The following is a 144,179-nucleotide window of genomic DNA, read 5'->3' as shown; positions in this document are numbered from 1 at the left end:
GATACAATGCTCACAAAAATCAAACTCAAGATTGTAGTCATTCAATACATCAACAAGTTTTTTCCTTTTTAAAGTTTGTAGACCCTTCTCACCTATGTGGTTGAGTCTCTGGTGCCATAACATAGTCTTCTTTGCAGGTAACTTTGATTCAGTAGATAGAGCACCCTTGGATACCCAAAAACCATGACCATCTATTAAAAGAGAAACCCTCTCCTCCAACAAAGTAGTCCTCTTCACAGTCTTATCACAAGTACTATTGCACTAAACTGTGCATGCATCAAGCTAGTACAATGTACCCAATCTTCTTCCTGTTTCTATTACCATAGCACCTCTCACCATTTTCACACCTACTTCAGAAAATTGTACATGCACACCCTCATCTATTAGTTTTCTAATAGATAAAAAATTTCTCGCTAGTCTCAAGATATGAAAGACACCATCAAATATTTTAATTCTACCATCAAAAAAATTCACCTGAATACTTCTATGACCAACAATGTCAAGAACTAAGTTATCACCCAAACACACCTTACCACCATCAAACTTTTCATACTTACTAAACCAATTTCTCTTAGGAGTCATGTGCAAAGATGCACCTAAGTCTATCAAACATGCATTTTCACCTACATGAGTAGCCAAGGTTGTAATGAAAACATCTCCATCTTCCTTCTTAGACTCAGACTCAAAATCTTGCTTCTTCTTCTTTTTCTTATCCTCCTCTTTGTAGTCCTTTTGGAAGTGTCTAGGTTTGCCACAATTCCAATAGATCACCTTGGACTTACCAGGAGATCTTGATCTCCTTTTATTCTTGGACTTAGAATGGCCATACTTCTTTTCATTCTTGCCTCTTTCTTTTGGTCTTCCTCGAACACTCAAAGGCTCTTTGGCATTCAAAGAGACCTTCCTTCTCATCTCCTCAGAAGGTAAAGAACCAACAACATCCTCCATCTTCAATACAACTAAAGTGCTCCCTATGGCCATGACAAGGCTATCCCATGAGTCTAGTAATGAACATAGCAAGATTTGGTACCTTTCTTCTTCATCCATCCACACCCCAACTCGGGTCAACTAGGTCACCAACATATTGAAACTTTCAAGATGCTAAAAAATCCGTCCACCTTCCATTCTCAAGGAATACAACTTCTTCCTCAAGAAAATCTTATTCACAAGTGATTTCGCTTGATAGATATCACTTAGCTTCTTCCAAATCTTCTTCGTGGTAGGTTCTTCATGGACATTAATAAAAAATGAGTCTACAAGACACAATCTGATGAGACCTTTATCTTTTTTATTTGTCACATCATACTGTATGGCTAAATTTGGATCTACGAGCCTTAACTTATTCTCATCAATTGCATCTTATAGATCGCAATCAATCAATAAATCTTCCATCTTCAGCTTTCACATCTCAAAGTTTGTGCTATAAAACTTCTCTACATCAACCCTCCTTGATATGCTTGTCATCTTTGAAATCCTACAACACGAAAATGGAAAACCTCTACACAAGCTCCCACTCAAACCTTGATTAGCTCAAAAAACCCTGTACCCAACAAATAGAACCAAAACTGGCTAGGCTTTGATACCATTTGTAAGAAAGAAAAGGTGTAAAGAATCACTTCCTACACTAATATTGAGAGGATGATTATGCAAATTCAACTAACTATTGCAAAGATCTCAAGAAATGCATAATAATATAATTAAAATAACAATGAACACATAACACAATGATTACCATGGGGAAACCCTTCCAGGAGAAAAGCCCCACCCTCTGAAACCCACGTAATGTATTCTCAAATCAAGAAGATTATAATACACTTGCAATGCAAGTTCTTTTAGGAGTCCATCACCACAACTCAAACTCAGTCTCGAACTCAAAGAGACTCCTTCTAGCACCCAGCCTTGTAAATAGAACTCGATGATTCAAACACCTCTCGAAGCCCTCCTTTTATAGTGATTTACAACCTGGAAAACATTTGTGGTCTTACAAAACCATGGGCAAAACAACTATGTCACATGTTACCCACTTGTCATTTGTAACTCCAAGAATAGCATTTTCGTCCATAATTTTGTCCTCTAGTTTAGACCCCCATAAAAGTCATATAATGAGTTGTTTATACTCTAAAAATAGCCCTCCTATATTGTACTAGGGACAAGACACATTTTTAACAACTCATACACCTTTTTCCAACTCATAAACATGTGGAAAACTACCACAAACAAATTTTAGAATTTTCTAGAAAAGGCTTGCAAGGTTGAGACACAATTCTCAACACTATCTTAGCAATGAGGTATGTAGTGTGATTAAGAATAATGGCATAGTTTCTGCATGCAAAAGACTACCACCAAACAAGCTCACTCAATAGCAATGTAGTTCAACTCATGGCCAACTAATGTTCAACTAAGATAGCAGATAGCTTTTTCATTACCATTGTAATCGAGTTGTGCTAAAGGAGCACCTAGGGCAACTAAAGTGGCAGAAATGTAGAGAATCAATGGTCGTCCTACGATTGGAGGGACTAGTACTAGTAGATTAGCCAAGTATACTTTAACTTGCTCAAATGCTTTCTAACATAGCAAATCACATTGAAACTTGGTGTACTTTCAAAGCAAATGTTGGAGTGGATGAACTTTATCTGCTAACTGGGACACAAACTGTCTAATGGACTATAACCAACCTTGAAAATTGTAGAGTTGTTTCAATGTAGTAGGTGGAGGCATTTCCATGATGGCTTTCACTTTGGTGAGGTCTACCTCAATGCCTCTTCTTGACACTATGTAACCTAACAATTTTCCCGATTAGACCCCAAAAACACACTTCTTAGGATTAAGGCACACTTTGTATTTCTCTAATCTTTCAAATATGGTGGTAAGAACAGTAATGTAGGAATCATGTGTCTTAAATTTTCCTATAATGTATCAACATAGTCCTCCATTATTACATGTAGAAGATCATGGAAGATTGTGATCATTGTGCATTGATAAGTGGTGATGACATTCTTCAAGCCAAAAGGAATGACTTGGTAACAAAAAGTTTCCCATGGGGTAGTGAATATCATTTTGTGTTGATCTTCTTCTACAAATTTGATCTAATTGTAACCAGAGAAACCATCCATTAAAGACGACATTTCATGTCCAACAATCAAATCCACTATAATGTCTATGTTAGGAAGTGGAAAATCATCCTTAGAACATGCTAGATTTAGATCTTGAAAATTTGAACAGATGCGGATGCCCCAAAGGCGTTACCTACAAGAACACTGTTGGAAACCCACTCAAGATAATCAATAGGTCGGATGAATTTTTCCTCTAACATTTTTTGCAATTCTGCTAAATGACCAAAAAGTGTTACCTTAGGATGCATCTTGCATAGCTTTTGCTTAATAGGTTTAATCTTTGGATCCATTGCTAAGTGATGCAGAACCAAATCTGTGTCTAAACTAGGCATGTCTTTGTATGTCCATGCGAAATTGATTTTGCCTTTCTATAGGAATTTAGTCATCATTTTTTGTTCTTCACGACTCAGGGTAGCAACAATCTAGGTGATTTGTGGATTATCTATTGTGCCCAAGTTAACTGGAATTATGTCTTCATTCAATATAAATGACATTTTTGGTGGTAAAGATCTGAATGGCAAGTCAATCTCTCCCTCTTCTGGTGCCTTTAGGAGGTATTCACTAGAAGATGTGTCCTTCATTTTGTCTTTTTCTTCATCCAAGAGTGCTCCAAAAGAGTTTTCACTAGAGGATGTTTCTTCTTTTAAAAAAATATATATATTTTTCATTTTTGTAACTAAGAGAGTAGACTTGGCTACCAAAGTAGGCTTCCTCATTGTACTGGATCTCATGTTCATAATCTTGGAGATTCTTAAGGCCAAAGAGTGCCATCATTGCTTCATCGGAGTTACAAATATCAAGAGCTAGTGGTGTGTCTTGAAAGTCCTAGTCTATCATGTCAGGGTTATTGAGGGGTAGGTCAGTGGATAAAAGGTTGGATATGGTGATGGGATGGACATAGTTATCTAGGTCATCTTCAATGTATTGGAAGGGAATTTCAAATAATTCCTCCTCCTCGGTCTTAGAAGCAAGTTCGACCGTACAATAATTGTCAGCAAAGAACACCTTGGGTTTAATGGAGCCCAAACCACATCTTTTAGGATAGTCATTAGCCTTAAGGGGTTCTATGATTCCATTTTCTTTAGGTCCAAGGTTGGTGTCGTGATATCCCATGTTTTCAATGATGGGAGGAGCCTTGACATACTTATCTTTAAGGAATTCCATGGGATCATCTTTTCTATCAAAATACAGCCAATCTAAGACATTAGACTCCATGTGTTCATCACTAAGTGAACTCCAATATTCAAAGGTTATTTTATTAACATGCATAGTATCCTTATTTGTAGAAGGTGGTATTTGGGAAGGTTTTCCAAAAGATCAGGGGGAGAGTCGTAGTTTTCCAACACACAAGGCATTTTCAAACTTATACTCTCCCATTCCTTGATCAGCAAAGGTAACCTTCTTCACGGTAGTATTGATCTTATTATCTTCAACCTTCTCTTTTCCTTTACAAGAATTGGAATCAATTTTGGATGACTCTAGAATTATTGTGGAAGGTGTTTCTATTATGGTGAGAGATCTAGGTATAACCTTAGTGAACTCACTGACTGGACAAAAATTTGTTGGGGCACCTTCCAAATTTTTACAAAAGGCAAAAGGCAAAGGACCACCTGGAATTGTGACCTCTCTTCCTTGGTGGGAAAATTTCAAGCACTAATGATATGTAGATGGGACCACTTTTAGTATATGTATCTAGGGTCGACCGAGAAAGATGTTATATGGCAAGTCCAATTCTAGGACATGACACTCGGTATTGATTACACTCAGCCAAACCTTTAGTGGTATCATGATAACTCCTTTTTATTCTCTTTCTCTTTCATCAATGGTTATCCTTTTATTGATATCTACTAGGAGATCTTTTGGAAGCCCCAAGAAGCGGATCATCTTCAATGTACAAAGATTCAAACCAGATCCATTATCTATAAGGACTCATTTTATTTTGTGTCATTGTATAAGGAATTCAATGTGGAGCAACAAATTGTGGCGGTGATAGAGACATTAGAAATCTTTTCTTGTGAAGACAAGGTGTTGTTGGGTGACAAGATTTTCAATCATCGTAGTGAAATGTGATGCATTAATATTTTCAGGAACATGAGACTCTAAAAGAGAAGTCACAAGAATTTCATTGTGGATAGGTGAGGTAGTGAGAAGCTTGAGAATGGATATTTGTGTAGGAGTCTTCCCTAACTAAGAGAGGACATCGTAGCAAGAAGTGGGTCTTTGTGAAGTGGATGGCACAAAAAATGCATGTAGAACTAATGGATTATAGGGATTGGAAGTGGAAGCTTACAAAGTAATTCTTCCTCACCGAGTGGTTGCACCAGAATCAACGGCTTGTAGGACAAGTGTATTTACATGAGTTTCCACTTCTTCAAGCAGCCACACATGGAGTCAAAACCACATATATCATTTGTTTCTATTTTACCACACAAGGAATCAAATCTTAATATGTGGTTAGTAGAATAGTCATAATGTAGTGTGTTAGATGTGGAAGCTCTATTGATATTGTTTGTATTGTTGTTTCCATTGTTGTGGTCAAGGAACAACTTTTGAAATATCTTCAGTTTAGCATTTTTAGAGGGTGTTCCTCCTTCAACCTCAATTTCCCCATCATCAACAACATTTTGGATGAAGACTTTGAACTTGATACACTTGTTTGTGTCATGTCTTTTGATGTAGTGGTATTTGCAATTTTCATTTTCCTTATACCATTTGGATTTGGGTTGATTTTCATCAAAGGGTCATGTGTTGGGAAAAACCATCAAATGGTGATCCACTAGCTTCTAGAATATGACATCTAAGGGTTCATGAAAGCTAGTGAATTTTCAATTTCGGTCATAATCACAATTGTAGTTATTATTGTTGTTATTGTGAGGAAAGGATTCTGTTTGATTATGAGATTGTTGATTGTTGTTTTGATTTTGATTTTGAATGTCATGATTTGAATTGTTGTTGTTTCAAATGTGATAGTTGTTTTTATTGTTGTTTCCACCTTAAAGGTTTTGTACACTTTTGACATTGGTGATACCATCATGGGTAACACCTTTGTTTTTGGACCAAAATGTTGGTTCTCTATTGTTGTTTGTATCATTATTTGAGGATGACGAGCTATAATGTTTAATGGAACCCTTATCTAAGAGTCTATTTTCAATGTTCTTGCCTTTCTTGACTAATGCGGCAAAGTCCTCATGACTAGCCATCTTCATTTGGAAAGACATCTCTGGTATCAAATTCTTGATAAATATGTCTACAAGGTGGGAATCTTCAATTTTGTATGGCTTGAAATTAGCAAGATGTCACCACCATTGTAGAAAATTAGCAAATATTTCACTGTTTCATCATTTTGTGTTGCACAAATCACTCAATGAGGCATGTTGTTCAATGTTGTAGGAATATTGTGCTACAAATTTCCCTGTCAAGTCATTGAAAGAGGTGATGGAACCTCTAGGCAAGTTCCTTAGTCATTCATGTGTGGGGCTGCCAAGGCTTCTTGTGAAGAGCCTCTTAAGATAATCCTCACTATAGGCCACTTGTTGACATAAGATGAAAAATTCTTTGAGATGTGTGACAGGACATGTTTCTCCCATGTATTTGTCAAATTTAGGAACCTCAAAGTTTGACAAAAATGGTATCATGTTGATGGATCTATCAAATGGAAAGGGACAAATTTCCTCAAAAGATAAATCCTTTGCCCCTTTGTTATTCATATTGTGTAATAAATTTTGAAGTTCATGCAACTGTTGGGCTAGATCTTGGTTTGGTTACATTTGTGATGGTTGGGGATTGATGAACCCACCTCCAAAGTTGTATGGATTCACAAACATATTATGAGGTGGTGGAGGTGGTGGTGTGCCACTTTGGACAATGTATTAATATGCAGTCGTTGGAATTGGCACAAACATTTTCATCATACTTGTTGCCATTTGTAAATAAGAAGAATACATCAGTTGTGTCAGGATTGTCATTTTTTGTATAGGTACTTGCCCAATGTTTAAGCATCCTGTAGTTGGACCTGTCAAAGTTGATTATGGAATACTAGCATGTGTAGTTGTGTTGGGTATAAAACTAATGATTTTTTGAATATGTTCCACACTTAATTGAAACGTAGGTGTGTTGAAGCACTTGATGTAGGTATGGAACTAGTTCTCTCTATAGGTTCTTTTTCATTGCCAGATATTGGGCTATGTTTGGATTTGGCAACATGGGAGCACCATCCTTGGTAATTTGTCTAAACAAAGTGCTCTCATCAAAACTTATAAGGACATTGACACCATCCATGACAAGGTTTAGGAAGATCTTAGATTTGTTTGCCCTAATAGATTTTTCCAACATTTCCAAGTCACATGAATCTGCAAGAAATATTTGGACATCACTAGGGATGTTATTATTGTCAATGGGATCTTCATCTTGGTACACTTCTTCCTCATCATGTGTGTTACTCCCTAAAGTGGTGTTTCGAAAAGGATTCTCTGGTTCTTGTGTGGGTGTTGAGCTCGGCATATCCAAGTTCATACTAGGGGGAAATGTGTTCCCCAATGAGGCTAATCGAGGAGGAAAAGGATTCTCCATCTCTTATTGTCTTAGTGATTCCAATAAACGTGATATAGAATTAAATGTGAGTATGCCAAATCGTGTTTGTACCATATAGTTATGACTAAACCAATGGGTGGAAGATTGTGGAAGAAGGATAAGATGTGAGAGAGAAATTGAAGCTTATATGATAAAAGGGCAAACAACCTAAATATAAACAAAAGGCCTTGTTGATTCGACAAACCAAGTGTGATATAGGATAAAAGTATCTTTCTCCTACCAAAGATGGACAAGTGATCTTTGGGCAAGATAGGACACCAAATATATTATTCAATATTTGGAGGAATTGTGATCCCAAATGAGTGAGTGCAACTAAGATAAATGTTTGCTTGTGGATAAAGGTCTAGTGTTGTAATCTTGGAAGTCTTGTAACTAAGATGTTCTTAGGCCAATAGATTAAGGTTCAAATGATCAAGCTCTCTAGAGGAAATTTTACAAATGGAAGACTAGAAATTTTGAAAATGGATTGATGTGGAGAGTGAGGGTGATGTGGTCACTATGCAGATAACTTAATCTTCTTTCACTGGAAACAAAAATTTTAGGTTTACTGTAGGGAAAATAGACCAATTTTGAAGTTTACCATTGTATAATATTTTTTCATAACAATGTTGTTCAACTTCTTCCTTCTTGATGTCTTTGATAGCATATCGAAATTGTTTATCACTATGTGCTAGGATTTTTCTTTCCTTGTAAGAAAATGGTTTGGATAGTTTCACCTTCTTAAGTTTGACTTTTTCAAACATGGCAGGAACAAAATAACCTCAATCACAAGACCAAGAACAAAAACCTTACAAAAAATATTGTGAATAACAAGACCCAATGAATTTCAAATGCTAGACCAAGTATAAGGACTCATGAAAACAACCGTAGGTCAAGAGGACCCACTTACAACCATTTTGCTCACTAAATGTTTAGCTCACCATTTCACTCATTTTAGATTTGTTTTTATGTTTGGTTTTGGATGTTTAAACACTCAAGTAAGCTAAACACATCAAAAATCCTAATAAGGCTGCAACTAGGATGTACAAAGATCAACTAGAGGGCATTCTCGATATACGCAAGGTACGTGAGGCCCAAATCTATCAATGAAAGAAAATAGTGCTACATAGTTGGGAGGAGACGTAACCTAAATCTCCACCTTCACTTTCCAAAGGTATAAAGTTCTTTGGGGCTTAGCCAAGAGTGAAAAAAATTTAGTTCCAAGAGAAGTGTCTTTGATTCACCTCCTGATATTTATACTCCACCAGAACTCTAGAGTTGAGGTCATCCCAAGGGGTGATAAAATCCCCAAGAAGGCCTCCTAAAAAAATAAAAAAACAAGACCACTTATTTCTTGTGTACTCAAGATCACCCAAACGCACGAGAGGAGAGAATACATAAGTGGCCTCGGCGAGGATTCATCAACAAAAACAAATCGATCATTGTCAACATAAGAAAATTGTTGAAAGTAGAACAAATTCCCTTAAGTCATTCAAGATTGAGTGTATTCATTTTAAGCACCAAGTCCAAATGTTTCATAACAAGCTCCTTTGTCCATTAAGCATTTAAGATTGTATGAGCATGTTTTAAACCCTAATCAAAATATTTCATTGCATTCTTCTTTGATCCTTAAGCTTTTAAGAGTGTATTTGTTATCTAACCATTCATTCCAATGAAAAGCATGTCCATTCCTTAAGGCACTCAAGATTGCATTTTGCTACTCTACACATCCATTCCAATGAAAATCTTGTTCATTCCTTAAGGAATTAAAGAGTGAGTTTAAATAACAATCACTCTAATGAAATATGTGTAAATTCCCTTAAAGACATTCAAGAGTGTATGTGTAATGTTACCTTCAAGTGCATTAAAGAGTTTGTTTAGATTTAGGTTTTAGTTGCACCATACATTCCAAGGACAAGTGATTAATTTATACAAGTTCATTTGTCATCTAAATACTACAAGAGATTAAAATCACTATAAATCTCCTTAAGTGATTAAAATCACTAAAAATACTCCAAGGTTTGTCTCTTGCAATAAAAATTAGATTAGCAATCCTTGCATGTCAAATAATTAGCGAGTTAGGCAACAAAAACATATCTCAATCTATAATTAATCAGAGATGATAGAATGTAGGTAGAGACAACAAACTTGCAGACGACAAAACACAAACTAGTACAATATACTTTTCACTTGCACTTTGTAGTCACAAATGACAGAACAATATTGAAGATGCCAAAAATCAAAGATTCCAGAATATCACAGATGAAAAAGTACTTAACATATTGACTTTTCACTACCCACAATACAGACGACAAAACACTGACAGCAGAGACGATAATATAATGAAATTACAGGCTTAAGTCCGCCCATGATGTAGATGATAGTTTACTATGAAACTTTAGAGATGACAGTTTAAGATTCTACGAATATTAGTCCACCCACAATGAAGATGACAAACTAGGTAAAATAATGTAGATGATAATGAAATCTACATAGACATCAATATGAAGCCGAGATGACAGAATGGGTTTGGTTTGCAAAATGAAATAGTTTTGAAAAAAGCTTTTGTGGGTGGAGATGCCAAATAGTGCAGACGTTGATTTATGGAGATTACAAAGCGTCTTCACAGATGACACTATGTCCTAACAAAGATGACAGTGCATGGTTTTTACAATGATATTTGAGTTTTTGACCAAATTTTGGAAGTGGAAGAGGGACATGGGTCCCACCGAGCGTGCCAAAATGTATACATGAAAACTTAATCTTATGGGAGCATACGTAAACAAGCAAACATTAGTAGCATGTACATATATCAACATTAAAATCAAACAAAGAACTACTAACTATCCTTGCATTTTACTACACTAAATACAACTGAAAGAAAGACTCCCCACGCAACCTCGGAGTGGCTCAACAAGGACACCCGTGTGAACCTTGTTGGTGTGCTCTAGTTGGAAGGATGTGGATGTGCTCTCTCAAACACAACTATTTTAATCTCAAAATGAAAGATGACAAATGAAACTATGCCTAGATGAATGAAGAATACCTTCAAACAATGGCTCTTTGAGGCAACCATGTTTGAGAGCATTCAACAATATGGAAGTGCGTGTATAAAGAAAATCTAAGAGTGCAATATTATCATGAATATGCAAAATAATGTAAGGAGTAAAAAACTACCAAAGGGTTAGTTCTAAAATCTCTAAAATAACTAGAAAACTCTAAGCACAAACTAGCATGATAATAATGCAATGGAGGAGATGAGAAATGCTTGAGACAATGGCTCTATTTATAGGCTCGAGAAAAGCCTTGGGGAGGTGGCATCTATGTGGTGTCCACATAGGTTCCACAAGGGAGACACATGGGCTAAGGAGACAATCCATGCAAAGGTCAACATAAGTCTTTTTGGTGAAAGGGATGGCTCAAGGTGTGAACAAACCTTGGAGAAAGGAAAGGGGGACAAGTGTGTATGAGTTGCAAGAGGTTTTGAATAAAATAATAAAATAGAAGCTTTCTTGGATCTTGAGTTGCTCACACATGTATGAGAAAACATTTAGGGACTAAGATTTGTCTTAGAAAGGTGTTAAGGATTAATTAAGTGAGATTAATTACTGGGTAGGCTTAGAAGGATGAGAGTGATGGGTGTAGACTAGGTTTTAGGATGAGATTAGGATTAAATTAAATATGATTTAACTTAATCACAGGATTAAAAATTTTGATATTGTGGAGGGACTTAAATAAATTAGAATTTATTTAAAGGGGATTTTATGGAGCGCTACGCATTAAATAAATTTAATACATTAGAGGGGATTATTTAAATTAAATTTAAATACATTAGGGAAATGAACCTATTTAATTAAATAAGTAGAAGAATATGACAAATATAATTAATCAATAACTAAATAATTATAATGTCAAATGGAATATTAAATAAATTAATATAGTGTATGGGACAATTTTAAGCGTCTACAACAACGTATAATGAGAAAAATCAACATGAAAAGAGTTAGAAAAATTTACACAAACTTCATAAGCATCTTTGAAATTAGTATCATATTTATACAACTCCTTAAGAGGATCAATTCCAATGTTTTATAACTACAACTCCTGAATGGTGAACACCCTTCTTATAACCACCTTATTTGTGGGCCACTTCTTGTGTTTAATGTTGAAGGTGTAAGGTTGTAATTGCTCCACCCATTTGAGGTGTCTTTGATTTAGTTTCTCTTATCATTAAGGAAACTCAATGCATGAATATCAGTAAACACTATGAATGTCTTATGTAGGAGATAAGAAGTAGTAAACACTATGAATGTCTTATGTAGGAGACAATGTCTCCACTTCTTAAGAGCTTGCACCATTACATAAAGCTCCAAATCATAACTTGAATACTTCTATTTTTTCCCATTCAATTTTTCTAAGAAGAATGACACTGGATGCCTTTCCTGGATAAGTATTGCACTTATAGATTGCTTGTTATCATCACATTCCACTGTAAAATGTTTATAGAAATTAGGAACTAACAAGGTAGATAGTTCTACTACCTATCGAAAACTTTCCTCTACCTTCTCTGTCTAAGAGAATCATGGGTGCACAAATGTGACTAATTTCCCTAATGAATTTCCTATAAAAGGTTGCTAAACCATGGAAAACCCTAACATCACTAAATTATCTAGGTGTGGACTAGTTAAGGATAGCCTTAAACTTTGAGAGATCCATCTTTAAGCACCCCTTAGAAACAACAAAACCAAGGTATATCAATTCAATTTTCATAAACTCACATTCATCCAAATTGATCACTAGTTCTCCTCATGCAACCTCCTTATCACTATTCAAGATGCTTTAAATTCTCTACCTAGTCCTCCTAAACACAATTATGTCATCAAGATAATACAACTACAAATCTACCAATGAAAACCAATACCTCATTCATTTAGTGCATGAATGTACTTGGAGTTGTATCATCTTAAATTAGAAGCACTTCAATTTAATGAAGGTTTAGCACCTATTTAATGGGAGATCATTGATATCTCTCTCTATTTTTCTTCTCCTTCCCTTTTCTATCCTTTCTCCTAGGTGGAATTGGGGTAAAACCTAATATATCCTCTTTAAGCTCCTATTTTCATGGTGTTAAGCTCAAGGTAGGATCTATTTCCCCTAGGTCCTTCATTTTCATCCACCTTTCTACTTGGAATCCACTCCTGGCACTGAAATAGGGTTTCCTCATAGTCTAGACATGTTTTTTGAATTCCAAGCCCTATTTTGGGAACCCCAAATTGTCCCAGGGGTTTGTGTGCCTAACAATAAGGGGTGTGATGTGCCCCTAATGCTTCAAGGGCACACTACACCCTTGATGAGGCCCTTTTGTGGCCCCTCTCTTTGGCTCCCATGTTTTAGGATGTTCAAGTGTTAATGTCTAGGACAGTCTGCCTACGTGAGTTAGTTAATTCCAAGTTCTTTATAAACCCTTCCATTTGCTCCATTTTTTATATCACATCATCTAATCATAAAAGAGTCAAACATTCATGTGTTAAAGCTCTCAAGTGCTCTTATATCCAAGCTTCAAGCCTTCAAGCATCCATTCAAGCATTCCTCTATTGAAGATCGAGGATTCAAGCACTAAAGCAATTGAAGGAGTTTATCTTTGAGATCTTCTTCAATCTATTCAATATCCTTTGGAACATCTTCTACATCCATTCATCTTCATCTTCTTGGTCCAAACCCATTGGAGAAGTAAGCAAATTTCATTCAATTCAAGAGATTTGGCTTTGTAAGGTGAATTTGCACATTTACTTTAAATTCATGCCATTTCAATTATTTAAATTCAAGGTTAATTCCTAAACTAGGACTTGACTAAGGCAAACCCCCCATCACCACCAAAACCCCTTTTAGTATAGGTTGTAGATATCAAATCTATGAATAGGTTGCAAATCAGAGTATCCTTTTTTACTTTCTTCAAAATTGTGAAATCAGAATCAGTGTTAGACATAACCAATTAGGGTCACACTGCACCACTAATACACCAATTCACCCTTAATAAATCATCGAAAGATTCCTAGGTTTCATTAGTTGCATAGTTTTAAGCCCGAATCTGAAGATTCCTCTTATTTTGATTAGAACATTAAGCATAAAATAGATTCCAAAGGTGATTTTCTTCTCCCCCTTTGTTATTTCAATAGATCTATATATCTTACATCTATCTTACACATACACATTAAGGGTCTTTAAGGAATTAGACATCTTCCCCCTATTCTCTCTAAATCTAGTTTTCATCAACACTCCTTTTTCACTTGGTTAGCATTAATATCTCTAGACCTAGTCGTTTAGCATTGGGATAAAAACGTTTCTCTTCCTTATCCCACCCCCTCCCCTTCTATATCACACACTTGTACATGTAAGAAGGTTATGTGATGAACTTAGGTTTTATATCTTTGATTCACATTTCCCACAATACAAAAGCAAGACTAGATGACATGATTAGCCATTTATATAGACATTTATTGGTCTTAAATGAAGTCTTTCATTCATCCCCTTGCCTTGTTCTAATTTGATGATACCCTAAAGGCTGACTTTAAATCAATCTTTGAAAAATAACGAGATCATCTAAGATAATCCATAAGGTATTCTATCCTTGGCATTGGAAACCTATACCTTATTGTGATAATTTTTATGGCCCTTAAATGTATACACAATCTCTATTTCCATCCTTCTTTAGGGAAAGCATAGTCAAAACTACACATGGGCTAAGGTTTTCTTAATTAGACCCTTGTTTAGTAGTTTTCTATTTGTCTTTCTATCTGTTCATTCTAGTATAATCTTATAAGCAAGTTTATTAGGTAGTGTAGCTCTAAAAATAATATTTATTTGATGACTTGTATCTCTTATTTGGGGTAAGGAACTGGACATGTCTTCTACTACTATGCCTTTGTACATATCCAATAATATCCAAAATTCTTAAGAAGTCTACTTTTTCTCCTTTCCCTTCACACTAGTCTTATCTTTTGGCTACACCATCAAAGCACATCCTTGCTCCTTTTCCTTCCTCGCAAGGTCAAGAAAATCCTTCCCACTTAGCATCATGACACTTGAACTAGTGTATTTTCCCTCCACTTTCTTTAGCAGAGGCTTCAACTTGCATTTCTTTCTATTCTTGGTTATAATGTAAGTATTCTTCTCCCCATCATGTTGGGCCTTTACATTATACTACCATGGATGACCAATAAAAAAATGGAAAGAATCCATGGGTATAATTTTGCATAGTATCATATCCATGTAATTGCCAATCTCAAATTCATCCCAAGCCTTCTCATCTACCATGAAATTTTGACCCTTATTCAATCAAGAATATCTAATGTACACTAACATGAGTTAACCTCTTCATTTTTAACTTATCCGCTATTTCATTAGAGACAATATTATCTATAGAACCAAAGTCTATAATTACCTTGAAAAATCTTACCTTGGGCAATGCACTTTGTCTTGAATAGAGTCTTTCTTTGTGGTGGTTCTTGGCTCAGGGGTATCTTTAACAAGGTCCTTTTGATCATCGAATTCTCCCCATCAAGTCTTGGTATGGTTCTTGAAATGCACAACTTTACACTTTGGTAATCATCATCTTGTATCAACAATTTATCCTCTCTTTCTCCACCCAACCCCCCCCCCCCCCCCAACCATGGGAACTTATAGCCTTTTCCGGACATTTACTCATGGTATTCCCTACTTGATTGTAATGATAACATCTCCACGGAAACATATCAGGCCCTCTCCTTTGGACCTCCATTACTTCCCCTATTACCGGGTCTCCTTAATCCTCTAAATTCTCTACCTCTACTCCCTAAATCACTACTAGAATCCTCATGACTTGACTCCCCATTCTTGTTTGGTTGTCCTCTACCAAATTTCCTTTTTGTTTTCTATTAAATATGTTTCCTCTTCCTCTTCCACTATGTTAACTCTTCCCTTTATGTTTATTATCTTCCCTTAAGGCCAATTGGAAACATTAACATACTTAGGAACCATAATATTGAGTTCATATTGAATGGACATCCTCAAACCATTCAAATATTGAACCATCTTTTCCCTTTCAACCTCATTATGTCTTTCTCCCATACTCAACCAGTGGAACTCTTTAGTGTATGCAACCACATCCATGTATCTTTTCTTTAGATTACATAATGTAATGATGATTTCTATCTCATAACCTATAGGCATGAACTTGTCACAATATTGCTCCATTTGGCGACTATACTCTTCCATTGTCTCTCCCGTTCATTCTAAATACAATTCCACCAAACCAAAGGTATAATCCTTCAACCTTATCTTGGAAAACCTGAGTTTTCTATTTTCTACTACTTCCTTGTACTTGAAGTAGTTTTCTAGGGACTCTATCTAACTTACTAACTCATCTCCATCCAACTTTCCACCATATATAAGAACATTTATCTTTGCTTCAATGCCTTCTCTATGTACATCTCATATAACATTCACAAATGATTTGTTTTGTATAGGTAATTGTATACTTGAGGGTTTATCCTCATCTTTTCCTCTTGATTCATCCTCTAAAGCTTCCTTATAACTATCTTCTTGACCACCTTTGGTCTTCCACTATTTGAAAATGTTCATCAAGTTGGTTTCCCACTTTTCATCCATCTTTAGTTCCAACTCCTCAAGATGTTTAGGTTTCATATTTTTAGAAGGCATATTATAAGCCTCTTCTTCTTGTATTTCTTCCTCTAATATACACCAAATTCAATATAAAACTATTGGATTTGATACCAATATGGTGTAGAGGGTCCGAGCACTTAACCAAACTCCCTTGTGTAACCTATGATCTAACCACCTTTAGGAACTCCCAAATAATTCCTTCCAACTTAGCCTTTCTAATAGGATTCTAAAGTATCTTGAACTTATTTTTGTCCACCCTCTTGTAGCTCTCCAAAATAATAAAATAACTCTAAAAGTGAGTCTCCCTACTCACTACCAAAATCCTTCACAAACATAGGTTCCTCCAAGTACTCTACTCTTATATTCAGGATCTACACTTACCAAACACCATCATGCCTTGCAACCATGTTATACACCCTTTTCACAATTCAATTTATGCATATAGACCTCTTGGATCTATCTCTAGCACCCCATCTCTCACCTTGCATTGATTGGCCTAGTTGTATACCTACTAAGAATTAGGTATTTCAATGGGTATTCTACAACTTTCTTAAAATTCACCTACACAAGCCACAAAATAAAAGGAACTTTTGCATACCATTTTTAGCAAACTACAAGAATTCAAATTTGTGCATCTAGGATCTTCCTTCTCACCATCGATCCCCAAAGGCCTCATGAATTATGCCACAATAGGCCTAATTTGCCACTCTACAAAGCAACTACTAATTTCGTGATTCTTCTAGGCCACCTCTTGGTACATACACTTTTGCGTACTCATTTTCACATCAAAACTACCTTTGGTTTGATTACTATAATCATACATCCTTCCACACATGCTTGTTTGTAGTCATTCTAGGCTAGTCACATAGGGATGTCTAGCCTCAAAATCCTTCTTTCCTCATAGTGGGATAATGCAACCAGTCCAAAAACTCACACACTATTATTGGTATATGAAAGCACTTCATTTCACCAAAAATCATATTTTTCTAATGGTGGAAGGAAGATTTATTATGCATTTCTCTCTCAAACCCCTAGTTGATCAAGATTTCAAACCTACTAACATAAATTGAATGTGTTATCTCTGTTATACACAAAATTTAATGAACCCCCCAAAAAAGAAATGTGTTTGAATGCTCTTCCGTACATAATATGTTTTAGATACTCCACAATAAAATTTCAATCACAATGGATGATATAAATATGAAATTATATGTAAATGAGGACCAAAATTACATCAAATTCATTCACTTTCCACCAGCAACCTTCATCCTTAAAATCCATGAAACCATATAGGTCATAAATCAATTGAATAACTTCAACCCAATTCTATTTCAAACCATTTGGCCATTAGAGTTCAAGTTGAGAAAAAGTTGTCAACGTTTTTTTGTTTTATAAATGGACTTAGCCATTGAATATTTAATTAAGTGTATGACTAGTTTGATAACTCCATAGGGAAAGAAGTAGTAAGAAAACCTTGTCTCCTCATTGAATTACAAAAATTAAGGCTACTATATTAGCTAGACGTGAACATGAAAATTTGCAATAAGCAAGAAATAGTTTGACTTGTCAAAATGATGTCAAAGATGTATACCAAAAGGAGGACTACAATTGGAGCTTAAAGAATGAACCAAAAACCCAAAAAAATCCTATACAATCACCATTCATAGTACCCTAGGGGAAAATGAAAAAGTATCCACATGTTCGCAAGTCAAAAAATTATCAACTGGCACATTCTTAAATCATCATGGAAGACACCCTATCACCAAATGATCAAACATCCCCAAATACCATCACTAGTGCACCATGTCATGGCATCCTTAATCGAGAGAAAATGTAGTAGTCCACTCTAAGCATAAATTGAGATCACCAAGAGAGAAATCTATCTCTATGGGAATGACACCATAAAAAAATTCCTGTGATCTACACCCATCAAAAACAACTTGTGAACACTCTCCAAAACTTTAGGAGTTTTGAGTGTTCTACGAGATATCCCAGCTTGATTGCTCTTGAAATGGTGCAATGGTATTTAATACAATCACATATTTCCTTTGTAAATTGCATGTCATTATAACACATGAGGTAGAAGCTATCCGTATATAAATAAATATATATTTCTAATTCTTGTGAAAGACACATTAACAAACAAATCTTTAGAGAAGTAACAAATTTACTAATTAGTTGGGCAAAGCATCCATGTTAATAAGCTTTTCTATCTCCTTACATGAATTGAAAACTTCAGCAGGAGTTAGAGAATCCAATTCCATCCCATCACAACCCCAATTTGCTAGCAACTCAACCACCTTATTTCCTTCACACATAATGTGAGACACATGAAATTTTTGAAAGGAGTCTAATAAGTGTCATACTTTACTCAAAATGTAAGCTAATTTCCAATTATGAATGGTTTGCTAGATGCAAGCATTCACAATTACCATGGAGTCTCCCTCAACGTGAATCTTTTAAAACCCCTCTCTTAGCCGGTTTCAAACCTTGTAGCAAAGCAAAAGCCTATACAAAATTATTTGCTCCCTCAAGAATAGTAGATAATTTAACAACACAAACTCTACCTCGATGATCTTGAATGCAAATGCCAATGGCTAATAGACCTGAATTACCTCTGGATACACCATCAAAATCAATCTTGACAAATCCATTAGCTAGAGGAATTCATCAAACTCTTTTCCTTTCTATGCAAGTCACAATATTTCATTGTGAAAGTGGTCCAAAAGGAATCAAAATCCCCTTCCATTGCTTCACTATCTAACCATCCCATGCCGAGAAGAAGAAATCACATTTAGCAGATGCCAGATTAGCATTAACTACTTTCGATACCAATTTATCTATGCCCTTGGCCACTTCAGTAACTGAATGACACTCTCTACAAAAATATGCTTATTCCTTTCCCACCATATAGCCCAAACCATAGAAGCAAACACAGCATTCCAAAGACAGTTGAATAATGGAGATGAATGCAAAATAGGCCATGATTGAAATAAATCCCATAATGTATTGGGCAATGACATGTTGAAGCTTAACTTATTGAGAACATAAGAATAGTAGTAATTAGAAAATGAGCAATTTAACAATAGATGATCAATATTTACAGTAACTTCACTACATAACACACAATTGAAGGGATGAGAAATTAAGAGTTTTTTAAGCCTTTCACTAGTGAGAATCCTTTTCTTCAAAGCCAACTAAGCAAACCACCCAATCTTAGGGAGCACATGCTTGTTCTAATAAAATGAAAAGACTCTATATATAGTCCTTGAGTTGTGATTTCACTGTAAGACTCTATACCCTTCTTTGATCATATAATTCCCATCTTTAGCTGGGACCCACATTAGTATGTCCTCTCTCTATCTAGAAAATAGATCTTCGTGTCCTTAAATAAATTACAAAGCAATTCTTTCTGATTTGCAAATATTTGTAAAACATGGGGGTCTTTCTAATAAGCCTTCCCCAAGTATCTATCTACAACATCCACATAATCCATGATCCTGACACCCCACTTAGCAGAGGAAACATTAATTATATTGGCATCTTGCTTTATACTAGAACAAGGAGGAAGACCCTGCCACAAATCATCCCATAAATTAACTTGATCCCCTTTATGCAATACCCATGAGATATATTGTTGTACTAAGTCTCTAGAATACAACATGAAATTCCAGACAGTCAAACCTTTAGGTGGATCAAGGATAATAAAAATTTGTTTTAGGTCCACACTATCAAGATATTTTTAATGTATTATCTTGCACCATTTCTTATTCGGATGTGTGTACATTTTCCAAATTAATTTTGCGCCAAATGCCTTGTTTCTAAGATGCATTTCATGAATACCTTTCCCACTAATAGCTTTAGTTTGTAATCTTGCAGAGATACTAGAGGAATCATTTTCTCTTCCATCACATTTCCTTTCCATAAAAAGTCCTTGATCAATCTTGCAATCTGATTAATAATTGATGGTGGAGCTTTTAGAATAGCAATATAGTAGTTCGAGATGGCTGATAATACCACCTTTACTAACAAGATCCTCCCAGCTAATGAAAACCATCATGTTTTCTAGGTTAGAATCTTGCTCTTGATTCTTTTAATTATTTTTACCCAATAGCACAACTTATTAGTTCTTGTGAAGAGGGAGAGACTTAAATAAGACGAGGGCAATTGCTCTGTCGGGAATCCTAAAATGTCAACATTCTATTTGCAACTCTCTCATCCACATTAGATAGGAATATCTTATATTTTTTAGGGTTAATTTTTTGACCTAACATAAGCATGTAATTATCAAAGGATGCCTTAATTTTTTTGGCTTCTTGCAGTGAAGCTTCCCCAAATAGCAAAGTATCATATATGCAAATAAGGAGTGTGTATTTGAGATGGACATGCCTATGATTCATGTCCCTTTTTAAAGGCCAAGCCTATGTTTGACTTGAATGCTTCAACTCAAAGCCTTTTCCATGATAATAAAGAGAAAAAGTGAGAGAGGATCACCCTACCTTTCCCCCTGAGTGGACTGAAAAATCCCACTAAGCCTTTGAAAAAAGTTGTCAATGTTACTTGAGCAACATTTTGACAATATGACAACATTTTGAGCATTTTTTGCATTTGTCGCATTAGAGTGACAAAATCATTTTAAAACCATCATATTTGGAGCATTAAGATCCCTAAACACCAAATTTTTCAATTTGACAACTTTTTTTTAGAGTTTGACCACCAATGGCCAATTCAGAACTTATGACAACATTAACCCAAAAACCAAGTTACAAACACACATGACCTAATGAGATCTTATTACAAACATGGTCAAACACCAAGAAAACATTATACATGGATAATATGACCCCCCTTATGTATGATCCAAGTGTTTCAAGGTGCTCCTTCACCCGATTCAACCTCATCATTTCATATATTGTTTCTAACTCAGGGGGGCATTTGTTCTTATGGGCCTTCCTCCCTAATTTCTACCTCTTCTATATTGTCTCTAACCTCTACCTTATAAGGAACTAAATCTTAACAACTTATTTCATGATTTCACCATCTTCTAAATGATCTCTAACCTCTTTCAAGCTCTTTTGGCTCTTTCCTTTTAACCTTGTTTTTTCTTGTATGCTTCATCCATAAGGGCCAACTCACTTTTTACATCCTCCTAATTTTTTTTCACTTTTCTAATAATTTATTTAAAAATTTCCTTATTTATGATCAAACTCTTTCTTAACTTTTCCTAGGATCTTGATTGGTTTTCATTGATTTCTATGTTGGACTTAGTTGATTGATTTATAGTTATAAAGCTCCCCATTCATTATTGGATTTTATGCTAATATCTTCTGCATATGGGACAATTTTTTTGAACAGACTCTCTCTCTCTCTCTCTCTCTCTCTCTCTCTCTCTCTCTCTCTAGCTTGATGAACAATTTTCCATCTAATGTGATAACTTCTACGGGCTTTGAAGATTTAGCTTTACTACGTATACTAATAAGTAGATTAACATCTTCTTGACCTCTAAGGTTTTAATATACTTTTTTTTGTTAGCAAACAACCTAATTTGGTCCATTTGGAGAATAACTTTGGTTTATGTACACACACACATCTTAGGGTTAAATTTAGTTCACAATCCAAAATATGAAAAGTGAATCTTTTATCAATAAAAGGCCCCCCATTATTATTTCTTTTCAAGTGATTCTTCTTTATAATCTTTAAATATGAAATTATCAGTTAGGGTAGAGATACTTAGCCAGTTTAGGAAAAGCTAGTTCCATTAGCATATGATCTTGTTGGGAGGTTGCCCAAAACCATTCTATTTCACACAGAGACTGTGCTTTTTGTAGTATTCTAGTATTGGATCCATTATATTGCTATAAATACTGAAAGCTTTGTAATTGCCTCTATTATTCTTCAATGATATTAATTATATCCTTCCCTTTACTACTTTTGAGTTAAACAACCTCTTCTAATTGGGAATGAATTTTTGTAATCCTCTTTTTTCATTGATTATGACGTGGTTGGTTTTGGATTGTGGCTTCCAATTAATGTAGGTTTTTGTAAATCCCTAGTGAACCTTTTATCATAACATTGATTTTTACCCACAAGCTCATTGCTGAGAAAGAATTTTGCCTTGAAGGTATTTAAGAGGGCTTTTTATATTTTTTGTTCCACCAAGTGGGGATTTTATTTTCCCTTGTAAAAAATACTTTGTGTGACCACCAAAATTCTATAAGCCCCCATTACTATTTGGTTCATAATTATTCTCTGAGATTGTTTGAATCTTTTTGTTGTTCAAAATTTCACTACTTGGCAATCATTTTTAGTCTGCAATGTAGTAGGGAAGAAGAGTTCCTTGTTTTGCATATTCACCTAGCTTCACATGTTCACATTTATAGAGCAGAGTGCTCAACAATAAGACATTGTATTGATTATTTGCATTATTCACTAGATACAATTATAAAGGTGATGCGTGGCACATCCATGTTTGAAGTCTCCACATTATAAATAATTAAAAGGGTTAGATTAGCTGAAAATTTTAATGGAAATTTAAAAGTTCTTAATTTTTTTTTGCAAGTAACCCAAATAACTTGTTTTAGTTGTACACAAGCCTTAAACAATATATACAATTATAACTCAAATAATCTTTCAAAGTAAGTTTAAATAGAAACATGTAAAGTTTAGAATATTTAGCAATGTTTAACAAAAAATAACACTTCAATAATTATATTAAAGTGCATCAACAAAAATAATAAACATTTAATTTTTTGATGAAATTAAGATATTTTAAATGAGCCACTATGAATTAAGACAACCCAACACCATAAAATATTGATCATACTCAATTTTAAAAAATAGACTAAATGCCCTGTATCCTTAGTCATTTTTTGAGCCTAACACCCCAACTCCCTCACCCCTTAGCTGAATCCAACTCACACTCCCTTATCATGAGCCCAAGTGGCCAGCAAACTGACATTGGGACAAAAGGAAACTATTGAAAAGCAAATCAGGAGGCAAATCAAAGAAGAAAAATAAATACAAGAAAAAACATTAAACATCATTATTAAAGGCCTAAAAGACTATGGAGAATTTGAAAAAACAAAAAATTTGGCATATGACTTCCTTAGGGACAAGTTGAATTCGATGGGGAAAATACAACAAGCACGCATGATCAGTAGGAGTATGGGAATGGGGAAAAATAGGCATATGAGAGTCACCTTAACCAAGGTAGAGGATAAGACAACAATCATGAAGAACAAGGGACTACTTAAAGATACCCAAATCTACCTAGATGAGGATTTGACAATCAACCAATAGGAGGAAAGAAGAAAGGAATGAGAGAAAGTAAAATTAGCAAGGGCAGGAGGCAAATGGGCTTGTATGAGAAACAATAGAGCACAATTTGCTAATGAACCAACAACATAACAATAAGAATCTAGGGCCCCACGAGAGCATATAAATATGGTGAGTTGGAATTGTAGAGGATACCCATGGAGAAGAGGACTGGGGCTGGGGCCCATAGTTGAAGGGCAAGACATTATAAGCCTCATAGAAACACATGAACATGAAGGGTGTAGAATTCTAGAATTTGAAGGGTGCAATAAAGTATCCGCATGGAATGACGAAACACAAAAAGGCAAAGGGTACAGAGGGATTACTATTTTCATAAAAGACACATGGAATAAAAACATCAAAGTGGAGAAAAAAGACCCAAATAAACAATTCATATAGTTAAAGATTGAAGACAACGAGGAGATTACATGGCTGGCGGCATGCTATTTCACACCTAAAAAGTCCAAGTTCTACAAAAGGAGAAACCTAGACAACGAAGATCCATTTGTTGCACTAAAAAGAGACATTCTCTCTTATAGTTCTACGGGGGACACTATCCTAATGGGAGACTTTAATGCCAGGACAATGAACAATCAATCCAATTAGCTGAGTAATGACCTAAAGGAGGACAACAATCCTTTGTGGCTAAGAGAAGTGGAGGACAATAACACTAAAAGAATCTCACAAGATGAGAAATGTGGCATATCCCAATTTGGGGTGGAGTTATTAGGGCTCTATAGTCTTCATGGGTTGGTTATCTACAATGTCATGCAGGGATCGCCAAAATCAAATAGAATCACATATAAAACTTACAATGGACAAAGCGTAGTAGACTATGTGATATGCTCTCATTTATCTATTACCAAAATATCAGACTTTAGGATCAAGCACTACTCTACAAAACTAAATTCAGGCCATATGCCTCTCCATATTAAGTATAATATCAGAGTTAATAGACCACACAACGTTCAACAACAGGGAAACAACACAAAAGGTCACGAAGAGGGAAAAATACTTATAAATTATGAGAATAAGGAGATATTTTGTGTCACACTAGAACAACATATTCAAATGACACATAACAACACAAATTTTGAGGAGGACAGTAATAAGAAAGAGTATATCAACAAAAATTTGGTTATTCCTCTAATCCAAAAAGCTCTAAAAGGATGTAAGAGAACAAGAGCAAGGAAAAACATCTCAAACATGTTCCCATCCAATCCGTGGTTGATGAATAATGTAGGTTGCAAAAAGAGGTCTTAAAGGGAGAAAGGAAAACAAAGCAACAGTAAGGGAGTACAGACAACTGGTTAAATAAAAAAAGGATGAGTACGTGAAAACCAAAAGAAGGAGCTAACCAAGTTAGGGAAACTTAATCCTAAAGGATTCTGGAGAGAGTTACAACAGATTAGAAAACATGCTGGAAATAAAATTATGGATTCTCAATGGCTGGAGTACACAAAATTGTTATATGAGAGACCAAAAGGAGAGACACCCCCCCCCATAATCAACAAATCGATTGACTTATTCTCAATAGAAGACATCAACTTAGGGACGAAGAGGTTAGCAAGTGGCAAAGCCTAAGATATTGATGGGTTGCAGGAAGAATTTTTAAAATGGGGGGCAGATTTATTGGCACCACACATCCAAAACATTTTCAACAAAGTCTCCCAAGGCTGCTTTCCCACAGATTGGATTACCAACGTAGTTATCCCACTTCACAAGAGCAAGGGTGTCAACAATCCCTCTAGTTATCGCACCATCATGGTGAATCCTCTTTTAGGTAAGCTCTCTGGGAGTATGCTAGAGCGTAGAATCAACAATTGGGCAGAAAAAAAGGAAAAATGAATAAAGGGGCAGGCAGGATTCAGACCAACACTCCACCATAGATCATTGCATTACCTTGAGATACCTCATAGAGAAGGTATGGGAGAAACAAAGTGACAAATATTTTTGCTGCTTTGTTGACTTTAAAAAAAGCCTTCGATACTATCTCCAGAGATAAACTATGGAGTAGAATGGAAAAATTGGAAGTGCCAAATGAATATAGGACTACTATTTACAAGCTGTATGAACAGGTTAAAGTGAAAATCATAATTAAAAAGGGCATGTTAGAGTGCTTTGGAGTAACACTGGGATCAAATAGAGATACCCACTTTCCCCTACCCTGTTTGGACTTAATGTAGACAAGCTAGAGGAATTGATAAACAAGGCCAAGGGGGAAGGTATCCAACTTGTTGGTTATGTGGTTAGACTACTTCTTCATGCAGATGATCTCATCCTCATCGCTAAGACTGCTAGAGGCCTTTTGCACGGAGGTAGGGATGGAAGTCAACACATCTAAGACCAAAGTCATGATCTTCTCCTTCAAGAAAAGACAACACAACATGCATTCATATTTAAGGGTAACACATTAGAAATTGTGAAAAATACAAGTATTTAGGGATTGACTTCCATTATCAGCTAGGTTGGGAAACTTGCAAATCAAAAAGGATACAAGGGGGATGGAAGGCCTCTTACCTCCTTCAGAACAGGTGCAGGAAAGCAAAGTTGTGGGACTGGAAGACTCGAAAAATCCTATTTGGGCTTTTGGTGATTTTGGTTGTCCTATACGACAACGAAATATGGGGGAGCAACATATCAAACCATAAATGGTGACAAATAGAAAGAATTCAAAAATATTTCATCACCACCAACCTCAAAGTCAAGTCAATGGTTCCCTATGAGATTCTTTATGTTGAAGTAGGCATGTTCCCGGTGGAAGCCTATGTAGTTATTTGCTTGCTCAACTATCTAAAAAAAGTAGAAAAGATGGATGCATACTACTGGCCTAAGTTAGTGGTTGGGGAGAAGCTAGATTGTCAAAAGAAGACATTGAGGAAACAAAATAATAAATGACTCAACAATTAGAACATTGATTATCAAGAGTACCCAGATATCAACATAGAGATAAAAAAAGTGGGTATTAGAAAAAGCTAGGACTGCCACGTGGACAAATCAGATAGGTAGAAAAAAGGCTTACTATGTCAACGAATTTAACCACACTTGCAAGCACGATGACAAAGAATACCTAGGAGGCGACATCAGAGGAAAGGCAAGAATCCTGATAGCTCAATTGAGGTTTGGTTCACGTCACTTGAGTTGTGAAACTGACATATGGAAGATCCCTAAAGAAAGGTGGGAGGAGAGAGTTTGTAGGTTTTGTAACGAAGGCGTAGTGGAGATGGAATGACACTATATCAAGAAGTGTACAAACACAATACAAGTGGAGAATATAAATGAGTTTTTTGAGGGACAAAGACTTCACAAGGTGGCCGCCTTGCTAATGTAGCTCCACAAAAGAAGGGACAGCCAGGAAAAATCCCGAGTGAGATATTTAGTGGATCCCCCTTTTTGGTCCCATAGACTTTGGACTTATGAACGATAGTATAATCATTTCATTTCATTATGAGATAAATTTGAAAAAAAACCTGTGAGGCATTACACAATCTTGCAGAGCGGAATAGTTACCTAGATAAAGGCCTGATACTGATCTCACCTCAGCTAAGGTCATTTAGACTTCTGTCAGTAACTCTGCTCCACCATGGTATTCATTTTGGGTAGGCTTCAGGAAACCAAAAGAAAAACATAAGAGGACACACAATTATGCCTCTAAAACTTCAGCGCGTTCTGGTTGAAGAATCTTGTAACTCTGCCAAGTTCGCGGGATGTAAATAACCCATTAAAGTTGATTTTTTAAAAAGTTACAGTTATCCTTTCTTTGGCACAAATCGAACTTTGCATCATAGAATTTCGGCCTTTTGCTCGTCTTGCAGTTTAAAATCTCTGAGGGCTCCAGGTATGAACAAACAACACATGGTGACCCTATTGAATAAGTGAAATCGATTTGCATTTAATGGTGGCCCGTTCCTTTGCAGGACCGGTAAAAGTTATAACTTCAGAAGATTTTTAGGAAGCAAGATGGTAGGTTAAAATGTATGCCTAATATCCATTTTTTTAAATTAACGAGAAAGCTTCGGTGATCACAGAAGTAGAATTTGGTTGTGTTCGACAGTTTTCAATCGCAGCAATCAATGATTCGGATTCAAAGAGTCAATGGGAGCCACTGGCACCAACCAAAGAAGCTCGGGTAATCTTTTAGTATTAAACCCATCGAATATTTAAAATTTAAGGGTTTTGTTGCAGGAGAAATTGACATAAGAAGCCATGGTTCTCTACGCTTATATAGTGTTCGGGCTCCTCCTTGGACTGTTCTTACTTTAAAAGCTATAATTTGGTTTCCCATGAAATTAATTGGGTTGAAAGTTCTGAGCTTGATTCTTAAATTTTGTCCATGTGCCAGATAGTTTCTAGCATTTGAAAGTTCACATTGAACATCCTTCCAATGAAAACCGAACTTTTTGAACCCAAAATTTTCTAGTAAATTTATGATCTTTTTGCAGTAAAAAAATCTTTAGGATCTGGAATTTATACCCTCATGATCGACCAAACACGGTCTGCCTTTTGGCATGATTATCTCGAGTGGGTGCCATAGGCTTCGAGCTTCATCTCAAATGCCCACTGAAAATCTCACATTCAAAATGTAATTACCGTGAATTTTTTGGAAATATTTCAAAGTTTTCTTCTAAAGATATCTTGTCGCACGAGACTACCTAAACCATACAAATTGGATTTTTAGATTCTCCATAGGTCATGTTCTTAGACATTAGATTCAAGCTTGAATCTGGTGTCATTTTGTTAGATTATTCATTGTTGTCCAGCTTGTCGGGGCTCCTTTTTTCGCAATTAATACTTTACAATCTGAAATAATCGATCTTCTTTATGACAAATGCTATTCATTAACCAATATATCTTAACGTACGTTATAGTATATGAAACCTACTCGGTAATCTAAGTTTACCAAGGCGCAATTTATAGTTGGTGTTTTGATTTAATTTTGCAGCTTCTACATAATTGAAATTTTGGAATAAATTGTAATCACTAAAATGTTTGAGTTCCACTTTCTGCTTACGTATATACCATTCATGACAAGTCTGCATTTAAACCGAGTTAAAGGTACGTCACTAGATCCTTGTGATATACCTCCAATAGCCTTCATGGCTGATTTTTTGTTTGTTTATTTGATGAAACAGATCTGTCTACTTGGTGTTCTGATTTAATTTTGCAGCTTCTACAATAATTGAAATTTTCAAATAAATTGTAATCTCTAGATTGCTTTAATTCCACTTTTTGCTTATGTATAAACCACTCATGACCAGTCTGCATTTTAACTAAGTTAAAGGTACGTAACTAGATATATACCCCCAACAGCCTTCATGGCTGATTTTGTGTGTGTGTTTGATGAAATAGATCTGTTTACTAGTTAAAGAAAACCAAATACAGCCTATCCTCAAATAGAAGTGGACAGAATGGCATCACATCCCAAAGCTCTGCAAATTGGGCAGAGCCCTCAAAACCAAGTACCAAGTATTCTCAAAGAGAAAATAACCGTAGCCACTAAACATGGCCTCTGAAGAGAAACAACTGGTCACACAATCATATAGTCATAATGTCAAAACATAACAAGAGGAAAAAACTAAGCAGCTAAGGCAATAAAGCTTGAATTTGAAGGAGGGTCTTGATCATCAAGCAAGTCTTTTCATTCATTGGTCGATCCCAACCAATGAGAGCATTGTCTTTATTTTGGTGCAGGATGACAAGGGCCAAGCAAAGAGGAGCCAGCTAGCAAATTTGATACACTATTAGCAAAGGAGATGCCCATCTAAGCGGGCTTTGAGAGTGGCTTTGAGCAGGCATAGAACTTCGACGCCTTTGACTTTGATAGGATACTTGGGCATGCAGTGGCAAAGTTGGGGAGAGTTGAGCTAGAGTGCACAAGACATTACCTCAATGGTCCAATAATGTTTGGAGGCTTGCCATCTCCAATGCTACTTTGATGCCTTGCACTTGAATTTGCATGAACACTTGTGTAATCACAAAGGACTTGCTACGAGTAGAAAAATTCATATCAATAGGATTATGAGCTGAAGTAGCTGCATTTTTGTTGTTTGATATGATAAAAAAATCTCCATTCTAATGGCACGCCAAAGTTGAGTGAATATGATTGGAAATATGGCCATGCCCCCAGAAGGACATTGTACCGAGTGAATAAATGGATCTAATTCCAAGTAGTTTGGACATGGTACAAAGCAAATAAATGTTCGATCTTCAGAAAGTGTATACAAAAAGGACATTTGGAGTTTGACACACCTAAATGGATCAACCAATTGCCAATTGGTAGGCTTTGGTAAAGAACATAACAAGCAAAATGAACAATCTTTGGTTCAACAGTCATTTTCTAAGTACCTTGACAATGCTTGTTGTAGGCTTGAGAGGGCGTTTGAGTTGACCTGGAACCATCCTCTATTAAATTTTTGAACCATTAGCAAATTTGAAGAGGGAAAATTATATTCTTTGTTGGGGGTATACTTGTGAAAGGGGCATCAACATGATACTACTAGCCTTTCCACCAAGTTTAAGGTAATCTGATTGAGATCTTTTGTAGCTGTTGGTAAGAGACTGCCTCAATAATTGCCTAGAAGAATTCTCTATCCACACTGTTTGGGTTATATTTTGTAGTGTCCTTATCTTCAAAGATTTAGAAATACAAATCAGATCTGAGAATTATATGTATAACAGCAAAAGAGACTATTGCTAAATACAATCTTCTTTACACAAACCGGCAAACTATACCAAACATAAATTCTTTTGTTATGCTCCAAACTTCTCCAACGGTAATTGTTTGTTCATCAAATGAAAATGATAAATCATAGACTAATTACAGACTCAATAACAGCAGCCTGCTGCTGTAACCCATTTGTAAAGCTCATTCCACATAAAAATCTCAAACTGTGCTTTAAATGCACTCTTAACAACACCTAAAATAAACCTGAAAACTATAAAAGCAGCAACAAACAAATCCGCCAATTCTCCTTCAACCCAAATACAATCTCAGTGTGAGAATGTCGTCTTTGAACAAGGGTTTCCATCCATTTCTCATTCAGTGCTCATGGTTTTATGTCCACAAGATCTCTCCTTCAACAGAGTTCAGTCCATTGAAGAAGCTTCCTGGGAGTTTGCAAATGTAGCAAATGATAATCAACTGTTAATGTTTTGCCCAGAAGTAAAGATAAACAGCCATAAAGAAAATCAAGAACACTAAGACACAGAAAGGCACAACAATCTATCCTGGGAAAACCCTCCAACTTGAGGGTAAACACCCAGCCACACCAAAAATATATCTTTTATAAATAATAGAGGTCTGAGGACAATGCTTCTAATTGATGTACCACATATCACACAAAGCAATGATATATCTCTTGAATTGAGAGATTCTTCATATCATAATAGAAAGTCTCTTCGTTTTCCAAATGCGAGTCTCTTCATATTTCCAAATACGTCTCTTCGTATTTCCAAATGCACGTCTCTTCATATTTCCAAACATGTGTCCGTGAAAGAGCACCATGCAAGTAATCAGGATATCTCCTGCAGCTACAAACATTACAGTCTCTCTTAGCAAAGGAGACATCATTTGCAAATTTCATGTCATCATGACAAACACAATGGATACACCCATGTGGGTCAACAACAAAACTTTATCACAAACTTTTTCAATATGATATAGTCATCCGAGCATGATGTTCACGATGGCTACTCCTAGAGGGTAAGAGGGTAAAGGAAAGCTACTTTCATAGGGTGGAACCGCCATAACTACTCCTAGATGGTGGAACAAGCTTTCACCTCAAACTTCTCTTGCAGAGAAGAATGCATTAACAAGGGATTGCACCTAAGACTTCTACCTCATGGAGAAGAACTCATTAATAAGGGATTGCACCTCAAACTTCTCTCTCATAGAGAAGAACTCATTAACAAGGTTTTGCACCTCAAACTTCTCCATCACGGAGAATAACTCATTATCAAGGGATTGGGCCTCGTACTTTTCCCTCATGCAGAACTCATTAACCACATAAACGATCATTTGAAAGCTGAGACTCCCTCTCAGTAGGTGTAGCTTTGATTATCATAACAAAATAGAGCTGATTCTAGTGTTGACCAAACAATTATTACGATAATAGATAGTTTCTATTATCTCTGTTTAGTTTCTAATGGTTATCTATTGTAATCTTCTGTAAATATTAGAATGTTTCTAATATTTAGTTTTTCATTTCTAGAATAGAATGTTTCTATTCTTTACAATTGTTTCCTAAGGAAACATCGTTCAACCTCTTGTATAAATTGACCTCTCGGTCTCTGTTAATATTAAGTAAATATTTTCCAATTGCTTCGTAATATGGTATCAGAGCTAATACTCTAAATTTTTTTGAAAATAATTATAATTTCTTGGTTGAAATTATTTGCTTTTTATTTTTGAAATCATTTACATGCATATTTGCTTCCAACTCTTTGTATAATCCGATTAGAGTTTTCGTTCTGAGAGATCTAAATCTGCTGACTTTTGGTTCAGTTTTGCAACCCATTTTTGTCTAGATCCGTCTATTTTTTTTGCACATTTTTGCCATTTTTTGTGGTTTTTTTGCAGCAAGGCCATTTTTTGTTCAAAACCCTATTTTTAGGTTTGGATTCTGATTCCAGATTCTTGGTGGGTTTTTCGAGAGCTCAATTGAGTTGTTGTTAGATTTTTTGGGTGCCTTGATTTTCATGCATTTTTCGAGCTAGTCAACCTAGAAACCGACAACATATTCTTTTTGGGTTTTTCGAACTCTTTTTTGGGTTGCCCATCAAATTTTTTAGGTCTCTACTTTTTGAGTGTTGCATGTACTTGCATGTTGTTTACATGTGTTGCTTTACCATGCAAAGTCTCGTGTATTGGCTCCCTTACAAAATTCTGGTGGGTTTTTCATAATTTTTTTCCTCAAAATTTTTTTTTGATGGGTTTTCATATTTTTTTCCTTAAATATTTTTTCTTATGGGTTTGTACAAATTTTTCGTTAAAAATTTCTAATTTTGTTATTCGCAAAGTTGTGTGGGATTCCTTTGTGAGTTTGTAATTTTTTCCTCAAAAATTATCTGTTGGGTTTTACCATTCTTCCTCAAAAAACAAAGCTTTGTATTGTCATGTTTTGATTGTTTTTTCACCTCAAAAACAATGTTGGGTTTTGATTGATTTTCCACCTCAAAAATCATGTTGGGTTTTGATTGATTTTTCACCTCAAAATTCGTGTTCAGTTTTTTCGATTTTCTCCTAAAAATCATGACTTATCTGCAAAGTTTTGGAGCATTATCCAAAGTACCATCAGCAGTCTTCTCAACAAACATCGTTTGTTCTAGATTTAAAAAGCTCTTGGAAAAAAAACATTCAATGCAACAATTGCCACAAGTATGGGCACATGAAGGTTGAATGTCAGAAGCACTTAGCTGCCCTATCTAAGCAATTTGGTTCGCAGCCCATAGCGAAAAGTACGGAGCCCCTTGAGCAAACAAAATCAGTCTTTACGCTTTTTGACAGCTTCGTGCCCTAGATAGATTAACCATTAAGGGAGGGTATTACGATAATAGATAGTTTCTATTATCTTTGTTTAGTTTCTAATAGTTATCTATTATAATCTTCTGTAAATATTAGAATGTTTCTAATATTTAGTTTTTTGTTTTTAGAATAGAATGTTTCTATTCTTTACGACTGTTTCCTAAGGAAACATCATTCAACCTCTTGTATAAATTGACCTCTCGGTCTCTATTAATATTAAGCAAATATTTTCCAATTACTTTGTAATAACAAAGAGCTTTAGCAGTCACACTGCTACATGAGCTTGTTGAACCTCAGAAAAAGATTTGGCACTCTCCCTCTGCTGCTTAAGCTCCCTCTGAATCTTCAATTCGTTGTCTTTGATAATACAAGTCAGAATGACAAATTGTATGGTTTCTTCCTCTTTAATGGAGTTATGTGCACCAACTCAGTCCCATGGCTGCAAGCAGTGTTCCAATGGTCATTTCTACAGCCTGCATGCCTTTGCATGTAAACTCTCATCATCTCGTTGCTTCTTGATTCATCCTGGAAGCTTGTAGAGAGATTAGTAAAAGTTCATAGAGTCAAACTATCCTGAAGAGAAACATATAGATTAATGCTAAAAGAATACACTATTCCCAGTGTTATAACATGAATTCAAGATCAATATTCAAATACTTATTTCTTTATCATTTAATCTTTCTCATAAAATGCAGCACTCTGTCATTGATTTGTCCTTTCTCAGAACATTTGATTGCTACCAAGCAACTACTTGAAATTTGAAGCTTCCTCTCTGGAGTATGCAGAAGATGAAAACTTTCACAGATGTCCTACACACCCAGCAACTGGGAAAAGAGATTATGCGACTCCTAGTTTCATCTCTTGAAGAAAACTTGACATGCAATGATTCTCTTCCTTGTCTTTCACCATGATGAATCCCTTTGGTTGCAATGATTCTCTTCCTTGTCTTCCTTGTCTTCCAATCTCTCGTGTATAAACAATCCCTTCCAAGCACAGCAACAACAATAGATAACATTGTTGAGTATCGATGCTGGTTGTAATTCCAGATAGACTCCCAATGCTTTATGGTAATACCAAAAACTATTGTCAGAAACAGTCTTCCCAAACCGACTCAGTGGTCACACCAAATACTTGTTTACCAGGCTTTTGCAAAAAATAATAATGTGACAACTGATAAACATTGCGTAACACGACTATTGTCGGTAGAATTTAGAGAGAACAAATGGTTTCCACAACTTGCAATGCAACCGCTTATATGTTCTTAATCTTCAGGCAAAATGACAAATTCACTTTCCAATCATAATACATTGCGTAACTCATACTGTATCTTGTACACCACTATAGGTAATCCTCTAACTCATCCTCTTTCTAAATACACTTACTAGACTCTCACATGACTAGTCATATGATATTGTGAATTAAATGTCTTCAATGTGTATCACTACAATTCTGTTTGGCTATGACTCAAGATCAAGGGACAATGGCTCTGCAACATGATGCATAATGGAATGCACAACCTTGCTCTTATTATACCTCTTTTCATAGGCTTGAATATCTTCCTTAGAGACATGACGTTTGCTGAGATTGATGCAACCCTTCTTCTTCCTCAGAGTCACAGTGTTTGTTGAAATTGATGCAACCCTTTTCCTTATCAATAAAGAGCACATGATGGCCTCTTGCCCTCCCATCTTTATGAGGCTGCTCATGCCCCAAATGCGCTGCGACAACAACTCTGAGAACAATAGCATGTATACATAGCCCCCATGTCTGCAATGTTCTTCACTTGAAACATCACTGCCATGTCCGCTTCTTGGTAACGAGCTTCATACATCTGACACTCTAAATTGGGAGTTCTTGCCATTGCTAGACTTCAATCGCTTGGCTTCAAGATTTCCTACAAAATACTGATTACAATTTGCAGCAAAGATACGAACTAATGAACATGAGAAACTTATTTGCCATTATCCAACCAGCTTTGATACCATGTTAATGTTTTGCCTAGAAATAAAGATAAACAACAATAAACAAAATAAAGAACAATAAGACACATAAATTTATCTCGGGAAAACCCTCCGACATGAGGGGAGAAACGCCACACAGAAAAATATATCTACCTTTTTAAAATAATAGAGGTCCGCGCACAATGTTTCTAATTGATGTACCACACATCACACAAAGCAATGATATATATCTTGAATTGAGAGAATCTTCATATCATAACTGAAAGTCTCTTCATACTCCAAATGTGAGTCTCTTCATATTTCTAAATACATGGATATGAAAGAGCACCATGCAAATAATCAAGATATCTCTTGCAGCTACATTCAGGTTACAGCCCTTAGAATAGTAGAGGCCTCCCCTCCACCCCGGGCTATCATTTTGAGGGCCTCAAGTCCCCTATATTATAAAGGGTGCCCTATTCGCCTATTGTTTATTTAGGCAACCTGCCTTCCCTATATTGAAAAGGGCAACTTGAAATCCCTACTATTCTAAAGGCCCGTACTATTCTATGGGCTGGACTATAGAATTCAATTTTAGTTATGCTGAGTTAGTCCCTTTGCCCTTTAGAATAGTAGGGCCCCTGCATGCAGGTTAGCTCCAATTATAGAAAAAAGGGGCTCGGGCTCCAACTCTAGTGAATGAACAGTTGCATGCTCTTCATCTGATTTCACCTTCCTTCCTCATGAACACCCGGAAATCAAGTTAGCATCAACATCAACAAAACTCAAAATTACCAAAGTCCCAATATTTATATTCATCATTTACGAAAGATTTGGGTGTCCAATTTCAAACTCTGTCATTTAGAACTCCCACTAATTTAATTATGATAGTTGCCAAAAGTTGTTTTCCTCCACTTGTAATGGTGGAAACTTTCTAAAATTCATCCTGTAGCAACTTTCTTATAAATGCACAAATTCAAATTCAAACTCCTTTTGAATTCCTACTAATTTAATTGTGATGGTATCCTCATCTTGTGATGTCCCCATTTTGAGATAGGTCTTAATAATAAATAATCATTAAATAATAAGATTTTAATAAGCAAATATAAAAAATAGACAGATAAATAAAAATTATAATATAAATAATAAAACTATTTTATAATACTTGAATAAATTATATACCGTAGTATTCTAATACAAGATAATTATATATTATAAAATAGATAATACAATTAATATATTTAATCCCTTATATGAGTAAGTACATTAGATCAATAATAGTAATCGATGTTATAAATAGATGTTTATTTTTTTATTATAAATAAATACTATAAATCAACATTATAAATAACTATGATCACTATTGAATTTATAACCAGAAGTATATAACAATGCCTAAACTGAGATGAAAATAACAACGCAAAACAAGAACATCAAAATACCCTGGGAAAAACCCTCAATGAGGGAAACAACCCAGCTCACTAAAAGTCTATCTTTTGTTAAGATCTTCAAATTAATTACAAAATCTGTCCTTGGAAATCTCTGTCCTTGAAAAATAAATCCTCAATACATAATAATCATATGTGATCAGAGAGCTTAGTCACAATGCACAGATATAGAGTTTAGTCACAATACACAGATATACCTAATGCACTCATACTGTATTCAGCTTTACAAACTGAAATGAACAACTTAATGTGCTCACGATCAATTTTGAAGACCCCTTATATATTCCCTGCCACACCAAAACTAGACTATACAGAATATACTAATATTTCTTCTACAAAACAAATATTTATCTCTCTGCTGATCACATAAAATCTGCTAATAATACTGAAGCTCATCTCTTCTAGTAACACTCTGAATAAAGGATTCCCAAGAATGGGGAAGCCCATTCAAGCAAGCATAACCAAATCTTTATCTGAAAATTTTTCACTGATTGCACTAAGCCGGTCCTTCAATTTTGTAATTTTCATAAAATATGAAACCACCGATTCACCTTTTGTCATCTTAACATGCAACAGTTGACACCTAAGGGCAAGAACTTGGTTGGTATTGTTAAACTCATATAAAACTTTCGGTGTCTTGAACATATCCTTTACTGATTTCAGTTTGAGATTATAAGAACCAAATGGTCCTGGACTGATTCAACCATGATCTTATTAGCCAAGGTCTTGTTCTTCTTCCACTGAATTTTTTCAGCATCATGTGATGTCTCTGCAACATCAGAATTGACATAATCCAAAAGATCATTTTCTTACAGAGCAACCAAAATCTTGGGCTTCCATGAGGCAAAATTTGAAGACCCATCTTCTCTATCTTCGACTTTCAATCCATTCACCATTTTCACATGCTGATAACGGAGAAATAAAGAACACAGGTGCAGAATACTTCTGGTTCTGGATCAAATTATTTCAAACCTGCTCTGCTACCATGTTGAATTTATAACCAGAAGTATCTAACAATGCAATATTTCAGATGAAAATAACAACACAAAACAAGGACACCAAAATACCCTGGGAAGCAACCTAGCCCACCATAACTCTTTATTAAGATCTTCAAATTAATTACAAAATCTCCGTCCTTGAAAAATAAATCCCCAATACACAATAATCATACATGATCAGAGAGCTTGGTCACAATACACAGATATACTAAATGCATTCACACTGTACTCAGCTTTGCAAACTGAAATGAACAACTTAATGTACTCACGATCAATCTTGAAGACCCCTGATATATTCTCTGCCACACCAGAAATAGACTAGACAGAAGATGCTAATATTTCTTCTACAAAACAAATATATATCTCTCTGCCGATCTCATAAAATCTGCTAACAATACTGAAGCTCTGTAATTGAAACCTGATCACACTTCCTCTCATGGTCTCTAATATTTTCTGGCTATACAAAAATGATTCTACAAAAGGAAAGTAATGATACTTTGAAAGCTGGAGACACAAAAATCATATTGCTGCAAAAACTGAAGGAGAATAGCTGCGGACAACGTCTTCTTTGTAACTGACAGTTTGATCATAACGTCCCTGTCAACTATAACAAATTATTTAATGAAAGTGATGGGAGATTGCCAAGAACTGCTTACAAGTATGCCAGGTAGGATAAAGGACACAGACCAAGAAGAGTATATGCATAAGATGAACGATGCGAAGAATGACCACATGCAATGCCAGGAATTCCGAAAAACCAAAACGACACATGAATATCATAGACTATAAGATGACACACCAATACATGTCTGGACAGCATCCAAGAGATATGCTAATCAGAGAAGCTTGGCAGTGGACCATACCACCATAGAGCACAGGAAGAAGAACAAACAACTGGTACAGGTATGATTAGAAGATCTCTATCCTTGCTACCATCTTCAACAAATACCATTGGTTAAAATATTAATAAAAAAATATAATATTAAATGAAATATTTTTGATTTAATAAAAGATAATATTTTAAATCATTTACCTGAAGGGAGAAACTTCTGCGGCATCCTCTCCCAAAGGCAGTATTGACTCTCATACTGTAATCGTATGCATAGCTTTTATATGTACCGAGACACGAGTCATTGTTACATACCACAAGTTTGCCTTAAACCATTCAGATCAAGTTGTGATACATAATCAATATTATGCAGCTAAAACATCCTGTGTTTAGTAGAGACCAGTGTTGAAATGTATAAAAGGTGCGGTTCTAAAGTATGAGAATACAGAGTGCCATTAAGACCGAATCAGCAGTGTTAATTTGTTCTGAGGAAATACGAGCCTGTAGTTTTTATAACAAACTATAAACTAATGAATAATTACGAGGAGAAATCCATTGTGCATGTGGCTGAAGAGGTATGACTCATGTCTCCCAATGGCTGCCACCTTCTTGTCTGGGAAGGTAGAAATGCTGATTCAAACTCATTCAAGAAGGGGGATCGATTGAGAAGAAGAGAATCCCTTTCAAGTGGGGAGTAAGGAATCTGAGATATACAGGCTTCCTATTAGCGAACGAGAAGGAGACCTGCTGTTAGTGATTCTGAGACCAGTCGACCGTGAATGGTCTATCAGCAAATAAGAAAAAGTCCCAATCAGTGAAGGAGACTATTTTATCAAACCAGCAAAGCCTAAGGTAGTTGAACAATCGGTCAGGGATTAGGGACGAATTCCAGTCAGCAAATAAGAGGAATGTCGAATCAGCAAATAATATATTATTTAAACAACATTTGGCTCATTCTGTATTTACAGTCAGCAGACTTGTAAAGAAAAAAATAAAATTTAACTTCATACATTGAAGCCAATTGATACAGGTACCTCCTGCAGATTTGGGAAAGCCAATATCAGACATATCATAGAAGGGATAGGCCTCCTTAAATTATGAAGCCTTATAAAATTGATACAGGTACCCCTGCAGATTTGGGAAAGCCAATATCAGACATAGCATATAAGGGATAGGCCTCCAAACTTAATGTGCATAAAGAAGATTGGGCGCATGATCAGGATAAAGCACATGAATCATAAACCTACATCAGGAACAAATAAGAAATCTCTTTAACATCAAAGTAACCAGTTGAGGTAGAGCAGATCATATTCATATAAAGAAAATCCATTGCATCAACAAATTACTTTTATTTCTTTACCATTATAAAGAGGCATTAAATTTAAGTCTTACAAATCAAAGTAAACTATTTCATAATTTTAAAGACTTAACAAAAGGAACATTACACCTTGTCACAGTACTATCATTGGTCTGATCTGAACAATGACCATAACAGCATTTTTAAAGTCATTATACATTCAATCCATATATTTGTAGATCGCTATCTATCCCTCTGTGGTGCAGATCAATTTATCATATCAAAGATTCAAAGGACTATTATCAATTTGTTAGCAGATATAGAAAGAAAATCCATTGCATCAACAGATTACATTTATTCCATTACGATTATTAAGAGGCATTAACTTTAAGTCTTACAAACCTAAGTAAACAATTTCATAATTGTTAAAGACTTATGAAAGGAACATTACACCTTGTCAGAGTACCATCATTCATCTGATCTGAACAACCGCCATAACAACATTTTTAAAGTCATCATGCATTCAATCTATATTTTTGTAGATCGCTATCTATCCCTATGTATTTGCAGATCATTTTATCATATCTAAGGTTCAAAGACTATTATCAATTTGTTGACATAGCAGGTATACAAATTAAATCCATTGCATCAACATACTACTTGTATTTCATTACCATTATAAAGAGGCATTAAATTTAAGTCTTACAAATCTAAGTAAACAATTTCATAATTTTAGGGACTTACAAAAGGAACATTACATCTTGTCACAGTACCATCATTGGTCTGATCTGAACAACCACCATAACAACATTTTTAAAGTCATTACGCATTCAATCCACATATTTGTAGATCGACATCTATCCCTCTGTAGTTGCAGACCAATTTGTCACATCAAATGTTCAAAGACTATTGTCAATTTGATGACATAGCAGATATAGTGGCCTATATACATTCCTGATCTAAAGAGCAACACGATATTAGAACTCTCAGAAGTTATACAACAGCTAATATTATTATAAGTACAGAATTGTCGCTCTTGTTGGAATACTAGGATCACTGAGAGGGGCTGAATCAGTGACCTATGATACATTTGAACTTTTTCTCTTTTATCAGTAATATCTGCAATGATTACATCAACAACATTTAGATGTATGTGTGTTAAGTGCAAGATAACATAACCACACATCAGAATTGTCAACACTATGCTTATAGTGGAAAACCCCTAATGGCAAAAACCACTTTATATCCTTTATTATTATGCCTCACTAGCAAAGACGATGCCCCGCATAGCATACATTCAAGCCTCACTTAGCCAAGGTAATGTGTGTCACATTACACGCATAGCCTCACATAGCCAAGGTAATGTCTCACATAGCAATTTACAGATGCACCACTTTCAGAGGGTTACTCTGTTACAATACATAACTTTGATTATAACATCTCAGAAAAACACAACCTTCTCAATTATTAAATATACTTCAACCACTACTTCAACCACTGAGATACAAGCAATCACTGTTTTCTGTCTTCTTCACAAATCTGCAATCCTAGTGTTTGCTCTCTTCTTTTCACCTACATCAGCTATGACAAACATGCCAATGTAATTTCACAAATATGTCTGCATACACAATCTACCATATAACTGCATCTGCAATCATCACATGTTTTCTGCATACATTTACAACATTGGTTTATTTGCAATGAACCCCTGTGGCAATACTGGTTGACACACATTGCAATATAAATCAGACTTGCAATGAGAACACTTTCAAACTCTGTCACAATCTATGATCTCTGTGAAAACAATCATTATCACCTTCCCAAATTGCATATACTTTTTACCAACTCAAATCTAATTTAAACAAGCAGTTCATTTCACTGTCATTAAACACTGCTTTAGCTTCTGTAAAATTTCTGTGCAGACTTAACAACAATAACTGTCTCTGTTAGAACTGTCATAAAACTTTCTGCTTTAAAGAAGACAGATTTAGATATGCTTTACAAAGTTTCAATTAGATACCAATATCATTGATTTACTGGTAATACACACAATATCTCAATCCGAACATTCAAATCCGTTCACATAAAAATAAGAGAATGACAGAATCAACTTATATTATCAAGCTCCTTTTTAAGATAACACTACCTGTAACTCTCTTGTCAACTTCTCACTTGTCTTCCTGCTCTCTTCTCTAATCAGATATCTCCATTAAAAATGATGTTGTCTGTTTTTATCTTCACCCAAAATATTCAGATTTCTTCATTGTTCCACTTTCTTTATTGACTTTATCCTCTTTATAAACAATAACAATACATAGAGACAGTTTCACGAACTCACAATTTCTGCAAAATGGTTGTTCTCAAACCAATAACTGATTTCTCCCAACAGGGTTTGTCTTTCAAAGACCAAAATTATAAACAGAACCGTTTGCATTCAGTACAAATTGTTTGCTAAAAAGCAATGATCAGTAGAGAATCTATACTTTCTGCAAAACCAAGTTATATCTTTTATTGATACTGTTAAAATTGATATCATCATTTTGATACATCAAATTTTCTTCATTCATATTGGTTAGAAACTGATTTCCATAAAGTAATGTCATTATTGAATCACATTTTGGAATTGGTAATCTTCAAGATGGATCAAAATGCTGATCTTTTCAAAACCATTTAGTTTACATATACTAATCAAATCATATGACCAGTTGTAAATGCTAATAAATTCAACAAAAAAGCTGAATTCTTAATAGAAATCTGTTACCAAAGACTTTTGCTCTTGGTTAGAACTGATAATAATGGTTTTCCTATGTTGAAGTTTTATTGCCATGTTATATCAAAGGTCTTGATAACTAACCATGTCCTTATATTCAAATCGATTATAATAATCAATAGTTATTCTGAATTCTAATTTTCTTTGTAAATCAGAACCAATCAAAACTGATAACTTCATATTCTGTAATGCATAATCCTAATTTGATTAAGTAGTAATTTATATTGAATAAACATTTGTTTCTTGAGAGAAACATTTGTAACCATCAGAAATACATTGCAGAATTTTGAATTGTTGTTTATCTTTTAATCCACATTGTATGTGTCTCAGTGGCTTTTATATTCCTCTTCATTGTCTTAGTCTCATTTACCATGTAGCCAATGTTCTAAACAATAAGGATTACTTTACTAATTTGAAAAATTAGAGTTCTGTCCTTTTATTCTCATGAATATGCAGTTATAGAATTCCTGTCACACTTGTGCCATGAACATTCTTGTTCTGTACAGGTTCTTGTTGCCATAATGACATGAAGTAAAAACTTGAACTGCAAGATCGTAATTGCAAATTCCAACTGATTTGGCTGCAAGAAAGACATTAGGCTGAAACTCAAACATGTTCTGACATTGAAGTTCAATTAACTCAAACTCACCTTCTTCCATGGGCACATCCTTTGGAACATATGAAATCATATCACATCATGAAATATCAACTCGCATGTACTTACATCCACAACTCTGATCGTATCAACTCACCTATTCTTTTAAATTTTTAATCATGCACCATAACCATATTTGCATACTTGCACCTCAACTGTACATTCATGTACAAAACTATCTCAGACCGGTTAACTCTTTTTGTTACCTTTTGAAATCAATGACAAACATGCCAAAAGTCAACACCTCTTACTAGTTTCTCTATCTTTTCTTCTTTTAAATTTTTATCATTGGAGAAGAGGCCCTCAAATGTTAAATTAATTTGAAGATCAATTGAGTAAATTGTGGACAAATCTGGATAGAAAGAAGTCTTTTGCTATTGAATCAGTCCCAAACCCCAAAGACTGAACACGGGACATCAGACCTTCACGTGTAATGATAGAAACTTTTTATTATCCATCCTGTAACAGCTTTTCCAAAATTGCATAAATTTTAACACCCCACTGAGTGTTCCTAAAAAATAATTTAATATTTAAATTTCCTTATGATTTGAGAATATTTGGGCATTTTTAAATATTAAATTAATTATTCTAAAAAGGGGACATAACATATTTGGCCTTTTCACAAGGCCGTCAAAATTTAGCAAAATTGGATTTCAAGTACGAGTCTTGAATATTTTGAATTTCTTTCCTAAGGAATTTCAGAGAATAGATCTAATGAATCTTGGCTGACAATTTCTCTTGGAATTAGACAGTAGGAGACCACCATAGAGATTGTTGGTTAACATTATAAAACCCATTAGCACTTTTTGAAAGCCCTTCTTGTTGTCAGAATCAGCCCAAAGAAAATACACAAAAGTTTGTCTAGCTTGTGATAAAATGCCATACAAGGCTCTGTTTGTTATCAAAATCGTTGATTAGAAACGTACGAGCCTTGCCTGCTTGATGCTGGGATATCTAATCGATTTTGGCCAACTTGACAGGATCAATCAATTTGATTCAAATCCTCTGTGCTTTTGGCTCCGCTAAACCAAGGCCTGTACACTTGATCCTGGGTAGCAAAACTTGGATCCAAGATGATTTATAGCGAATAGATTATAACACAAAGATAATTTCCTCAAGTGGCAAGAATTCAAGGAAAGCTTCTAGATTGTAACTAATGAGTATTATTCTTCGAATTTTGATTACTTTAGTAGTATTGTGAGTTGCTGAAAGGAAAATTTTAAAACAAATTACTAAAACAAATAAGATCAAAATCTTAAAGGAAAGAGGCTAAAGTATTGCCAGCATATGAATTGAAATTTGTGATCAGTGCCAGGGTTTAATTGGGTAATAGAGTCAAATATATATTTCTCACATACAACTTTATGATATTGGTTATATTATATTTGTAAATGATTCAGTTATTACGATGCCTCAAATTGTTACACTTTTTACGTATTTAGATCAGTCTATGATGTTTTAACCCTTATATGGACAAAATAGATGCAAATAAAGAAAATAATAATATCTTACAATATTTGTATTTATCAGATCTAAATAGTAATGAACAATTCGATCCACCTATCGTAATAATGAATTATAAACAAATAAAGAGTAAAGTGATCACAAAGGACGAATCACATATATTTCAACTCTAAAACAAACAAAGATCTTATAGATTATATTGTAGGAAAATTGGTATTGAAGACACTAATTATCAATGCTCCATTCAACACCACTTTAATCCCATACAATGTCGAAAGTTATGCTCAAAAATCTGAATTTCGCTTGCTTAGTTCAAACTTCAGACTCTCCTTTTGAAGAAAATTTAGCAATATATGTACTTTTTAAATATGCAGAGCTTCTTTTTCAAGCAATATGAATGGTAGTCCCTTGATTTTTCAATTACACATATTTATAGATGGTCAGGAAGTAACAATTACCTTCCAAAACATCGCATCCCTTCATGACAAAAACTGACCAAATAATTTTTTTTTTCATACGGCTTCAACACAATTTGGTTATGTTTTAATGTAACCGGCGGTATACTTGCAATCTCCTTATCTCCCGTATACATGCCCAGTATAACGAATTTTCTTATCAAAAACTTTGTGGCATATCTGTAAGCATCGTATCTCCTGCTAGCCAACAGAGGAATTGTTAACATTTGAAAGATATATTGTGAAATCGCGACAGGAAACAAAACGCAACCCTTCATGACGTGAGGATCTTATGCTCTTGATGGCTGGTTCGATATGCTTTGTTTGAAGGTCTCCATATCTCCCACACACTTGGATCTACAAAACAAGGCATAAATCATCAGACTAATGATGAATAAAACAGAACCACCGTTCACGCGATTATGGAAAATACTTCGCCTGAGAATTTAATTACAGTGTGAAGCAACAAAAGTGCAAGACGTGAAACCCCTCAGTGAAGAAAAAATCTTACCATACCTCATGCGATTGGCAACACAAAGATAATTTATTACTATTGGGTTGATTTCATTGCAGTACACAGGTACAATTAATGGAGCCTTTTCTTACGAACATTCAACCTCCAGCACTTGAACATCATCATTGGTTATCATACATTTGCAAAACTTTAATCTATCAAACTTCCTTCTTTACAGGTATCGCACAATGGTCACTATTAATCTGCCCAGGTAGGGAGTCAGAAAACCAGCACTTAGAGTGGATGGCACGCTACGGTCAATAAGGGCTTCACGTATCCTTCCAAAATGCTGGGCAGCCAGAGAACAAACTTTTGTATATGCTGATTTAGAATTCTTCTCTCCAAGCAATCCATCTAAGATACAGAGTATTTCCAATAAAGATTTAAAAAAAAAAAAATCCCTTCTTTCAGTTGACACTGGGTGCCATCGTAGCGATAACTTAAGCCTCCTATGTAATCATTTCTAAGTGGACGATGGTGTCTATCTTTTGTAACATTGTAGAGATCACATTTTCATTTTGTACAACCAAGAGAGTTTACAACACCCCTTGTATCAATAGCATGCACATTCAACAACCATGACTCTTCATATCCTGCCAGTATTTTACTAGGATCTCTAACTATAATTCCATATGGATCAGGAATGGACATACTAGTATGACGTGTTTCAAACCCAAGCCCAAAGTATTGGCTAAGAATGTTAGCTACGCAAATGCCATCATTTCCTGCTGAGATGTAGTTAGAAATGCCAAGTCTTTTAGTTTTTGCCTTTTTTTGCTCTTTTGTAATGGGTGCCTTGTGGTAAAACCTGCTAACTACCCAGTGATGCAGGTAAGTTTCAAAACAAAGGGACTGGGTTTCCATCATCTACAACCTCTACATTAAAACCCTTGAGTGCAGTATGGCCTTTGGGAAAATCAATGACATAATACCATTTATCTTGGACTTGTCCAGGTCCCAAAATAAATGCTGGGGACTTAAAGATGGTAGACTTGACTCTTCTGGCACTTAATTCATAAGAAGTGTCTATTATTATTTAGGCATGCATTGTTGCCATCCACAAGAAGCATGAAATTATCCATGCTCTCATATTCTGATACATGCTGTCTCCAAATTGTGTTGACTTCTCTATTTTATCTCCATCCTTGTCTCTTAAGTTTAGACAAAAATTGGAACTTCTGAATTTTGGCTTCATCAATGGCTCTCATTGGGGACTTATGCCCCTTGTGGGCATGGTGAGCATCTCAGCTATCTCTGAAGGAGCAGACCTGCCAACACATAAGGAGTAATCAGTTCATGGAATAATACATATAAAAACCTAAACAATAAAATAAAAATACAATAAAACAGAGAAAGGAAATAGAACTCCCCTTTTCATGCTCCTTGAAAGAATGGCTTAAGGTACTGTCCATGGATTGGAAAATCCTGCATGCGACCATTTGTATCTTGCAAGAAATAAGATTGTTCCCGTGCCTTTTCAAAGATGATAAACGGTCCTAGCCATAAAGCCTCAAGCTTACCATGCTTTCCTTTGTCTTAATCTTTGGCATTCTATTTCAAAACCCAATCACCTATTTTAAAAGATCGGTTTGAAGATTTCTTGTCATGAAGAAATTTAACCTGTTGCTACTTATTTATGTTATGTTCTTGTGCTAACCTTCTTACCTCATCTAGCTCAATTAGTGCATTTAATCTATTCTCCATGAAATTGATATCTTCTAATTGTTCCTTAGTAACAAATTTGTAAATAGGCAATAAATTATTCAAGGGAAGCTTTGTTTCTTTGCCGTAAACTAGGTTGAAAGGAGAAAAACCGGTTGACTTTTTTTACTATGATTTTGTCCGCCCATAATGCTAGATTTAGCTTCGAATCCCAAGCGCGCTTGTTGTTGTCCAGCATTCTTCTGATAATCTTCAGGATGTTTTGCTTGCTAGATTCCGCTTGTCCATTGCCTTGGGGATGATATGGAAATGAGTATGATACTGTAATGCCATATTTCCTACAAAATTAAGCAAACTCATTAGATCTAAAACACATACCGTTATCTGCTATAATCTTTTGATGAACTCCAAATCTAGTTAAGATGTTTTCAGTAAGAAACTTAATTACTACTTTACTTGTAGATTGTCGAGTGGGTATAGCCTCTACCCACTTGGTAAATTAATCGGTAGCCACTAGAATCCAACTATGTCCACCACTCGACTTGTCATTAATTTCTCCTATAAAATCAATTCCCCAAATTTGGAAGGGCTCTTCTACTTGTAATGTTCTTAAGGGAAGGGCACCATCATATTTCAACTTACCAGAGAATTTTTAACAAGCCTTGCACTTTCAAACATAAGCATGACAGTCTTTAAAAAGCTGAGGCTAGTAATAACCTGCTCGCAATATCTTATGCGCTGTGGTCCTAGCTGAAAAATGACCGCCCCAGACTCCTTCATGCATCTCTTTGAGAATAACTGCTGATTGGGCAACATCTAAACAAAACAGTAAAATTTCATCCTGATTTTTCTAATATAAATCTCCCTGAATTAGAACATACTTTGCAGCCTGTAATATAATAGTTCTTTTTTGATTGTCATTCAAATCATCTCTACATTTTGTATGCTGTAAATAATAAACTATATCAATATACCAAGGGTACCTTTCAATACTAACTTTAGTATGATCATCACTAATCTGATTTACCTGCACAGCCTCCAAATTTGATTTTGCCATGAGTTTAGCCAGTCCCTGCACTCTAACTAATTTTGTGATTTGAATATCTATATTAAATTCTTGGATTTGATTTATCCAACGGCATCGTCTTCCAGTAGTTTCAGAGTGTCTAAATATATCTTTAATAGTAGCATTTGGTACATAAACAATGACTTCAGCTCCGACTAGATAGGGTTGAAAAGATTTAACTGCTTTAACAAGAGCATAAACCTGTTTTTCATTTATATCATAGCTAAGTTACCGGTACAAGTACGGGCACGGATACGGATACGTAGGTACGGTATGTGGGTACGACAACTTTTTGGGAAGGGGGTTTGGGTATGTCTAGATACGTCTGTACAAATAGCATATAAAAATCATAAATATATATATACATATGCATTTTTACAACTTGAAAAGTAGAAACAAAAGTTACAAAACTAAAAACATATAAAAATCATAAATATATATTATATATCTGTGCATGTATACAGGGTTACAGCTTGAAAAGTAGAAACAAAACTGCCATAAATATTGCAGTAGCACATTTATAATGATTTACTTGAAGTCTAGTTTCATATCAATTTGCCAAAAATTGAATGTTATGATAGATATATCATATATCTGTATTGAATTCATTGTGCATTGGTTAAACTGTCAAAATATTACAATTAGATTGATTAGTAATCAGCATCATATGGGTCATCAAGAAAATCAAGATCAGTGGAACCTCATGCAGCCCCAGTTTCACTTCCACAGCTAGAAGCACGTTGGCTATTTGCCTCCACAGAGGGTAAAGATGGTGCGTTAACTGAAAAGTCTAGATCTGTTCTCTCAGGATCTACATCCCACAACATTGTGCGCCCTTCCTTGTACAGACTTTGTTTATAAGTAAGAAAGCGCAAGTTGGAATGCACATAAACCAATTCTTCTGCCTTACTTGCTGCCAATCGATTGCGTTTCACTGAGTGAATAAAGGAGCATGTACTCCAATTTCTCTCAGCTGAAGAAGAACTAGCAACCTATTGAACATTTGTCACAATGTTAGAGAGTTGCAACTATAAAAATAACTTTACTTCTGACATTAACAGACTAACAATGTTAGAGAAGTGGAACAAAAATTAAGAAACATACCTGTGATAGAAGTTTGATTGCAAGAGTTTGAAGGTGTGGTGCTATATGGCCATTAAGGTACCACCAAGCATGAGCTTCCTTTCTGTACTTGTCACGGATAGCAACAACACTTTGACCGTTAGAGGATACAAAATCAACAAACTCAGTTGTAACTAAATCCTCCATTGCATGATCATGAAAGAGTCTACTAAGTGCTGTCCTACATCCATCACTTACTTCTCCATCTGTGTATGGTGGTACCCTTGTGTATGGTGGCACCCTTGTTCGCTGAGAAAGAATTTCATCACTATAAAATTTTGGAGTCAATGCAAATGCAAGAAGATGTAATGGGGTGGTCATTTTGTTCCACCGTTCAACACAAATTGACTTAACTTCTTTGAAGAAAGTTTCTTCAGGATCTTTCTCTTTTTTATTGATGACGTCTCTCATTAACTCAATCATTGGGTCAATGTGATCGTATACCATTCCCAAACATGGGTGATCCATGTCAGCAAAACAGATCATGCTCATGATGGGCTCGGTGAAACTAAGAAGATATTCCACTCTTTCCCACCACGTGTCTTCTAGGATCATTTTCTTTACATTTGTTGCCCTTTCCGTATTGGAATGCCTCCATTGAGTCCAACTTTGACCAATAACCATGCCAGCAAGTGCCTCTCGCACCAACACAAGTCGCCTCAAGACAGTTGTGTTGGATGCGAATCGAGTCTCAACAACCTATTCAAGAATTAAAAATACAAATTAAAATACGAAGAAATCATTATCACATTTAAAAAGTAAATTCATATTAGTAGTGAAATGTAGAATTGAAAATTTGATGTGTTTCAATTACCTTCAGCAATTCCAACTCTGAAAATGATCTAAAAATGGCTTGTGACATGTTATGGTTTGTGATGAACATCTGAATCTCTTCAGCCTCGGCATAGACTTGTTTGATCCAATCTATTTTCCTACCCAACTTTTGTAGCATTAGGTTGAGAGAGTGGATGGCACAAGGTGTCCAATAGATGTGTTCAAAACGTCTCTCAATCAACAAGCTTGCAGCTCAATAGTTCTTTGCATTGTCTGTAACAACTTGGACAACATTTTCAGGACCCGCATCTTCAATGCATTGCATAAGGATATCAACAATAAATTGTGCATCCTTCACCTGTCCCTCACAATCCACAGCCTTTAGAAACATTGCCCCTTTGGGGCACACTGCAATCACATTTATCAATGGTCGATTTTTGGTATCCTTCCACCCATCAGAAATAATTGACACCCCTGTTTGTTTCCATGAATTTCTAATGGGAGCCAATGCATTGTTTATGTTTTTGACCTCACTTGCTAGTAAGGTGGTGCATACCTTCTCATAACCTGGCCCTATCCACCCTTGCAGAGCCTCATTTGCTTTTCTCAACATATCCTGCCAATATGGTGAGCATACAACATTGAATGCCAAACTGTTTGCATAGATACATCTTCCAACAGCTTCATCTGCAATCTCCCTAGCATCATTGTTGAATGCTCTCTCCAATGGTCCCTTACTTCTCTTCTCAGCAACAGGTTCTTCTTCAATTCTGTCCAAGAACGGGTGGTTCTCTACTATGATATCAGGAAAGTCACTATGAGATGGAGAAGGTGGGGGCCTTGAACTACTTCCTTTTCATTTCAACAATGGATGGTTTGTGGCACATCCCACTCTTGCATCTGCTTCCTCTTGCTCTCAAATGAATCCCGCTATTTGTTGAGGTGGCAATCCTTTTGCATCCGGTCCTTCACATGCTTTGATACCCATTTGAGGAATGGCACATAAATGGGCTTTCACACGGCTATAGGAGCTAGTTTTCTCCACATGGCATAAATTGCATTCTCAAACAAATGTTCCACCTCCTTTTACTTGGCTTTTTATCGGGACATATTTCCATAATGGTGAATTGGGATCGGTCTTGAATTTGGGGCGAGCAGTAGAAGAAGCTGACATTGTCTTGTCTACAAGAACCAACAAGTTAAAAATAAAAAATGTTATTAAATAATTAAATAATAGTAAATACAATATTAAATATAAAAATAAACAAATTCAATTTCTATTTGAACATTAAAAAACAAAATAATAAATAGATATTAACAATTTAACATTATAACAAATATTTATAATTACAATTTATAACAAATATTATAATTTATTATATAAATATTAAATTAATAAACATTAAATAATAAAATAAAAAATACATTATTAACATTTATTATTTAATACTCTAGACATTATATAATATAATATTTATTCAATATTTAAATATTGACTATCATTTAAAAAATTACAATTTAAAATATAAATAGTATATATAATATAATATATACAATTTTAAAAAAACTTGGAAAACCTTTTATATCAATAATATATTAAAGTTCTGCAATAAATACAAAATTAAAAAAATTAATAATCGAAGGAGATTCCCAAATCATCCTAAATGCCCTTAGGAAAAAATATACTCCGAATTAGAAAATCAATTCTAAATTAGAAGAAGTAAATAAAAAATTAGACAGAATAGAAGAAGTTATTATTCAACATATCTACCGTGAAGGAAATTGTGAGGCGGATAAGTTGGCAAATGAAGGAGCGAATGGTAACGACATCCTTTTACTCAATCAAACAATAAACTAATAAATTAATTTTTTTTTAGGAATCCCAACAGAAATACTCAACCTCAGGACATATAAGCATAGATTCAGATAAATTCTATTTAGATAAGTTATATACTTATAACAGGCTATATGAAATAAATAGATCCTCTCGTCCTTATGTTAAGAGAAAAAAAAATCATAAATTAGTCCTTAACCGCTAGAATTAGAATTAGACTGGTAGGGATAACATAGTGTCTTCGGAACTTTTAACTCAAGATTAAAGTATGGCTTAAGGTTTCGATTTTAACTCTACGAATAACTTTGAATACTTCGAACCTCTGAACCATTAGAAATAAAGTAGGCTGCCGAATTCTTAGAAAGATCGAAGGGAACTTTCTAGAACCTCGAGAAGCTCCTCAAATTCTCTAGAACCTTCGGCATCTATACTTAGCTTTATCTGCATCCCTTGTCTCTTTCTACCTTACCTCCGCCGGAACTATGGAAACTTTCATCAGGCTGTATCATGTAAATGAAAGCCGAACTATGGCATTCAGGGGGAACATTACTCCGGAACGATGGACTCGGGTCCTTAATCCAGTTGATAATATGACAAGAATTGCGGTTAGCAGGGCAACTGGTGAAAGAGTTTTCAGGTATGAATATACATGGAGAACAAACAGTGATATTATAGGATCATTTATAGGTTGCATGATAAGGGCAAAAAGTGATAAATGGGATACTATTCGTCTTTGTTATAATATTTTCAATCCAGTATGGCTAGTAGGGTTGGAAGAGGCAATTATGAGTATCGATAACAAAAATAGAATTCCTCTCCCAGAGCTTTACATGGCCCTTCCCCCAGGAATTCTTGATACCACCTTACACCCCACTCGACCTGTAATCCTTATTCGCGACCCTCCCACCTTCAACAAAGAATGGGCTAACATGGAGACTAGCATCCACTTTCTGCTGCGATGGAGAGGAATCCTTGAAGATAATAGCCAGGAATGGCTTCTAAACTATCTCACATCCACCAAAGCCTACATAGAACTGGGTTCAGATTTTGATAATCTTCCTTCACTCTCCTTTTGCACGCCCAATTAGGACAAATTCAGCAAAGCCAGAACAACTTATGTGTTTCCCCCCAACTTCTAGATGGAAGACTCAATGGATATTTCAGAAATTATCGTGATGTTCAAAGAGAAAATTGTAGAAGCAGAGTAAATTTGTTTGCACTCGACATGAAGCTCTCAGAACAGGCTAAATGAGAGCAAATTTTGATTAAAATATAGCAGGTTGCTCATAAGTATTAGCTCTTCAAACTCTGTAGAATTTAGGTTGTTGTAAGTAGGATTTAAATATATGTATATGGATAAATTTGTACAGGTAAACAGTATATGCTAGAGATGATAAACTCATAGAAAATCCTCTCCTTTTGTGGCTTCCCTCTCTGCACCATATTATAGTAAAACAATATTATGGGATACATATATAACAGCAAGATTAATTGATTAATCTTATGTTTAAGCTGAACCATTGAGGCATATATTGACCAAGCTGTTTTTTATCTCTTTTCCTGTATAAGTTTTTTCACTTCTAATCACCTTCATGACGACAGTAATGGCTGGAAGATTTATATGAGGATAGAGATGCTAATTCTGTGAAAATTCATTCATAGCTTATTATAGCCCTTCTATGTCTTTATTTGTTATTAACATATAGGATTTTTAGCACTTAGACGCTACATAAGATGGTTTTTTAAGGTATAACAAATGGTAAGGATTTGGTAATAACTTTACAGTCTAGAAAGAGGGACATATGTTATTATATTTGGGGCATTGATATATATATGTTAGCATGAGTAAGCATGTATATATGAGTGTCAACATAGATAAAAGGAAGTTCTGTAAAAAATAGGATGTGAAGTTATTACAATTTCCCATCATAAATACCCCCTCTTCTGTTGATTCAGTGATATCTAAATGGAACTCAATCCGAAGCTTGGAAGATCAAATAATTCACACAAAATATTAAAATGTTCCAATATCAAATGATTGTGATATTAGCATAAGATACTAATATAAAACTTATATGGAATTCTAACAATACTAATTCCCTCTCTTTGGAAGCATCTCTTGTTTGATTTTGTTGTAAAACAAACAGGTTAAAGCAAGTTTCTCAGCAATTGTCAAAGATATCCTCGGCTCGCGTCCTTTATAACAGCGGCCCATGAATCCATTGGAAAGTACCATTTGTTAATTGTATAATAAATGATTCAAAGCGAAAATTGTAAAAGTGATATTAAAACATGATGTAATTGCTGGGGTATGCCTCTAAGATACATTTAAAATAAAGGACATTTGTCCCGGGCAAGACTGGAGGTTTTCTTCCCTGTTCTTTTCTACCAGTGCCTGCTTGAACGGTGGATTTGTAAAAAAATTATATTAATAAATAAAATCAAGGCTTTTGCCGTTTATTGATAAAAAAAAAAAAAAAATATATATATATATTAAAGTTATAAACTATATATAGTATTTAAAACTTTAAAAGTTTATAACTTAAAATAAATTTAAAAAATATTAAAATAAACATAAACATATGAAACAATAATATATTAATATATTAATAGTTTATAATATTAATATATTATTGTTTCATATGTTTATGTTTATTTTAATTTTGTTTAGAAGTTTATAACATAAAAGTTTAAAACATACATATGTTAATATAAAATAAACTATACATAAAACTTTGTTTAAAAGTTTATAACTTTAAATAAATTGAAAAAAAGAAGAAGAAGCATACCTTCAGCTTGAACACAGAGCTTTGGTGCCTGTCGATTCCCCCCGTTCACGAGCTTCCGTCGTCCCAGTTGCTGTCGTCGGTGATTTTCTATTGTAGTCTGTTGAAGTTTCTTTTCGTTCTGCGCCACGGTTGTTGTCAATTCACGTTAGGATTTTTACTACGGTAAAAACGAGTTAAAAACAAAGAAAAACCAAATGCCGACCTGAAATATCGTGGTCAAACTGCCACGTTACCGTTCAAATCGACTTAAAAACAAAGAAAAATTAGACGCCGACCCTAAATATCTTAGTCAAACTGCCACGTTAACATTCAAATCGCCATGTCATCCAAAAACATTCGGATTCATTGCAAAAAAAGTAGAAATCGAACCCTGTTCGATTCCACAGGGTATTTCAGACGTATTTGATTTCGATACATACCGTACCCGTATGTGAAGGCAAAAGGGGAAGTACCAGTAACGTAGTATCATAGTTAAGTTCAACGGCTTGTAAACTTTGGCTAAAGAATGCAATTGGTTGCTCATGCTCCTCATCGTTCTTTTGTAACCATAAGCAAATGAGAACACTTGAAAAGGCTTCTTAAAATCGGGAGATTTCAAGAGTGGAGCTTTCTTTACTTTAGCAAATGCTTCTATAGCTTCGTTGTCCCAGGCGATCTTTGCTCCTTTTTTAAGCATCTTAGCGATTGGTTTAATGATCTTAGCAAAATTAGAAACAAATCTTCTCACGAAGTTAATTTGCCCAAAGACTGATTGGATTCCCTTAGTAGTTTTAGGCATCTGAATACTATCGATGGCCGCTACTCTTTCTGGATCAATTCTTACCCTTTCCTTAGAAACAATATGACCTAATAGCTTCCCCTCAATGACTCTAAAATGACATTTTTTAGAGTTTAAAGAAATTCCGAATTCAAGGGCTCTTATGAAAATCTTCTCTAAGTGCTTACAATGATCTTCCGCTTTCTTAGAATAGGCAGTGAGATCATCTTCGTAAACTACCATAATTAAATCAATTAATCCATCAAAGGCAACATCCATTGCCCTTTGAAAAGTAGCTCCTGCATTCGTTAACCCAAAAGGCATCCTAGCATAAACGTAAGTACCCCAAGGGGTCGTGATGTACAGCTCTGCACATTCGTGAGCCTTGAATCAAACTTGGAGTTGCTGAGAATGATCCTTTTAACAATTTGTATGTTTAGATTTCTTGAGGCAGTTTTATGATTACTGTAGGTCCAGTCCTCTATGCTTTGAACTTGTGTGATTGTATAATCTCTACTATGTATTCATGGGAAGGAGAATGCTTGGAAGATCAGACTGTTATGTATCTGTGTGTCCTCCAGATTCCAAACTACATTCTCAACCCTCATATATATTCTTCTAGAGGGTATGTCCCTCAAGGGACATAACCCTTGGCATCTAACTAACAAATTTGTCATCCCTAAGCCGACGATCTTAGTAGACAAATTAGTTATGTCTAACTAAGTTTAGTCAAGAACAAACTAAAGTAATTGCCTACAGATCGCCACCTTTAGAGAAAATATAAATTATGTTGAATGCCATTCATTAAGAATATATAAATAGAAGAGCCAGGTACGGTTTGTACCATGAGACCTATAGGTTATCTAGGCTAGATTCATAACACTCCCTCTTAACCTGATAATCTTACAGAGAGATATCATATCTAGCAACATCAATACAGATGTTTAAGTAAGAATTAATACTCTATATCTGTCTCTCTTCTTAGTATGTAGTATCATAGAACACATGATACAAAGTCATATTACTAAAACTGTGATATGACAAATCACTGCTACTAGTGATAAGACACATGTTGTGACTTATAGAAACTAGTATTTCTATATCACAGCGAGATCCTGAGTTTAAGATCTACCAGAATACAGGATAAACCTAGAAAAAAGAATTCTTCTTTTATCCAATTTGTGACCCATGAACATAGCAATGTCAATGTCACAAGATGATCTAAAACTAAACTGGATTTTACAGTAAAATCTACTGTTTAGTGCATTATCTCAGAGATCGTCACCTCTTATAATGCCTTTTGCACAAGTATTCATTATTTCAAAGATCGTCACCTCTTAAATAATGATTACACATGATGGAGCCCATAACAGTCAATAGCCTGACAAAAATAAAATTTATTATTTTATTAATAATCAAAAGAGTACAAATGAATTACAACTCAACCATACTAAGTCTCTTTTTGAAATGTTCTATCTTTACTCTAGATAGAGGTTTGGTGAGTATGTCTGCTGTCTGATCTGTAGTACAAATGTATTCCAATTTTATAGAATTCCTATCTACCATATCTCTTACATAATGGTAAGGAATTTCAATATGCTTGGATTTGTCATGGAAAACTGGATTCACCGAGAGCTTGATGGAACTTTGATTATCACAATGAATAATTGTAGGATTCATGGCTTGCCCAAATAATTCCACAAGTAACTTTCTCAACCATACTGCTTCTCGAGAGGCCATCGCTGCTGCAATGTATTCGGCTTTTGTGGAGCTCTGAGCTACTGAAGACTGCTTTCTGCATATCCATGAAATCATAGCTGATCCTAAACTGAAACAACGTCCTGAAGTGCTTTTCTTGTCTTTAACATTTCCACCCCAATCTGAATCGGTGAATCCATGCAAATCTAAAGCAACTTTCTCATATTTGAGTCCATAATTAAGAGTGCCTTGTAAGTATCTCATAATGTGTTTAACAACAACTAGGTGAATCTCCTTAGGTTCACACATAAACTAACTTAAGGCATGAACAACATAGCAAATATCAGGTCTTGTATTTACTAGGTACATCAGGAACCCAATCATCTCCCTGTAGAGAGTAGAATCTATTGGAGGTGATTCTGCAGCTGCTTCTTTAAGTTTATGCAAATTGGTCTCCATTGGAGAAGACATAGACTTGCAATTCCACATTCCAAATTTCTTTAAGATATTTGAAGTGTACTTTCCTTGATTCAGTATGATACTATCAGTTTTCTGTCATACTTCCAATCCTAGGAAGTAATGGAGAAGACCCAAGTCTTTCATCTCGAATTCTCTGGTTAGATCTTTCTTGCACTGATCTATAAGATGATCATCACCTGTGATTAGTAAATCATCAACATACAATATCAATATTACCATACCATCTTTATCTCTTTTATAATATAAGTTTGGATCAGCTTCATTCTTTAGAGAATCCTAAGCCGGTGAGATATTTATCAATTCTTTCATACCAGGCCCTGGGAGCTTGTTTAAGCCCATAAAGAGCTTTCTTGAGTCTGCAAACAAAGGCGTTAGGATCATGGGTTTCAAATCCTTTTGGTTGCTCCAAATAGACTTCTTTTGAAATCTTTCCATTGAGAAATGTTGTCTTTACATCCATCTGATGTACCTTCCATCTCTTAGATGCGGAAATTGCTAAGACAGCTCAAATGGTAGTATATCTGGCAACAGGAGCAAAGGTTTCTTCATGATCAATCCCTTCTTTCTAAGAAAAACCTCTGGCTACAAATCTGGCTTTATATTTCTCAATACTTCCATCAACAACATGCTTTATCTTGAATATCCATTTGAAAGAAACAACGGATTTTCCTTTTGGTCTTGGAACTATTTACCAAACATCATTTTTCATAATTGATTGATATTCTTTTGTCATAGCTTCTTTCCAGGCTGGATGTTTAATAGCATTAGAAGGATTGGTTGGCTCTGTTTTGGATAAATCAATCATATTTTCTGTATAACCAAAGACTCTTTTAGGTCTTTTACTTTCTCTGACTGATCCTGAAGGTGTAGCAAAATCTTGAGCTGCTTCAACTGTTTTTATGGCTTAAAGTGGTCTTTTCTTTGAATTTTCCTCAAGGTTCATATTTTCATTTCCGACCTCTTGTAGTTTCTCCCTCTGGGATTCAAATTCACTAATTCTTTCAGAATTTGATAAAAGAGAAAGTTCATTTGAACTTAAGGCTCTTTTGAATGAAAGATCTTCCTCAAAGATTACATCTCTGGTAAGTTCAATAGTTTTCTGTCCAAGTATGAAAATTCTATATGGTCTAGAAGTTTCACTATACCCTACAAGGATACCTTTCCTCCCAGATGGTTCTAATTTGGTTCTCTTTTCTTTTGGAACATGAATGTATACAGGACATCCAAAAATTCTAAGATGACTTATATTGGGTTTTACTTTCAGTAAATACTTCTTTAGGAGTTTTATCTTTAAGATAGGAGTGAGGGCTTCTGTTTTGAATGTATACAGCAGTACAAGAGGCTTCTGCCCAAAGATAGTATTCTAGATTTTGGTCAAAAATCATAGCCCTAGCAGCTTCTATAATTGTCCTATTCTTTCTTTCGGCTATTACGAGGTAATTGGTAAATACTTGCATGTTATTAACAAAGACTGAGAGGTCAATTTATACAAAAGAATGAACGAAAAGAATAGAAACATTCTATTCTAGAGAAAGCAAAAAATCGAAAGCAAACTAAAGCTTAAGATATTTACAAGATAACCATTAACTAATAATAGATGACTTAATCTATTATTGTAATACCCTCCCTTAATGGTTAATCTATCTAGCACACCAAGCTGTTCTCTGAATTTGACAAACTTATTAGGACCAAAAGGCTTGGTGAGAATGTCTGCAGTCTGATCTGAAGTAGGAACATACTGCAGATATATAGTCCCGTCTTCAACTAGCTGTCATATGTAATGACAATGAACATCCACATGCTTGGTTCGTTTATGGAAGACTGGATTCCGTGCTAATTTGATAACGCCTTCGTTATCAACAAACAGAGTAGTCGGTCTTGCTAGTGACATCTGCATATCTCCAAGCATCCGACGAAGCCAAACAGCTTCACATCTTGCCTTTAGAGTCCCTCTGTATTCAGCCTTTGTAGAAGAGAGAGAGAAACTACCTGCTGCTTCTTGCTGGTCCATGTGATTGCACCGGATCCCAAACTGAACACATATCCAGATGTTGACTTTTTATCATCAACAGAGCTTGCCCAATCTGAATCTATTAACCCACTGAGTTTAGGATTAGAACTCCGAGAGTACAAAAGTCCATAATCTAAAGTGCCCTTCACATAATGAAGCACACGCTTTGCTGCCATCCAATGATTAGCCTTAGGAGCTGTCATAAAGCGTGAAATATAGCTGACTGCGAAGTTGATATCAGGCCTAGTAGCAGAGAGGTAGATGAGGTTGCCTACTAGTTGCCTGTATGTAGTATCATCAACGTAAGGAGAATCAGACTTCGCTGATAACTTGAGACCTTTCTCCATTGGTGTAGATGCAGGTTTGCAATCCTACATTCGGAATTTGTCTAACAGGGCCCTGGCATATTTGGACTGAGAGATGAAAATACCAGAAATCTGTTGCCAAACTTCAACACCTAAGCAATAATGCATGAGCCCAAGGTCGGTCATATCAAAAGACTGGCATAAGTTCTGTTTGATTCCCTGAATCAAAGATGCCGAACTGCCAGTGATGATCAGATCATCCACATAGATAACCAGAAGGATGATGTCATTGTCAGTAGTCTTGATGTACAGATTGGAGTCTGAAGAACTCCTCTTGAAGCCTTAATCACTGAGGTACTTATCAATCTTGATGTACCATGCCCGAGGGGCCTGCTTCAAACCATAGAGAGCTTATACCAATCTGAGACCCTGATGGTCTTTACCAGCAACCTTGAAACCAGGAGGCTACGTCATGTAGACCTCTTCATGGAGATCACCATTTAGGAAAGCACTCTTTACGTCCATCTAATGGACCTTCCAGCCAAACTATGCTGCCATAGCTAAGACTAATTTGATGGTGCTCATCTTTGCAGTAGGAGCAAAGGTCTCCTCATAATCAATGCCCTGACGCTGAGAAAAGCCCTTCACCACTAAATGAGCTTTGTACTTATCCAAAATACCATCTGATTTGTATTTGATTTTGTAGACCCATTTGCAGCCAATGGGTTTCTTCCCTGGGGGAAGATCAGAAAGGACCCAAGTGTTGTTCTTCAACAGGCTCTAGTGTTTAGATGTCATGGTCTGTTCCCACTCTGGAATTCCTTTAGCCTTGAAATATGTTCGAGGTTCAAACACACTGTGAATGTTGGCCATAAGAGCAAAGATAATAGAATTTGTAGTTTTGCTCTCTTTCCGAGTAGTTTTCCCATCAATGAGCTCATCATCATGAAGATCAGCAAGTGTCTTAGCCCACCACTTAGGCCGGATAGGAGAAGGACCAATAGTAGTACTAGGAGATGCTTGATCAACAAGATCCTCATCAGAAGAAGCTAGATCAAACTCAGGTGAAGCATCTACAAAGTGAGGTGATCCTGCAGGAGAAGCCAGAGGTGTCTGTACAGGTATCACTGGAATAACTGGAGCTGCAGGAGCTACTGGAGCCATCCCATCAAGTGAACCGAATGGAAGCAAAACTCCCAAGTCATGAGCCTGCATAGGCTAGTTTGCTAGATCAGGAACAGGAGAAACAGGCATGAATGGTCCTCGCTGCTCATCAAAGACTACATCACGGCTGTATATGAGACGAGATGTCTCAACATCAATCAGGTAGTAGGCTTTGTGAAGACTGCTTTATCCAGCAAGCATTAGTTTCTGACTCTTGGCATTCAACTTGGTGCGCGAAGCATCAGTGATCCAAACAAAAGCAAGAGAGCTAAAAACCTTCAGGTGACTGATTCTGGGCTTGTGACTTGACCAGGCCTCTTTCGAAGTTTTACCTTTGACCGCCATTGTGGGTGACCGGTTCAACAGATAAATCGCAGTGTTAACTGCTTCTGCCCAAAACTGCTTCGGAACATGTCTGTGTTCGAGCATGGAATGAGCCATCTTGGTGATTGTCCTGTTCCGACATTCAACTACACTGTTCTGTTGTGGCGTGTGGGGTGTGGTGAACTGGCGTTGGATGCCATGTGTATCCAAGAAGCTGGAGAAAGCATTAGAACAAAATTCCCCCCCATTGTTTGATCTAAGAGTAATAATAGATTTCCTAGACTCTTTTTCAACCAAGGGTTTAAACTTTTGAAATACAACAAATGCATCTGATTTCTTTTCAAGGAAATACACCCATATTTTTCTACTGAAATCATCTACAAACAACAGAAAATACCTGGACCCAAGAATAGAAGGATTGGCCATAGGGCCGCAGATATCGACATGAACAAGCTAAAGTACCTGAGAAGCTCGCCAAGAATCGCCACTGGGGAAAGGTGTGCGATGTTGCTTCCTAGCTTGTCATGCGTCACAAACTCCAAGCCGTTGAGTCTGAATCTCTAGCAAACCAAGAACAAGCTCATCTCGAGCAAGCTGTGAGAGATAATGCACATTTAAGTGCCCATATCGTTGATGCCAAAGTGTGCTGACAGAAGATCGTCGAGTATCCATAGCTAAGTCTTGAGAATCACCAAAATCAGTTAGTTTGAAAAGACCATGATCCTCAAGACCTACTGCAACAGTAGACTTAGTCGCCCGATTAGTAATGGTGCACTAATGTGAACTGAAGGTGACTGCCAAGTGTGGAGAATGTCGCAGCAACTGACTGACTGAGAGTAGATTTAGTTCCATTCCTGGAACGTAGTACACATCAAGGAAAATGAGATTCCTCCCAATAGATTGAATCTAAATGTTGCCTTTACCGACAACTGTGTGCTCTTCTCCGGCACCAAAAATAATAGAATCTGAATAAGGCTGGTAGTCAGTAAACTAGTCTCTGCGGTGAGTGAAATGTTGAGAGGCACCTGAATCAATTTACCAGGCAAACGACTTCACATAATCTACAGGTCTTTTAGCCATAAAGGCGTAAAAGGTAGATTTTGCCTGCTCAGTGTGCTCTGCACTGTTCGCTTTGGGTTGCGAACTTGATTGCTTAGTTTGGGCAGCTAAGCGTTTCCGACAGTCAACCTTCATGTGACCATATTTATGGCAGTAGTTGCATTGAATGTTCTTCTTTCTGGAACCATCAGATATTGGAGCAAAAGACTTCTGCTGAGATGATTGCTGAAACTTGCCCTTATCCTTTTGAAAGGATTTCGCAGCAAAGGGTTGCTCTGTGGAGGTGGAACTGGAGCTACTACCGAACTGTTGTTTCCACTGATCTTGCTAAAACAGCAGGGTGCTGAGATCAGTGAACTTCAGATCAACACCAGTAGATGTGATGTTGAGAGTCTCGATAAAATGCTCATAGGATTTTGGTAAACTCTGAAGAGTGATTACCACAATATCCTCTTCCTCCATCTTGCGACTGATGGCAAGTAGCTGATCACGGATTTCCTGAATCCGATTCAAGTGTGCCTGGAGCGTAGTGTGCTCATCCATGACAATAGAAAACAAGGTGTTTTTTAGAAAGAAGGCTCTGCTCTTGTCGAAAGTCTCATGAAGACCCTTCAGATGTGTCCAGATCTCGGCAGTTGTCTTGCCGGATGGAATTTGAGAAAGCTGATCATCAGCTACAAATAATTTGAGAAGCATCACTGCCTCTCGATTATTTAAATCCCATGTATCTTGATCAGGACCTAGAGAAGTTGGACGCTGCGTAACACCTAGAACAAGTTGATCAGTGTTTCGATATTCGAAGATTGCGATGATGCGTTGCTTCTAGGTTCCATAATTGCGGCCATTGAATTTGGAATTATGCTTGAGCAGAATATTCGTCAGAGATGCCATGACACATTTTTCAATGAAAAACTGTGAAGACACGTTCTTCGAGGCAAAAATACGAAAGACCCAGAAGAATCAGAGAGTGACCCAGAAGAGAGCTCGAAAAACCCAAAAGGAATCTATTGTCGATTTTTGGATAGGTTGGCTCGAAAATGGAGGCACAAAAAACGAGGCACCTAGAAAAAATGGACGACAACCCAGTTGAGCTCTCGAAAAACCCAACAAGAATTTGCAATAAAAAAAAATTTTGACCCGAAAAAATAGGGTTTCGAGAAAAACATCAGTCGTCGGATTAAAGGTCAAATTTGTGGGAAAAATGGCGGATTTCTTTAAAAAAATGGTTGTTTCTGTTGCCCAGAGCGTGTCTACAGGCTGAGACGACACCAAAAGACAGATTTGACCTTCCAAAAAAAGCGGCGGATTTAGGAAAGCGCAGAGATGTGATTGAGGAAATCACTGAGCCGTTTTTAAAAAAAATGACCTTTGAAGTGTGGATTTGGTCACAAGCTGAGAAGTAGGCACTGATTTCTTCCTCAAATCGCGAGTTTAACAGCAAATTGCGGGTTTTAGAAAGGATGTGAGTTTTTTTTTTTTTTGAAAAAATGACCTCTAGATTTGCAATTTACAGACTGAGCTGCGGTAGGGTTTGTGAAAAAGAAAACGCCAAGAATCTGCCTGTGATTCTAAGAAGAATAAACCGAGCTGAAACTGTGATTTTTCACAGATTAATTTCTCAACAAAAACAAAAACCCTAGACGGGCTGTTTGAGAAAACCTTCAGAAATTAGTTCGAAAATTTTTAGCAAATAATTTCGAATGAAATTATAAATTTTTCAAAAAAATTCAAGTATATGCTCTGATACCATATTACAAGGTAATTGGTAAATACTTGCATGTTATTAGCAAAGACCGAGAGGTCAATTTATACAAAAGAATGAACGAAAATAATAGAAAAATTCTATTCTAGAGAAAGCAAAAAACGAAAGCAAACTAAAGCTTAAGATATTTACAAGATAACCATTAACTAATAATAGATGACTTTATCTATTATTGTAATATCAGCTACCCCGTTTTGTTTGATCTCTGATTCTTTACAAAACCTTTTAAACAAGTCTAAGGTATATTCTCCGCCATTATCTGTTCTAAGGGTTTTAATTTTATGCCCTGAAAATTTTTCAGTTAATGCTTTGAATTCTTTAAATCTTTGTAGGATTTCTTCTGATTCTTTGCATTTTAAAAAGTAAATCCATGTTTTCCTAGAGAAGTTATCTATGAACGAGACATAATACCAGAATCCTCCAAGGGAGGGAACGGACATAGGTCCACATAAATCTGAATGAATTAATTCTAGTACATTATTTGTTTTTCTAGTGCTATCATGAAAAGGACTTCTAATACTTTTACCTTGGGCACACCCTTTGCAAATACTAGGGTGATCTTTATTTAATTTTGGTACCCTAATAACCATCTTTTCAATAGTTGATAAAGTTTTAAAGTTGAGGTGCCCTAATCTTCTGTGCCATATTTCGTTTGAATCTTTAGCTTCGTGAACTAGGGCTTGAATGGACCAACTGGATTTTGTATTCAATTCATATAGATATCCCTTTCTTTGACCAATTAATTTAGCTTTCTTGATGGAAGAGTTCTTAGCCCAAGTTAATACTTTGCCATCCACGAACGCAACATTGTGTCCATCATCTTCAAGTGTTGTTATTGAGATCAGGTTTCTTTTAATCCCTGTACATAGAGTACACCTTTAAGAAGAGTATTTCCTGCTTTTAGTTTCAAAGTGCAGTTTCCAATTCCTTCAATTGAGTGTGTAGAGTTATCACCAATAGTAACTTCATCGTTAACTTTCTCTAATAAGAAATCTAGAGTTTCTTTGTGTCCCGTTATATGTCTAGAAGATCCACTATCTATTACCCATGCCATATTTGAGACTTCATTTGATAGAGAGGAATACAAAAAACGATTCTCCGGATCATAAGTCTCTTCTTCTCTAATGACATTTGTACAATTTGCTTGTTGTTTGGAGTTTTCCGGACAATTAGATCTATAGTGTCCAAAATTTTCACATTTGAAACACTTTATTTTAGATAGATCTTTCTTGGGCTTTCTATTCTTCTGATTTCCCCTTTTCTTCTTGAAGTGCTTTTTCTTGCCTTTATAGGAGTTTGCATTAAGAATGTGAAGTTCTTCATCTTCTACTTTTGGTTTTCCTCCTTTCTTTAGCTTTCTTGACTCTTCTTGAAGGCAATCGTTCTTGAGCCTGTTAAAGTTCGGAAGTTGATCTCTAGCACTTATTCTTCGTGCAAAAGTTTCCCATGATTCTGGCTAACCATCTATGGCCATGAGCGTTAGTTCGGTGTCATTAATGATGGTTCCTGTGCTTGACAATTCATCTCTAGTGCCAGCAACTCTTAGGAAATAAGAGTTTATTGATTCTCCTTTCTTTATCTGGATGTGATTTAGTTGTCTTTTTAATGCAAGGACCCTATCTGCATTGTTTACTTCAAATGCATTCTGTAATGCATTTATCATATCGTAGGCAGTTTGGTGTTTCATAAGCATAGGTACGATATCATTCTTAACTCCATCCAAGATGATTTGAATGGCTTTTCTATTTCCATTGGTCCATATGGATTTATGAGGTTCAACTGGTGGCTGTTTGGATGCTCCATCAACAAATTGTCTAACATTGTTTTCTTCAAGAATCATCAAGATTCTGAATTTCCATGCTTCAAAGTGTTCCTTCCCATCGAATCTATCCTCAGGCTTGATTGTATATGCCATTGGAAATGAAAGACAGCTACTGAATATATAAAAGGTCTGATTGTTGGAAATTTGCAGTGCCCTAGATCTGATAACTTGGCTCTGATACCATGTACAATTTTGCAAATTCGTGAGCCTTGAATCAAACTTGGAGTTGCTGAGAATGATCCTTTTAACACTATGTATGTTAAGATTTCTTCAGGCAGTTTTATGATTACTGTAGGTCGAGTCCTCTATGCTTCGAACTTGTGTGATTGTATAATCTCTACTATGTATTCATGGGAAGGAGAATGCTTGGAAGATCAGACTGTTATGTATCTGTGTGTCCTCCAAACTACATTCTCAACCCTCATATATATTCTTCTAGAGGGTATGTCCCTCAAGGGACATAACCCTTGGCATCTAACTAACAAATTTGTCATCCCTAAGCCGACGATCTCAGTAGAGAAATTAGTTATGTCTAACTAAGTTTAGTCAAGAACAAACTAAGGTAATTGCCTACAGATCACCGACACCTTTAGAGAAAATATAAATTATGTTGAATGCCATTCATTAAGAATATATAAATAGAAGAGCCAGATTCGTAACACGTGAAAGCAGTCTTATACTGTTCAGACTCTTTAACTTGAACTTGATTATAACCTGAGAATCCGTCCATCATTGATAATAATTCATCACCGGTTACCTTTTGTAGCAAGATCTCCATATTAGGTAATGTGTAATTATCTTTTAAAGAGGATATGATCAAATTTCTGAAATCTATACATAGTCGAATATTGCCGTTCTTTTTTCTTATTGGGACTAAATTTGAAACCCATGTAGAGTGCCTAATAGGTTTAATGATTCTGACATCTCTTAACTTAATGAGTTCATCTTTCATTTTTGGGGCTAGGGTTGGATTTATTGAATGTTGTTTCTGTCTAAAAGGTTTCACATCAGGTTTTAAAAGTATTTCATTTTGAAACAAGTCTTCCCTATAAGCTTTAAGTTCATCGTAACTCCAAGCAAAGACATCTCTGTATTTTCTTAATAGAGAAATCAGGTCAGCCCTTATCTTAGATGACAACTTCTTCCCTATATAAACCTTTTTGGAAGAATTCTCACTTCCTAAGTTTATTTCTTCAATGTTATTTTGGATTTTTGTGGATTTGCTATCTTTCGCACTTTCTCTTTCATCGAAAATCCTTTCTAAGGCTACTAGACCTTTTGGTATTTTGTTCGTTTTCAATTGAACTATTTCTTTTCCAAATAACATTTCTTTGCCATCCTCTTCTTCCACACATCCATTCCGATCAATGAACTGATTTTCATAATCCTCCTGACAAGTTAAAAACCTAATAATATCTCTATCATCTTCAAAAACTTGCCAATTTTGCACGTTATCTGGTATTGAAGGTCTGTTTTTCATTTCTACTTGAATGACCTCATTAAATGGAAGATCAATTTGCCTAATGGCAAGGTTGGCCATTATATCAGCCAGGTAGTTAGCTGACCTATCAATCCATAAAATAGAAAAAACATCAAAAAATTCTAACAAATCCCATACATAATTACGATATTGTTTTAACCTTGGCTTCCTAGTTGAAAACTTATGCCTAATTTGAGAAACAATCAGATCTGAGTCCCCTAAGACAGTGAGTAATTTAATCCCATAAGCCTTAGCAATATCAAGACCAATAGTTAGAGCTTCATACATTCAAAATTTAATAAGAAATAAATTTTAAAATTTTTACCTGACGGCGAAATAAATATAATACCGGCCCCATTTCCTTCTTTACTACAAGCACCATCAAAAAACATTTGCCAAATGTTATTACAATCTTCATTTGCATGTATTGAAATTGGATTAACAATTTTAGAAGCTGGTTTAGTTACACTTACCTGGAAGTTATCCATGTCAGAATGGCAAAAGTTTACTTCAGGATCTAGAATATAATCCTCAACTAGGTAAATATGACCGGGGTTCCCTCTCAATTCTGATTTCCTTGCTCCCTATAGGTATGGTAGCATAAGACAAATCTAGTGGCACGTGACCACCAACTAAATTCGACCATTGTCTAGATTACAACATGCCATAACTTGCTGAAATCTCAACTATAGTGATATCAGTCCTGTATGATATAATGTAGAAATGATGGAAAACGAAATTCAACATTTTTAATAATTCCAACTATTGGCACAGATCTATTATCCATAGCATAGCATTTCCCAAAAGGAGTATCTACTTTGAGACCTATCTCTTTCATTACATCAGCAAACATGATATTGACAGTTGTGCCAGAATCAATCATACAATTATTTATTAATTTATTATTTATTAACAATGTTAAATAAAATGGGTCCGCTTGATTTGAATTTTTATTCAATGCTGTCTCTAGATATACAATAGGTGGCTCTTCATTATTTCTCACATTATTCTTATTACTAATATCTTCTATACTAGATAATATCTTCAAAGTCTCATCCCTGTAATCAGAAAATTCCATCATTTCCATTAGAGGCACAGTAATTTTCAATTGAGACAAAGCATGATTCATAAAATTATGACAATCAAATATTTGCTTACCATTAGTATGCATGACTGGCTGCTTGGTCACCTTATAGGACTAATTACCTTCTTTTTGCTTGGCTTGAGTTTGATTACCGAATGTTTTAGATGTTTCTACCTGTTGCTGATTTTTTGCAAATATACCACCAGGACTACCTTGATCAGCACTGCTGTCTTTATTTCTTCTCTGGTAAGTGTGTTTAGCATGTTCTACTGCTGCAATAGTATAAGCCTTCCTTTCTTTTGCTGTCAATTTGCGTAAAGTAGGTACATCTTCCTCATCTAAAAACACTTGCTGAATACAATGTTGCTGATTAGAACCCTTGTAATAACAATTAGAATTTTGGTCCTCGTCTGTAGAATCATCTTCATCTCTACCCCACAGTAGTTCTGATGATATGGTGTTGACTACAGGTTTTTCTTCACTTTCCTGATTTTCTTTCTCAAAAATAGATTGTGCAACAATGCAATACTTAGAATCATGAGGCAGCCTACATACATCACACCATGGTCCATCATCAACAATGTTGACTTTCCTTAAAGGATCAGGGGTGTCCTTAACATAATTCGGTCTCTCTGGGTTCCCATTCTTCCAGTTTGTATTGTAAGGCATGTCCTGTAGTCTCATCTTGTCATTTTTGTGGAATGGTGGTTTTTAATTTCTACTTTGTTTGACTTTCATTTCTTTGAGCATATCCATTATCTCTTTTAATTCACATCCTTCTTAGGGTTTTTGAGATTATATAATTTTGGGTCATCCCTTTTATTGATTTTGCCTGTTGCTTTTCTATCATTTTCAATTGTCATTGCAATTTTAAAAGCTTGTGGTAGTGAAGAAGGTCTTTGAGATCTTATCTCATAATGGGTTTTACTATCAAATGCGCTTAAGTAGAAATCAATAAAAAATGAATCCACCGGTCTAGTCTCCCTTGGGATCCTGTTGAGAACTTTGTTGAATCTTTTCTTAAATTCTGATACTGACTCATTTGTATTCTTTTTAATACTTGTTAATTCATGTGATGCAAAAGATGTGTCATTGTGATCACCAAATTGCTCTATGAACTGATCAGCAAAATCGCACCATCCAGAAATGGATCCATCCGGCAAACTTCGATACCATTTTGCAACATCCTCAGTTAATGATTGTACAAAAAGTTTCATGAATACATCTTCGTGGTCTTCCTCAAAATCTTCAATTACATTTTCAGATTAATCACATGTCACTCAACAGATTCTGTTCCGCTTCCTGAAAACTTTGGAATAACATTCCTTAAGTCATTTGATATCAGATTTGGATATCCTCTAATCCCATTGAAATCAAGCTGTCTATATTTTTCGATTGCCAGAGGCTGCCTTATTACTTGATTTCTAGTGCCCTCATTTTGCACTATATGACCTTGGGTGTTTTGATTGTTATTATTTTGATTCAAACCATAGGGTTGCCTAATGTTTCCATTATTTTGCGGAACTCCTCTGGTATGCTGCCCATTATTCCAAGCCCATTGATTATTGTGGAAATGTTTGTTAAAATTATTATTGTGATTCTTATCCCTTTTGTTCTCATATAAGGGATAAATATGACTAGTAGCAAATTGTGATTCCAGATTCTTTCTATGGGGTGGATTGTACTTCGATGATTTATTCACTTCATTTTGTATTTGATCAGACCTTTCTTCCCTCCATCTATCTAATTTATCTTCATTACATGCTTTTCTAAATGGGGAAGCAATAAGATCCTTTGATATCACTATTTTTTCAAGAATATCATCTGGCTGCATTTTTAGCGTTTTGGCCAATATTGCACTATTACCATTTGTTGTTTCAGCCATCTTTTTTATTATCATATCCCATTGCATTATTTGTTCTTGCTCTTTGTCATCCTCAATACGAGTTATCTTGCATTCTGGCTCTTCATCTACCCCAGGAATGTGAAAAAATGGATTACAGTTTTCTTCATCCTTTTCAGGAGTATCGTGACTTGATTCACACATTTCGAGTTGTTTGTTGGTCATTTCCTGAAAGTTTTTGTGTTTTGTGTAAAACATTTTTGACTTTGGATTTTTAACTTTCTTCTTTCTTGGTTTTTTCTCAAAAGTTAACTGCTCAAGTCTTTTAGGTCGGGGATTGACTGATCTTCTTCCCCACTTACACTTCAAAAGTAAACAAATGCTGCTCTATAAAATATATTAGCGAAACACAATAGTCACTACTTTCTCTTAAAAAGAAAGAAAGAAATGTCTAGGTTCTTATCTAGTAGAGTTAATGCCAATAATTACTTGAGAATGGTTTTCTGAAAATAACAATAAAATTGAAAGTTTAATTGCTTTTATATGGATTATATAAGTTTCAGTTTCAGAAATTTGGACACAATCAGATTTTTCAACTTTCAAGAAGAATCTTATGTAATAAGAAAACTAGTTTACATAATCTGAAATCTACAAAACAGCAAATGGAAATACTAAAAGTAAACCTAATAGTATGTTTACAATTTGGTTAAACGCTTACAAAATACACAATCTGAAAACTTACCACAATCGTGCTTAAATGAAACTCTACACTGGTCTAACGAAGTAAGTATGCAAAACTTATTTGCGACTTTGTCCCCAGTAGAGTCGCCAATCTATTGGTTATCAAAATCGTTGATTAGAAACCTACGAGCCTTGCCTATTCGATGCTGGGATATCTAATCGATTTTGGCCAACTTAAAAGGATCAATCAATTTGATTCAAATCTTCCGCGCTTTTGGCTCCACTAAACCAAGGCCTGTACACCTGATCTTGGGTAGCAAAACTTGGATCCAAGATGATTTATAGTGAATAGATTATAACACAAAGATAATTTCTTCAAGTGGCAAGAATTCAAGGAAAGCTTCTAGATTGTAACTAATGAGTATTATTCTTCGAATTTTGATTACTTTAGTTGAACTGTGAGTTGCTGAAATCAAAATTTTAAAACAAATTACTAAAACAAATAAGATCAAAATCTTAAAGGAAAGAGGCTAAAGTATTGCCAACCTATGAATTGCAATTTGTGAGCAAATTTGTGATCAGTGCCAGGGTTTAATTGGGTAATAGAGTCAAATATATATTTCTCACATACAACTTTATGATACTGGTTATATAATATTTGTAAATGATTCAGTTATTACGATGCCTCAAATTCTTACACTTTTCATGTATTTAGATCAGTCTATGATGTTTTAACCCTTATATGGACAAAATATATGCAAATAAAGAAAATAATAATATCTTACAATATTTGTATTTATCAGATCTAAATAGTAATGAACAATTCGATCCACCTATCGTAATAATGAATTATAAACAAATAAAGAGTAAAGTGATCACAAAGGACAAATCACATATATTTTAACTCTAAAACAAACAAAGATCTTACAGATTATATTGTAGGAAAATTGGTATTGAAGACACTCTGATTATCAATGCTCCATTCAACACCACTTTAATCCCATACAATATCAAAAGTTATGCTCAAAAATCTGAATTTCACTTGCTTAGTTTAAACTTCAGACTCTACTTTTGAAGAAAATTTAACAATATATGTACTTTTTAAATATGCAGAGCTTCTTTTTCAAGCAATATGAATGGTAGTCCCTTGATTTTTCAATTACACATATTTATAGATGGTCAGGAAGTAACAGTTACCTTCCAAAACATTGCATCCCTTCATGACAAAAACTAACCAAATTAAATTTTTTTTATACGGCTTAAACACAGTTTGGTTATGTTTTAATGTAACTGGCGGTATACTTGCAATCTCCTTATCTCCCGTATACATGCCCAGTATAACGAATTTTCTTATCAAAAACTTTGTGGCATATCTGTAAGCATCGTATCTCCTGCTAGCCAACAGAGGAATTGCTAATATTTGAAAGATATGTTGTGAAATTGCAACAGGAAACAAAACGCAACCCTTCATGACGTGAGGATCTTATGCTCCCGATGGCTGGTTCGATATGCTTTGTTTGAAGGTCTCCATATCTTCCATACACGTGGACCTACAAAACAAGGCATAAATCATCAGACTAATGATGAATAAGACAGAACCACCGTTCACGCGATTCTGGAAAATACTTTGCCTGAATTTAATTACAGCATGAAGCAACAAGACGTGAAACCCCTCACTGAAGACAAAATCCGGCCATACCTCATGCGATTGGCAATGCAAAGATAATTTATTACCATCAGGTTGATTTCACTGCAGTACACAGGTACAATTAATGGAGCCTTTTCTTATGAACATTCAACCTCCAGCACTTGACCATCATCATTGGTTATCATACATTTGCAAAACTTTAATCTATCAAACTTCCTTCTTTACGGGTGTTGCACAGGGGCCACTATTAATCTGCCCAGGCAGGGAGTCAGAAAACCAGCGCTTAGAGTGGATGGCACGCTACGGTCGATAAGGGCTTCACGTATCCTTCCAAAATGCTGGGCAGCCAGAGAACAAACTTCTGTATATGCTGATTTAGAATTCTTCTCTCCAAGCAGTCCATCCAATATACAGAATATTTCCAGTAAAGAATTTTTTAAAAAAATCCCTTCTTTCAGTTGACACTGGGTACCATCATAGCGACAACTTAAGCCTCCTATGCAATCTTTTCTAAGTGGATGATGGCGTCTATCTTCTGTAACATTGTAGAGATCACATTTGCATTCTGTACAACCAAGAGAGTTTACAACACCCCTTGTATCAATAGCATGCACATTCAACAATCATGACTCTTCATATCCTGCCAGTATTTTACTAGGATCTCCAACTATAATCCCATATGAATCAGGAATGGACATACTGGTATGACGTGTTACAAACCGAAGCCCAAAGTATTGGCTAAGAATGTTAGCTTGGCAAATACCATCATTTCCTGCTGAGATATAGTCTGAAATGCCAAGTCTTTTAGGTTTTTCCTTTTTCTGCTCCTGTAACAGGTGCCTTGTGGTAAAACCTGCTAACTACCCAGTGACGCAGGTAAGTTTCAGACAAAGGGATTGGGTTTCCATCTTCATTTACAACCTCTGCACTAAAACCCTTGAGTGCAATATGGCTTTTGGGAAAATCAATGCCATAATACCATTTATCTTGGACTTGTCCAGGTCCCAAAATAAATGCTGGGGACTTAAAGATGGCAGACTTGACTCTTCTGGCACTTAATTATAAGAAGTGTCTGTTATTATTTGGGCATGCATTGTTGCCATCCACAAGAAGCATGAAAGTATCCATGCTCTCATATGCTGATACATGCTGTCTCCAAATTGTGTCGACTTCTCTGTTCTCATTTATCTCCAGCCTTGTCTCTTAAGTTTAGACAAAAGTTGGAACTTCTGAATTTTGGCTCCATCAGGTCCTCAACATGAGTAGTAATATATGTGTTTAGCTAATAAGATCTTAGAGAAAACTTGGAATTTCCTAACTAGAGAAAGAAGCTCAATGATTGAGTAGGTCAATTTCTTCTCAACTATATCTACCTCGTATTATCAAATTACTAACAAATAGGCTTGGAAGGCATTATTACAAGGTAATCGGTAAATACTTGCTTATTAATAACAGAGACCGAAAGGTCAATTTATACAAAAGGAAGAGACGATGTTTCCTTAGGAAACGATCGTAAAGAATAGAAACATTCTATTCCAGAGAAAGCAAAAAACGAAAGCAAACTAAAGCTAAAGATATTTACGAGATAACCATTAACTAATAATAGACATCTTATCTATTATTGTAATACCCTCCCTTAATGGTTAATCTATCTAACACACCAAGCTGTCCTCTGAATTTGACAAACTTATCAGGACCAAGAGGCTTGGTGAGAATGTCTGCAGTCTGATCTGAGGTAGGAACATACTGCAGATCTATAGTCCCGTCTTCAACCAGCTGTCGTATGTAATGACAATGAACATCCACATGCTTGGTTCGTTCATGGAAGACTGGATTCCGTGCTAACTTGATAACGCCTTCGTTATCAACAAACAGAGTAGTCGGTCTTGCTGGTGACATCTGCATATCCCCAAGCATCCGACGAAGCCAGACAGCTTCACATCCTGCCTTAACAGTCCCTCTATATTCAGCCTCTGTAGAAGAGAGAGAAACTGCCTGCTGCTTCTTGCTGGTCCATGTGACTGCACCGGATCCCAAACTGAACACATCCAGATGTTGACTTTTTATCATCAACAGAGCCTGCCCAATCTGAATCTGTGAACCCACTGAGTTTAGGATTAGAACTCCGAGAATACAGAAGTCCATAATCAGAAGTGCCTTTCACATAACGAAGCACACGCTTTGCTGCCATCCAATGATCAGCCTTAGGAGCTGTCATAAAGCGTGAAATATAGCTGACTGCGAAGCTGATATTAGGCCTAGTAGCAGATAGGTAGATGAGGCTGCCTACTAGTTGCCTACACGTAGTATCATCAACGGAAGGAGAATCAGACTTGGCTGATAACTTGAGACCTTTCTCCATAGGTGTAGATGCAAGTTTGCAATCCTGCATTCGGAATTTGTCTAACAAGGCTCTGGCATATTTGGACTGAGAGATGAATATACCAGAAGACTGTTGCCAAACTTCAACACCTAAGCAATAATGCATGAGCCCAAGGTCAGTCATATCAAAAGACTGGCATAAGTGTTGTTTGATTCCCTGAATCAAAGATGCCGAACTGCCAGTGATGATCAAATCATCCACATAGATAATCAGAAGGATGATGTCACTGTCAGTAGTCTTGATGTACAGATTTGAGTCTGAAGAACTCCTCTTGAAGCCTTGATCACTGAGGTACGTATCAATCTTGATGTACCATGCCCGAGGGGCCTGCTTCAAACCATAGAGAGCTTTTACCAATCTGAGAACCTGATGGTCTTTACCAGCAACTTTGAAACCAGGAGGCTGCGTCATGTAGACCTCTTCATGGAGATCACCATTCAGGAAAGCACTCTTTACGTCCATCTGATGGACCTTCTAGCCAAACTGTGCTGCCATGGCTAGGACTAATCTGATGGTGCTCATCTTTGCAGTAGGAGCAAAGGTCTCCTCATAATCAATGCTCTGACGCTGAGAAAAGCCCTTTGCCACTAAATGAGCTTTGTACTTATCCAAAGTACCATCTGATTTGTGTTTGATTTTGTAGACCCATTTGTAGCTAATGGGTGTCTTCCCTGGGGGAAGATCAAAAAGGACCCAAGTGTTGTTCTTCAGCAGGCTTTGGTGTTCAGATTGCATGGCCTGTTCCCACTCTAGAATTCCTTTAGCCTCGGAATATGTTTGAGGTTCAAACACACTGTGAATGTTGGCCATAAGAGCAAAGTTAACAGAATCTATAGTTTTGCTTTTTTTCCGAGTAGTTCTCCCATCAATGAGCTCATCATCATGAAGATCAGCAAGTGTCTTAGCCCACCACTTAGGCCGGAGAGGAGAATGACCAACAGTAGTACTAGGAGATGCTTGATCAGCAGGATCCTGATCAGAAGAATCTGGATCAAACTCAGGTGAAGCATCTTCAAAACGAGGTGATCCTGCAGGAGAAGCCGGAGGTGGCTGTACAGGTATCACTGGCAGGACTGGAGCTGTAGGAGCTACTGGAGCCCTCCCATCAGGTGGACCTAATGGAAGCCGAACTCCCAAATCATGAACCTGCATAGGCTGGTTTGCTGGATCAGGAACAGGAGAAACAGGCATGAATGGTCCTCGCTGCTCATCAAAGACTACATCGCGGCTGTATATGAGACGAGATGTCTCAACATCAATAAGGCGGTAGGCTTTGTGAAGACTGCTATATCCAGCAAGCATTAGTTTCTGACTCTTGGCATCCAACTTGGTGCGTGAAGCATCAGGGATCCAAACAAAAGCAAGAGAGCCAAAAACCTTCAGGTGACTGATTCTGGGCTTGCGACCTGACCAGGCCTCTTCCGGAGTTTTACCTTTGACCGCCACTGTGGGTGACCGGTTCAACAGATAAACTGCAGTGTTAACTGCTTCTGCCCAAAAACGCTTCGGAACATGTCTGTGTTCGAGCATGGAACGAGCCATCTCGGTGATTGTCCTATTCCGACGTTCAACTACACTGTTCTGTTGTGGCGTGTGGGGTGTGGTGAACTGGCGTTGGATGCCATGTGTATCCAAGAAGCTGGAGAAAACATTAGAACAAAATTCCCCCCCATTGTCTGATCTAAGAGTAATAATAGATTTCCCAGACTCTTTTTCAACTAAGGGTTTAAACTTCTGAAATACAATAAATGCATCGGATTTCTTTTTAAGGAAATACACCCACATTTTTCTACTGAAATCATCTACAAACAACAGAAAATACTTGTACCCAAGAACAGAAGGAGTGGCCATAGGGCCGCAGATATCAGCATGAACAAGCTGAAGTACTTGAGAAGCTCGCCAAGAATCGCCACTGGGGAAAGGTGTGCGATGTTGCTTCCCAGCCTGACATGCGTCACAAACTCCAAGGTGTTGGGTTTGAATCTCTGGCAAACCAAGAACAAGCTCATCCCAAGCAAGTTGTGAGAGATAATGCACATTTAAGTGCCCATATCGCTGATGCCAAAGTGAGCTGATGGAAGATCGCCGAGCAGCCATAGCTAAGTCCTGAGAATCACCAGAATCAATAAGTCTGAAAAGACCATGATCCTCAAGACCAGCTGCAATAGTAGACTTAGTCGCCCGATCAGTGATGGTGCACTGATGTGAACTGAAGGTGACTGCCAAGTGTGGAGAATGTCGCAGCAACTGACTGACCGAGAGTAGATTTAGTTCCATCCCTGGAACGTAGTACACATCAAGGAATATGAGCTTCCTCCCAACAGACTGAATTTGAATGTTGCCTTTACCAACAACCGTGTACTCTTCTCCACCACCAAAGATAATAGAATCTGAATAAGGCTGGTAGTCAGTAAACCAGTCTTTGCGGTGAGTGAAATGTCGAGAGGCACCTGAATCAATGTACCAGGCAGATGACTGTACATGATCTGCGGGTCTTTTAGCCATGAAGGCATAAAAGGCAGATTCCACCTGCTCAGTGTGCTCTGCACTGTTCGCTTTGGGTTGCGAACTTGATTGCTTAGACTGGGCAGCTAAGCGTTTCCGACATGCAACCTTCATGTGACCATACTTGTGGCAATAGTTGCATTGAATGTTCTTCTTTTTGGTACCATCGGATGCTGGAGCAAAAGACTTCTGCTGAGATGGTTGCTGAAACTTGCCCTTATCCTTCTGAAAGGATTTCGCAGCAAAGGCTTGCTCAGTGGAGGTGGAACTGGAGCTGCTACCGAACTGTTGTTTCCACCGATCTTGCTGAAGTAGCAGGGTGCAGAGATCAGTGAACTTTAGATCAACACCAGTAGATGTGATGTTGAGAGTCTCGATAAAATGCTCATAGGAATTTGGTAAACTCCGAAGAGTGATTACCACAATATCCTCTTCCTCCATCTTGCGACCGATGGCAACTAACTGATCACGGATTTCCTGAATCCGATTCAGGTGTGCCTGGAGTGAGGTGCGCTCATCCATGACAATAGAAAACAAAGTGTTTTTCAGAAAGAAGGCTCTGCTCTTGTCGGAAGTCTCATGAAGTCCTTTTAGATGTGTCCAGATTTCGGCCGCTGTCTTGCCGGATGGAATCTGAGAAAGCTGGTCATCAGCTACGGAGAGTTTGAGAAGCATTACTGCCTCTCGATTGTTCAGATCCCATGTATCTTGATCAGGACCCGGAGAAGTCGGACGCTGCTTAACACCCAGAACAAGTTGATCGGTGTTTCGATATTCGAAGATTGCAATGATGTGTTGCTTCCAGGTTCCATAATTGCGACCATTGAATTTGGAATTATGCTCGAGCAGAATATTTGTCAGAGATGCCATGGCACGTTTTTCAATGAAAAATTGTGAAAATTTGTGAAGGCACGTTCTTCGAGGCAAAAATACGGAAGACCCAGAAGAATCAGAGAATGACCCAAAAGAGAGCTCGAAAAACTCAGAAGGAATTTGTTGTCGTTTTCTGAATCTGCTGGCTCGAAAATCGAGGCACAAAAATCGAGGCACCCAGAAAAAACGGACGACAACCCAGTTGAGCTCTCGAAAAACCCACCAAGAATCTGCAAACAAAAATTTTTTTCGACCCCAAAAATTAGGGTTTCAAAAAAAACGGCCCTAGCTGAAAAAAGCTTGAAAAAACTTCAGATTTCTTGATGAAAAATGGTCGAATATGCTTCCCAGAGCACGATGACAGACTGAGACGATTAAGAGCATGAAGATTTGATATAGAAACATGCAGATTTTCACCCCAAAAACGCGAGTCTCCAAAAAATGGCCACGATTTCCATGCGATTTGCAGACTCGTAATTCGGGAATTTCTCCAAGCAGAAAAACCCTAGGTGGGTTTTGGAGAAATTAGCTGAAATAATTTTGGAAAAATTTAAACAAATAATTTCAAGAAGAAATTATAAATTTTTCCAAAAAAATTTAAGTATTTAGCTCTGATACCATATTACAAGGTAATTGGTAAATACTTGCTTATTAATAACAGAGACCAAAAGGTCAATTTATACAAAAGGAAGAGACGATGTTTCCTTAGGAAATGATCGTAAAAAATAGAAACATTCTATTCCAGAGAAAGCAAAAAACGAAAGCAAACTAAAGCTAAAGATATTTACAAGATAACTATTAACTAATAATAGACATCTTATCTATTATTGTAATAGGCATCACCACAAAAGTTGAAGATTTTCCAACGGCTAATACATTTCCACCCATAGATTTGAAACTAGAGGGGAGAAGAAGTGGATTGCTTGTAAGAGTTGGACTTATTTCATTGAATATTTGAACTAGAAACTATAGTGTCTTTTTAAATTTTGTTTGATGCTATTCTTGTACTCAATCAAGGTGAGAAAACATTTGTCAACACAAAGACGATTGGCAAGATATTGTGGGTTGTTTTCGGAGGGAGAAGCCTCAGACAAGCATTTTCAAGATAGCATTGGCAAGGAGGTAGGTAAATCCTTTAATTAACACATTTAGTGAAGGGATAAGAGTACACTCAAACTAAAAGAGTCTGAATATAAGAGTACGCTCAAACTATGAAAATACTTCTACTTAAAATTTGAAAGATATTTTATTCATTGCTTACATCTTACATCATCAACTTATCCTTCACATATACCTTCCAATATACACATTTACAAAAGTGGTGACTCTCCAAAGAGGTCAATCAAATTTGAGAGTGAATATTTTATTTCACTCAAGGAGAGCAATCTTCCATGCAAGGTCGACCTGCATAAAAGTTGGGTGAGTTATCCAATGGGAGTGTCGTGAATTGGGCGCTAAAGAGATACAATATAGTTTGGTCCTATTAAGGATAAATTCAGACTTTATGTACATAAATATTTCCCATTTTTATTTGTCTTCTGTGTGTAAAACTTCTAGGTTGGTCCACCTTTTACAACTCTTTTGACATTAATGACAATTCTATGTGATATTTATTCCCTTTTGACATTAATGACGACAATATTTCCAATGATCTCTCCCTTTGTTATTGATGACAACTATAATGACCCTTTCTGTAATGCCCTAGTTTTTACCCTAAATCATAAAAGAAAACAGTAAATAGAACATAGCTAGTAAGATAAGTACTTGGTTGAGATCATACATGATAGGAAATCATTGAAACATGATCCACAAAATGGATCTTCCTCATTAGAGACATTAAAGTATAGACCATTTCCACTAGGGTTAGGAACATAATGATATATTTAATTCATTGATGGAGTTCAAGCATAGGAGGGCTAGGATAAGGGACATATTAGGGTGACCTAAAAAATTCTCTACCCTGGGCCCAAGAGTGGATATCATCCTTCTTGGTCATCATGTAGCTTCTTGCCATCCATATGAGTGGGTGTACTTGGCGACGAATTCCGTAGATGCTTACTATTATCCACCCTAGGCCGAATTGTGATGCCCCTTCGGCTTCCTTAGACTATTCAACAGATGGCAGATGGTTGACCTCTTATTTGAGCTCTTGTAGGTCAACATTATGGATAGGGGATTCAGTCAGAGGTTTATGGAGCTTTGTAGGGGCTTTGTGAGCCATTTTGAGAAGTTTGGGACAATTTCCTAGATTTTAGGAAGGATCCCTACTTTTTAGGGATTGGGTAGGAGTTGACCACAATGCGTCAAAGAACCTCCAAGATCATTCTGGATACTTTGGTAGCAATTTCTACTTTTAAGGGAGGATCCCTATTTCTTAGGGGAAACTATCAATTTTGCCTGCAGGACTCGGACATCATCCATGGTCGAGTGACCTTAGTCAAATTCTAGTTTTGAGTCCAGATCAGCATTATATGGATAAAATGGGAAATATTAAATTATTTTCTAAGTTGGATTAAATAAAATAATATTAAAGTGAACTTATATGGTTGCTTTATTATTATTATAAATATAATAATGCCTTGGTACTTTCTCATAGGCAATTAAAATAAGAAGTTATTTTAATAAAAGGGGCCCATGTTAATAATGGGAAATTAGGCCTTGGAGCTCAATTTATTTAGAGAGGAATATATTTTAATTAAGTCATTTAAAATAAAAAGAAATGAAACCCTAGAAAGTTCGATAGAATTGGAGGGAGAAGAAAAATAAAAAATGTTAAAAATAGAATTTGGGCCTTATTTTTCATTCATTCAGGCTATTTTCCTCATCAACATTTGTGGATTTGGGAGCTGCAGTCATTTGCACCATGAGATCAAGTTCCGATGACAAAGCCCTTGGAAGTGTTAATTGGATGAAACCTCAATTTACAGTTGATGAATATCTACATAGGGTCTTCAACTGGGCATTCTTAGAGCATTTACAGAAATTTGTTTGCAGATCAGAATTGAGAGAGTTGAATATTATTGATCACAATTTGCAGTAGATTTATACATTATCTCTCCTCCTATTTTGTTAAAACTGTAACTTTGATTATCATGCTGATCTGATTATACAGATCACACAGATCTTATCTAGCATTAAATATATATATATCTTCATTCTTAGGCATTATCGGTGTCTCTTTAGGGATAGTGGTTATTAAGGATAAAACTTAACTAAGTTAATGTCTTTACAAATCATATCTCCATTGAGCGCCAATTATGGGAGTACTAGTAAGGGCCGACCTAGATAGGGTCATGTCCCTTCAAGGGACATGCCCTTTGGTTGTCATATATATAAGGCATAATTGTAGATAAAGGACACATAGAGAAATATAGTTTTCTCCTTTAAGCCATTCTACCTTATACGAATACTTGCACAGACAAAAACATTTCAGAATAATATTTATTTTATTGACATTACTTCATACAAGTTTGAATCACAAAGATCATCTTCAGCAAACATCATAGAAGTTATTATCTCAGTTTGATCACACAGAATTTGTAGAAGCTTTACATGGTATCAGAGCTCTGGTAGTCGAAGACTTTGAATATCTAGCAACTTCCTTTTATCTTCAATTGCAAGCACAATAAGACCCGAGGATAGGTTTGATGGGAAAGAACATTTTGTTGCTTGGAAATTCAAAATCATGATAATTGTCGAAGACAATGATGTGAAACAGTTCCTTGACTCAACATCCAAGCAACCTATTGTTGAACCTAATAGAACTATCTAGAGTGAAATAGGAAAGCCATGCAAATCATATTAGATGGAGTGAAAAATGAAATAGTACCTATGCTAATGAAACATCAAACAACATTTGATATGATGGATGCATTATTAAATGCATATGAGGTTAACAATGCAACTAGAACCCTTGCACTAAAAAGGCAGCTAAATCATATACAGATAAAGAAGGGAGAATCTATGAATTCGTACTTTCTAAGGGTTGCTAGTCTAAGAGATGATCTTGCAAGTATAGGGACCATAATTGAAGACAAGTAACTAACAATAATGGCTATAGTTGGGCTACCAGATTCATGGGAAACATTCGCACAAGGAGTAAGTGCTAGAGACAATCTTCTTGACTTCTATAGACTTAAGGGAGATTGCCTTCAAGAGGAATCTAGAAAACTTAAGAAAGGAGGAAAGTTGAAAACTAAAGATGAAGAACTTCATGTTCTCAACACAAATACCTATAAAAGTAAGAAGCAACACTTCAAGAAGAAGGGTAATCAAAAGAAAGACAAACCTAAGAAAGATCTATCCAAAATAAAATACTTCAAATGTGAAAAATTTGGACACTACAAATCTAATTGCCCTGACAATACAAAGCAACAAGTAAACCGTGCAAATATTACTAGGATTGAAGATAACTACTATCCTGAGAATCGTGTATTGTATTTTGCACTATCAAATGAAGTATCTAGCAAAGCATGGGTGATTGATAGTGGATCATCTTGACACATTACAGGATACAAAGAAGCACTAGACTCTATATCAGAAGAGCTTGATGGCGAAGTTACCATCGGTGATAATTCAACTCATTCCGTCAAAGGAATTGAGAATTGCACCTTGAAACTGAAGCCGGGTAGTGCTCTACAACTCAAAGTAGTACTCTATATACTAAGAATAAAAAGGAATCTAATCTCGGTTACAACACTTGAAGATGATGAACATAATGTTGCATTCATGGATGGTAAAGTAATGACCTAGTCTAAGAACTCCTCATTTAAGAAAGCAAAGTTGATTGGTCAAAGAAAGGGATACTTGTATGAGCTAAATACAAAACCTTGTCAACCTATTTAGGCCTTAATTCATGAAGCTGTTGATATAAATGAAATATGGCACAGAAGGTTAGGATATCTAAATTTCAGAACTTTATTGACTATGGAGAAGATGGTTATTGGTTTACCTAAGCTGAATAAAGATCACTCAAGCATATGCAAAGGATGTGCTCTGGGTAAGAACACCAAAAGTCCATTTCACGATAGCACTATGAAAACTAACAATGTTTTGGAATTAATCCACTCAGATTTATGTCGACCTATGGCTGTTCCTTCTCTTGGAGGATTCTGGTACTATATACTTTTTATAGATGACTTTTCTAGGAAAACTTGGATTTACTACTTAAATTGTAAAGAATTAGAAGAAATCCTTAAGAGATTTAAAGAATTCAAAACCTTAACTGAAAACTTATCAGGACACAAAATTAAAACTCTTAGGATTGATAATGGAGGGGAATATACCTCAAATTTGTTTAAAGAGTTTTTTAAAGAAACAAGAATTAAGAGGGAGTATATCATTCCTTATAATCCACAACAAAACAGGGTAATAGAAAGGAAGAATAGAACACTTATAGAAGTTGCAAGAGCTATGATATTTGATCAAAATCTAGAATATTATCTTTGGGCAGAAGTCTCTTGTATTGTTGTCTATATTCAAAACAAAAGTCCTCACTCCTACCTTAGAGATAAAACTCCTGAAGAAGTCTTTACTAAGGTTAAACCAAATATAAGTCATCTTAGGATTTTTTGGGTGCCTAGTATATATACATGTTCCAAAAGAAAAGAGAACTAAGTTAGAACCCTCTAGGAGGAAAGGTATTTTTATTGGGTATAGTGAAACATCTAAAGCATATAGGATTTTCATACCTGGTCAGAAAAATATTGAACTTAGTAGGGATGTAATATTTGAAGAAGATTTAGCATTCAAAAGAGCCCTAAGTTCTGGAGATCCCTCTCCCTTACCTAGTTCTAAAGAAAATACTGAATCTAAGTTTTAGAGGGAGAACATTGAAGAAATTGAAGATGAAATTCAAAATCTCAATCTTGAGGAAACTCAAAATTCAAAGGAAAGACCACTTTGGGCCATTAAGACAATAGAGGAAGCACAAAACTTCGCTGCACCATCTGGAACCTTCAGAGAAAGCAAAAGACCCAAAAGATTTTCTAGTTATGCAGCAAACATGAGTGATTTGTCTAAATCAAAACCAACCAATGTTTCAGATACTATTAAACATACAGTTTGAAGGATGCCATGACGGAAGAATACCAATCCATTATGAAGAATGATGTTTGGGAAATTGTTCGAAGACCTGAAGGAAAATCCGTTGTTTCTTCTAAGCGGATATTTAAAATCAAGCATGCTGCTGACGGTAGCATTGAAAAATATAAAGTCAGATTCATGGCAGGGGATTCTCTTAGAAAGAGGGGATCGATTATGAAGAAACCTTTGCTCCTGTTGCCAGATACACCTCTGTAAGAGTAGTCCTAGCTATTGCAACATCGAAGGGATGGAAAGTACATCAGATGGATGTAAAAACAACATTTCTGAATGGAAAGATTACAAAAGAGGTATATTTGGAGCAACTTGAAGGATTTGAAACTCATAACCCTAAAGTTTTTGTTTGTAGGCCCAAGAAAGCTCTCTATGGGCTTAAACAGACTCCAAGGCTTGGTATGAAAGAATTGATAAATATCTCACCGGCTTAGGATTCTCCAAGAATGAAGCTGATCCAAATCTATATTATTTAAGGGATAAAGATGATATAGTAATTTTAATACTGTATGTTGATGATTTACTAATAATAGGCGATGATCATCTCATAGATCAATGCAAGAAAGATCTAATTAGAGAATATGAGAAGAAAGATTTATGACTTCTTCATTACTACCTAGGATTGGAAGTATGACAGAATTCTGATAACATCATACTTAATCAAGGAAGGTATACATTAGACATCTTCAAGAGATTTGGAATGTGGAACTACAGGCCTATGTCTTCTCCAATGGAGACTAATTTACATAAATTTAAGGAAGCAACAACAAAATCACCTTCCATAGATTCTACTCTTTACAGACAGATGATTGGGCCCCTTATGTACTTGGTAAATACAAGACTTGATATTTGCTATGCTGTTAATGCCTTAAGTCAGTTTATGTGTGAGCCAAAGTAGATCACCTAGTTGTAGTCAAACACATCATGAGATACTTACAAGGCACTCTTAACCTTGGGCTCAAGTATGAAAAAGTTGAATTGGACCTTCATGGGTGCATAGACTCAGATTGGGCTGGAAGCGTTACTGATAGGAAAAACACTTTAGGATGTTGTTTTAGTTTAGGCTCAGCGATGATATCATGGATATGCAGAAAACAGTCATCAGTAGCACAAAGTTCCACAGAAGCCGAATACATTGCAGCGTCAATGGCCTCTTGGGAAGTAGTTTGGCTTAGAAAGTTACTTGTGGGACTATTTGGTCAAGCCATGAATCCTACAATTATTCATTGTGATAATCAGAGTTCCATCAAGCTTTTGGTGAATCCAGGTTTTCATGATAGGTCCAAGCATATTGAAATTCCTTATCATTATGTAAGAGATATGGTAGATAGGGATACTATAAAATTAGAATACATTTGCACTGCAGATCAGACAACAGATTTTCTTACCAAACCTCTCTCTTGAGTGAAGATAGATCACTTCAAGAAAAGACTTGGTATGGTTGAATTGTAATACTTTTGTATTCTTTAAATTATTATTAAAATAATTTTTATTGTCAGGCTATTGACTGTTATGGGCTCCACCATTTGTATTCATTATCTAAGAGGTGACGATCTTTGAGATAATGAACACTTGTATAAAAGACACTATGAGAGATGATGATCTGTTAGATAATGTGCTGAACAATAGAGATCTACTGTCAGATCTAGATGAGTTCAAGATCACATTGTGATGTAGACATTGTTATGCCTATGAGTCACAATTTGGATAAAGGAAGAATTTTATTATTCTCTGGAGTTTATCCTGTGTTCTGGTAGATCTTAACTCAGGATCATATTGTGATATAGGATTGCCAGTACCTGTGAGTCACAACTTGGACAAATGAAGAATTTAATCATTCTTCGGATTTTATCCTGTGTGTTGCATTCCATGCAATACCGTCATCACTAGTATAATTGATAAGTCATATAACAAGATGGTAATATGACTGAGTATCATGTGTTTTATGATACCACATGCTTAGAAGCTTCAGATAGATATAGGATATCAATCTATGCTTATTCATCTTAATTGATGTTTCTAGATATGTTATCTCTCAGAATGATTATCAAGTTAAGATGGAGTGTTAAAACTGTAACTTCGATTATCATGCTTATCTGATTATACAGATCACACAAATCTTATCTAGCATTAAATAAATATATCTTCCTTCTTAGGCATTATTGACATCTCTTTAGGGATAGTGGTTATTAAGGATAAAACTTAATTGAGTTAGTTAATGTTTTGACAAATCATATTCTCCATTGAGCGCCGATTATGGGAGTACTATTAAGGGCTGACCTAGATAGGGTCATGTCCCTTCAAGGGACATGCCCTTTGGTTGTCATATATATATAAGGTATAATTGTAGATAAAGGACACACAAAGAAATATAGTCTGCTCCTTTAAGCAATTCTGCCTTATACGGATTCTTGTAGAGACAAAAACATTTCAGAATAATATTTATATTATTGACATTACTTCATGCAAGTCTGAATCACAAAGATCATCTTCAGCAAGCATCATAGAAGTTATTATCTCAGTCTGATCACACAGAATTTGTAGAAACTTTACATATTCAAGCTGTACCATCCTCCAGGCTAGTAATAATGTCACCCTAGGTGGCACAATCACTGCAGCAGTTCAAATTTGGGAAGAATCTTTACAGAATTTACAGATTGAACCATCATCAACATATTTTATTCATTTTGTGGGCAATTACATCATGCCGTACAGTCCCAGGCGTACTCCTATCATCCTCTAGGTTGATGTTGTTGGCAGTGGGCCAGCGTCCATCACTGGATTCGCAACATGGTTTAACAAGCTCTTGAGTCTTCGATAAGTGTCTAGTGGTTGTATCAGGCATTGATAGGTTGATCTTTTGGTGCAACGACAATCGTAGCAGTTAACAAGTGGTATCAAAGCTTGGTCATAGGTTTGAATCCTTGCAGGCCGCAGCGACGCTAGGAGGGGGATTGTTGGCAATGAGCCAGTGTCCCTTGCTGGATTCGTGACATGTTCTAACAACCTCCTGTGTCTTCTATAAATTTGGTGGTTGTATCGGGCATTGATAGGTCGATCTTTTGGTGCAATGACAACCCTAGTAGTTAATGGATGTAGGGTTAGGGTGGTGGTCAGAATTGGATTAGTGGTTCAGAGTTAATAGTAATCACTTGCAGATGTAAAATCAGGTGTGGAGAAATTCATTGGTCATCAATTTTCTTCTTGGAAAGTCTGCTGCATCAGTACCGGATCTAGTATAGTTTTTGATGTCATTCTATTGGTTGAAATAAAATAAGTAATGTCTCAATTGGATGTGTAATTTATCTGCAGTTATTGTTTATCAGTTTTCTTTATCATCTTGTGTATTTCCATTCCATATTGTCAAAAAAAATAAAATAAAATTAGAAAACAAAAAAAATCTAAAAAAAATTGTAAATAGCAAAAAACCAAAAAATTATTCTCTCATCATACGCTGGTCAAAGAGAAAAAAAGGGCCAAACACAATCAGATATTTGCCATAGAAAATCCAGTTTGGGATTTCACTGAGACCGGATATGATCCCTCTTGGTCATCATATGAGAGGGTGTTCTTAGTGAGAAATTCATATCCACTCACAATTCTCTACCCAGGCCCAAAAGAGAAAATCATCCCTCTGGGCCATCATGCGGTTCTCTCTACCATACAAGGGGCTGTACCTAGTGAGAAATCCATATCCATCACAATCCTCTGCCCTAGGCCCAAGAGCAGTTATCATACCTCTTGGCCATCATTTGGCTCTTGCCATCCATTTGAGGGGGTGTATCTAGTGAGGAATCCATTATTAGTCACATTCCTCTACCCTAGGCCCAGGAGTAGATGTTATCCCTCTACCATTGGTCCATTACAACCTTTATTGTCCTTCCAATGATTAAAGTTCCTTAGCATAATTCTCAATTAAGGTATAGGTTTGAGGGAACTACAAAAAAGTGTCTGGAGTGTCCTTCCCTTCTAAGCGCAAGGCCAGGGCACTCCTTGGCCTCATGGGACAATCTGTCACAACCATGAAGTGGCATACTTAGAAGAGGACCTCATAACAGTTTCTCCCTCCTATTCCCTTACCATCACTGTCAAGGTAGATGAGATATCCATGTCACTGTCTATGGCCATATAAAATAATAAAAGAGTAATATAATAATGATACGTTGAATGCATATTAATTGCACATATCAATAAGATAAATATCAGGGTGCACAATAAGCATATACACAACATATGAGCAATTACAGAGGAAACCATTTTGTGTCATACCACAGTAGTTATTATTTCTGCTAAATAGATTATATCTTAGACTTGATGAAGGTATAGGGTTGATTTGCTTGTCCTGTCTGCTTTTCTCAGATTAGCTCTTCTGATCACCTTCCCTTTTCTATTGCTTCGTATCAGATTTCTTATTCTTCTACGTCCTTCCTTGGATGCTGAGTTTGTTCTTTTATTTTCCTCTTTTGATATCTTTCGATGGTGGAAAAGGTTGTACCCCTTCCCAATGCTGTTGATTGTTGTAGGAGAGGCGCCTCTTTGTTGTTAACCACTAATCCTTCATATATCTAATCATTTGTTTGACACATTTAGTTGCATGTTATTAAACCGTTCCTCTCTAATCCCCATTCTCAATTCTAATTGTTCAGTTATCATTATTTAGATGAAATTTCTGTCAGTAATAGAGGAGGAAATGAAGTGAGTACTAGTCAATAATTCTCATTTTGCAGAGACATGGACTGTTACTAGTAACGTGATTAACGTTTGAGGGAAAATTGTGAACTCTTACTTATTGTATGAAAATTTCCTGATTGTTTCTCAATAATTCTCATTTTGCAGAGACATGGACTGTTACTAGTACTGTGATTAACATTTGAGGAAAATTGTGTACTCTTACTTATTGTAAGAAAATTTCCTGATTGTTTCTAAGATCTATGTCGATGTTGGGTCTACCTATTTGTAATCTACCTTTCTCTTTTCTACTTCAACATTATCATAAGTTGTAGATATATACATTTTTTCTCTTGTTTTGAATGTGAATTATGATCAATAGTTGGAAACAGCAAGGTAAAATTTAAGACAAGTTTTTTCATCTTTCTGAGAGAAGAAATTTTATTATAGCATTAAAACTGATTTGGATTTCCCCAATGTTTGCACACTATTGATTGCTTGAAGCAATGAATAATAATTATGTCCTGCTTGTCTGAACTCACTTTCTGACTTCGTTAAATGTATATTCTTCTTCCTTAGTTGTAATGATGCATATTGCACACCTTAAATGGCTTCAACCTAATTCCTGACAAGAGTAAAATCAAGGTTTAAATCCCATTTAAAAGAAAAAGATCAGAAATATTGCAGTCCGACTGCTATTTGTTTGAATTTTGCCTGGAGAATTGATGCTGAGAAAGTTCATGTTTTTGGTCAAAACTCTGGTTTTAATCAGCCAAAGTTCAATAAACTATATATGATCTATCAGCTGTGGCCCTTTTTCTACTCATGAATACTTTTTATATGCTTTAGTACTGAAGTTGGTATTTAACAATGGAGATCTGACAATTACATGAGTCACTGTATAATATACACTGCCCTCTTTCTTCTCAAATAAAATATTGATGTAGGTTATTGATTTCAAATTTGTGATTGAATTAATCGTGATGTCAATGTTACAGGAATTTCGACTCAAACAAATGTATCAGGAAGGTCTTAAGAAGTTGCATACTGGAGATTATTTAACAGCTCAGAATTTGTTTGAGGATATTATCCGAGATCCTCTCATATCAATTACAGAGGTATACATATCACTTTATTATGTATAAGTATTTCTTTCTGGCCATCCTCATGGTCAACAGCTGTCTCTGATTTCTTTTAATCTCTGTTTATTGGCAGCTGGAACACAATATAAGTGATAGTCATATCATTCAACTCAGGTATGTGGCCTGTCATTCTAGTTAACTCTAAATATCAGAGGAAGGAAATTGCAGGATTTTAAATGTCAACTTTAAGAATAGTATAATTTTTTCATGATTAGCTTTTCTGATTATGAGGTTGTTTGAATATAATTTCTATCTGTTCTTGCTAATTTTGCTCGACTCAAATAAAGACAATGGTTACAAATTTTTCTTTTTGAAGTAAGCAGTGGTTTGAGGTTGTATAGCAGCTCAGGAAATCCTTAACCAAAAATTATTTCTTTATGTTTCTGTTAATTTATATAATATCACATGCATACTATGCACATGAAGAACTCTACATGGTGTTAATCCTGCTTAGGTGTTGTAGTTAACGAGAGTTAGCTCGCCACCTCTTGTGAGTCTTGAGGGAGTTAACTTGCGTAGTCTCGGTTAGTGGGAGTTGACTACCTAGTCTTCTCCATCATTATGGGCGGTAGCTTCTTTCCTCTCCTATATGTACACTCATTAACTTGGTTAATGACATGCTAATTAGATCCATTTTCTTGTTCAATATATTTTGTTTGCATTCTACGTTTTTTAATTCATCTCGCAAGCAGGAGCATGCATGCGCTTGACTCGTGGGTTTATTTGGTACAGACATTCATTTCAGTAGATCTTGGTGGACTCTCACATTGTATTGGAATAGGAGTTGACTATGTTTGTTTGGTTTGATAATTAATTGTTGAATTAAAACAAATAGAAAAAAAAAAACAATAGGTTCTTGGAATTCAGTTTGCTGTGTTTTGTGTTTCTATATGCTTTGTGAAGAATCAGTTGAGGGGTTCTTGTTGTGTCAAGATTTATGTGAGGTGTGAGAACCAGTGAATCATAATTAGCATAGTAACACAGGGATGTGTCCCCTCGGAAAAAAATCCCCATGTCTTTGAGGCGGAGATGCACCGGGAAATAGGGGGACACCTTTCCAGCATCAACAACAGTGCCACCCATCCGCCGCCATTGCAGCGGAGACAGGGGACATCCCGACATCCCGTGAGGGTACAAGGGGACAAGAACATGTCCCTTGATCCCTCTAGGGGACAGTCGGGTGTCTCCCATCCACTCAAAAAATTTGAAGTTTATTTTGAAAGAAAAAATATAACATTTTTTAAGTATCTCCCAGGGGATGATTAGAGGCCTCCTTCACTACATTTTGGGCCTTGGCATTTTAATGATGTAGTTTGTACTTGTTTTGATATATGAACATTGAATATCATATTGATATTATGTTGCTCAATCTAATCATCTTTATGATGATTGATGAGATACTCGTAGTTTTGAAAATTTGATATCTGACTATTATAATTGCTGATTCGAGTATTTAAAATTTTAATATTTATTGTTCAATGTTCAATGTTCCACTTTCATGTTCAATGTTCAATCACAATGCAATGTTCAACTATTTTAATTTTAGAAAATTACTATTTTCCATTTTACATCTTTGTTTCTTATATTCTTATACATCTTTTCATAACTAGCATTTTAAGTACCACGTTTATAGTATATAGCATATAGTATATACACCTCCCCATTCCTCTCCCATGCTCTGTTGCTGTCCCCCCGCCGTCCCCCCACCGTCCCCAAATTGAGGCCCCTTTGTCCCCCTTGCTCAAAAACTTGTCCCCCTGTCCGATGTGCCACTGTCCCCTAGGGTGGTGTAACTATGATAATTAGGGTTCTTGGTCTGCATGAGAAACCACTGAAGGCCTATAAATATTCTTTGTTTGTGTGAGAAACCAGCAAAAGGCTCCAAATGCCGAGCAAGGGTGTTAGAGAGGCCAAGCAAGTGTGTAAAAAATCTGATTGGCATGAGATGAGGTGAAAGATCTATGGATGAGATAAGAGCTATGTAAAAATGTCAATTAAAGGGCAAATGGGCTGATCAAAGATTGAAGGTGCGATGAAAGTGGCATTGTAAAAGTTTGAAACAAGTAGTCGACTTTTTATGGGCCTTTGGTGTAGGCCAATCCAACAAGAATACAAAAAATGTGATGGGTTTAAAACTAAACATAGGGGATAGATCAGATACAATAAATTTATGAATGTCCAACGAAAGACCACAAAGGGTCAAATGGACTGCCAAGTACAAAACAAGGGTGTCATATCCCCATTTTGAGATAGAATTTTAATAATAATTAGATAATAGAATGTTATTAAATAAATAATGATAATAAAGTTATATTTATAAAACTAGGAAATAATAATTATTTAATCTATATTATTAATGAAATAATATTTAGTATAATATTTTAAATAATTAAAAAATAATAAAATTTCAAAAAGTAAATAAAGAAATAAAATTAAATACAAGAGACAATATTGTAGAAAATATGTTAACTTTCTAAATAGAATTTCATAATAAATAATAATAAACACAAATAAGTAAGTAAATAAATAATATGATATAGAATAATATAAATTAACTAAATCTAATGAAAAGTCAAGAGAGATTTAACAAATAGACACGACTCCTTAAAATTAAGATACAAAAGGGAGGAGAGTTTATTTTAGAGAGGGGAAAAAGGAAGAGGAAAATAGAGGAGTTCAAAAAGGTAAAATGGAAGAGGAAAGTAATATCATGAAGAAAATAAGGAAGTGACTTTTTGAAAAGGTATGAATGATATTGAAAGGATGTGAACGTTCGAAAGGGTCATAATTATGAATAGTTGCGACTCTTTAAAAATATTATGATTATAAAGTATTGGGATTTTTCCAAAGGATTTGTATTATGAAAGGTTGTCACTTTTGGAAGAGGGTAAGAAAGGTATGTTTATGGATTATATTTGTTTAATTATGTTTATGTATTTATTTATATCTATGAATCATACTTGTGGATAGTATTGTGTTAGCTCGTGGGGTTTAACACCATGGATATTAATGAGACTCAAAACATGGAGCATGGAGATATTAAGATCTTCATTGTTCGCCATGGCCGATAATCAATGTGCCAAAATATTCTGATGTTGTCAAACATATGCATATGTCGTTGGCCTTGGATAGAGGATGCCCATCCAAGAAGAATCTTGATGGGGTGTGCTCCCGGGATAACAGCGAGGTAGCTATGAGCTAAGAAGCCTAATCTGGAGACATCCTTAAGATTGGGGTTAACTTAGAGGGTAGAATAATATAGCTAGTTTTATTATTATTGTGATTCTAACATTTATTTTGCAGGTATTACTTGTCCCTCACTAACCGTATTAGTGGGGACATTACAAAGGGGCCAACCCACAACAAGGACACGAAACGGTGGCTGAAGAAAGCAACAACATAAACAAAGAAGAAAAAAAGAACTGGAGGAGAAAGAAAACCCTCCCAAACCCGCATAAGGGTTCCAAACAGATGTGAAAAACTTATGAATTGAAGGATAATCAATAGGACTAGTCAAAACCTTTGTCTGCCTTAGAATGATCTTGAGAGAGGAAGGGTACTTTAGGTAGGAGGTAGTCCTTGACCTCAAAGATTTGGAAAAAGGGGTGATGCCAAGCCAACGCTTGGTATTGTGCGTTGAGTTAAGCCTTGTGAAGGTCGTAATAAGCTGATACAATGGTGGCATCGTGAGACGCTGGTGTTGTAGTGTATGGTCCTGAAGCCTAGGGGCTTGAAAATAAAGGGCAAGGCACATCTGTTTTGTAAATTTGAAGGTGGAGAGTGCCTATAACTCCTTGAAGAGACAATAACCTCCCTTTGGTCTCATAGTAAAGAGGACAATAAAAAATGAAGTTCTCCTTAGACTCAACTTGCTCAATGCTGCAAAGCTGACATATTCTATGCACTTTGTCGATAGCGTGTTTGTTGTTGCAATGGAGCTAATGAGAGCCCACCCTAAAGGAGACAAGAGAGATGTTGAGAGAATGAGGCTAGTGGAGGGATAGGTAGAAAGGGCGGATGACGAGTTTGTCCTTCAACTTTAGAAAGTGATCCGCGTAGAAGACCATCTTAGGGTGAAGGCCCTTGTGGGGATTAACCTAAATAGTGTGGATGAATTGCCAGTAGGTAATGTGTTTGATATACCTATGCAACTTTTGGAAGGGGGAAGAAGATGGGGGTTTGCATTAAGAGAATACTGGAAGGGAGGGAGGCAATCCATTACAATCCCAATACACTTGAGAAGGGTTGAAGTCTTAGCAAACAATTGCGAGCCTGACTAGATGAGATAACATAAGTGACAATAGACTCATAAGAACCATAGGCCAAGTAGGGATGCTTGTGACGCCCTTTACGTGAATCAACAAGTCCATAGAGGTGGTGAAGATACCAAACAAGATCAAAGATGGTGTCAAGCCTAAAGGGATGCACTCCAAACTTTGCTAGAATAATGTTGTGTGGGATGAATTGTTTGCATCAGATAATACGCCAAAGGAGGAGACTCTAAACCCACTTGATAGAGGCCCAATTAGTGTCCAATGAAGGACTCCACACAATCAAACCATAAAGAATAGTAGGTTTGATAAGTGTATCCATAAGTGTCATCTTGGACAAAGTGTCCTGAAAATGCTACCAGAAACACTATTGCTCGAGGAGGGCTGACCAACCGTAAACCTTATTGATTCATGGTTGAAGGACGAGCCTCATGGTAAAGAGGACCCAATAAAAATTGACCCCTAGATATGTGTAAGAGGACGAGATCTCCACCTCCAACCCCCTAAAGAAGAAATGGAGGTGGGTGGTCTTAAGAGCATTAGAGTCCATCACCTTGATCTTTGCCAAATTAACTATCAAATGTCATAATTCACAGTGAAACTCGGGGACTCACACCCCTTCCGAAACCTCGAAGTATTTGTCCTTGAGACGTCTTCGCTTTGGGTACTTGGAGTACCTGAGTATCCCCACCTCCATCATTGCGCAACCACGTTGGTGCTGGGACGTGTACTTGAATTTCTATTTGAATTTTGATTTTTGAATGTTATTATTGGGTATTTACTATTTTATTGTGTTGAATGTTCAATGGTTTTGGTTTGTGTTGCAATTTTGCTATGTTCAAGTATTTCAATTTGGTATGTTATATTGAAACATCATTTCATAACTAGCATTTCAAGTTCTATATGTACAGTATACAACAGCTCCCCTTCCCCCTTGCGTCGCCCTCCCCTCGTCTCGAAAGTGAGGCCCATTGTTCCCCCATTCGGAAAACTTGTCTTGACGCACCTAAGCGTTGATGGTACATTGGACCCATTCGCAACAAGGTGCAAGGTTGGCTATTTGTCTCTATAAATCCTCAAGGGAGGAAGCCAAAAGAACAACATTATTCATGAAGCGCAGAATAGAAATCAAAACTTGGTGAAGAAGACAACCATCCCTAGGAAGAGTATGGTCTCGAAGGTACCTCTGCAACTCATCAATGGAGATGCTAAAATGGGTAGGTGATAGGGGGGTAGCCTTGCTTAACCTTGATAGTGCTCTTGATCCAATCTGAAATCCCAAAAGGTGTCTTAAGATAGCCCAAAACCGACTTGTAAAGTCTCATGATAGCTGCCAATAGAGACCAAAATACCAATTTTCCCAAGTCTATAACAAAGGACTTTTCGTAGGACATAGTCAAATGCTTTGCAAAAGTCCACAGATCAACAATACACCTTCAAGGAGTGATGATGCACCTCCTCAATAATGTCCCAAAGAGTCAAGATGCGATCCATAGTTTGATAATCCGGTCTAAAATTGGCCTGCTCCTTGGCATAGATGTAGTGATGATTCATTTCTCTCGACAAAAGAATATGAAGAGTCATGGCATTCAACTTGGAGGTGGTGTGCCCAACCACAATGGTCCTATAATTATTGGGGTCTGAAATAGGACTCTTCTTGTGGATCAGATGAATGATGTGGTCCGACCAAGAAAAGGGGAAACTTGTGCAAGCAACATGGTTGCAAAGATCGACCGAATGGGAACCAACAACTATGATGTTGTGGTTGAAGAATTCAGCTTGAAAAACCCTCCTTGTTAGCAATCCTACTATAATTCATAGCACCAACTGCCTCCCTTATAGTGCAACCAAAAAGGTGACAATGAGGGGGGTGTTAATATGGAGAGGTGGCTAACTGGGTACATTATAAAGCTCAGAGGTATGGGAAACTAGTAAACCGTGATCAAGGGCGAGGCGGGGTGGGGGCTAGGAGTGGGGTATGATAGGAGAAGAGGGTATGTTAGAATATCTTAGGAGAATGATGGAGGGAGGCATGAAGGGTATGCATGCTTTGACAAATGTGGAGACGCTTCTTATGATGAAGTTGGCAATAGTACTAAAGGGAGGTGTAGGAAGTGTGGTGGAGTGTGAAGGCTGACCGCAAGGCCCGATGAGAAGCCTTACAGTCATCATTGTACCAGTTGTTCATATGGCAAGTGTTCTTAGGCTTGTGAGGAACGAGAAGAGAAGTTGGTGGCGACATGCCCTGAAGAGGAGAAGAGGGGAACAGGGGGGAATTGTCTGAGATGGCAGGTAAAGAAAAGTCATCATTGTCAAAGTGAATAGTGGTGTGGGGATGAAGGGCAAGGGGTGTGAGCAGGAGGGGAGAGGGGATGAGGCATGAGGGTATGCAAAAGATGGACCGACAAAGCACATTCTGATCAATGAGAGGGAGGGAGTAATGGAGAAGATGCTGATAGAGGGGATGGAGGACTTCTAAGAAAGAGAGTAGTCGACCACACTAGCACTGCCACCATAATTCCTGCAGGTGAATATATGTGATCTAGGAAAACACGATAATCCATTAAGTATCACTAGGGTCAAGGACACACAAAGTTGCAAAAGATTTTTTTTGTACTTTGTTAGGGGAGCAACCACATCCTTGGAAAACCTTTGGAACCCCATAATAGTCGGATCTAAAGGCTTAGTGCAAAAGGACTCAACTGTCTAGTTAAGAAGTAGGGTTTGTGTAATCTGAGTCTTGGCATTGAAGTCCTTGAGGAAGAGAAATCCCCAATCGTAGAAAACTGGGTGATGCTTTCATAAAGGTTAGAGAAGGGATCTCTATCAGGATCACTATGGATAGCACAAGGGGAGGATACTAGAGGAAAGTAGCAAACCCCAATGAAGATGCCTCATGTGGGGAAGTACAACATAACCAAACCCACATGAATCTAGTAGAGGCATTTGAAAGCACTATTGAAACCAAACCACGCACCCTATCAAAACTCCTAGTCTCATTCCTGAAAGCTAATATCCAATGAAAACCGACAAAGTGGGAAGAGCTCTAACCAAGCTCTTGTGAAACTCAGTAAGAAACAACAAATTTGAGGAATCTTAAGCATCCAAAAGAAGACCAGAAGAGGACCAAATTGAATGATTGAGTTTCAACAACCAACCTGTAAGTTTGACTTGTCAGAATGCCCCTTGACCCTTGAAACTTGGGGCATCATTTAGCAGCCGCATCGCTAGTTTGGTCTCCCAACCAGGGAGAGGACTATCATGAATTACCACCCTAAGGTTCTTGATCACAACTCGGTTACCGTCTTGCTGTACAACTGCCCTGAGCGCACGTAGCCTATCTGAGGAGTTGAGGAATCGTTGGAATCATATCCAACCCAAGCCTTATCCAGGGATAAGTTTGGGAGCTCAGGCTGGTCACAAAGAAACGCATATGCAACATCAAGGGGGTCAATAGTAATGGGGGCACAAACCTTTAGATTGAGTTTCCTTGTTCCCCTAACCCTATGTTCTGCCAATTTGGAGTGAACTAGTGCCTCAACCTCTATAAGTGGAGGAGAATCCCCATTGTTGCAAATTGATGCCCACAACTGTATTTGTTTCTTTATTTCAGATTTGAGTGTCTTGTTTGTAGTCAAGTTTGGATTGCTTGGCTTGCAATTCGGTAAGTATAGGTTTAACAACTCCCTGCTTTGTGACAAGTTGTCAAAGCTTGCCATTTTCTGCATTGACAAAGGTGAGCATGCTAGAGACATCTTGTAACAAAGTCTTTAGAAATTTATTCTCTGTCTCTTCATGATAGGTCCTCTCCACTAGCTCGGTTATGGTCTTATCAATCAATTTATTAATGAAATCTCTATGTCTAATTTGTTCACTTGGTCGAGTAGTTCTAGATGATTTGCATTTAATGCTTGTTTCTCCTAATAAGTGTGTAGGGGAGCAAGAGTCTTTGAAGAAGAATCCATGGCAAACGGGAATCAAAGAAACAAAGAAGATTACGAAGCATAGAGGTTCAGAAGACAAAGTGCTAGAGGTAGCTACAACATGCTAATAACTGACAATTAGTCATAGAATTAATGGTGAAAGTTGTAGTGAATGCACGAGATAGCTTCAGAGGGATTTAACATTTAAGGATTCATGATAAACACAAAGTGTTTCAAGTATGGAAATGACTGGTGACATAGACAAAATAATAGAATATTAGAGTTTTTTTATGTGTAACTTGGAAATGCTTGGAAGAAAGATGCAGAAGCAAATTAAAAGCAGTTACAGATAGAAGAAGCACTCATAAAACTATCGTGGAAGCACAAAGCTCAGAGAGAGAACACTAAGACTGGATAGAGAGTCCCAACAAATGTTGTGTAAGTAGAGATAGCAAGAAGTCTCTTGTTGTAGATCACCTTTGTACAATGCGAATCTTTCTAATGACATGATGCAGTTCTTGTACTGGTATGTGCTTGGTCTCACGATGAAACCTTAGTAGCATATTGAAGTCATAGGTGTTGTTGTGGTATGTCTCTTGTCGCATGAAGAGGGTATCAAATAGAAGACAATCCACCATCATGAATGCAAATGCAGAGAGAGAGTGTCGATGAATGCAATGTAAATGTAAATATAGGGAGGGAACACCAAGGAGGTGGCCAAAAACCCATCAGTCGTGGTTATGTGCAAGTCATAGGTGATGTCTTCCATCACAATACAACTCACCACGATATCTATCAAGAGGATGTTGCGTGTAGGTTGCAAGTGATAAGAGTAAGTATAGAGAGTCGACACTACTCATTAAAGCTTTTAAAATAGTGATTCAACGTTTAAACTCTAGTTACATCAGAAAGTGTAGCTTCTAGGGCCTAAATTTGAAGTTGTGTACAATGAGGGTGTAACTTCAACCCCCTCTCCAACCTCTATTTGAAAGACACTTTTAAATTTGCTCAGTGTAATTGCAATAAACAACATGGGAAAAACTAAAATTGTTGTAGTTTTGATGGGCAAATCAAAATGGAGTGTTGTTGTGTTCCTCGTTAATAATATTTTTTATGCTTGATCCATTGGAAATATCATTGCAGTAAAATTATCATTCCATTGGACTTGCCTATGCACTAAACATATAGTGTAATGACCATCCTAGAGTTTGTCTTTTGGTGGCAAACACCGTGTAACCTCAACATGCAATATCACATAACACATCACAATATGAGCAGCTAGGTTAGAGTGAGGATCTCTTACAAATTGAGTGCCCCAAAAGCATATAATGATATATCTTTTGCAAATTTTAGGTGCATCAAACAATGCTGAAACCCTTTAATCACCCAACTCAACAAATGCTGAAAAAACTGAAAGCAATAACTTCACCAAAATCAAGTAAATGGGAAATATCAAAACACTTAAAAAATCCTCATTCTAGACCCCCCAAAATTTGAAACTCTATTAAGTAAGATATTTTCCACAAGTCAAGTTGTGATTTGCTATCGAGATTCAATTTTGTAGTTTTTGGGTTAAACTCATTAACCCACGTGCACCCATCTCATGAGAATGAATGGAACATTTAGCACTCGTTGCATCTAGGTGATGCTTACTGAGGTGAAGCACCGAGACTTTCAGAGGTCACACATCCCAGTACTACTCCAACTCAAGTGTGCTTAAGTGCAAAGTTTCCTCCGAGGCCAAGCCCACTTTTCTTGCAACCCCATTTGCAAAACCTTCCATAGGTTTGCGCCCTATGAACCATTCATTAGAAAGTCCCGTAAGCTCGTAATTGATAAGTAGGAGATATTTTCCACCAATCAAATTGTGATACGTTTATTAGTATTCAACCCTATAGTTTTGGAGTCCAACTCATTGATCCATGTTTCAAGAGTAGTGGTTCACAAGAACCCATCTGTCATGGGAAGGAATGAAACACTTGGTACTCATTCCATCTATGTAATGCTCGTCGAGGTGAAGCATCGGGACTTCCTGGGAGGTCACCCATCCTAGTTTTACTCTAGCTCAAGTGCATCTAACCATGAAGTTTCCTACAAGGTTAAAGCCACTTTGCTTGCAACCTCATTTGCAAAACCTTCAGCAAGTGTTGTGCCTCATGAATCACTCATTGGAAAACCCCTTAAGCTTATCACTTGATAAGTAGGAGACATTTTCCACAAGTCAAATTGTGGTATTGCTACGAGGATTCAACTGTGTAGTTCTTGAGTCAAACTCGTTGACCCATGTTTCATGAGTAGTGGTTCACAAGAACCCATCTCTTATGAGAACAAATGGAACACTTAGGAGTGATTGCATCTAGGTGATGTTGATAGAAGCAAAGCCCTGATACTTGTTGTGGAAAATATCTCCCACTTATCAATTGATGAGCTTAAGGGGCTTTCTAATGAATGGTTCATAAGGTACAAAACTTGTTGAAGGTTTTGCAAATGGGGTTGCAAGCAATGCAGGCTTAATCTTGGAGGAAACTTCTTGGTTAAGTGTGCTTGAGATGGAGTAGTATTGGGATAGGCGACCTCTTGGGAAGTCCCGAGACTTGACCTTTGTGAGTGTCACCTAGATACAATGAGTGCTAAGTGTTCCATTCATTCTCATGATAGATGGGTTCTTGTAATGTCCCCACTATTAGTGTTAGTTTGGGACAAGTAATACCTGCAAAATAATGGTTAGAATCACAATAATAACAAATAAACTATATTATTCTACCCTCTAATTTAACCTCAATCTTAAGGATGTCTCTAGATCGGGCTTCCTAGCTCATAGCTACCTCGCTGTCTTCCCGAGAGCGCACCCCTTAAGATTCTTCTTGGACGGGCATCCTCTATCCAAGGCTACTCACATATGCATATGTTGACAACATCAGAATATTCTGGCACATCGATTATTGGTCATGGCGGACAATGAAGATCTTAATATCTTCATGTTCCATGCTTTGATATTGATTCTCAACCATGGCGAACAATGTAGATCTTAATATCTCACATGCTCCATACTTTAGGATCACATTGATTCTTGGCCATGGTGGAGATCTTGATATCTCACATGCTCCATGCTTCGAGTTTCATTAATATCCATTGTGCTAACCCTATAAGTTAACACAATATTATCCACAAGTATGATTCATTAATATAAATAAATTCATAAATATAATTAAACAAATATAATCTATAAACATGCCTTTCTTACCTTCTTTTCTTGGTCCATGTAGCTCTATCTTTAGTTGGCCCTTCAATGAATTATTCCTTCTAGAATTATTTCAACTCTATATTTACTTCCTAAAATTCTTCCTTTTCTAATTATAAGGAAAGGACAATTTTTTTTTCCTTTCTTCTTTTCCAAGAGTCACAACCTTTCATAATACAAATTCTTTGAAAAGTCACAACACTTCATAGTTATAATTCTCTGAAAAGTCACAACACTTCATAAGTAAAATCCTTTGGAAATGTCCCAATACTTTATAATCAATGAAGAGTCAAAACTACTCATAAATATGACCCTTCTAAAGGTTTGCATCCTTTCAATAACATTGATACCTTTTTAGAAAGTCACTTCCTTATTTTCTTCATATTATTTTCCTCTTCCATTTTTTCCTTTCTGAAATCCTCTCTTCTTCTCTTCCTTTTTTCTTTTCTTTCTAAAATAAACTCTCCTTTTATATCGTAATTTTAAGGAGTCATGTCTATTTGTTAAACATCTCTTGATTTTTCATTAGATTTAGTTAATTTATATTATTCTATGTTATATTATTTATTTACTTATTTATTTGTGTTTATTTTATTTATTATGAAATTCTATTTAGAAATTTAACATACTTTCTACAATGTTGTCTCTTGTATTTAATTTGATTTCTTTCTTTACTCATTGAATTTATTTTTTCTTATTATTGAAAATATCATACTAAATATTATTTTACTATAATAAAGCTTAAATAACTATCATTTCCTTATTTTATATTTTAGTATTAGTTTTAATATAACTTTATTATTTATTTAATAACATTATATTATCTAGTTGTTATTAAAATTCTATCTTAAAATAGGGATATGACAGTTCTTGTTAACCAATATTCATGAAACATGGGTCAATTAGTTTGACTTAAAGCGGGCTTAACCTTGGAGGAAACTTCTTGGTAAAGTACGCTTGAGATGGAGTAGTATTGGGATGTGCGACCTCCCGGAAAGTCCTGAGGTTTGACCTTTGTCAGCATCACCTAGATACAATAAGTGCTAAGTGTTCCATTCATTCTAATGATTGATGGGTTCTTGTGAACCAATACTTAGGAAACACGGGTCAATGAGTTTGACTTAAAACTACATAGTTAAATTGTAATAGCAATATCACAATTTGACTACTTGTGGAAAATATCTCCTACTTTTCATTATGAGCTTAAGGGGCTTTCTAATGATGGTCAGTAAGGCACAACACTTGATTGAAGGTTTTGCAAATGGGGTTGCAAGCAAAGTGGGTTTAACCTTGGAGGAAACTTCGTGGTTAAGTGCACTTGAAATAGAGTAGTTTTGGGATGGGTGACCTTCTAGGAATCATCGTTGCTCTACATTTTGAGCATCACTTAGACATAATTTGTGCCTGATGTGCCATTCATACTCACGAGAGATGGGTTCTTGTGAAACACTACTCATGAAACTGGGTCGACGAGTTTGATTCAAAAACTACACGGTTGAATCTTGATAGCAATATCACAATCTGAATTCTATTGAAGCACAATGTGATTTTTATATAGAATCACTCCAACTAGTTAGGAATTATCTTTCAAACCTGAAATCAGGAGTCCAATGAGGATTTTCATCCTAAAGAAAGCATGGAAGAACACGCAAGTTCAATCTAAGATTATAGCAACTTAAGAAATCTTTAGCTGCTTAGCATATTAACAAATGAGTCCCAGCACCTATCTTTACAACTTTTTAAAGGGAATTTGCAGTTTAATATTTCTACTTAAAGCATATAAAATATCTTCTTCTGAAACAATCACTTTGGGCGCATGAAACTGAGAGACATATACTTAGCTACTTTCTTTGCACACACCTTTGATTGCTGCTATCTAACCTATCTCTGATACCATGTTAAAGTTTTTAGCCCAGACATAGAGATGAACAACAATAATAGAGCATAAACAATACACAAAAGACTCGATACATTTATCTTGGAAAAACCATTCAACTTGAATGAAAAAACCCAGCCATACCAACAAAATATTTTTTCTATTGATAATAAAAAATTTCAAGTACAAAGCTTTCTACTTAATTGATTTACAATATACCAAGCAATCACATAAATAAATTGCATAAGACTCTTCATCTTTCACATGAAGTTCTCTTTGAATCTCAAAAATAAGACCATATTTTCAAATATTCAACACTTATATATTTCCATACGCATGCCTCTTTGCATGACGTATGAAACATGTCTTTTCTACATAATATAATCTTTAAATATTGTCACAAATGTCTCTTTCAGCTGAAGATGACCATAACGATCATAACAACCATAATTCTATTTTAAAAAAATCAGAGATAAAGATCTCTATCGCAGCTACAGTCTTCAACACTCCCTCTTAGCAAGAGAGAGATCTTTAGTATGGTAGACACATAGCTGCGACCAAAGATGTATATAAAATTCACATAAAATATGTTATCGCAACATAACTTAATTCACCTTAGTTACTTTAGAAGCACATAAAATGGAGTCACACACGACTGCCAGAGAAGAATTCACTTCCACCATGCCTACTCGCAGAGAGTGGAAGGATGATTTTCACCTCAAACTTCTCCTAGAGAAGAATGCTTTTCCACCATGCCTAGTTGCAAAAGGTGGTCCACCGTACCTACTCGCACAAGGTGGAATGGGGGCTTTCACTTAAAACTTCTCCCAGAGAAGAATGCATTTTCACCATGCCTACTTGTAGAGGGTGATCCACTATGTTGGGTGGATATTTTGCAACTGGCAGTTTTTCGAAAATCGAGCTGCAAAATAGGATGACCAGCCACAGCGTAAGAGACAGAGTCTCTCCTACGTTAAAGGGAAGGCTCCCCTTTCTCACTGTTCCTTGGGTCAACGCAAGGTAAGCAAGAAGTTAAGAGTTTTGAAAAGGGTATTACCAATATTCTTTCCTCTCAACTTTCAGGAAAGAAAACACTTACTTGCAGAGCGAGTAATGGGCAAGATGAAATCTCTAACTACACTTCATCTAAAGCTGGAAAGAGTGATACCGATAAACCAACATTATCTCAAAGGCTAGTTGAAAGTGTACCAGTTTGGCTCGAAGTCCGGTTTTAATCTAATCTTAACTATTGGGGCTCAAAGACGTCTAGGATTAAAGAATTTTAACTATTTTTGTGAATTAAGAAAATAATACAAGCTATAGTCAAAGCTTCTAGTCTATGTATTATGACAGTGGCTTCTAGTCAAAGCTTGGAATCCGACTATTTCTCAAATCTTTTATGCACATAGTTATTTAGATCAAACAACAATAGCATGGATCAAAGAAGACAAACACAAATTACAGTCAAAGCTTCCAATTTGCACTAATCACAATTACAGTTCAGCTCCAATTGTTTCTTTGTATTCACTTTTCATCCAAAATAGTACTACACAATCAAAGTTATGCTTGCACAAGTCCTTTAGAGCTTTCTTGCATACAATAAAAGATGATTTTTACAATGAGAGAGAAATATGGAGGAAAAAGTGGGAGCAAGTCAAACAACTTTGACTCAACCTAACTAGGTGAGAGAAATTATTGAATTACATTTCATAAGGATATGCAATTGAATTACATGTAATTACATAGTTTCATGCAATTCATTCTCTCCAATCTACAAACACGAAAACTAAAGAAAGATGAAACAATCTTAGGGATTGTTCTAAAGGGACTTGTAGTTGGCGATACAATCACGTACTGTTGGAAGATCTGAGATTTCCATTGTCTTTGATATGGCTTCAATTTTGACTGTATCAACATAAGCTGATTTCACAACATTGTAATTTGGTGAAAGAGAATCCCATAGGCATTTTGCTACCGATTTCTATGTAGCAAACTTGTTCATCATGTGCAACCCAAGTTCTTCAGAATCAAGATCAGCAATTACTCCGACTGTATAATCTGAAGTCATCTCCTCTGTGACCAGGTTGTCATGTTCAGTATGGACATTACATCCCATTTGCTCCAAATTACACATGATCTCTATTTCAATTGATTTGACAATTTTCTAAGGCTTCCTAAAACTTTATCAAAAGTTTTCTCAATGTCTCTTCTTTCTGACCAATGACTCCCTTACATCTATAGAACATTTTTGAAGATGGAACAATGTTACATGCAATCAAACCATCTAAATCAACATTAGCCATTTGATTCCAATCACCCAAGATTTCTTTCAAAGTATCAGCTTCTCGATTCAAAGAAGCAATCAGGTCATGTAACATCTTTTCAATTCATTGGATACGTTCAAGAACTTTGACCACATCCTTGATGGCCTGAACTCCTTCAGAGACAACCTCTCCAAACCAAGTCTTTGCTGCTTCAATTATTCATTTTTCTTGAGGTGTTTGAGATGTGGTGCTTGCGTGTTGTGAAGACTATTGGTGAATGACCTCATTGAGATGATCAACTTCTTGCTTAAGCTGATTCTTCTTTTCCCACAGCTCATAGTTTCTTTTTGACACATTGGCAAGTGCATCTTGAGCATCTTGTAGACAACTCAGCCGTGATTGTTTACCAAGTTCAATTTTAGTAAACTTGTAATCTGAACGGTTAAGTTCTTCAGCTGGTTTATCTACCAAAGGTTCAACAATCTCTACATACTTAGTCTCTTCAGAATCTACCACAATCCTTGAAACAATTTTGTCCGTCAAAGATTTAGACTTATTTTTCTTGATAGGAAGATTGTTTGGAGGTACGACAACCTTTCTTCTTTTCATAGTGATCTTACCTATAACCATGCAAGCAAAACTGAATCCCTCATCTAATGAAATAGGGACAATGACCACTATAGATATTGATCTTGATTGTATCTTCGTTGTGACAGGGCATGCTTCAGTCTGCACGGCTGAATTCATAGGTGCCTGATGAAAAGATTTTGTCATGAACAAATCAAAACCAACCATTGAAGTATCAAGTTGGGAAACTTGATCCTTTGTGAGAGATAGGAAATTTTCAATTACATTTCCCAAATTTTCATACTTATCAGCTGTGAGAATAGGAGGGGCCATCGAAGAGATAGGAAATGCCAACATGTTCACCTTTGAAGTGGGGATGGTAGGTGTAACAACTGTGGAGAATAAATTTACATAATTGTCTATATCATTCAAAAAGGGTGTTTCCTGAATGGATGGCCTTTGAGTGTTTGTTGGCTGCAAAGGAGAAATGATCATAATCTCTCCTTCCTCTTCATCTTCCGCATCAAACTCTTCTTCAGATTCCTTCTCAGATTCTTGCTCAAATTCTTGAACCTGCGCAGGAGCTTGAGAAGATTCATGAACTAATTTTGATCCCTTTCCGAGTTGTCTTCCCAACTAGTCCAAAACTATCACAATCTACCTTGAGCTTAGGATATACTCTCTTGAGGCGATTGATTTTCAGCCACTTGTTAGTATTAGCCAGGGTATATTGAAATCTATCAAAGATAGAAGCATTTTCTTTCTGTTGCCACTACATGGGAAAAAGACACTACTTATCAAAACTAGCCCCATGATATTCTAGATCAAGAACTTTTCCATCATATTTAACCTGAAAATTGGGCGGGATCTCAACCATGTTAAGATCAATGATTTGTTGCAATGTGAGCCTGCAATAATCCATCTTCATGATATCCAACTCTGTGCACAAATCAATCCATATGTCCTCTATATGATGAACTTGGGTGAATGCTCTTTTGATCTTTGAGTGTATTCTTCGATAATCAAAATCATACCTAGCTTTGAACTTCTTTAATGTGATAAGCTTGTAAATTTTCTACAAATTCTATAGGTTCAGATCTGAGATAATACTTTTATATTTGTTGATGCTCTGATCTTCTTCTTTAAGAATGTAGAATATAATTTTCAGAGTATTAAATGTTATTCTGAAACTTGTTTGTCTTTGCAGTAATTCATATAGGGCATTATAGTTTTAAGGAGCAGAATTCAATGTGTTGTGTGTCCTTAAACTACAATAACACCCACCCCTTATACCAAGACCAAAGGGCTCCCTTAAAGGGACATGAGCCTCTCTAGGTCGGCCCATACATCACCTGTAGAAATCAGCGCCCATGAAGGAGATAACACAAATGTTAATTAACATAACAATTAGTTATAATTAGTATGTAACATGGTTATTTCAAAGGATTGCCGCCTATCCTATTTGTCAAGTGTAGTGTATATAATGCTTTCAAAAGGTATAAGGGGAGAAGATTAATGTGCGGTTTGCACTTCTCAGACCAGTATGAATATCACTGTTAATATTTAACACTCCCTCTTAACTTGATAATCATATTGAGAGATAACATATCTAGCATCATCAATTACGATGAATAAGCATAGATTGATACTCTATATCTATTTGAACCTTCTGAGCAAATGGTATCATGGAACACATGATACTGAGTCATATAACCATCTTGTGATATGACTTATCACTTAGACTAGTGATGTCAATATTGCATGCAATGCAATACACACATGATAAAATCCGAAGAATGATTAAATTCTTCATTTATGAAGGTTGTGACTCATAGGAACTAGCAATCTTATATCACAACTTGATCTTGAATTTAGATCTACCAGAACATAGGATAAAGTCTGAAGAATAAATTCTTCCTTTATCCAAGTTGTGATTCATAGGCATAGAAATGCTTATGTCACAAATGATCTTGAACTCACATAGATCTAACAGTAGTTCTATACTGTTCAACACATTATTTGAGAAATCATCATCTCTCATAATGTCTTTTATACAAGTATTCATTACCTCAGAGATCGTCACCTCTTAAATAATGAATACAAATGGTGAAACCCATAACAGTCAATACACTGACAATAAAATTATTTTATTAATAATTTAAAGAATACAAATGAATTATAATTCAACCATACCAAGTCTTTTCCTGAAGTGATCTATCTTCACTCTAGAGAGAGGTTTGGTGAGAATATCTGCTGTTTGATCTGCAGTGCAAATGTATTTTAATTTTACAGTATTCTTGTCTACCATATCTTTTATATAATGGTAAGGGATTTCGATATGCTTGGACTTGTCATGAAAAATTGGATTCACCAAAAGCTTGATGGAACATTGATTATCACAATGAATAATTGTAGGATTCATGGCTTGCCCAAATAATCCCACAAGTAACTTTCTAAGCCAAACTGCTTCTCGAGAGGCTATTATTGCCGCAATGTATTTGGCTTCTATGGAACTTTGTGCTACTAAAGACTATTTTTTGCATATCCAAGATATCATTGCTGATCCCAAACTGAAACATCCTGAAGTACTTTTTCTGTCTTTAACACTTCCACCCCAATCTGAGTCAGTGAATCCATGTAAATCTAAGTCAACTTTCTCATATTTGAGCCCAAGATTAAGAGTGCCTTGTAAGTATCTCATAATGTGTTTGACTGCAACTAGGTGAATCTCCTTTGATTCACACATAAACTGACTTAAGGCATTAACATCATAGCAAATATCAGGTCTTGTATTTACCAAGTACATAAGGGACCCAATCATTTGTCTGTAGAGAGTAGAATCTATGGAAGGTTATTTTATTGCTGCTTCTTTAAGTTTATGTAGATTAGTCTCTATTGGAGAAGATATAGACTTGCAATTCCACATTTCAAATCTCTTCAAAATATCTAATGTATACTTCCCTTGATTAAGTATAATGTTGTCAGAATTTTGCCGTACTTCCAGTCCTAGGAAGTAATGAAGGAGTCCCAAGTCTTTCATCTCATATTCTCTAATTAGATCTTTCTTGCATTGATCTATGAGATGATCATCACCTGTTATTAGTAAATCATCAACATACAATATCATAATTACCATATCATCTTTCATCCCTTTTATAATATAGATTTGGATCGGCTTCATTTTTGGAGAATCCTAAGCTGGTGAGATACTTATCAATTCTTTCATACCAAGCCCTTGGAGCCTATTTAAGCCCATGAAGAGCTTTCTTGAGCTTGCAAACAAAAACGTTAGGATCACGAGTTTCAGATCCTTTAGGTTGCTCCAAATATACTTCTTCTGTAATCTTTACATTTAGAAAATTTTTTACATCCATTTGATGTACTTTCTATCACTTCGATGCTGCAATGGTTAGGACTGCTCTTACAGAGGTGTATCTGGCAATAGGAGCAAAGTTTTCTTCATAATCAATCCCCTCTTTCTGAGAGAATCCCTTAGCTACAAATCTGGCTTTATATTTTTCAATGCTACCGTCAACAGCATGCTTTATTTTAAATATCCACTTGGAAGAAACAACAGATTTTCTTTCAGGTCTTGGAACAATTTCCCAAACATCATTTTTCATAATAGATTGGTATTCTTCTATCATAACACCTTTCCAAGCTGTATGTTTAATAGCATTTGAAACATTGGTTGGTTTTGATTTAGACAAATCATTCATGTTTTCTATATAACTAGAAAATCTTTTGGGTCTTTTGCTTTCTCTAATTGTTCCGGATGGTGTAGCGAAGTCTTGTGCTTCCTCTATTGTCTTAATGGCCCAAAGTGGTTTTTTCTTAGAATTTTGAGTTTCTTGAAGATTAAGATTTTGAATTTCATCTTCAATTTCTTCAATGTTCTCCCTCTGAGACTCAATTTCAATATTTCTTTTAGAACTAGGTAAAGGAGAGGGTTCTTCAGAACTTAGGGCTCTTTTGAATGCTAAATGTTCTTCAAAAATTACATCCTTATTAATAAGTTCAATATTTTTCTGTCCAGGTATGAAAATCTTATATGCTTTAGATGTTTCTTTATACCCTACAAAAATACCTTTCCTCCTGGAGGGTTATAACTTGGTTCTCTTTTCTTTTGGAACATAGATATATATAAGGCACCCAAAACTTCTAAGATGACTTATATTGGGTTTAACCTTAGTAAAGACTTCTTCAGGAGTTTTATTTCTAATGTAGGAGTGAGGGCTTCTGTTTTGAATATAGACAACAGTATTAGAGGCTTCTGCCCAAAGATAATATTCTAGATTTTGATCAAATATCATAGCTCTAGCAGCTTTTATAATTGTTCTATTATTCCTTTCTACTACCCCGTTTTGTTGTGGGTTATAAGGAATGGTATACTACCTCTTAATTCCTGTTTCTTTACAAAACCTTTTAAACAAATCTAAGGTGTATTCCCCTCCATTATCAGTTCTACGAGTTTTAATGTTATGTCCTGATAAGTTTTTAGTTAAAATTTTAAATTCTTTAAATCTCTTTAGGATTTCTTCTGATTCTTTTTATTTTATGAAATAAATTCAAGTTTTCCTAGAGGAGTCATATATGAACAGAATATAGTACCAGAATCCTCCAAGAGAAGGAACAAACATAGGTCCACATAAATCTGAGTGGATTAATTCGAAAACATTGTTAGTTTTTCTAGTGCTATCATGAAATGGACTTTTGGTGTTCTTACCAAGAGTGCATTCTTTGCATATGCTTGAGTGATCTTTATTCAATTTAGGTAAACCAGTAACCATCTTCTTCATAGTTGATAAAGTTTTGAAATTTAGATGTCCTAACCTTCTATGCCATATTTCATTTATGTCCGCAGCTTCATGAATTAAGGCTTGAATAGATCGACTAGGTTCTGAATTTAATTCATACAAATACCCTTTTCTTTGACCAATCAATTTTGCTTTCTTAATTGACGAGTTTTTAGCCCAAATTATGACTTTACAATCCATGAATGCAACATTATGTCCATCATCTTCAACTGCCGTAACCGAGATTAGATTCCTTTTTATTCCTGGTACATAGAGTACTCCTTTGAGAAGTATAGAACTACCCGACTTTAGTTTCAAGGTGCAATTTCCAATTCCTTTAACGGAATGTGTTGAATTATCACAGATGGTGACTTCGCCATTAACTTTTTCTGACATAGAGTTTAGTGCTTCTTTGTATCCTATAATATGTCGAGAAGATCCACTATCAATCACCTATGCTTTACTCGAGACTTCATTTGATAGTGCCAAATGCAATACGCGATTCTCAGGATCATAGTTATCTTCTTCTCTAGTGATGTTTGTACAATTCACTTGTGTTTAGAATTCTCAAGGCAATTAGATCTGTAGTGTCCAAATTTTTCACATCTGAAGCATTTTATTTTGGATAGATCTTTCTTAGGTTTGTCATTCTTTTGATTACCCCTTTTCTTCTTAAAATGCTTCTTCTTGCCTTTATAAGAATTTGTATTAAGAACATGAAGTTCTTTATCTTCTGTTTTCAATTTTCCTCCTTTCTTTAGTTTTTTGGATTTTTCTTGAAGACAATCTCCTATAAGACTATTGAAGTCAGAAAGATTATCTCTGACACTTACTCCTTGTGCGAATGTTTCTCATGAATCTGGTAATCCATCTATAGCCATCAATGTTAGTTCCATGTCATTAATGATGGTTCCTATACTTGCAAGTTCATCTCTTAGGTTGGCAACCCTTAGGAAGTAAGAATTCATCAATTCTCCCTTTTTCATTTGTGTGTGATTTAGTTGCCTTTTTAGTGCGGGAACTCTAGTTGCATTGTTAATCTCATATGCATTTAGTAGTGCATTCATCATAGCAAATGCTGTTTGATGTTTTGTTAGCATAGGTACTATATCATTTTTCACTCCATCTAATATGATCTAAATGGCTTTCCTATTTCCTTTACTCCAGATACCGAATCTTGGCCTGTGTTGAGTATTTTGGTATGTTTGCACCTCCATCAGTTTTTTGGCTAACTCCATTAGAATGATTTTATCGATAACATATCTTGGCAGGGTATAGGTTTCTCTTTTTAAATAACCAACTCTAAAATAAGTGAAAGTTGGAAACTGCAAAAAGATGGCAACATATTGATTTACCCTATTCCAAGTTTCACTAGATACTCTCTTGATTACCAACTATTTATCAAATTGACACCTGAAATGCCCAGAAAATGCATCTTGTACTCTCCTATAGTGATACTTGTTATGTGTCAGTTTGATTTGATTGTAATAGCTCCAAATTGGAACTTGAAGCCGATCCCCTTTAGTGGAAAGTCCTCAGAAGAATCCCATAGATGCAACAATGTACACTAGGTAAGAGTTCATGTAAAATGGTGTTGATGTTCCCGCATTGAGCAATTGCTCGCATAATGTTGTACTGAGAAGCTCTCCCCAAAAGGTGGGTTCGTCATTATCAAAGATTTGAAACATGAACTTGTACATCCATGGTTCAAAGTCACTAGACTCTTTGAGACCACATACCCTACTAAGGAGAGTAATCAAATAGTTACATTCTTGCTTGAAATTAGATTGTGAATTGTTTTGGGCCATCTTGTAAAGTTATTCCTTCTGATATCCAACCAATATGCATTCATGTACCTTTGGTTATCCGATTTCTTCTCATTCCATAACTCCAAAGATGTATCTTTTGACAAATCTACACACATTGTGCTCTGAGGAACTCAAAAGATCTGTTCAATAGCCTTAAGATCCAAGTTGATGATGATGTTACCATCTGCATGCTTGATTGTTTTGGACTTGGGACTGAAATCCTGAGCACATCCTAAGACAAATTCTACGCCTATGGCAGCTATAGGGAAAGTGGACACCAAATGTATGTTACTTCTTTTGATGCGTCTCATCTCTTTATTTGAAGGAGTTTCAACCCTTTGCGAAAAATCAGCCATGTCAATGTGTTCAATCTCTATGTCAAAAACTTGATCCAGAGGTGATGAAACTTGAGATGCAGTCACATGGGCTAACTCCTTGTCGTATTGGTACTTCATCTTTCTTTTGGATTTTGTAGATGCGGGCATGTCTTGTGCTGCAACATGAAAATCCCAAAGGATGAATACATCATCGGAAGATATGGATTCCATGAGGATATTGGCAAAGAGGAATCTTTGAAGACTGGTGGGTTTGGAGTATTTGTTGAAACATGTAGCTTCGATTCAGACAATTACGCTGATCATATGAGAATATACTCATGTATATATACATGTCGATATGTTTTGAATATATATATATATATATATATGTGTGTGTGTGTGTGTGTGTGTGTCTGCATAAATATAATCTGCATTATTTATGGTGATTGCAGCATTTAGAACTCACTATGCATCTAATGATTGTGTTATATTTGGGAATAATATCAGTAATGATCGTATTTATACTGATCATGATCGATTGCAATGGACATAGTTAAGTCTTGAATTCATTAGTTTTGTTATGACTAATCAATTGGCTGTGACCATACCACTGATCGAGTGTATCGGTGAATGGTCATGTCTCCTTTTGGAGACATGCCCATTCACCCATATACCTGACCACCCTTGTATAAACATTGTATGCTGCCCGATATTGTTTGCATATAAATTGATTAATGCGGGCAGATCGGAGGTAGGACAAACATCGAACTTGAAGGAACTATTATATCATATTTGCATTGAAATTATATATATTGTGCAGCACATTGAATCCTTCATTGGCAGTGACTGTTCCTGAAATAAAAGACCTACACACTTCAGTATTGTAAAAGAAATCTGTAAGTAAACTTTACATGGTATCAGAGCAAGGCTGAAGAAAGATCACACCAAGTTTATAAGGATCAGATTTCACTTTAAATAACGGTCCACTCTCTCTACAAAGATGACAAATGTACTGAGATTTGAACATTACCTTGGAAGTGCTGATAACTTCGAATCCTGGAAACTTCGTATAATGATGTTAAAAGAAATCAAATTGGAATCATTTGTAAGAGAGGACAAAGAGGAACCTAAAGATGATCCTGAGAAATCAGAATGGATCGAGAAAAATGAAAAGGCTATGAAGATAATTGTGGATGCTGTTTGAGACCACATAGTGTCTACTGTGGCAAAACATACAACAACATATCGTATATTTCAAGCTCTTGAAAATGCATTTATAGTCAATAATACAAGCATAAAACTTGCTCTTAAAAGGCAAATGAATAATGTAAGCATGAATAAAAGAGAAACTATAAATGCTTTCTTCATGAGAATCACAGATTTGAGAGATCAATTATCTACACTTGGTTATGAGATTGAAAATCAAGAATTATCTTTAATAGCATTAGGAGGACTTCCAAACTCCTGGGAATCTTTTGTACAAGGTATAAGTGCTAGGTTTGAAATCCCAAAACTAGATTGTTTAAGATCAGATTGTCTTCAAGAAGAATCGAGATTAATGATTAAGGGAAAACACAAAACTCTAGATGAAGATGTTCAAGTTCTTAATACAAACTCTCATAAGAAGGGAAAGAAGAAAAACAACAAAAGGAAAAGAAACTTTCATGGAAAAGGACAATCCAAACAGAAGAAAAATTTGTCCAAAATTCAATGTTTTAGATGTGATCTATTTGGACATTATGCAATAAGTTGTCCCGATCAATCTAAACCTCAAGCATCTTTCGCAAAATCTGAAAAGTCAAATGAAGGCAATGAATTTGAGAAATATGCCTTCTATTCAGCATTGTCTAGCCAGATATCAACCAAATCTAATACATGGATAGTTGACAACAAATCTTCAAGACACATCACTGGATGTCAGGATAACCTAGAAAGCATGCAAATAGAAACAAATGAAGAAGTTACAATTGGTGATGATTCTGCATATTCCGTAAAAGGAATTGGGACCTACACCATAAAATTGAAATTTGGAAGTTCTATTCATCTTTTTGGAGTTCTTTATGTACCAGGTATTAAGAGGAATTTAATATCTATATTTGCACTTGGAGATGATGGTTATAGAATTGCATTCATGGGAGGTAAAGTACTAGCATGGCCTAAAAATTCAACCATAAATAAGGCTCTAACAATAGGAGTACGACAAGGACTTTTATATGAGCTATGTGCTAAGACAAACCTTGCACTGGTACACAAGACCTCAGATTCAAATGAAATGTGGCATAGAAGACTAGGTCATATCAACTTTCGTGCCCTAACATCAATGGAGAAGTTAGTAACCAGATGCCCAAGTTAAGACATATTCACAATGAATCATGTAAAGGTTGTGCCTTAGGGAAAACACTAAAAAGCCATTTTCTCATAGTTTGAGCAAAACTAAAGAAATGTTGGAACTAGTACATTCTGATCTATGTGGGCCCATGTCTTTACCATCTATAGGAGGGTTCTTATACGATGTGATATTTGTTGATGATTTTTTAAGGAAGACTTGGATATACTTCCTAAATGCAAAGAATCTAAAGAGATTCTCTCTTAAGTTTAAAGAATTCAAAACTATCACTGAGAACTCCGGTAAGAACGTTAAAGTTCTGAGAACAGATAATGGGAAAGAGTATACCTTCAAAATATTTAAAGAGTTTTGCAAACTCATTGGGATTAAGAGGGAGTTCACAACCCCTTACAATCCTCAACAAAATGGGGTTGCTGAAAGGAAGAACAAAACTACTGTAGAAGCTGGTCGGGCTATGATTTTTAATCAAAACTTGAGTATATCCTTTTGGGTTGAAGCATCCAATACAACAGTCTATATTCAAAATAGATGTCCTCACTCATATTTGGACAATAAGACTCCCGAAGAAGCATTTTTTGGAGAGAAACTTGACATCAGTCACTTAAGGATATTTGGATGTCCTATATATGTTCATGTACCTAAGAGAAGAGGACGAAGTTGAAACCTTCCAGAGGAAAGGGTATCCTTATTGGTTTTAGTGAAATAGTAAAAGGATACAAAGTCTACATACTGGGACAAAAGCAAATATAACTAAGCATAGATGCCATTTTTGAGGAAGAAATTGCTTTTAGAAGAGCCAAAACTTTTGATGAACTAGATACATTTGATATATCTCAAGAAGAGGCTCCTGCTTCTGAGATTTAGATGGAGTACCTCGAAGAGACTTCAATTGAAACTGAAATCCATTGCGAGACTCAAGAAGAGAGTCTTGATCACTCTAAAAGGCCACTTTGGGCAAGGAAAATAATACAGGAAGGAGATGGATTCACAACACCTTCAAGAACTTTTCGAGAAAGCAAGAACCTTGAAAATTGACATACAATGCTTTCATATGTGAGGGTCCGAACCCTGAACCTTTAAGTACTTCTGAAGCACTTAAACATCAAGCTTGGAAAGATGCCATGGTGGAAGAATACTAGTCTATACTAAAAAATGATGTTTGGGACACAGTTTTGAGACCTAAGAAAAAATTTGTCATGTCTTCAAAATGACTCTTCAAAGTTAAGTATGCTGCAGATGGCAACATTGAAAAACATAAAGCTCGTTTTGTAGCTAGAGGTTTTTCTCAAAAGGAAGGAATCAACTTTAAAGAAACTTTTGCACCAGTTGCCAAGTACACCTCTGCTAGAGTTGTAATAACCATCGCAGCAGCCAAAGGTTGGAAAATCCATCAAATGGATGTAAAGACTGCTTTTCTTAAAGGGAAAATCAAGCAAGAAGTATACTTGGAACAACCAGAAGGGTTTGTGACACATGATTTTGCCTCTTATGTATGTAAACTGAAGAAGGCTCTATATTGACTCAAACAGGCTCCTTGAGTCTGGTATGAAAGCATTGATAGATACCTTTTTAACTCTTGGATTCACCAAGAACATGGCTGATCCAAATCTCTACTTTAAGGTAACTAAAGGTGATATGCTAATGATATGCTAATTCTAATTCTTTATGTTGACGATCTTCTGATTACAAGGGAAGAACATCTCATTAATTAGTGTAAGAAAGATTTGGTTTCTAAATCCGAAATGAAGGAGTTTGGAATTCTTCATTACTTTCTTGGTTTAGAAGTACATTGGAATTCTAGGAATATCGTTCTACATCAAAAGAAGTATATTGTTGATATTTTGAAAAGATTTGGAATGTGGGACTGTCGACCAATGTCTACACCTATGGAAACAAACTTACACAAGCTAAAGGAAGCAAGTGCTGAATCTAGATTAGTTGATCCTACTTTATATAGACAGATGATTGGGTCTCTGATGTATCTTGTAAATACTCGACTTGACATCTACTATGTTGTTAATGCATTGAGTCAGTTCATGTGTGAACCTTGTGAGATTCATCTTGTTGCTTTGAAGCATATATTAAGGTATTTCCAAGGTACTATTGGGTATGAACTTAAATATGAGAATACCAGCTTGGAGTTACTTGGATATACAGATTCTGATTGGGCCGGAAGTGTGAAAGACCGGAAAAGCACATCATGATGTTGCTTCAGCTTAGGATTGGCTATGATCTCTTGGATCTGCAGAAAGCAAGCTTCTGTTGCTCAAAGTTCTATTGAGGTAGAGTATATTGCAGCAACAATGGGAGCTATAAAAGCAGTGTGGCTTCGGAAGTTGCTTTCTAACTTGTTTGGCGAGCCTATGAAACCTACCATTATTCACTATGATAACCAAACTTGTATCAAGTTATCCATAAATCTGGTATTTCATGACAGTTCCAAGCATATAGAAATTCCTTACCACTATGTAAGAGACATGGTGGAAAGAAGAGCTATTAATTTAGAATATATCAATACAAGGGATCAAACAACTGACATTCTTACCAAGGCACTTCCTAAAGTTAAGGTTGATCATTTCAGAAAGCAACTTGGCTTGGTTAAAATGTAAGTTAATGTGTTTAAGTCTCAAACCTTGTAAATTTGTTTTAATTAATAAAGATGTTTAAAGTGTAAACTCTTTTGTCATATGTGTGACTCTATGACTCATGGGCCTACCCTATGTTCAGTATTAAAAAGAGAATCTTTTATATTGGAATGTTGACTCTAATAATATAAGGTGACGACTTTAAATTATTAGATTACTATTATGATGAATATCATGTGACTTGATATTCTTGGAAAAATCATAATAGTTAAAAGAGCATATTGATGGATATCATGTGACTTGATATCTATTGAAGATCAATATGTTTAAACTCATGGTGGATATTATGTGACTTAATATCTATGGATATGCCATGGAGGATATCATGAGACTTGATATCTGTGTACACTCAAAATTGTGAGAATATCGGGAGACTTGATTTTCTTAAAATATCTAGAGACTATTACTTCTCATAATGAGGAGAATTCATATGCACTTTGTCTTCCCTAGCTAAGAGGGGGTGTTGAAACATGTAGCTTCGGTTCGGACAATTGCGTTGATCATATGAGAATATACTCATGTATATACACCGTAGTTTCGAGAATCACGACGATTCATGCGATTCGGTTCGATTCAAGCCAAATGATTTTTTGTGAATCGGTGAATCGAATCAGCGATAAAGGGTTTATGAAATATGTTACTAACTAAATTTCAAGGGTTTTAAAATTTTTTCGATTCATGGCCGATTTGCGATTCGATTCGGCCTTGCCGATTCCGATCTAATTCCGATTCTCGTTACTTTGATATATACATGTCGATATGTTTTGAATATCGATATGTATATATGCATGAATATAATCTGCATTATTTATGGTGATCGCAGCATTCAGAATTGACTGTGCATATAATGATTGTGTTATATCTGAGAATGATCTCAGTAATGATCGTATGTATATTGATCATGATCGATTGTAATGGACACAATTAAGTCTTGAATTCATTAGTTTTGTTATGACTAATCAATTAGGTGTGACCATACCACCTATTGGGTGTATTAGTGAATGGTCATGTCTCCTTTTGGAGACATGCCCATTCACCCATATACCCGACCACCCTTGTATAAACATTGTATGCCGCCCGATATTGTTTGCATAGAAATTGATTAATGCAGGCAAATCGGAGACAGTACAAACATCAAACTTGAAGTAACTATTTTATCATATTTGCATTGAAATTATATATACTGTGCAGCACATTGAATCCTTCATTGGCAGTGATTGTACCTGAAATAAAAAAATCCATACTTCAATACTGTAAAAGAAATCTGTAAGTAAATTTTACAGTATTGATTAAATACTCATGGATCTTATGCAATTACTTGAATGAGATATGGAAAGTACATGCAGTGGGCGGAAATGGAACTTAGGAAGATGGAATGCACATGGGTAAGGAAGAGGTTTATGTGAATGCTTCAAGGATGTGAGCTAGATGAATGAAGTAATGTGCAAATGATGACTTTGGTATTTAAAGAGTGACCTTTTACCAAAGTTGAATTCTTCGAATGCAATTACATGTAAAGTGATTTACATGTAATCATGACTTGATGTAAACATGTAATTAGGTTTGGAGGATGGAATTACATGTAAGTGGGTAAGAAGTTAGTTACATGCAAATGAGGATGGAGAATGAGATTACATATAAATGAGATGAATGTTTTTGCGTATATTGGAAAAAGGATGCAATGTGCTTTGGTGTGTGTTGGTGGAATATGAAATGGTGTGATGCACTTGCATGAAAAGGTGGAAAGTGGAATAGTGAAGAATGATTTTGGATTCTTGGGAAAGATCTTTAAGCTTTTCAAAAAACAAAACAACAGTCAAACAACAAACAAAACCAAGCACAAAACAAAAACATACCTTTGGTTTTTGATTCAAACATGACAGATACCAAGTTGCTTTCCTATGCAAATTCAAAATTTGAATTCGGGAAAATTCCAAGCACTTGAAAATGAAGGTTTTCATCTTATTTAAAGAGGACTTGCAAAATACATGGCATATATTTGGACAAATGTACAAGGATGAACCAAAATATGCAAGGAAATAGAAAATAATAGAAAACTTGAACTTGGTGATCAAAGAGCCAAATATGGAAGATTAATAGGTTTGAAAGAATGTTTCTCTCCAAATTTGAATCTTCAAACAACTTCTTGATTTTTTCCGCACTTGCAAGTGTTGGCTTTGAATGAGCAATAGATGAGGCATTTTTTGGATGTGGATGCCAAAAACATGCTTTTCAGTCCCTAAATATGCAAGACATTTTTGCAGATAACTTGTTTTTGGGACGTTTTTGATAAAATTGTTGTCTCAAGATGCAACAACACAAAATGTTTTTTTGCAAGGGAATGCAAAAACGTGACTTTCAAAAGCAATGACATGGTTTAAAATGCCAAAACGCCTCCTATTGAGCCCAAAACATGACCTTAAAACTCCAAAACCTGGACGGTTTTTGCTAAAACATGGCCTCCAAAAGCAATGAAATATAATGATTTTGCAAGAAATGCTAACACCTAATGCATAGAAAGGCATAGAATTGCAAAAACGCTCCTTATTGCATGAATTTCATGCCATGAAATTAGCAAATCTGGACATTATTGGAAAAAATGTGCCCTTGAAGACATAAAACATGAACTTTTTTGCTCTTGGAAGCAAAATCTTGGTTTCAAAGTATGTAAAATCGTTTTCTTTAGGAGGCTTTACATGTTTTAAAATGCATCTATTTGGGTCTTTTATGCAAATTGCACGCTCTCTAAGAGAGTTTGCATGTTTTAAAAACTTGCTTTAGAGGTTGAGAAGCAACATCACACTCTCCCCATGCATTTACATGTGACACTTAACATGTAAAAGACCAAGTTCATGCAAATCGCATTCTTGGAGGTCTATTACATATTTTAGATAACATGTTTAAAGTGTTTAAAGTGTCTTTCTAGTGCAAATCACACTCTTGGAGACTCTTTACATGTAAAGATGTAAATGGGTTGAAAGTTGCATTTGCACAACTTAAGTGATCAATTAAGCACATGTTTTAATTGATTTTTGAGAAAATATCACTTAATTGGGTCAAAAATAACATTTATACTATATAATTAATATATCATGTGCAAATATTATTTCAGAATGCAATATTTAACTTAGATGTTTTAAATAAAACATAAAGTAACTAAAAAAAATCAAACTATATAGTTAATAAAGTCACTTAAGTGAAAAATTTAAAAAGCAACTCAACATTAAAATATAACATAAAGTGTTCTATAGTCACTTAAGTGGTAAAATAACTTAAAAACATAACACAAAGTGAATTTTTGTTATTTTTCAAAAAGTGAATGCCAGATGTTTTAAATAAAACATAAAGTAACTAAAAAAAATCAAACTATATAGTTAATAAAGTTACTTAAGTGAAAAATTTAAAAAGCAACTCAACATTAAAATATAACATAAAGTGTTTTATAGTCACTTAAGTGGTAAAATAACTTAAAAACATAACACAGTGAATTTATGTTATTTTTCAAAAAGTGAATGCCAACACTAAAATATAACATGATATTTTAAATTATGCAATTGCATTTGGAGAGTCCACCTTTTGGGCACTAAAATGGTCGAATCTTTTGATTGCTAAGCCCGATTAAGCCCTAAGATGTATCGAATCGAGGGAAAACCAAAAGCAAAGTTTTGAACAAAACCAAAAGACCAAAAGTGAACAAACTCACACTCAAAAATGAGAAAAAGGACACTGCAGGCTTCATAAATCAAGCACAGGCTTAAGAAAAAGAAAAACAAAAAAGACTTGACGCCTTTAGTAAAAGAGTTCATTATGTAGATTTGGGTCGATTGATTAATCGATGCTAACCAATTAAAGAATGAACTAATCTCAGACAAATGTGAAACTAAGTTGAAAGTTTTGTACTGTTACCTACATTTTGTGGTGACAATATGCAGGACAACACACCGTACCTACTCACAGTGGGTGGAAAGAGGGCTTTCACCTCAGACTTATCCTAGAGAAGAATGCATTAACAACTGAGATTATCTCTTAACGTAGACTCCCTCTCAGCAGGGATAGCTTTGATCAGCAGGAACAGCTTTGATCACCACAATAAGATAGCTGATTTCAATTGATTTACTATTGCGTAAGCTTGCAAAGGGTTGGACATCTCCCTTTGTCACATAGCCTCCCTTTGAAGCTAAATAGCAACATTCATCTCATTGCTTCTTTGTTGCTCCTTGCAACCATGAGAGATATTAAGAACCCATATCTATCAATGCTAAAAGCAATCACTATTTATAATCAATATTCAAGAGATATAATTATAAATACTTATATCTTTGAGATCTAACCTCGACATGCACTCAAATGTACACACAAAAGAGATTCTGTCTTGCATCTCTACAGCCAGTGCAGTGCTTATGGCATCAATACAAATTTTGCTATAAAAAATCTGATACTAACATCATAAAAATTGGAACAATAAAACCTATCTACTTATCATCCACTCGTCCTCACTATCCATCTGTTGGTTTATTCACAGCTTCTGAACACCTCAGGCCTCCAATGCTGTGGTTAAACTCTGTAACACAAAGGCATGATTAGAAATACATTGATCGACAAAACCGAGTTAGCAATTTTTGTGGTGCTAGCACCTCAACCATTTCCAAACATTCACACAAATCCAGAACAAGGTTACTTCTCTATCAGCCACTATTATATCCCTTAATGAATTTGAGGTAAAATTTCACCACAGTTTGGATAGATGCATATACACAGATTTCATGGGTTCAAATGCATCAAAACCTAAACTTATATTAATTTAGTTCCATGACTGCAACTAGTGTTCCTATGTTCATATATTGAGCATAGCACATGATAAATTGAATTCTGCCATAACAATAAATCATCTGCACCATGATTTGATTATATATGCCAATCTTACCTCAATAATATATAGCTTTGAATATAGTTTGCAGATAATGACAAAGACTAGAGAGAGACAATCAAAATACAGATAGACTAAATATACTCGCAATATATATATGAATTATTCACATTAGACATTGAATACGCACAATATATGATAAAAAACAAGTTATACAGAATAATCAAATATATCTGCCTCACACACAAATCAAAATGACAAACATATGAATTCACAGACGATAATACTGAAACACTACAGAAAAATAATTTGAAAACTTCTTGACTCGCATGTCATCAAAATAGCTAAACATAAATGAATTATAAAGAGAAAGGCCAAAAGTGAAAAAACACAACTTCAGAAACATCATCTTTCACAAAACTGGCAACGTTTATAACACATCCATTGAACGGCAGCCAGCAGAAAGGATACATACAGAAACAATAAAATCTTCAAAAGAATGCTCAAACACTAGAACACTGTCAGAGATCAACAATATCTGATGAGCACAGAATATACTAAAATTGAAAACAAATTTCAAACTTGCAGACTTCACACTACTCAAAGGTCTGACGCACATAACACTAAAATTCTCAAACTTACCATATCCCTTTCTCCACTTGATCACTGTTGTTTCTATCAGTTAAGGTCATACAACAAATCTGAAACTTGCAGACTTCAAACTACTTAAAGGTCTGACGCACATAACACTAAAATTCCCAAACTTACCATATCCCTTTCTCCACTTAATCACTGTTGTTTCGATCAGTTAAGACGATACCTGGACTGCATGCCTTATGTTCTGCTTTATGGCACCTTTGATGTACTTGGGTCAGATTATTCTGCAAGACACTTGAATAAGGATTGATAAATTTTAGCACCATATTTGTTCCCTCTAATGCATTCTCCATACCTAAAATATGTTCAAGCCAAATACGCCGCGATCACATCTAATCAGATTCTCATAGAAACAACATACAATTTCCCTTCATAGATGACATTGCCAATGAAGAAGTTCCTGTTAACTATTCACGGTCATGATAATACCTCCCATCATAAATTGAATGGATTCCTTCCTGGATAGTTGCCTCACATGTACTGATATTGCTCACCCTTGTTGAAAGTGAATACAGTCGAAATGAAGGCAAACGAACAGTCAAGTGTTTCCCAAATCTGCTACTGCTGCTTTTGATATAATATCCGATACAATTGTGTTCTGTCAGGCTCAGAATAACATTAATATAATTCTGCTCGATAGTGGTCAGAGAATTTCTGAATGATAACATCAAAAAACAAAGAGCTGTGCCCGAGCTTGAAGAAAAGAAAATGAAGATGATGCTTCAGACTTCACAAACGGACGAACTGAGCACATAGTTATTAGACAAAAAAACATCTTTCGAAAAAGAGAATAGTTTACTTTGAAAGAAGATTTAGCGCTGAGTATATGAGGAGGTAACGATTATCACAGAACCGGAAACATCAATATGATTACATCAAGCAGAACTGATGACATCCAAATAGAAAGTAAGAAGCTGTGAAGGAGAGAAACGGTTCCAGCGGAACATACTGACAATCGAAGAGAAAAAATGAAACTGACGCCACTCTAATCACTGACTAAATCATGCAAGATGCCTATTAAAACAAAGAATCGATGATAGACAGATGAACACACAGCGAATCAATGGCATGCAACGCCATGACAGCAAGAGAACCTGATAATTTAGGCGTGGCTGAGGAAGCTTAAACACATGAAGAAAACTGCAAACGATCAATCTCAGCCCTCGATAAACACAAAAAACATTCTGAAAGCGGCACCCTACCACTGAGTCGGAATCACCAAGATCTGAAGAACGAACATTGCTAGCCGACCACAATAGCTCCCTCGTTGCACTCCGTTGAGTACACTATTCTGTAATAATTAAATCTTGTTGAATTACAAACAGTTGAAGAATCAAACAAAGATTGATTAATCCATTTGAAGCTTACTTTGCTAAAATCAAAGCAGATGATTGCCACTGTCTTCTCGCAGAAGATAACCAGACCATGAGAAAAAAATCTTAATTATATCCATAGATTTCCTTTTTGGTTTTGGCTACTCAATATGATTCAGGTTCATCATTTCTTGGCAAAAATATGTGGACCGACTGATTTGTGATCACAATATATTCCATGTTGCTCATCACAAACAGCCCCACATCCTCCTTTCTTGGCACCATGATGCTTTCTCAAATCCTGCGATCCAAATGCTCATAAGCAACTTGCTGGACTAAATTTCTGTGATGAGCAACACATTGCAGAGAAACACATATACGAAACACAAAGCTTTCACTTAATTGATTTACAATATACCAAGCAATCACATAAATAGATTGCATAAGAGACTTCATTTTTCACATGAAATCTCTTTGAATCCCAAAAATAAAACCCTTCGTATTTTAAATATTTAACACTTCATATTTCCATATGCATGCTTCTTCGCATGATGTATGACATGTCTTTTTACATAATATTATCTTTAAATATTGTCACAAATGTCTCTTTCAGCTAAAGATGACCATAATGTCATAACAACCAGATTTCTATTTTATAAAACCAGAGATAAAGATCTCTATCGCAGCTACAATCTTCAACATTTTGAACATAGCATGAACTTGGAGGCCAAGACAACCATGAAATTAGTTGTATACCCTTACATTATTCATCATGTAGATAAATTTTGCAGGGAATACTCGCAGTTATGTTAATATAAATAAACTTTGAATTTTATCTGTGCAATTACTAATTTTGTGGTGGCTAGAAATAGGCATTAACACACTATGTATAGATTTTTAAAAGCTGGTATATGATAATAGTGTTTGAAGCTAGTCTGGGAATGGATTGTTTATGAAAAACAATATTAATTCTTTTATTTTCTGTTATTCATGCGGTCAATGGATTTGTATGTACTATCTCCTGGCTCCAGGTTCCTGACATTGAAGAATCTGGGCAACACATTTGCCAAACAAGGCTTCATGTACTACGAGAAAGCTGTTCAGTGCTATCTCCAAGCTGTGGAAATTGACAGAAAGGATATCGTTATCTGGAATCACTTAGGGACATTATCATGTGCTTTGGGATCATTGAATACAGCACGCAGGGCTTTTGAAGAAGGTCTTAATTGCAGTCCTAACAATTGTAAGTGAATTATTCTATCCATGGTTATGCAATATCTAAATAATGCCTCTATTACTGAGAAAAAAATATTATTGTGCTACTTGACTTTTGTCTTGATCTCCAAGTTGACAGCTTTTCTGCATTTAGTCTATACCTTGAATTCTTTAAATTACCTTGAATTCTGATACGATTCTTAATTATAATTCATATATTTATTTCTAAACACAGGGAACTGTATGGAGAAGCTTTTGGAGGTTCTCGTTGCAATCAGAGATGATGTGTCTTGCCTTGTTGTTGCAAAAACACTCCTTAAAAAATGGCCTTCACATTCACGTGCTTCTGCCATAAAAAGAGTAATTGAGGAGTCACAGTCAACTCCTTTTGAATTATGTGGCATAGATAAACTGGAGCCAATGCACATTGGTTTGTCTTTTCCTAAAAAGAGGAAAATGATTGATATTGAAGAAAAGGATAGATGTTCAAAAATAGGAAGAGTTCAGCCATTAGATCTACATTTGCTGGAAGCATCATGGGGTGCACTCATAGATGCCCTCTTGAATGTCCTCAAGTCAAAGATGCCTGGCAATCATGAGCATGATATTGAATATGGGGAGGCAGGCTGTTGTAGTGATTACCAAAGGTTGGTAAATGCTAATGTTAAATTTTTGGTGAGGAACACAGAGATAAGTGATGCCAGCATAAGATTGCAAACATTGAATATGCCATATTTTTTTTCAGGGGATGACAGAGACAAAAATATGGAGGTGGATGCATCTTTGGAATGTGATTCAAAGGCATGCATAATTCTTTCTAAGGACAAAGAACCAAGCACATTTGGAATTCACAAGGATGTATCTGTTGAAAATACTAATGAAAGGACACGCCTTCCTAAAGAAAGGGAACTTTCTACAGATGAAGACCCTCCTCAGGAAAGGCGCAGCACTCGCCTAGAACAGCTTAGGACTCGTAAAAGTGAACGCGAAGAATCAGATTTGGAAAAAGGAAAGGAGCAAGCCAAATTTTTAAGGAAAATGCTTGATCCATATATTGTTAGTGACTCAAGACAGATAAATTCCTCCAGAATTGCTGAAATTTTTTCTATGAAGCATCCTAAAGAGGTGGACAAAAATATTAGCTTGTTCGACTCTGATGTGATCAAATTCCTTGAGAAAATCAATGGCAATTATGGCGTCTATCAAATTGGGGAACTGATTCTAGAAAAGCTATCTGTAAACAAATTGCCATATGAGGACAACCTATATCGATTGCTGGAACTTGATAAAATGACAAGGCATTGGAACTATGACAAGTCTCCTTACTGTAGCCTTTTTCTGGCAGAACTTAATTCTGATCTTGCAGCATCCTGTTCTAAAGAATCAAAATTTACTTTTAGTGATCTGTTCGATGAAGCAATGTATCATCTCTGTAAAGTTGTGGAGTCAATTTCTATAAATACACAGTTTAACAGTTTTGTAATGAGTGCTGAAGATATGCCAAAGACCTTGTCACAGTCAACAAGTTCATTTGAAATAGGTCCCCAATATAAACACAGTTTGGGAAATAAGAACATGGATGATTCATGCAGCTCTTTTATGGAAGGAAGTACGGTTTTAAATGGTTTAACAAGAGCAGAGCATGCTGTGGTGGATACGAGAAAGGATGTTCTGAAGTCTGGAACAAATTATTCAGTTTTAACACTTGACTGGTCCTTCTGGGTTCGTTTTCATTGGCTGAGTGGTCGTTTGTGGACTTTGTCTGGTGATAGAGAGAAAGGCTGTAAAGAGTTTCAGAAATGCTTTTCTATTCTAAATGACCGACTGGCTAAAAACGGTATTTGTGACAGAGTTGTGCTTCCTTATTGTAAAGTTGATAAGGAAATCTCTCTGCAAAGAGTTCAGCATGAGCTCAGGTTACTGGAAATTGAGGGATTGCTGAAAACCTCTTGTCCTGAATTGCTGGAGAGAGAGAAATACTCAGAGTTGATTAAGCTACTTTCTCCAGTTATACTTTCTAGTAATGAGAAATGCTTTGTTCAGACATTGAGTGTGAACCAGGATAACACTGTGGATACTTCAGTTGAGTTGTCTGGTCTTGATATGCTAAAATTGGCTTGTGAGAAAGATAATCCAAAAGACCTTGCAACTTTGTTGAAGTGTCACAAGAGGAGGTTGGAAATTCTCTGTCTTGCTGCAGGCATTGCTGAAATACCAGAGGCAGATAATGTGATTGACAAGGTCTCTATTTCTAATGCCTGTAACCTTACATTTGAATTGGAGTTGGAAGAGGCTAGGAAAGGTCACTGGAATAAAATGGTCGCAGATGAGATCAAGTCAATATCCAGATGTGCATCTCATATAAAAGAAGAAATTGATGAGAATGAAACTCCAGTAAGTTATTCTCCTTTACCAATAATCCTGGTATAATTTGATTAGTAACTTGAGTAATAATGAAAAGGATACATCCGTATTGGTAGTGTATAATCTCATTGTTGGTATTAACGTCTTGCATTATCCTTTCGTACAAGGAAAACATTCAAAGAATGTTAAATAAATTCTGAATGCAGGCATCTTTTGATATCCCTACAGCATTATTGGGCCGGATGCAGTGTTTGCTATTGACAGTTATGTGTCATATCATCAAAGTACTTCCTTGTCTCAAGTCATCTGGTTTGCTAGGTGCTGATTCCAGTGAACAACTAGAAACCACTTGTTTTGTTAATGTAGCAGTTGCATTTTGCAAGCTTCAACATTTGGACTCAAGTGTCCCTTTGAGAAAGCAGGCCAGTGTTCAAATTCTATATATCCAAGTTTTTTTTTTCTATTGCTATCTTAATGCTCTTAGCCTTCAGTAGGTGTATGGTTTTGGGAAACATGTTGTCATGAATTATTCTGTCCTTTTATTTAACAGGTTGAACTGCTTGCAACAGTACATGAATTACTTGCTGAACATGGACTTTGCTGTGCTGGGAAAGATTGTGAGGGTGGTGAAGGCACATTTCTTAAACTAGCCATTAAGCATCTTTTGGCTGTGGAGATAAAACTAAAAATGAGTCTTAATTCTGCAAACTGCCAGGAAATTGTAAATGCAAATGTAAAGCAATATTCTGAGAATGTTCATCTTACAGCAGAGTTGCCTAAAATTTCTCTTGGAAAAACAAATTTTAATGGACAGGATGATCTCTTGAAAGAAGAGGAGATCCATAGATTTGAGCCCACATCTCTCAAGGAAATAGCCGGTGCAAGCACTTCTGGAATGGAAGTTGGAAGAATGACTGAGGATGTTCTTAATAGTATCAAGAGTAGTTCTGATATTTGTAAAGGGTCATCCTTTGAGAGGAAAAAGGTAAACATTCAAACAGGAGATGCTGGAGATTCCTATGGTGATTTTGAAAAGACAAAGTTCGATTTGGGCATAGATAATGTACTGGATCAGAGTTTCTTCTGTTTGTATGGTTTGAATCTTAAAGGTGGTCTGGACACATCTAGTGAAGATGATCTGGCTATTCACAGGAATACAAGTCTTGGAGATTATCAAACAAAGGAGCAGTGCGCTGATGTATTTAAATATCTTCTGCCATATGCAAAAGCCTCTTCAGTATGTAATGTTATTGTCTAGTTGCATTGTATGGTTGTTTCTGCTTCTTGCTTTTCTATTGTAAAATATGAAGATTATTAGATACCTTGTAGTACTTACCTTTGTCTCTCAAATGTTTGCAGAGAAATGGCTTAGTTAAACTTCGGAAGGTCTTGAGAGCTATTCGCAAGCAGTTTCCACAGCCCCCAGAAGAGGTTTTGAATGGAAACACCCTGGATATCTTCCTGGAAGATCCTGATTTCAATGAAGAAAAAATTCGTGACATGGCCATGTCTGGAGAAAATATAGAGCATATAGCTCAGTATGCTTTTGCATCTGGAGGAGATTGTGATAATGAGCAAACACTGTTAGCTGGAAGGTATGTTTGACTGTAATATTTCTCTGTAGTAAAAGTCATGCCTAAAGGATTATCACCTCTATTTTGTTTCACACTTAGAACTTCAATTGCCAGGGAGTTGGAATCGTGTATTAGAAGGATGATATGTGGGAAGAACATTGATGCTAACACTGAGCCATATTTGGAAGTTTATGCAAACCTGTATTACATTCTTGCTCAAGTAGAAGAGATGAGTGCTACAGATAAATTTTCTTCGTTTGTTCTTACAAAGGAAGGGGAAGAATTTGTTCAACAGAATGCCAGTCTCTTCAAGTTTGATCTTTTGTACAATCCACTGCGTTTTGAAAGCTGGCAAAAACTGGCAAATATTTATGACGAGGTGAGAAAATATATGTTTCTACTCTTTTTTTAGCCGATATAAACAGATCTAATTTATGAAAATGTATACACTAGGAATATACACACACATCACATCTTATTTTATTAACATGTATGTTGAAATGTCTTTTGAGATACACTCATCCATTTTGCTATCACCAGGAGGTGGACCTCATGTTAAATGATGGCAGCAAACACATAAATGTAGTGGAATGGAAGAAGCAAAGTAACTTGTCTCAGAGAGTGGAAATTAGTCGAAGGAGAAGTAGACGCTGTTCATTAATTAGTTTGGCTTTAGCAAAAACTCCTGAGCAGCAGGTTGTTACTGGATTTTTTTTGAGGTTCAGGATTTCTTTTAATACAGGATTAATGAGAAGTTGTTTATTTATACATTTAAAAGGTTAAAAGTTTATGGCAGACCACAAAACGTTTTTTTCTCAAAGTTGTGTGTGCAGGTAGATTACAGTACATTTAAATTCATTCTTGTATTAAAATATTTTGATGCCTTTTTTTAATCTCATACAGTGTCAGGCACACGAATTATTGGCCCTTGTCTATTATGATAGCATTCAGAATGTGGTGCCATTATATGATCAGCGGCATTATGTACCAGCAAGAGACTCAGCCTGGACGAACTTCTGTCAGAATTCCCTAAAACACTTTGAGAAAGCTTTTGCATACAAGTAACCACTTAATGCCTTTTGACTGTGGAGTGAACTTGTTTGTTGCTAGCTACCTTTTCTCAATTTGGGTTTTCTTGCTCGTAGAATGGCTTCAAGGTGCCTAATGTTTATTCTTAATTTTTATGCAGACCAGAATGGTCTCATCCCTTTTACTTGGGTAAGCTATCTGAAAAGCTTGGTCACCCATATGAGAAAGCACTTTCATATTATGGCAAAGCTGCAAGCATGAATCGCTCTGCCGTAGATCCTGTCTATAGAATTCATGCCTCACGGTTGAAGTTGCTTTACACCATTGGCCGACACAACTTACGTGCCATTGAGGTGAGTTTAGAACTGAACTATTATGGACAATTGTTAATTAATTTATGTCATGCTAGCTGACTAGTTTGTCTGATATAGGTCGTAGCAGGTTATTGCTATCAACCTGCAACAAAAGAAAAAGTGTCCACTATTTTGGAAGGTGCATGCAAGGATGCTTTACAGAGTGGGATGCTAACTGAAGCACTGAAAGGGGACTGTCCAGTAGAGGCACCAGGGCCTCTGGAGGAGGCATGGAGTTTACTTTTTGATGACTGTATTTCGGCTCTAGAAATTTGTGTTGAGGGAGATCTTAAACATTTCCATAAGGCCAGATATATGTTGGCCCAAGGACTGTACTATAGAGGGGAGGAAAATGATTTGGAAAGAGCAAAGGAAGAATTATCCTTTTGTTTTAAGTCGAGTCGATCAGTCTTTACAATCAATATGTGGGAAATTGATGGTGCAATCAAAAAGGGAAGGTAAAGGCTTTGCTGTTTGTTCTTGTAAAGTTCTAACAAAAGACTGGCTGTAAGTTAGGATCAAATCAATATTAATCATTGTTTGGGATTTTAGTGGCTGTTCACATCTTGTGATGGGGATTGTCTACTTTCTTAGACTATTTTGATATCTAAAGACATTAGGCTTATCTCAAACTAAATTGCAGGCGGAAGGCTCCTGGTCTTGGTGGTGCCAAGAAGGTTTTAGAGCTGGCAATGCCAGAAAGCTCTCGAAAGTTTATTACTTGTATACGGAAGTATATTTTGCTTTATCTTATTTTATGTGAGAGGACAGGAGATTTCTATACACTTGAACGGGCTTATTCTTCTATTCGGACAGACAAGAAGGTAAGCTTGTGCATGTTGAAACCTCAGTCTGCTGAAGTAAAATAAACAGAATCAAAGTTATGTATAATTTACATGCTGGTTTTGTGTTTGAATACCATAACTTCTTTAGCAGTTAATTGAGACCATTTTGTAACCTAGCAGTTCTCACTTTGCTTGGAAGATATAATACCTGTTGCACTTGGGAGGTATATACAAGCTCTTGGGACAGCAATTTCTCATGCAGAGTCCCATGGTTCTAGCAATAATAGCACCTTCGAGCAGTTGTTAGAGAAGATGTTTAACCTATTTATGGACCAGGGAAATTTATGGTCTGATTTGGCTGGATTATCTGAATCGAGAAGTACAACTACTCCGGAGTTCTCTGAAATCACTGTTTATAGGTGCGATGGAGATGTCCATGTTATGTTTTTTTTTGGTAAATGGCTGAAGCCTGAATTATTTATTATTAATTGTTGGAAATAATAATAATAATTAATTATTACCATTGTGTTGTAGGCTTTTGCCTAGGAGATGTCCATATTATTGCCTTCTGTCTATTTAAAAAAATAAATTTGTAAGCCTGCAAAGTTGCTAACTACATTCTAAGAGACATCTTTGTTACATGCAATTTTGTACAGCTTCATTCACAGGTATTTACATGCTTTGGAGATTGATGGTAGAGTGGATGCTCTTGAAGGAGTTAATGAGAAGATAAGAAAACGATTTAAAAATCCCAAGCTATCAAATGTTCACTGCGCCAGAGTTTGCAAGCATGCAGCATTGGCTTGGTGCCGTTCTATACTGACAAAGTTGGCTTCAATAACGCCTTTGCCTCTGGATGTTCATTCTATTCAATCAGTTACACAAGCTGTGGGAAACATGGACCATGGACTTCAGCTTGTTGTAGACATTCAAACAGATGAGTTGTTGAACATTTCGTATGAAGATTCAAATCTACAGAGCAAACTGAAGGAAAAACTACACCCTCTTTTATCTCGCATAAGGAATATGCCAATCAAGCATGCGACTGCAGAGCACATGGATATAGCTGTCAAAATGTTACATTATGCATTCAATTTTTATCGTGAGAGCTCCTGTGGGGCACTTCCTTCTGGGATAAATATGTGTGCAGTACCATCTCGCTTGCATCTTCAGGGCACTTTTCCATCAACTGGCAACTTTGAGCATGCTTCTACAGCCGAGGTTCTTGATCTCAGCATGCCCAGAAAATTACTTCTCTGGGCATACACACTAGTTCATGGTCGCTATTGCAACATACAAACTGTTGTTAAGCATTGTGAAGAAAATGCAAAAGTCGTTAACCTAATGCTTAGTAATGCTTCTTAACTAAGATCCTTAGTTTGTAAAGAATGTAAAGGCTCTAGCTTCTATGGTATGTAAAGATGGGAAAGACCTTGGTTTCTCTGATGGACAGTTTTCTTGGCATACTTATTTCTTTCATATATATTTTCAAAATGATCATTTGCAAGAAGCTTGCCTAATTGTTTTGGACTTTTTGGGGAACATTTTTGTGTTGGCATCCGATCAATCTTGGCATGTGTTTGAGTGTTTCATCGTCTTCTCTCATTTCCATGTTGTCCTTGTATACATGATGATAAGTATGTACATTGAGTTCTACAAGGTGAGATGTTTTTTTTTTCTATGACAAGAAAGTTTGCTAGAGGCTTTGAAAACATTTACCATTTTCTAAATTACTTTATTCGTGTTGTTTTGAAATAGCGGGCAGAAAGGGGATGACACCTTTTAAGTATCATGGAATATTTGAGCAAGACATACTGCACATAGCACACATCACATCCACTTCTGGAATGCTGACTCATACTAATGTTAGATTCTACTTGTGTCATTGAGCTGCCCATCTTTACCATTGCAGTGTACTTGATCATTGTACGCCTTATTCTAGAGAATGCCTCAAATGCTTCCAACTAAAATTTCAGTTGAAGCCAGCCTCACTTTTGAAGCATTTCTAAATGGGGTGATCCATTTATATTTGTATGGTAGTTACTTTTTTGGAATCATTTGACTTTTTTGCATTGTAGATTGCATTTGAGTTGCAATTCCTGTAGTCCCTAGCACATTTCTACAAGGTTAAGAGATGTTCTCTATGTGTCATTGTCTCTTCTACAAAATGAATTTGGTGGGGATGATTCTTTCCGCTCCTACAGCCCCTTTATTTTCAAAATGTATAATGAAACATGCTTAGTAACATTAGAGGTTTGTCACATTCCAAAGATGCCTCAGTTAATCTGAACACACACTATGGAAAAACCATGTTAAACAGCAAACTATTTTCTTTTTCTACACACCAGTGAAGCAAGCAACATTATGACTTAAATGGTTATGCTATTTGATAAGGATTATTATATAAAATTAATTTCCAATCTTGATTTGTGAGGCTTCACACCAATGAGTACTAGATATGTCTTGGAAGGGTGGTGACTTAATTAGAGGGTTGTTCCTCTTGATATGTTTGTTTCCTTGTGGACGAGATTGTTGCTGAATTCAACCTTTTTTCAGACAGTAAGAGACTTTAAAAAACATTGTTACTAAAGTAACTTGCAATTTCTTGGAATCCCACATTAAGTTGAATATTGAGGTTACAATACAAGATGTGAGAAGTTATTAACTTTACTTGTCTAAGTCTTGGTACCAAGATACTAAAATTAAGTAATGCTATGAGAGCAACAATTTAGACCTCAAATTAATTGATATTATTAGTGCTTTCATTTTGTAGTTAATAATTTGCATAAGGTTGATGGGAAAATTAGTATCTTGGCTGATATCAATTGCGATATTGCTATTAGGATTGAATTGTGTAGTTTTTGAGTCAAACACATTGACCCATGTTTGATGAGTAGTGGTTCATACGAGTCTATCTCTCAAGAGAGTGAATGTAACACTTCGCACTCATTGGATCTAGGTGATGCTTATAGAGGTGAAGCACTAGGGCTTCTTGGGAGGACACCCATCTTAGTACTACTTCAGCTCAAGGGTGCTTAACTATGAAGTTTCCTCCATGATTGAACCACTTATGCTTGCTACCCCATTTGTAAAACCTTCACCAAGTGTTGTGCCTTATGAACCATTCACTAGAAAGCCTTTTAACCTCTTCATCTGATAAGTATGAGACATTATTCCATAGTCAAATTGTGATATTCCTCTATCTCTACTTTTATCTAGACAATAAATCTAATAACATTCTCATGTTTAGGCCACAAAGGCCACTAATGATGTCATGGACACAATAAATATAATGTCACAAGTTACTAGAATACCCATATTTGCAATAAATTATGTTCCTTGGCTTTAACTAGATTTTTCTTGTAATAATTTATTTACATGTTTGGTTTGTTACTGAGTGCTTTTGAAGGGATCTGTGAACTTATTGGTCTGTGTTTTATGACACAAAACAACTTGGAATAAATACGTGGGGATATTCTATCCTCTTTTGAACAAAGTCTACATTGTGCTAAACTATGTGATCACAAAGTAGACTTTAAGGTTTCAAATGCATGTGATTTTGTTGTTTAGGATACACTCCTGTAGTAAATGATTTGTTGAAAATCTCTGAGGGGACTTACGTGGTGTAATCCCAATGTGTTTGAATCACAATGCCTTTGAACTTTTGGATTCTACTTATATTAAGATTCCTTTTTAAAAAAGGAGTAAGATCAAGGTTGTAGGAAAATTATTCTAACTCTAAACTAGAGCAATGAACTTTTGGAGACAAGTTTGCAAACATGGAATTTGAAGTAATCATTGCTTTAACAAATGTCTTTGAATGATTTTAGATTTTACTTAAATTAAGACTTCTTTTTAAAAAGGAGCAAGATTAAGGGTTGAGGAAGATTATTCTAACTCTAAATTAGATCTATGAAATTTTGGAGACAAGTTTGCAAATGTGGAGTCTAAACTAATCCTTGCTTTGACAAATTCAATAACTATAGAAGGAAGGTGCTATCTTATAAGGGGTTCAAAGGATTTTTACATTACGCATGTTCACCAACATTTATTTTGAACAATGAATATAGTAATGCAAGTAAAGCTTTCTTTTAATTGTCTAGATTAACACCACAAAATAAGTGAAAATCATCCAATTATAAAAGATATGACCATATTGAAATGAACATTCTCATTGAATCCTTTAACTTGAATATAAAATCTACTCTTAAGCGAGAGATGGAAACCACCCAACTTGCAAAATATATCAAATTCACCAACAAGGCAACAATGAATTTACTTGAGTTTATGCAACAATTTTTTTGAATCTCTTTTCACAAATGAGAGGAGGATCTTATATAAGAGATTAAAAGTAGAAGAAAGGTTGAGAGCAATTTAATATTGATGGCCAAATTTTATACAAGTATCACTTAAATAGGGTTTGTAATGATTATCTAATAAAAATCAAATAAAAAATGACTTAGATCTTACCTTGATGGAAGAAGGTTAAGTTATATGAACTTGGATTCTCCGATAGGTGGAAACAGGGGGTTGCTACCTCAACATGCTGATTTGTTTGAATGAAATTGGCTTTGAATAAATTTTCTTAAGTTTTGGGAATTTGAATTGGAATCACATCATCTTTAAACCTCCTTGAACTTGGAATTTTCTCCCATTTTGAATGCTCAACTTCACCTGTAGTTGAGCATAATGGACTACTTGGTGTAAAATATGAAATTTGGAAGATGCTTGTGCGATCTTCTCTTCTCCATCCATTTTTCCTGTCTTGAAATTCTTTGTAGGTGTTGAAGTCCTTGGTTGTGTTTGTTTTCCTTGTTTGTGAATGCCATCTTTCCTTATACCATTTGAATTTGTTCCTTTGATCTTTTGATCTTTGGAAATCCAAGGTTGTCATGGCATCTCCTTTATCTTTGTCCATCATTGATTGTTCATTCCTCATCACGAGCTTGCATCAAGTTGTAAAACAACATTGAGAAAGTTGTCAACTCATTAAAACGACTTTACTAAACTTTCCTTAAATTTGGAAATTGACCTTATGAATTTGGGAAATTATGAAGTTGTTGGAATTATCACCATTGTTGTTGCACCAAAAGCTCAAGCTATCAATGAACGTCACAACTAGAGACAAGGTTCCACGGGAGGCAGTTAAGCACATGCCACAAACCCATTGTTGTCTAACAAAATGGGTAGTTAGGCAGTTACTAGTGTAGACACGGTTGTGTCGTTTCATAAGCACCATATTGGATATTATAAATGTAGCTTTCACTTATGTATTTGGCATCAATCAGGGGATGGAACATTGTTATGTATGAAAAGCATTTGACGAATGAATAGTATTTTACTTTATTAAATCATTATATGGTTCTTTCTTGTTCACCCACAAGCTGAACATTTGGCACCATTGCCACTTCGAATCTGGAGTAGCATGGAAGGCCGAGGATAAATGGGAATAACAGTACAAGACAACTGGAAAACGAATGAGGACAATGAAATATAAATTCTGGAAGGTGAACCTGAGGCAACCCAAAATTCTCACATCCTATACCACGTAGGCCTTGAAACCTTCGTACAGAGAGAAGCTACGGAGAATGAGGTTATGCCAAACAATGTGTGGGATGCTATGCACGCTAGCCCAACCACAAACAAATTTTTAGATCAACTCCCCTATCTAATCGCACAAGCATACCTGGCACAAAAAAGACGCAAGGAGGAAATAAAATGCGATGAACACCATTAGGAGACCCTCAAAAATTTTTGAGGAGAGAGATGCATGACGTCACAAAACAGAACCATAATCTTTTAAGTTGTGAAATAAAAAGCACTTGAGTCTGTAACTGTCGCTTGAGTCGACACATGATGTATATAGATTGAATAAATAAAATAGTGTTCTATTTTATTTTTATATAATGGTATATGTCCAATGCCCAATCTTTTAAACAAAAATAGGAACTTAAGGGAGGATGTTGATGAATTACAATCTGTGCAGGGGGATTTAATCCAAGCCGAGCGAAGGTGGTAGCTAAGACAACTTTCCAAAGACTGGACTGTGGGGCAGTCAAAGGAATCATTGAGGGTGATTGAAGGCAACCGCGTGGAAGGTGCTAGAACTATCGAAGGGTGCCATAGTTCGTTGAATGACGAGTACAGAGAAACGAGGAGTTGCTTGAGGAAACACGACAGAGATTAACGGTGCTGGAAGAGACAAGAAAAGAGTTTCTGCACTCATCTCGTACACCACTACGAGAGGGAGCCTATAAAGAACTAGGAAGGGAGGCGAGGCCAACATAAGACACCAAGGCACAAGAAAGTGTCCGAGGGAGACTGCATGGTGGTCAGAGTAACCCGTCAGGACCAACTCCTAATAGTTTTGGGACACGACCGAGTGGTCATCAACAAATGAGGAAAACAATGTCTCAAAAGCAAAAACTCCTGAAGTTCACAGGCGATGGGAAGGAAGACCCCATACAACATTGTCGTACATGTGAAATTATATGGACCACCAACTCGGTCATCGATGTTGACGAGTGGTTGAACCAGTTTCTAGTCAGCCTATGAGGAGTAGTGGTGGATTGGTTCTCAGACATGGACAAGGCGGAGATCTCCACTTGGGATGATCTAAAGAAAGAATTCCAAGTAGAATTTTGACTGCTATTTGATGAGAACAAGGTTATTACAAAGATCTACAACTGTAAACAAGGAAAAGACACTGTTCGAGCTTACAATTGAAGACTCAAAGATCTTCTTAGCTGGATGGGTACTCAAACCGCTGATGAACTAAAGAAACATTAGTTTGTCGAAGGACTTCGCCGGGCATTGAGAAGGAAAATGAAGATAGTCTTGCCCACATCATATATAGATGCTTATGACCGTGCCTTGAAATTAGAAAGTGAGGGCAAGACGACAAAGAAAAAGAAGAAGACAAGAATTTTTTTTTCCTCTGAGAGTGATGAGTCCTTTGACGAGGAAAGTAGTGCAGACAACGAGGAGGAACCCAACAAGAAAGTATAGGCCCTCCAAAAGGACTTGGAGAAAATGAGGAAGGATTTTAAGTCCATGAAAGGAGCCACTAGTTGCATGGAGGAAGGAGAAATATGGTGTAAAAATTGCAAAGAGAAAGGCCACCCAAAGGGAGCGTGCCCTAAAAAGGCAATGTGCGGTACTTGTCAAATCTTGGGTCATTCTATGAAGGAGTGCTTGCTCAACATGAAGACACAAAATCAACAGATAATGTTCACACAGGGACAACCATCTACTTTTGGCACTAACAACGAGACCCAAGGCAACAATAATGCCACATTTGATGGCTACAAAAACAACCACTGAGGAGGAAGGGGCAACAATGACAATAGGAATCAGATACAATATTATTCCAAAGAAAGGTTCATAACCCAATGTTGAGCATGTAACCAATGGGGCCACTTTGCCAGAGTGTCTAAAGAATGACACTTCTGAAAAATTATGTTGATGGTGTGGTCTAGGGGACCACGAAGATGCCAATTGCCCAAAAAAAGTAAAGCTCATTAGCATTGATGAGCAAAAAGTTTTGGTTGTCACCTACAACCAGGCTAAGCATGCCACCTATCCTGACCCCACACGGAGAAGCAAAGATCGTGGGAGGCACAGGAACGTAGAAAGGGCAATGAAGGCCACGAAAAATACTATTCTTGGACGATTAGAGGGAGAGAACAACTTGCTAGATTAGATGTTACAAATGGAGGTGCTCGTTAGACTTCAAGACCTATTACAAACGGTACCGCAACTAAGGATGACATTATTGAATGACCATGCAAACTCGTTAGAGATGAAGGAACAACCAACAGTACTAGGAGGGTCGGCCACAGATTCCATGTTGCTAATAGTAAGCAATGACCATCACCCAATAGTGGTCGAGATGGGATTCCTTGGAACCATCTTGATGGACATCATCGTGGATGGTGGGTTTGGGGTGAATGTTCTTTTCGAGGAGACATGGAAGAAATTGGGCAAGCCTACCCTGTGGCCACTCACATTCAACCTGCTCGACTCCGACCAATAGGGGATAAAGCCCCTAGGGACCTTGGTGGCTCAACAAGTAACCATCAGGACACAACCATTTGTGCTAGATTTTGTAGTGATTCCCTTGAAGAAAAAGGGATATGATGCCATTCTTGGAAGAAGATGGCTAGTGCCCGCTAAAGTGAATCACAATTGGAAGAAAAATATTTTGTCGATGGAAAGCAAAGGGTGGAAGTTTTCCATTGATCTCCAAACTCAAATAGTAAGTGAAGAAATGGCATTGTCTTTAGAGTCCGAGTGCGACGGGGAACATCACACAGATGAGGGAAGAGCCAATATGGATTTGAATGATGAAGGTGTTTTAGAATTGGAAGAATGTTCAGGAGACAAAACTAGTTCACTAAATGGACTTTTCCATTGGCCGATGGAAGATTATGAGCTCTTCCATTCCTACATGCTTGGCATCAAGGAGCCGGAAGATGAGAAGGAGGTATTTCCACTGGAGTTTGTGGAATACAAAGAAAGCAACATGAAGATCAACGAAAGTCCCACCCATTGCTTTGAGGGGAAAGCTATAAGATAGGAAGAGCCGTCAGTAGAGGCTACTAATCTTGGCGATGCAAAGAATCCGAGGAACATATTGGTTTATGGAGTATAAAGATGTATTTGCGTGGACTTACAAAGATTAAAAAGGGGTACTGCCAGAAATGTGTGTCCACCACATACCTTTGGTACCCCAAGCCATACTTGTGCGAAAGCGACCATACAAAATGAACAAGAACTACGCAACCCACATTGATGAGGAAATACAATGAATGCTGGAAGACGACATAATATTTAAAGTTCAAACAAGTGAGTGGGTGTCACCAATTGTGATATCCATGAAGAAGGCCGAGATCCAAATTCGAATATGTGTGGATTTTCGGTGCCTGAATGCAATCACAATAAAAGATCCCTTTCAAATCCCACTCACTAACATAATTCTGGAAGAAGTGGCAGGACATGAGACATATTCCTTCATGGATGGATTCTTTGGCTATAACCAGATCTCAATTGGTGAAGAAGATAAGCTGAAAACTACTTTCGTGGTGGAGGATGGAGTGTATGCTTACAACTGAATGCCCTTCAGATTGTGTAACACACCTGCTACGTTTCAGAGGATCATTTTTCACATATTTGACAAAATGTCAATGGGAAACTTCCAAGCATTTTTGGATGGTTGGTCCATCTTTAGTGGACACGAAAACCACTTGAAGGCACTTCAAGAATGTATGGAAAGGTGTTGGTAGGCTAGGCTGGCATTGAATCCAAAAAAGTGTCAGTTCATGGTTCCTCAAGGAAAACTACTTGGGTACATTGTTTGCAAGTTAGGATTGAAGATTGACCCCAATAAAGTAAGGGTGATTGTGGAAATGGAGGCCCCAAAGGAGGTATATGGAGTCAAGTTTTTCTCAGGCACATTGGATATTATAGATGGTTCATAAAGAACTGCACCCGAATTGCTCTTCCTCTAGACAAGTTGATACAGAAGGGAGAGCCATATGTCTAGAGTTTGGACTAGTAGATTGCCTTCATAGAGTTGAAAAATAAACTGTTGGGGGTGCCCATCTTAGCATACCCGAACTGGGACAAGGAGTTCCACATCCATGTGGATGACTCAAACTATTCAGCCCGTAGGTGAACATGAAAGAAACATATAATGATTTAACAAAGTAAAATACTATTCATTCATCAAATGCTTTTTGTACATAACAATGTTCCATCACTTGATTGATGCCAAATACATAAGTGAAAGCTACATTTATAATATCCGATATGGTGCTTATGAAATGACACAACTGTGTTCACACCGATAACTACCTAACTACCCATTTTTCCTGACAACATCCATCGGTCTATGTTGAACAATACCTTCACCAAGAGGGAATGAAGACACCAACCTCCCAAAAATCCCCCCCTCAGCATGATCTGAGGGATTTGAACTTGTAACCTGGCGTTTTGATACCACTTGTTGGAATCACCAGTGCTGTTGTACCAAAAGCTCGAGTTATCAATGAACACCACAACAACCATAGACAAGGATCCACAGGAAGTGGTTAAGCACATGTCACAAATCCATTAGTCTATATTGAACGGTACCTTCATGTAGAGGGGACGAAGACACTAACCTCCCAACATAAATCCTATACTCGATGCACTTTCAAGCTGATTTTTAGTAAATCTCCCATAAGGCAATTTTCAACATTGCATCCTTTATGATTTCACTCTTTGACAACTTGGCCTTTTCCTCTTTTCTAGTTGGAATTTCTCTAGATATTTAGGGATCTCAACCTCAAATGGCTTTGGACTCCATAATCTCCCATCTTTTATTTTGCTCCAAAGAGTGAATTTCATCTCTTGGTCCACATTCTTCATCAGGGTTGCCAATACTTAGCCAAGCTCCTTCCCAACCTTGACGACATTCATCATAGACCAAGGAATTTCCTTGACTTCACCAAATTTTCTTCCTTAAAATTTCTCTCCACAACAGACTTTGATGACATTTTAGGAATTTCCTATACAAAGAACTATTTTCTTCCTCATTGCTAGAGTGGATTTTGTTATGTTTCTTGTATTTTCATGCTTGGAGTGTGGATTTGACATGCTTTAAGGAATCTCCCACACTTGGATAACTTTTTTCCTTGCCTTTTAGTAGCACTTTTCATGGAGATCTCTTGGCTTTCTTCTAGAATTTTTCTTGAGCAAAATTAGTGTTATCTTGTAGATGTTTTCATGTCTTAGACAAATATCTCGTCTTTTGAAGGTGGACTTCGTGATGGTTGAAGAATATATTAATATAGTCAATTTTCACAACCTTTTAGACTTGAGTGGATTTCATTATGAAATGAGGATTTTCCTTTCTTGGATGGATGGACTTATGAAATTTCTTCATTGTATTGACATCCCCCTCTTGAAAAGATACACAAAATCTAAATTAGGAGAGGGCATGAAATTTATGAATGCAAATTATGTAATTTTAAGTCTAATTAAATCTTATTTTGATTTCACTTTGCATTCCTATGTCTAAAATTCATCTTCAATAATTTAAAATTTGAATTTTAGTAAAGAATTATGACAAAGTATAAAAAAGAAAGGATGAAAACATTGAATCTATCCCAATTTTGAGAAAACTTACATTGGAATTCTAAATTTTGGAATGAATTTCTCTTTCAATCTTCATAGAAGTGTTAGCTCCTATCAATTAGATTAGAAGACCCTTTGAAAATTCTCAAGAAATTCCGAAAGTCATCTCTAAACTTGAGATATTAGAATTTTAAATGAAAGGTCTCTAGCAAACATGAAAATTCTAAAAAAATGATCATCAATAATCATGAAATTCAATCTTAAGTC

The 144,179-nt window shown here is 36.1% G+C and overlaps 1 protein-coding gene across 3 annotated transcripts; it reads left to right on the top strand.

Annotated features, from left to right (window-relative positions):
* The first annotated feature begins 27,101 nt into the window (after nt 1-27,101).
* Nucleotides 27,102-134,304, top strand: LOC149573100 (Tetratricopeptide repeat (TPR)-like superfamily protein). Of its 3 annotated transcripts, none has more exons than XM_089814276.1 (18): nt 27,102-27,495; nt 27,575-27,620; nt 27,712-27,786; nt 90,439-90,558; nt 90,656-90,696; nt 126,506-126,717; nt 126,925-129,083; nt 129,260-129,475; nt 129,604-130,290; nt 130,413-130,648; nt 130,742-131,006; nt 131,168-131,323; nt 131,531-131,688; nt 131,817-132,009; nt 132,088-132,467; nt 132,653-132,833; nt 132,975-133,213; nt 133,451-134,304. In XM_089814276.1, the coding sequence occupies exons 2-18, from the start codon at nt 27,618-27,620 to the stop codon at nt 134,157-134,159; spliced, it is 6,030 nt and encodes a 2,009-aa protein (XP_089670402.1). In that variant the 5' UTR covers nt 27,102-27,495; nt 27,575-27,617; the 3' UTR covers nt 134,160-134,304. The 3 variants fall into 3 exon arrangements, with proteins under 3 accessions (XP_089670402.1, XP_089670404.1, XP_089670403.1); XM_089814278.1 differs by having other exon boundaries at nt 132,975-133,248; XM_089814277.1 differs by lacking the exons at nt 27,102-27,495; nt 27,575-27,620; nt 27,712-27,786 and adding an exon at nt 72,717-73,030.
* Nucleotides 134,305-144,179: the final 9,875 nt, after the last annotated feature.

This window comes from Cupressus sempervirens, chromosome 2 (genome assembly GCF_028749045.1).
Source record: "Cupressus sempervirens isolate cs-2001-9-10 chromosome 2, ASM2874904v1, whole genome shotgun sequence".
Classification (NCBI taxonomy): Eukaryota; Viridiplantae; Streptophyta; class Pinopsida; order Cupressales; family Cupressaceae; genus Cupressus; species Cupressus sempervirens.
Note: the sequence above shows the minus strand (reverse complement) of the source record. Positions and strands in the feature narration are given on the sequence as shown.

What these genes read in the sequence shown, in the direction of transcription:
- LOC149573100 (XM_089814276.1), top strand. An exon ending in CACCAACCAAAGAAGCTCGG is followed by an intron (nt 27,787 to 90,438) that starts GTAATCTTTTAG and finishes TCAATGTTACAG; the next exon opens with GAATTTCGACTCAAACAAAT. An exon ending in TTGATGAGAATGAAACTCCA is followed by an intron (nt 129,084 to 129,259) that starts GTAAGTTATTCT and finishes TTCTGAATGCAG; the next exon opens with GCATCTTTTGATATCCCTAC.